The sequence below is a fragment of the Anastrepha ludens genome, chromosome 4 (genome assembly GCF_028408465.1).
Source record: "Anastrepha ludens isolate Willacy chromosome 4, idAnaLude1.1, whole genome shotgun sequence".
Classification (NCBI taxonomy): domain Eukaryota; kingdom Metazoa; phylum Arthropoda; class Insecta; order Diptera; family Tephritidae; genus Anastrepha; species Anastrepha ludens.
In genome coordinates this window covers 27,682,009-27,822,597 of record NC_071500.1, presented here as the reverse complement: position 1 = coordinate 27,822,597, position 140,589 = coordinate 27,682,009, and the positions used below count along the sequence as shown (strand labels likewise).

The window sequence follows — 140,589 nt, the reverse complement described above, 5'->3', positions numbered from 1 at the left end:
AGAAAAAACTTTTAAAATGTATTATTTGATGTTGCATTCCCGGGCACTACCGAATGGCTGTCACGTACCAACGCGTTCGGCTACGGCGACCGTCATTGTCTAAATTTAGAGAGCATATTAACGTACCAAAAAACCACGAAAATGGAAAAAAACTGTTATGGGATTTCCATGGCAGTAGTAAGTGAGTAGGTTCACAATGCCAGAAAAGTTTAATAAAATTGACTCAGAAGTGTATTACAGAACCTGCCCGAATATTTCTATGCATGTGAACGTAAAAATGGCGAAAAGTCGTCTTGCAGACAAATACACACAAGGAGGTGTAGCGCCAAAGGATGATGATATTTCTATAAACTCTACTTAACTTTCATATGCATCATGCAATTCATTTGTCTTATTAAACATTTTTTAACAAAATCACAATTTTGTATGAAAAACCCAAACATAGAAGTTAACATGCACAAAATAGATTGGTTATTCGTAAGTTAATGAGAACCTGATACCTATGTAGTTACTTGTACGTACAGGTTATACTTGGTCGTCCGTGGAACTTAAGTTTCGCCGGATCTTTACAACGGAATATTTAACCAATGTTTTATACGGAAATTACTTAAATTGAAGACCCGAAGTGTGTTGTATGTAAGTTTAAAAACTTTACTAGTATGTAAATATTTAAATAAAAATCTAAAAAAATCCTATTCACATATTTTATCGTTTTTTCTGAATTTTGATGTGTTCAGTATCGTCATGCCACTTCTTTTACTGACTTCTTCTCTTAACGATGTGGTAAATACCTATATTATTTGTTTGCGTTAAAAATCTAAATGTGTATTTTAGTTTTCAATAATTTTCTGTCTTACGAGAACACATTCATATCATATCGTATCTAGATAAATATAAAACAGTAATAAATCGGCTCTTCTAAGGGCTTCGTGCCTATTTATTGTACTTTCGAAGTTCCAGTTAAAACATTTGGAATTACAAAATTATGTTTATTTATGCGGATTTTGTGTAAATAAGCCGATAATAGAATTACTAAAAATGTGTTGTTCATGCTCTGCTCAAATGTGGATATTCTTTAATTTGCGGTTAAGATCATTGAATTTCATTATTTTCCGCACAAAGAAATCGCCATAACGGTGAGAAACTTTTGTATCGGCAATATGAATCATGTCATCATCAATATAGAAGTCCAACTGAAAATATATACACAAAAAATTGAGTTAACGTTTAACAAATTTAAATTAATTGAACTCACTTCTGAACCAGATTTGAAAGTGCCCTCTATTCCACTCGATCCTTTAGTCCAAACCAAGTTACGCATCTTATGCTTAAAACAAAGCAGCCGTATTAATAGTTTTGAAACGTCGTCTTCACTTGCGTTTGCATCGATAAATGAAGCTAATTTGATCAATGGTAATGTTGTGTACAACTTGAGATATGAACGAGTTGTAGGCAAGTCCTTTTGCTGACGTACTTCATCCATGAACACCATCAGTTGGTGTTCCATTGGGTCTTTTACGTAGTCCTCCGTTGGAGCATCGGCGGCGGGTGGACATGGACTAACAAATCGTGGGCATGCGAAAATAAAGAATGATTTGAATACTTCCAAATCGCCACACTGCATTTTGAACATAGCATCATGATAGTTTTTCTCACGCAAAACCTGTTGAATAGATTCATCAATGCACTGCGGGTGCAATACTAGGCAGATTGCCAGCAAGTGATACATCTGTTCAGCTTGCTTGTTGATTTGATCGTTTTGGTAAGAGCGGGTGCTGTATAACTGCTTAGTGCGTTGAATGTAAAGCAGGATTTCAGAAAAGGTGCGTATAGCATCAGCATAACGACGCATCATCATATAGGCGAATCCTACGTAGTACGATGTTGAAATTTGGCAGGCGGGTATATGCGAATACTGCGACTTTTTGTGAATTTCAATTGGTTCCAACACTTTAATGGCTTGATAATAATCTCCCAATAGAGAGTGTACACGTAGTAGGCCAACCAATGAGAAATAACCCAGCATTTTGTAAAAGGAAAGCTCTCCAAATTCACCGGCAACGGCTTGAGGATCATTACTCTGGGATATTGCTTCCAGTTGCTTCTTGATGTTGGAAATGTCCACAAGAGAGTGAAGGACATTCAAAATACATAGTATACTCCAGACATTGCTATGATTAATGCAAAGCTGTTGAATTTCTTCTTGAGTTTTGTCGGTAAGCCGGGCTCTGTAATATAATAATATTTTGTATTACTCATTATTCCCATTCATCAATAGCCCACATTTTATATTTACTTACCTGTACTGAGCAAAATTTTGGAATTGATAAACAAACTCATCAACCAGTTCCCATAACCAGATGTCGGGCAATTCTAATGAGACTGGATTTTGCGATGAAATAATTAGATTAAAGAAATCACAATAGTTAAAAAACGAATTGATGCGTTGTTCCAATTTCGGTCCACCAGGAATACGTGCATGTATATGGCGATAGTACAATTCTTTATACAAAATCAGGAAAACTTTGTCATTATCGACAATCGATGCTACTTCTTGCTCGTCAGGCCAAGCACTCTTGTCAAAATGATGATCACTGATTTGCGGAAAGGTGTTCTCATACATATTTTGTATGTCGAACAGTACGCCTTCTTTAATGGCTTGACAAAAGTTTTGCAAAAAGTACTTCACGTTGTCAGGCATTCGGCTGGCGTAGTAACTACGCTCATATTCCAAATCCAATTGCGGGTCCCCTGTATGAGCATAATCATCGTAGTAATCCTGCAACACACAAAGAAAGAATATTAAATCAATTTTTTGCAAAGTTGTCCCTGCGGCCAGAAAGTTTGGTTATGTCAACATTATTGAAATTGAAGTTGTTTATAGGCTATATTTTAATTTTTTTTATCTTACAGCATTTCCATAATCTTCACCACTGAACATGTTTTAAGTTTATTTAATTTCTTTATTTTATTAGAACTTATTCTTATATTTAATGCCGCACTAGAAACGAGAAGCACGCACCCAAAAATCTTTGCCACGAAAAAGATATATTGTCATGCGAAAAGCTTGTTCGTTTTTTCTTGAACACGGCATTATCGACTTCGCTACTGTCATTTCTTGACATTGACGTTTCTCATACCTCATTCTCTCATTAGATGCCTTAATATTTTTATTTTACACATTGTGATTTTTGTCTCCAAAACTGCTCGAGTTTTTACTTCCACCGAAAAATGGTGTCTTGGAGCAGCTTCGCACGCCCGTTAACGGCATTAGCACAATATCGAAATATTTTACAATCACCAGTGTGCAAGAATGGTGAGTAATTATGGAAAGGACGTGTGGAATATCGATGTGTACTAGTGGCCACATTACGCAATACTGGATAATTTTACTCAAAAGTTGTACGAATTCTTAAACAAACTTTATTCCAGCCTTGCAGATTCAGGTACGCAATGCCGGGCATGAACATCATCACTTTGCAGTGCAACCTTCCCGTTTCCAATGGAATAAATTCAAGGATTTACTGCACTTCTATGTAATGATAGGCCTTATTCCTATCACAGGAATTGTGTTATACACTAACATTTTCATTGGTCCAGCCCAATTAGCGGAAATTCCAGAAGATTACGAACCAAAACATTGGGAATATCACAAGGTATGTTTACAAAATTAATAGATCCAAAAATAAGAAAACGCAATCAAAATCTTTATCTGAATGCGACATTACTATTTATTTTCTTACGTTCTTTCAAATCCAAAATTTGAACAGTTTTAAATGTATATTCATGTATTTTCAGCACCCGATTTCTCGCTTCATCTCCCGTTATATTTATCCTTCCCCACAGCAGGAGTACGAAAAGTCTTTACACCATATTTATGAGGAAAATGAAAAGGCTCTTTTGAGGTATGAGAGATGGGTCTAGTCGTTTTCATTTTTTATTATTCTTTGAATTTTTTTAGAGCTCTTGAGAAAGAAGTAAAGGCCAAGATGGCTGAGCGCAATGACTACAAAGCATACTACTACCGCCCTGCCATCGCCAAGTACCATAGAATTTCGAAAGAGGCTGCCGATGAATTGGAATCGATAAGGGGCAAATAATAACGAAACAATTTTTCAAGCAGTGTTCTGTATACAAATTATAGTTTGAATAAATACATAGTATTGCACTAAAATTAAATTGTTTTATTCAAACGTTTTAAAAGTATTTATGCATTTAATAGAAATTTATATAAATTTGTAAAATTATTATCGTGAATAGAATGTGTATGTGTGCTAACTTAACTCTAACCCTTACGGCCTAACTGTATTTGATTGATTTTTCAACCCCAGGCTTGATTTTTGCAATAATAAAGGACAAGTTGGCCATTAGTTCCATGACACTCGTAAAGATTTTTGATAATTTGGTCAGGTGCAGGCGCAAAAGTCTGATTCACATAAAGAAACTGCAAGAAAAATACACATTATTAGAGAAAAAAAATAAAAATACATTGATAATTACAATTTGTTCACTGGCATCTAGTTTTAGATACTGGTGTATAAACTTTTGTATCCAGCTCACAGTTTTGTTAGGATCTACGGTCCATTTGCGTTTCTTAATTATTGGAACATTCCCAGTAGCGTTCAAGAGAATACAAACTGATATCGGAAACGGAATAATAATAATGCCAATGTAAGAATTATATTTACATACTCTTTGAATTTTCCTTTTCAGTTATAGGTATCTCCTCAGTATCTGCCATTATTTATTGAATGTTGTTACCAAGTGAATAATGTTTCCCATTTGCTTTAAAAACAATAAAAATATATTATATTTCACATATCCAAACAAAATGCCAATAAACAGCTGTTTGTCAAATAAATTTTTTCGCCGATAAGGCTGTGATTCAGTTAAAGGAAACTCTTTAATATGATACCTAAAATGTATCTTGCAAATAGAAAAAATTAAAAATCAGTGAAATATTGTATTGCAAAACAATACAAGATAATAATAGATCATATGTCGTACAGTATTTTTATTTTGAATTGTGCACTTTAAACAATTCAAATAAAATACTAAACTCGGTTTGTGGATTCAAGTAGTACTGTTCATTTATATAAGTCTACTGAATTATTTATTTATTTACTCAGAAAATGACTACGGTATAAAACACTCGTATAAGCTAGGATGTACGCGTTTTAGATGTAAGTAGGATTAAAAAAAATTCAAACTAAACTACTTATAAAAGAGACTTAAAGAATCTATGAGGATTTCGAGTATACAGAGACCTAAGAAAAACTCTGAGCAACGGGGATTTGATGGAAAAATTAGAGGGAAACCTCTTAAGACTCTTAAACTAATAATAAAAGAGATTTAAAGAATATATGAGGATTTCGAGTATACAGAGACCTAAGAAAAACTCTGAACAACAGGGATTTGATCGAAAAATTAAAGAAAATCCTCTTAAGACGCACGGGACAATCAACAACAGCACGTAGTATATCAAAGATGGAATGCAAACAGTATTAATCTTCTACTATGCAACAATTTTAATGACCTAGTTATAACAAAATTAATATAATTAACGAAGTAAAACTTCTATCGAAAGCCTTAGAAAAGTTAGCACATATAAGCGGTGTCTAGCTTGGTACTAGCATCGAGGTTCGTCTAAGCCGCATTAAGCCAGAAAATCATATATATAATATTATCTTATACCCCACGTTGGATGTTTTGGTCGAGCACCTCCTACTATTTGCTGTCTTGATGTTGTTCCATAACGAACGGCAGATGGTTTTTTATAAGGAGCTTTTGCATGGCAGAAATACACTCAGAGGTTTGCTATTCTCCCCCGAGGGGCGCCCACCATTATAAAAAGGCTTTCTTATCAATCGGTCCTGCCCAAGGTTTAGAATCTGTGCATTTCCGAGTCGTAGTTCTGCACCAACCCATTTATATACAAGTAAAAATAAGTTTACAGTTTAGTTTAAAGACACCTAACCAAATGACCAAATTTATATAAATAAAAGTACGTTCACATATGCATTAATTACCAATAAATCCACAAAAGTAGTCTACCCGTTCTCATATGGCAGATTACCTGCGAAATTGACAATCAGATGTCAATACTGTTGTGAACGGTTTTTCTTCATAGAAATTATTTTAGTAGAATATTTCGGTGTTTTTGGTTTGTTTAATTATTATTAACGATATGAAGAAAAGTCAAGGAGAAGGGATAATAAATTTAATTTCCCGACTGGCTTCTAGTAATAAACAGTTGGAGGAAATCCGTAAACGACGTCTACTGAGGTTGCAAAAAATTATGACAGCAATACGCATTCGAAATTCGATATTACATTTTATAATAAGTGTTAAGAGGACACACGTTTATGGACTTTACGGGCATCCATTTTATTTAGTTTTTGCTTTGACGTTTTTCTTTACACGCGTAAAAATAATGATCTATTACACATAAAACGCAGGACTGTATGTCAAAAAGTATGGTTATTATCTAGGATTATTTTATAATCTCAGATTGTGGGAGAGAAATTTTGTATGGGAAATCGCGCTTTTTAAATTACGGATTTTGAGTTAAGCGCGAAAAAGTTGATAATCTACTTACAAAGTTTGGTCATCGGAAGCAAAATTGTGAGAGTAACAATCCAATGTTGACAACTTCTAAACGTTATTGAAAAAAAAATGTGTTCGTTGTATTTGAATGAATTCGTTCTAGGGGTGAATCCTGAACGGGAAAAACTGTTTCGTAATTGACTTCGTTACGGAAAGACTTCTTTACCTCGGGTTTACACAAGACAATGCTCTGAAGACAATTTAAAATACGTATTAGCTGTCAAAAAAGAGAAAACTTTTTTTGCGTAGCCTTGGCGTCCAGACAGTGAGAAATACAATTAATTGCTAGGCAACCGCCGTTAATGCTCTTTTGTACAAATTACATGTTCTAATTTCGATTTGTTTGGGTGTACATTTGAGTGAGGCGTAGATTGTAATATTTTAATAACACTTGCCAAAATCTCCAAATTAAAATAGATTTCTCCGAATTGCGCACCCTTTTATAATTCTTTAGAGAAGTACAACGAATTGTCGCCGAATTGGACAGTTACGTCAAACTATTTGCCAATTTACTGCCTTCGAAAAATCATAGACACTGATGAAGACAATGCAAGAATCTTGAATGCACTAGTAAAAAGTTGGAATGTGTTGCCATTACCTTTACAAAACTTTCAACGCCAGAAATATAATCCAAATATGTTATGGAAAAACTAAAAAATCGTGGTGTCGTATACAAATTTCGTTACAGAGATATCTTCGCTATAGGGGAGTTCACTATATAGGGGTCCGACTGTACTTGCATTATTTGAGCATTTAAGTGAACAAGTATAAAAAAACTAGATTAAAACAAATAGGTTGAATTAATCATTTATACAAGTTAGCGCATTGCACACTTGCAAAGCTAAAACAGAGATTTGATGATTCCCTTGAATCACTCCCACGCTACTGGCTGTTCGTAATTAGATCGCACAGCTTACTCCTACGCCTGCCCGTCTTTTGGATTTTGCAAATAAACAAATCTTACAGCGGTCAAGCTGATCATCAATTTACGTACGTGACTTTTGGCAGCTTGAGGAATGCAGCTGAGAATGCATTCGTACCAACATACAAACAAAGCTGCCGGCGCAACTACACCAACACAAACTCAATAGCTACACCGCAAGTAGGGATTTAGGGTAGATTGTAAGAATATAGTTTTTAGTCGAAATTGGAGTTTAATAAAGAACGGTCGAAAGTCGAGATTGGAGTTTAATAAAGAACGGTCGGAAGTTGAGATTGGAGTTTAATAAAGAACGGCAAAAATTAGAAAAGTGGCGCCCAACTAGCAGGACAACTGAACCCAACTAGCAGAATAACTGAACCCAACTAGCAGAACAACCGAGCCCAACTAGCAGGACAACTGAACCCAACTGGCAGAATAACCGAGCCCAACTAGCAGGACAACTGAACCCAACTGGCAGAACAACTGAATCTAACAACGAAGGATACAATCAACTATTTGTGGAAACGAAGGAAACCTGCACGGCAGAAATGATTGCAATACGTGAAATAATAATACTGTAAGTAATTGTTCGGTTTTGATCCAGTGCAATTAAAGAAAAGTTATATAAAGTTTTTGTAAAGCGAAATACCTTCGGCTCTTTCTTACCTTTTTTTTAAAAAAAAAAAAAAAAAAAAAGCAAAACAAAATTAACATGAGTGTAACTAGGGACCAGGTAATAGAAATTTTAAGACAACAAAATGAGCAAAATAAAAAAGAATTAAAAGCCCAGTTGGATGAAGTGATGCAAACTCTTCGGCGCTTAGAGCCGCCATCCGCGGAGAGTTACATTCCCGTGGAAATAAATCCAACTGTGGTCGGGGGCAACACAAATATGGATTTAATAAAATCTATACAAGAATTTAAGGGGGATACTGCTTCTTATCCGGCCTGGCGTTCCGCAGCAGAATTCGCCATTGGCTACTACAAAGAGGGTTCAGAGCAATATTATGTTGCCATGGGGATATTTAGAAACAAGATAGTAGGCCCCGCAAATGCAACGCTCGCTTCCTTCTCAACTGTTTTAAATTTTAAAGCTATAATAGCTAGATTGGACAAAGCATACGCGGACAAAAGACCGCTACATGTTTTGGAAACAGAGCTCAGCGTTCTGAGGCAGGGCAGTTTGTCAATCTGCCAATATTATGATACGGTAGACAAGCAATTAACACTCATAACAAATAAAAATATAATGACTCATTCAAACAATACGCAGCTTGCCGCCGCGCTCAATGATAGAGCTAGAGAAAACGCATTAAGAGTTTTTATTTCTGGCCTAAAGCGGCCGTTATGCGACATTCTATTTTCTGCCAATCCTAAAGATTTGCCTTCTGCACTGGCTACTGCCCAGGAGTTAGCGAACAACCGCATGCGTTATGATTTCGCCAGAACATTTGCGGTTAACAACGTAGCAACTACCACTAGCCCAAAATACCACAATAACTATCCTGGCAATCCCCAAATGCTCAAGGACACCCCTACTCCAATGGATGTAGACCGCGGATCCTCCGCATTCCGACGTACAAAACAGTCCAACCAGAGTTATAGAAAGGGAAATGCCGTGGGAGGGCACCCCAAAAGGGATGCTAATCAATACGTGAATAAACGGGAGCACAGAAGGGGAGATTCAGTAAATTCACGGAAGCCGAAAGTGCAACGGACCAACCATTTGGAGACAACCCCAGAGGTGGATCCACAAAAGAAAATTACTGTGGACCGTGACAGTGATTCGGATGTCGAGATCGCTTCCAATTTCGCGATGGAAGACGAGGTTAATTTTTTAGTATAAGGTCGCTCCTACCTTACATTACCAAGAAGGCGTCGGAGGGGCAGGAGCTTAGGTTACTGATTGATACAGGAACTTCAAAAAACTATATCAAAAATTTGAGCTTCCTAAAGGGAATTATCCCTGTGGAGAGACAGTTTACGGTCAAAACTATAAACGGATGTAATCTCATAGAAAAAAAATGTAAGGTTTTCGTTTTGGGGAAAGTCTCAACTTTCTTCATTCTTCCTAATATAAAGGGCTTCGATGGTATAGTGGGATACGATTTCCTTAAGGAGATAGAATCTAAAATTGATACGACATCCGGATACTTATATTACGAGGGTGGTAAGGAAAAATTAAATAACGTCAAATGTGAGCAAGTTAACTCCATATATTTGGACAAGGACTCGGTCCCAGCTCTTGTGAAAAACGAGTTTGACTCTATGATTAAAAAGAATTTTAAGGCCTTTGCCGAACCTAACCGCGCTTTGCCATTTAATACTAAGGTCAAAGCTAAAATTCGTACCACTTCCTCGGAACCAATTTACACCCGATCTTATCCATACCCGGTTTCGGCGGCAGGATTCATTAATAAGGAAATAGAAATACTGTTGAAAGAAGGAATTATCCGAAAATCTAATTCGGCGTATAACTCTCCGGTCCATGTAGTGAATAAAAAAGGCCTGGATGAATATGGTAAACAAAAGCTCCGCATGGTAATCGACTTTCGAAAATTAAACGAAAAAACGATTGCGGATAAATATCCTATACCAGATATTTCTACCATATTGGCAAACCTGGGCAGTTCCAGATTTTTTACTACTTTAGATCTAAAGTCTGGATTCCACCAGATAATCCTTGAGGAGAAGGACCGCGAAAAAACAGCCTTCAGCATTAACAATGGCAAATACGAATTTAATAGATTGCCATTCGGGTTAAAAAATGCGCCCAGTATCTTTCAACGGGCTATTGATGACGTCTTGAGAGACGACATTGGCCAAAGTTGCCAAGTTTATATGGATGATATAATCATCTTTTCAAGGGACGAAAAGTCTCATATTCAACATGTCGATAAGGTACTGGGGAAGTTGGAAAGGGCCGGTATGCGAGTTTCAGCAGAAAAGACTAAATTCTTTAAAGATAAGGTTGAGTTTCTTGGCTTTATTGTCTCTCGAAGGGGGATAAAAACATGTCCAAATAAGGTCAAGGACATAATCGACTATAGGAAGCCGGAAACACTTCGAGCATTACGCTCTTTCTTGGGTCTGTCAGGTTATTATAGAAGGTTTATAAGGGATTATGCGTCTATCGTCAAACCATTAACAAAGTATCTTCGGGGGGAGAATGGCCATGTGTCATCCCACAAGTCCAAACACACTAAAATAGTCCTTGATGACGAGGCCATTCAAGCATTTAAAAGGGTAAAAAGCATTTTGGCATCGGAAGATGTTTTGCTGTTTTATCCGGATTATGACAAAACATTCGAACTAACAACAGACGCTTCCTCTAGCGCTTTAGGCGCGGTCCTCTCCCAGAATGGTCGGCCCATTACAATGATTTCAAGAACATTATCAAAAACAGAGGAGAATTATGCAACCAACGAGCGTGAGCTCTTGGCTATAGTGTGGGCCCTTAAAAACCTTCGACATTACTTATACGGTATTAAAGACATCGTAATATTCACAGACCACCAGCCTTTAACTTTCGCTATTTCGAACAAAAATCCTAATACAAAAATGAAGCGATGGCGTGCGTTCATAGAAGAATTTTCGCCTAAATTTGTTTATAAACCCGGCAGAGACAACGTCGTAGCAGACGCTCTGCCCCGTCAGTTTTTGAATAATATGACTGATACAGATGCTACAGCACATAGCGAGTCATCGCTCTCAAACACAATTAAAACTATCCAGTATCCAGTAAACCAATTCAAAAGACAATTCATTTTGACGAAGGGGGATCATTATCACCAAAGTACAAAAATAATTTTTCAGAAAAAAATTCGTTATACTATAAATTACGACACAATAGTAAATTTGTTGCATAATCTTAAGAAACTCGTAAACCCTAGCGTTACAAACGCTCTTTGTTGCGATCTTCCGACACTATCAGAGATCCAGGGACCTCTTGTCGAAGCATTCCCGGGGGTTAAATTTATTCATACAGAAAAATTTGTAATCGATCTAACGAATCCGAACGATCAACAGGAAGCAATAGCAACGGAGCATGCCCGTGCCCATCGATCTCTGTCCGAGAATTTTAAGCAAATTCTATCAGAATACTACTTTCCCGACATGAGGAAAATGCTCAGGTCAGCTGTATCAAATTGCAAGATCTGTCTGGAAAATAAATACCAAAGAAAACCACCAAATCCGGAAATTGGGAAAACTCCAATCCCAGAGCACCCAGGAGAAATTCTCCACTTAGACATTTTAATTACTGGAAAGCAGCTATTCTTAACTGCTGTTGATAGGTTTTCAAAGTTTGCAATTGTTAAACCTGTTATTTCAAGATGTACCATTGATATAAAAGAAGCTTTATTAGAGGTATTAGGTATGTTCCAAAACACTAAAACAATTGTCACAGATAACGAAAGAGCGTTTACTTCAAATTTAATTAGAAACATGCTACGCGATCATTTCTCCATAGAACAGTTTTTCGTACCCACCTTACATAGCGAAAGCAACGGACAGGTCGAAAAGTTTCATTCAACCCTTTTGGAAATAGCCAGATGCGTGAAGGCACAGCAGCAGATAAGCGAGGTTAAAGATCTGATTTTGCTTGCTGCTTACAAGTACAACAGAACAATTCACTCGGTTGTAGATTCGAAACCAATCGAAATTTTGCAGAACTGCCCAGCGGAGAAATTTGGGGAAATTAGAGATAAATTAATAAGAGCCCAGAATTTAGTATTGAATAGATTGAATGAGAAAAGAATAACCAAAACATATCAGCCTGGTGAAAGGGTGTTTCTTCGACGAAATAAGCGATTGGGAAATAAATTTGAGAAGGTGTTCGTGGAAAAAATAGTAGAAAGAGATTTAGGTACAACAGTACAGATAGAAGGCAGGAAAATTCATAAAAGTAATTTACGATAAAATCAATTTCAGATTGCCGCTTGCCCTAGTCTTCGTCACTAGAGCCAATTTAATTGACTACACCTCCTCACAAGTTATCACCATCCCTCGGGGAAATGTGGCTATTTATAATGAATTCATTTACCTCGTGCACGCCACCAACCTAACAGATTATCGCCAGATAGCTTACGAAAGCCGATGGTTCACATCAAAATCAAAAAATCAGGTAGTGAACGAAAATATTTTGAAACAGCAAGGTGAGGAAATACTACACATAATTCGCACTTTGGAAATACCTAAGAGAATTGCAAGGTCAATAGATTTTCTGGGGTCCGCCCTGAAATTTATAGCCGGTACCCCGGACCACGAAGATTTTGAACTGCTCTTGACAAAGGAAAGCATACTAATAGAAAACAACAATAGGCAGATTAGAATTAACTCCGATTTACAAAATAGAATTAACGAAATTACCAACCTAATCAATACACTTCGCGGAAATCAAACGGATTGGATATTAAAAGACGAGGAAACATTGCTCTGTGAAAATTTGGTAAGAAGAAATAACCATATAATCAGCCAACTAAACAGACTAGCACTCTCCATTGTGTTGGCAAAAAGTAATATCATAAATCCACTTATTTTGGATGACGAAGAGATGGATCAAGCGTTCAATTCCGAACAATTACCCTTTAGTTTAAGTAATTTACTTTTAGTATCTAAGGTAAAAATTTTGCAAAGTTCTGATGTTATTTACTATATTCTTAAGGTTCCTAAGGTTACAAATTTCTGTCAATTCCTAAAAATCTATCCTGTAGTCCATAATAATAGTATCGTAAAGCTAGAGACCACGCTTGCGGCAAAATGTAGCGATACGTTTCAACCACTCGAGAACTGCAATGACACTCTGGTAGCTAAAGTGTGCAAACCGGCTCACTCAGATTGCTTGGGTCAGATGCTAAATAATAACACAGCTAATTGTTCATCAGAATCGGCATATCACATACCATCAGTTCAAAAAATAGAAGAGGGCATCATTATTCTTAACAACGTGCAACCAACGACAATATTTGATCAACGAAAATTGGAAATAAGGGGAACGTATCTGCTTCTTTTTCGTGACTCTATCACCATAAATGATACAACTTACGTGGTAAAAAGAGAACCGACTTATATCCAACCACATCCTCCAAAAACCGTATCCATTAATTACTTGGAACACCATACGAGTTTGTCCCTACCATATTTGCACCAAATTTATATCGACAACATCTCTCGCATTCACGAATTGAAGGAGGGTATATCTGTTCATCGTAATTTGTTCTGGACGATTTTTTCTTTTCCTCCATTATTATTGATCGCAATAGCAATTTTTTTCATCCACCGCAGAAACAAATTAGCAAGCAATAAAGTAAAAACTCAGAGGGCAGTAGAGGAAATTTTGGCACGAGTCGAGGACGGCTCGTCTTAAGAGGGGGAGAAGTTAGCGCATTGCACACTTGCAAAGCTAAAACAGAGATTTGATGATTCCCTTGAATCACTCCCACGCTACTGGCTGTTCGTAATTAGATCGCACAGCTTACTCCTACGCCTGCCCGTCTTTTGGATTTTGCAAATAAACAAATCTTACAGCGGTCAAGCTGATCATCAATTTACGTACGTGACTTTTGGCAGCTTGAGGAATGCAGCTGAGAATGCATTCGTACCAACATACAAACAAAGCTGCCGGCGCAACTACACCAACACAAACTCAATAGCTACATCGCAAGTAGGGATTTAGGGTAGATTGTAAGAATATAGTTTTTAGTCGAGATTGGAGTTTAATAAAGAACGGTCGAAAGTCGAGATTGGAGTTTAATAAAGAACGGTCGAAAGTTGAGATTGGAGTTTAATAAAGAACGGCAAAAATTAGAAAAGTTACATATATGTAATTATACTAACCATTTGTGTCGCATAAATTTAATTTTGTAAAGTTTGTGACTATTAAATACAGAAAGTATTGTGTGCCCAAAGACTGTCACTTCAGTAGTGTTTACCAAATATTTGTAAGCACATTAGCAAAAAAAAAAAATAGTTTATACGAATTCAATCCTCAATTTCAACTGTAAACGAACAGACCTGTGAAAACTTGATGGTAATGCAGGTTTAAGAAATATTTGACATTATTTGATACACGTGTGAAGGCCTAATGTTTTGATTACGCTCATTGTTGGTAATAAATTTTGTGAAATAAATCAGAATTTGCAAGCGAGAATGAGTAAAAATCTATTTGACGGATCAGATGAAAGCGATGGCGAGGAGCTGCAATTAAGTACCAATAAAGAATACGCAAAATCTTACAACGATTTTCGAAAAAAGGAACTGCTGAAGAAATGTTCGTACCACACCACTTGAAATTACTTATGTTTGATTAATTTATTGTCCTATTTGCAGTCAAGGATCGTGGTTATGATGTTGACTCGGAATCAAGTAGTGACAGCGAAACTTCGTCAGATGAAAATGAAGTGGTTGATCAGAACTTCGATAAAGAATTCTTGAAAACCTTGGCATCATTGAAAAGCAAAGACCCAGCGATCTACGATAAGAATACGACATTCTTTCAGGCATTAAATAGGGACACGGAAAGTGATGGAGAAACTGAAAATAATATACAAATAGATAAACGAAGTAAACCAGTTACATTAAAGGACTATGAGCGTCAAATAATATTAGAAAAAGGCGGCAAATTTGAAGAAGGCAAGTAAAAATGTTCATATATTTTGTGATGTTTTGTAATAGAAACCTAATTTCCGGTACAGATTCTGATGAAGAAGTCCCAAAAAGAACTACATCTCCTACGTTTGTAGAAGAGGAGCGCAATCTGAAGGAAGAATTTAAAAAAGCCATTAATACAAGTGATTTAGATGAAAATGAGGAAGAAGATGCCTTTGGGGGAATTTTCAAAAAACGCAATAAAACCACAGAGGAACAAGAAAAAGAGGATGCCGATTATTTGAAATGGTTGGCAGGTAAAAAAGATGACATTGAAGACACAATTAAAGAAACGCTTAAACCTCTTAAAAACTATTGGAGCAATAATAAATTACCTCAGAGCGAACGTTTTTTGAGAGACTTCATTTTAAACAAAGGGTAAGTAGTATTAGTAGTTATACTTAAAAACAAAAACACATAAATATTTATTATAGTTATGCCGACACGAAATCCTCTGATATACCTACATATGATGAAATCATAGGGGATAATCAACCTTTGTCGGAAGATGAAAAAGAACTTGAAAAACAGGCGGAATTTGAACAAAAATTCAATTTTCGCTTCGAAGAACCCGACGCTGATTTCATCAAACGCTACCCGAGAACCATTGAACAGTCCGTGCGACAATCAGATGATCGAAGAAAGCAAAAGCGGCAAGAAGTGAAGGAGCGTAAAAAGCATGAAAAGGAACAAAAAATGAAAGAATTGGATATGGTTAAGGAAATGAAACGAAAAGAGATTGAAGAAAAAATACGTAAGATTAAACTGGTCACTGGGAATGAGGAACTTGGATTTAAAGATGAGGAGCTTGAAGATGATTTCGACCCAGAAGCACATGATAAGCGTATGCAAGAGATATTCAATGATGAATTTTACGAGGTCGATGAAGGTGAAGAAAAACCAGATTGCCCCTCAGATATTGATGAATTAAAGATTGAGGACTGGGATAATTTCGACCCAAATGAGGAAGATGGCGAATATTTTAATGATCCGCATTGTGAAGATGAAGATTTTAACATGGACTGTGATTATGATCCTGAGTCATCCAAAGAGCAACTACAAAAAGAGCTTATCGAAAACACAAAGAAGAGAAAAGGACGCAAAGGTCGTAAAAGTGAATTCAAGGAAATGATAAAGGCCGTAAAGCCAGCATTTGATCCAGAAGATGAGAAAACCTATGAAGAATATATTGATGAATACTACAAGTTGGATTGTGAAGATATGATTGGTGATATCCCATGTCGCTTCAAGTATATAGAAACAACACCGAACGACTTCGGTCTCACTATAGAGGAGGTAATAAAAATTTAGATACAGTGCAGCTTATGCATTTTACTCACGAAATATTTATTCGCTATAAATTTATGAACTATGCAGATTTTACACTATTATTAATGATCTATGTTGTTGGTATTTCAGATCCTCTTAGCTAAAAACAAGGAGCTAAATCAATGGGCGAGTTTGAAAAAAACTATCCAAATCCGTCCAGAACATTTGGAGAAAAAGGATCAAAGATTATACAAACTGAAGGCAAAAAATGAAGCACTGAAACGCAAAGTATTCAAAAGTTTATACGGTGAAGGGTAAGAAAGCAATCTTGTAACATGCAAACTACTTAAATAGGTTTTTCAACAATTATACATGTTCATAGATCCGATGAGGATGAAGGCGAGGAGGGAAAGCAAAATGTGCAAGATTTAAATGAGCAATCAGAAACAGTTGTTACAAGCATAGTAAATCAAGGGGAAGGTGATGGAAGCAACAAAAAGGCAAATAAAAAGAAAAAACGCAAAATACAAACAATAGAATTAAGCAATGAAACATCTGATAGCGCGGAAAATTTCGAAACGGCAGACAACAAATCTAACTTAATGGATAATGCACCAACGCAAAGTAACGGATCAGTTGCTGCCCCTGTAGACATAGAAACCAAAAATAAAAAGAAGCGGAAGAAGCGTAAAGCTAAGACTAATTCAAATGAAATTACGGCGAAATGCTCTCCAGCTACTACACCAGGTTCAGAAGTGAACTCCAGTAGCCAGAAAAAAAGCAACATAAATAACAATAAAACAAATCCATTTAGAACAAATCAACATACCAATACTAATGACCAACCTTCAACAAAAAGTACAACTGCTGCCATTGAAAACGCAACAAATGATGCACAATTTAGCAAATCGAAACCATTAAAGCCAAATCCTTTCCAAGGGAATCAAAAAAATATCAAAAAGGGCACTCTCCATGCAATTTCGGAGAAAAAGAACAAGCATTTTGTGGCAAACAAAGTGCAGAAAAGAAAAAGTCAGCCGAATCAAAGGAAATTCAATCAAAACTCTAAATCTACGAACGGTGGTGCAAATATTAGCGACGAACGTCTCAAAGCGTATGGCATTAATCCAAAAAAATTCCATAAAAAACAGAAATATGGAAAGCCTCAAAATTAGTTGACTCGCAGGTTAAAGTCAAATTATTTGCACATTTAAATACATTTAGTTAAAATTAAATATACTTTTTTTAATTAAATTTAGTTAAATAAAATGACGATTTGCTGGTCCACAGAACGAACACGTAGATGTACATATTTTTTCGTTGCGAGAAATGTGAATGTGTAAATATGTAAGAAAATGTTAGGCAAACAACTTTGAAAGTTTAATTGTTCTCTGAAAATTAAATGGTTGGTTTCTGATACAAGCAATTATACGTGGTTAACTTGTAGGCATAGTATTCTGGATTTTGGTATAACATAGAACAGCCAACAGTTAATAAATTTAACCCATTAACGCAAAATTGGATAATTTTCACATTAATGCTCTAGCATAAGCAGGACAATAAGTTATATACAGCCGTTTTATACATGAATGTTTTAAATATTAAGTTCACAGAGATTAAGATAGTAATATGTGAATTAAAGTAAAAGTAAAGCAAGAGATGACCAACAACTCCCTCGGTGAAAAATATCTACTTGGTTTCGTGTCGCAACCTAATTTAACTGCTCCCAGCTGAATCAACATATTTCATCAAATACAGTACGGAACTAAATACCTTATAAACTAAAATTTATTATTATTTAATTACCTGATACGCTATTTAATAACATTAAGCTTAACAGTCCTGCGAATATATTAGAAACATATATAAAAAGGTACATACATATATTTTCAGAAAGGAAAACTCTTACGACAAATGGGTAGTATTTGTATATATATTAGCACTCCTCGTTTGCATTGTTTTGAAAATTACAATATTAACGGAAATATAATGACTTTATATTTTTCAACTGACATTCGCAATAAAAACAAAATATTCGAACGTTTTTGGTACCTTTCTCTCGTATTTTTTTATTTGAAGTCAGAGTAAATAGTACGAAGAAGGAAACCCTGTTCAAACAAGCAAAAAGCAACTTTCAAAAGTAAAGAATCGTACTAAAGAGAATTATAGATAACAGTTAATGGAACCGCTTGACAAATTCGAATATTTCTCACGTTTTTATATAAACTGGACAGAAAAATGCAATAATTAGAACAATAAAACGATAAAACGGGAGGAAAGTTTAAGAACGGGAAATGGATAACAATAAAACACCACAGGCACTTGATTGTAGATATGCTAATCTGTGTTGTTTTTCGCCTGAGATTTCTTTTACGGGCTTTGGCGGTGGGGTTAACTGGGCAGGAACAAAAACAGCAGTTACAGCGACGACTTTCGATGTGTCAATGTATCCACAATATTTGAACTCCGTTCAGTTATTTATAAACCAGGTAATGACTACATTTCGTCTTGTATTAAATTAATTTTGATTTTATTTTAAATTTGATATAGCGAAATGAGGAATCATTATGGGCATGTGATTATTCTGACGATATTTTTCAAACATTGCGTGAAACAGAATTGCGTCGATATGCCTTAGGTTTCCATTCAGACCAATGCGGGTTTCGGTCAACAATGCTGCGTCTATTGAAAGTGGCTACAGAAGTGCATAAACTTGCGCGAACAACGCTTCATTTAGGTGAGATACTTGTTGTAGTATATTTTTGTGTGAAATATTACTACGACGAATTCATCCTACAGGAATCATAAAATAAATTTAATTTAGACAGTTGTACAAATTTTAATACATACCGATTTTTTGTATACGGCTTGGTAATTTTGAAATTTAACGTGCTAACATTTTCGTATGACTTGCGTATATTTTTTTATCGTAACAAAGAAAAGTAAAATATCTATATGAAATATGCCATATAACCATTGTTTCATGCGTTGTGTGGCAAGTGACTCGATCTAAGGCATCTAATTCAGGCCATAAAAAGTTTGTTATTATTATCACGATAACGTTCGCCGTTCATAATAAGAGCGTTACCGGCAACACTTTCCAAGATGAACGGTCCGATGGCTCTGCCAGCCGAAAAACCACACACATGCAACAGTTTTGCTCGTTAATGTATCTGTTTGGGTGAAAATTTGCCTCATCGCTTATCACATAATGCGCGAAATATATTTCTTCCAGAACTTCCATTTTCATAAAGCGTTTGAGTCACTTTTAGGAGTTGTTCAGCTCAACATCGCTCCAGCACTATGTTTGTCACCCTGGAATTGCTCTGTACAATGATCCACTGAAAGATTACCTGCTAATTTGTAAATTTAAATCATCATCATCATAATCTATCATTTCAGCGCTTTACTTGCTAGATGGTTTCATGGACAACTACACAATTCGAACCGAAAAATTAAATCTAACTGCATTGACGTGCTTAATAATAGCTGCAAAAATTGAGGAAGCCGACATCAATGCACCAAAATTTGTTGATCTTAATAAGTTAGTGGGTGATGTTTACACTTTGGACGATTTCCGCAAAGCCGAAATGAGGATTTTAATGCTATATCATTTTGATTTAATTCGGCCCACGGCAGCCACTTTCGCTGAGTACTTTGCCAATAATATAATAACTCTGGACGATTTTCACATATACTTGCAAAATTGGCATGGCGGCATATTGAACGAGACAACCCCTGAGATAGTACCACCACTTTATCGTACTTATGAAGAAATGGCTACTGCTTTAAGCAAATTACTGTTTACTCTTGTAGATGAGACTTTGAACTGTATGCACTCTTTAGATCTATTCAATCTACATTTTATTTCATATTCATCATTCATCATTCACCTGTTGCAGATATAAAGTTCGTCAATGCTCGGCCTTCCATAATTGCTGCATCTTGTATTGCCGCTGTGCGGTATTTCTCCTTTATTACTCCCACTTGGACGTCTTACCTTGTAAAGATAACTGAATGTACGCAAGATATGGTTGAACCATGTATGGAGGCTATAATTACTTTGCATAATTTACAATTAAGTAAAGTGCAAGCAATGTTGTATGCAGCGACTAAACTATCAAATGCTGGAGCGACTCTGTGCGATAGTCCGGAGTCTGGTTTTGTATCTATATGCGATACGAAATCTGAGTCATCGGAGGATGAGAGTGAGCATGATGAAGGGGAATATTCCTGTTCGGCATGTCCGGTGTTGTTAGGTAAGAGAACGCATTCAGCGACCTGCAATGATGAAAGTGACGAAGAACAAAATAATACTTCCTGCACAAGCTCCGAGTATTCATTGATAGGAAAACGTAGGAGAATAGTGGGTAGCAGTGGCGGTGTTTTGTAGCTGTAAACTGTTTTGGACGACGTCTTCAATAGAAAATTTTTCCTAATATACCAATTTAATTTTAGTTTCCTTTTTTTCTCATACATTGAATATTCTTGTTATGTTAAACAGACACAAATACCTATTTTTTGTTGATCGGTAAAGTGAATAAGAATCAGTAAATCAATTGCAATAAAAATACAGGAATTGTAGATAATACCGAAAATAATCCAGGTAATTGCATTATTGCATGGAAAAAAATAGAGCATACTAGTTGCTGGTTTTGTATTTATTGGTTAAAAACACCACACATTTAGAAAAATAAAAGTGGTATATATTCAACATCAAAACTTGTTTGTTTTATTGTAAAATGGTAGCTTTGGAGATCGCATTTAATTACTATTTTGCCATGGAATTTAGTTGTAATTATGTATAAACGGTATCCAAATACTTAAAAAAAGGTGGGTAGAATATGCAATTAATTTTAGGCTTTGTATTTAGATGAAGTCAATAAAGCAAGCTTGAACTTTATAAGCCTTGTATGAAATATGTCACTTAATTTTGAAATCTAAAACTCAAAACAACAACCTTAAATACTCGGAAAACGACTTTGTTATGGCGTTAAAACAAATTTAAAGTAATAATTTATATACCCGACTTAAATTTTTCGGAGAAAAATAAAAATAATTTTTCAATTAAAATGTACTTATTTGCTAAAATTTAATTTCACAGTTTACAGAGTAGAAGCCTTTACTCCTACGCTATGCAAGGAATGATTTATACAACATTTACATTTTCTAGCCTATCAGCCAGTTTAAAAATCGTAATAATACTAATTAATAAAAAAGGGGTTTTTATCGTTGCATATCACGTCGTTTCAATACATCAAATATAACATCAGATGCGCTTTGCTCATTGTCATTATTGGAATCGTCGGAGTCGCTTTGTTCTAGCAATGGTACTGTTTGCGAGCTATGCTTCTTTTGTAAAACGGCGGTTATTACATTTCCACCAGCAATAGAATTACCACCAGATTCATGACTGTTCCCATTTATAACGGGACTAATGCTAGTCTCATTGAAATGTAAGTCACCATCTTCTTCATCCATATTTAGTGCTTCCATCTTGGTAAAAGTCAAATATTTGTGTAATAAATGCATGCAAATTCCAGCTAAGCAAACAATTAAGCCGAATACGTTAATCAAGTTCAGCTGATCTCCATTTATTTCCACTCCTAGGGAGAGTTGACAAATATCCTACAAAATAAAAATGTTACACGTTTAGTCAGTACTTGTAATTAATTTCTTCACAAGCGCATTAATATATGGTATATTACCTTAAAAATACCGGCGATCGAAAGTGTTAAGCCAGATGTTCTTGAAAGTACCAAAAACTCGCTACATTCCATTAGAAATGCCAGCACAGCACCAAGGGTAATATAAAACATATTAAGTGAAATTACATCGTTGGGTGTATTGGATAAATCACTTAAGACATCGTAAAGCTGTTGTCCTGGAAATATGTTTTAAATGTAGGATTTTATATACGCGCTCATTATTTGCATCCCATTAGTATTTACCTTCGAAAGTTACTAAGAATGGCAACAGCGATGCTATCATCCAGGGTTGCATATAATATATCATATCAATAGGATTGTGTAATCCTAATTTTGATTTTTGCATAACAAATTGCGCGAAACTCCATCGAATGCCGCTGCTGAGCGATGCCAGCAGAAGAAATATGAAACCGAGTGCATTAAATTGTGCTGATTCGTAAGTAAACATAAAAAGTCCTATTGCAATGAGGCCGACGATAAAAATAAGGAATAAACTCTGTAAATAAAATTTTGTTTTAATACAATGAAGAACGTAGTACTATGAATTTTACCTTTTTTTCTAGCCCAAGCATAATTGCAAATATTAGTATAAAAACAATGGTTGATGATTTAGTCATCGTATACAAAGATATAGACACCAGTTCGAGGCCCCAATTTGAAAAGCCAATGTCGATGCCACTTGCAATACCTGTCGGTGCCATTTTTTGCCATGCTGTGCGTAGATCTATTTTAACTCGTGCCTTGCCCGCACATGATTTGTAAATTGCACGCACAACAGCAGAAAGGAAAAGTTTCAGAACCAAATGATAAGTGACGATGGTCAGTGGGAACTTCAGTTTCTAAAATATTAAGTTTCTTTGAAGTTAACGTAATGTTAATTAGCCAACAAAATATATACACGTACCTTGATTAACTTCTGCTGATAGAATGTTAACGTTATAGAAAGCGCTAAATAAAGTAGTATAGTGGCTACTGTTCCGACTGCCATATGCAGTATTCGTGAACCCGCCAGTTGTGCAATTGTTGTCGGCGAACTCAATACTCCTCCCGATTCATTGTGTATGTTATCCCGTCCACTGCCTCTAACTGCTAAATTCCCATTTATATAGAAATCTTCTTCATCGTCACTCTCGTATCGTATGCGATGCTCTGTACCCAATTCGATTTCCTCATTTTCTTCGTCCCCTTCATCGTAACGTTCACTGAAAGTAGTGCGTCCTAAAAGCTTGTTTGGGCTGTCATCTTCCTGTTGACTACCGCTGTTAAGGAGTTCATAACGCGGCTGTGTCATTGCAAAATGCCAATGGTTTTCAAAATATGGAATGCACGACAAAGGTAGGCTTTTGTCGAAGGTATTCAAAAAAATTTAAACGCAAATGTTTCAAGTTTTGTTTAGATAGAGAATGCAAATAATGACATTAGTCAGCGTTGTAGCGGTCGGGTTCCATATGTTCGTTTGTTGTTATTCAGCTTCAAACACTTTGTTTTCACGCAGCCAGCTTGCTGTATACTTATGTTTATCACTTCTTTGCCAATGTATTATCAGTCCTCGCCAAATACTTAATGGTCATATAATAGTATTAACGCTTTTTGTTTTACTACTTTTATTTCACCCATAACAACAAATATGTCTAATACCGCTTTGCTGACGTCCCCATTCAAGACCACTGTTTACTAATGTTATTGTTGGTGCTGTCCACTTCGACAAAAGCCAGTTGGTGACCGCTGTTGCTTCTAATCATCGTTGCCAGATGATGTTTAAAGCGAAGCGACCACTGTGCAATTCTAACGTTTCGAAGTTATATAGAATAATATATTGACAACGACAGACGACAGGCAGTAACTGTCAAATATTAATATACGAAGGTTCCTAAGACGCAATTATTTTGGTGAGAGCACAACTTCAGACTGTAAATTGTAGTTGTCGGCGATTTATATCTATTTCTAATTTTGCTGGCCTCAATTTTCAAAGGAAGTGTTGCCATTGGTGTAGGAAATTTACATTTTACAAAACTTTTTATCTCACGTTATTTAATCAAAAAAGGAGAAAATAGCTATGTATACTTAAACGTAATAATGCTCGATATTTCTAAATATATATATATATAATATTATTATTTCGTTTTTTTTGATTTAAACATTTTACTTGAAATAAGATATCTTAATTTAGAGAAATGTTGTTTTGTGCCAGCAATGAAAATGTATACGCCATAACGTTTATTTGCAGTTCTGCTTGTCGTTGGCGCTGCCGCTTTCGAAATATACTCGTGCTCTGCTCGCAAAAAACTAAAAAAAATTGATTTTCAAGGAGCGGGTCGCGAACATATCCATCGTTTGTGGTGTGGTGCGCGAACATGACATTGAAAAAAGAACAGCTGTCTCATTTGTTGCTACTTGAAGCGTGCACATTGGCGGGAAAAATGAGTTTGAGCCAGAAATTAAGAGTTCAGTTCATCAAGTGCCTGAAAAATGAGCCAGGTTATTTGTAATTATTTGTAAAATCCAAAATCTTTTGTTTACTTTGTATTGGAATGGAGCCTGATGTCAGAATCGCGAAAAATAAGGAAACTGTTTATACTAATAATATGTTGGGAAGACGCCACCTTCAGTATTCAATTCGCCTGGAGTGTTTACCTAGGCGAATTGTGTACTATAGGTGGCGCCTTTCCAATTCGCGATTCGCGAGTATTGTAATACTTTATAAAACTGTAGTGCGATTCACTAACTCTTATCGATTCGACAATTGTTTGTTTTGTCGACAGTATATGTCGATTGCACCGTCGATTGTGCTATTCACCAACTTATGTTAACTAACACTGAACAACTGTTTTCTTCTATTTCTTCAAACTGATAGAGAGTGGCATCTTTGTCAAATTAAATGTCAAAATGAGCGACTAACACAAAGAAAAAGAACAAAGAAACATACTAGCCAAGCAGTTAGATTAAATTTTAAGTGTTTTCTACCATTATATTTGCATAAAGTAAGTACAATAATATAACTGTTTATTTGAATTTATTGTTTTATTAATACTTTTTGTATATTGCTTTAGGATGACATCGACAGCTACTAAAAGAAGTCGTGCCACACCCGACCAGCTAAATCGTAAGCTTGACTACCTAATGGAAGTCCCGGGTCTAGCAGGATCTAGGTTCCACAGCCTCCATGGTAAGTTCGAATGCGACAAAAAATGGAGCGAGCTAGCAACAAAGTTAAATAGTCTGGGTGGAGCAGTGAAGACAGTCAATCAATGGCACACGGTATGAAAATATTGTGTTATTACTTAAAAGTAGAGAGATGTTAATCATTTCCTTAAAAAGGTATGGCGGGACTTAAAAAGCCGAACCAGCATCAAAGCACGAAATCGGCGAAGGCAACAAGCTTTAACTGAAAACAGGCCTATTAGTGAGGAGCCCCTAACGGAATTCGAGAGGCGGGTGTCTGCTCTTATAGGGGAAGAGTATATGAATGGGCACGATTCAACAGCTGAAAATATTCCACTAGAGGAGGTAAATTGCATAAAGTGTATGTTTTAAAGTGTAACTTACTGGTGTGTAAATTGTTAGGTAATCCAAAAGGGTATCGAAGTGAAAGATGAAAGCATGATTTCGGAAGCCCCGTCGCCTTTACGGACGCCACTTGCAGAAAATTTCACGCTGAGGTCAGGTAATTCGCACATCTCAGACAGGAGAACACCACGGGCGAGCTTGAAAAGAAAGCGCATGAAAGAAGACGGTGATGCTCGGAAGAAATTTTTGGAAATAGCAGAAAAACAGGCAGATGCACTAAAGGTAATATCTTTTGAACTTTATGTAAAATAATTTTATTATATTTGTCCATTGGTAATTTTTTTTTAATAGATGCTAGCCCAGTCGAGTGTAGAAACCGTAGAAGTCGCGAAACAACAAGCAGATGCTTTAAAGGTAATTTATTTTCAACACATAAAAGTGGCATTTTATTAATTGTTCTTGCTATTTTTTAATAGATCTTAGCCGAAAGCAGCTCTGCAAGTGCCCAGGCGAATAAAATGATGGCGGAGGCAATAGCCGTATTGGGGAAAGGTTTAAGCGCTACCGCGGAAACATTCAACAATCTAACGCCAATCATAAGCCAAATACTCAAAGGACATACTCGCACTTTTTAAATAAGTTTTTGAACATAAAATTTCACAGTTCTGATTAAAATTACTAATTCTTCTTTATCGTTTGATTTAACAACACCAAAATTATTGTCGTTTAGATTGCGATAATCGACATCGTAACCAATCAGCTGATTTTGTCTTGTCGATTTTCGTAATGAAATGGGTTACTGAATAGCAAAATCGTAAAAATTGTGGTTAAGGAAAGATAACAAAGCGAATATCGATAAAATATGTTAGTGAATCGCACCACTGCACAGTGGTTCCGCCATAGGACATTGGATGAAAATAGTCATGTTAAAATTATGCAACAATATTTAGCTAAATGTTAGTTCATTAGACATAGTAATTTAGAGTACAAAAGAAATTTCAACTGCACAAACAGTTCACTTATAATTGTGCCTCCAAAGTAAGAGAATTTGCAAAGTTATAGTTAGCTTGGTCTCCACTCCGTACTTACGTAGTTCCGGGAAGTGTTATTTTTCTAAGCATTACTGTGTTTATGACCCTTTGTACAATGGAAATTCAAGTTGAAGGTATGTACGACATGTTAAACGTTTTGTTATCTTTTTTAATTATTATTTAATAGGTTTTCAGACCGTACGAAATACGTACTTTAAAATTTGCCGTTTATTTTTTTTATAAGAAGTTTGTAAAGTTTTAACTAAGTTCGCACGAATTTGCACAAATGAAACATACATTAAAATATTCTTACGTATGTCCTCTTTAAGGAAAAATAATTTCCAGCTGCGATGACCTGTGATTGCGCTTGATATAGGGTCTAATCTGTACCTATGTGTAGGATTTTGAATTGGTTAACTGAAACCAAATTATGTGTGTTTAAAAAGCGGGAGTCGGGCGAGGTGACAAACTCTACGAATCCTTCTCCGAGCGAACACAGCCAGAGACACAAAAAATATTTTGAGGATTGCAGCAAGAGGACAAAGCGTCGCAGGTTATCCGATCTAGCTAATGTTGATAGTTCCGCTATTCATGCAATACTAAGTAATTCAAAGCAATCAAATTCAAATTATTTAGAATTCAATACGGACGAAGTTTTGTCTCTATTTAATGAGGCAAAACTCACCAAACATCAGTATTTGTTATTAAGACTCTTTATTCATTCAAAATTGCCTAACGCTTTACCATCTTAATAGGTCTATTTATAAGTTCGTGCGGTTTTACAACAGATGGCGTAACTTGATTATTATTCCATCGATCCACATTTCCAAACATTCATTGGAGAGCTACTGTCGTAAGGCACAAACGTCAGTATAAGTTTTTTATTTGAAGCGTAAACAACAATATTTTTACCACACTTGAAAATGTCGAATTTCGTGCCAAATAATGTGTTTTTGCGGGGAATTCTTCTTCATTATTTTAATATGAAGAAAAAAGCAGCCGAAAGTCATCGTATCTTGGTGGAAGTTTATGGTGAGCATGCTCTATCTGAGCGAACGTGCCAGAAGTGGTTTGCACGCTTTAAAAGTGGTGATTTTGGCTTGGAAGACGAAGAACGCGAGGGTGCGCCGCCAAAGTTCATGGATACCGAATTGGAGGAATTGCTCGATCAAGATCCGGCTCAAACGCAAGAAGAGGTTGCAAAAACTTTGGGAGTTGATCAATCAACCATTTCCAAACGTTTAAAAGCCATGGGAATGATCCGAAAGGTAGGCCATTGGGTGCCGTATGAATTGAAGCCAAGAGACGTTGAACGCCGTTTTATGGCATGCGAACAACTGCTTCAACGGCACAAAAGAAAGGGTTTTTTGCATCGAATTGTGACTGGCGATGAAAAGTGGGTCCATTACGACAATCCAAAACGTCGGGCAACGTATGGATACCCTGGCCATGCTTCAACATCGACGTCGGCGCAGAATATTCATGGCCTGAAGGTTATGCTGTGTATCTGGTGGGACCAGCTGGGTGTTGTGTATTATGAGCTACTGAAACCGAATGAAACGATTACGGGGGATGTCTACCGACGGCAATTGATGCGTTTGAGCCGAGCACTGCGAGAAAAACGGCCGCAATACGCCGATAGACACGACAAAGTTATTTTGCAACATGACAATGCTCGGCCACATGTTGCACAAGTGGTCAAAACATACTTAGAAACGCTCAAATGGGATGTCGTACCCCACCCGCCGTATAGTCCAGACCTTGCGCCATCCGATTACTATCTCTTCCGATCGATGCAACATGGCCTGGCTGACCAGCACTTCCGTAATTACGATGAAGTCAAAAAATGGATCGATTCGTGGATTTGCGGCAAAACCGACCGAATTTTTCACAAAGGGAATCCGTGAATTGCCAGAAAGATGGGAAAAAGTAGTAGTAAGCGATGGACAATATTTTGAATATTAAATTTGTAACCATTTTACGTCAATAAAGTTTCAAATTTCGAAAAAAAACCGCACGAACTTATTCATAGTCCTATTATAAAAAAGTTCTTGACGCAAAAGACCGGTGTTACCCAACAGGAATTGGCGTTACAGAATCATCTGCCGAAATTAATTGACAATGTTTGTTGGACCACACTTGCTCTCGAATTCTCGAATCTCAAAAACCAGTATTGGTAAATATATCTGAATCAAGTTGCACTGAGTATGAATTAGTAGGTAAATGGGGTTTCGATGGCAGCACTGGACAGAGCGAATACAAGCAAAGTTTTTTTGATCCGAGAACGGAAGATGGAAGTTTAATTGTTGCATCTTATATACCCTTGAAATTAATTTGTAAATCGATTACCTCTGACCCAGATAAGATAATTTGGAAAAACCCTCACCCATCCTCCACAAAGTTTTGTCGACCTATACGTTTTCAATTTGCTAAAGAAACTAAAGCTCTTTGTGTTCAAGAAGAAGATCATTTTAAAAAAGCTATTAGTGACTTGAATCCGACTGTTGTTAAAATCGATAACCATAGTTATAAAGTAAGTCATTCTTTACAATTAACTATGGTTGATGGTAAAGTGTGCTGTGCTCATAGTGACTCATCTACGAGTAAATGTTATATTTGTGGTGCGACACCTAAAGAAATGAATGACTTAGAAAAGTGTAGAAACAAACAAGTAAACTCCAGTAGATTTGAATTTGGTTTATCACCCCTGCATTCTTGGATTAGATTTTTTGAATACTTAATTCATGTTTCTTATAGAATCGAATTTAAAAGGTGGGAAGCACGATCATCTGAGGAAAAAGCACTTTTAGCTAAGAGAAAGGAATTTGTTCAGAGGGAGTTTAGAGTTTCCTCCCGCGAAGGGGAGGAAGTGGCACCTCTAATGATGGAAATACAGCACGAAAATTTTTCCTTCATTCAATCATATCATCCGAAATCACAGGAATAGGCAAACACGTTATAGACAGATGTAGTTATCTCCTACAATGTCTTTCATCTGGTTTTAAAATTAATTCGAATAAATTCAAAATATACGCACTAGACACTGCTAAAATTCTAGTTAGTAAATATTCATGGTATAATTTACCTGCATCAGTTCATAAAGTGCTCATTCATGGGTCGGAGGTGATCGATCATTATTGAGTTAAAAGTTTTGTATTTCTAAGTACATTAACTTTTTGGAAGTGAATATTTTATTGTTTTCATAAATAAGAATAAGTTAACTGGCATCAAAGTATACTTTATGCTCATCCTTTCGGAATTTAATGTTTCAATAAATACACGTGTTAGAAATGAAGACGGCACTTTTTAACATTTTTTTTTTCAGCATAGTCGCCTTTAAGAAAGATACCCTTCTCTAACGTTGCGGCCATTTTTTTATTCCCTCCGAAAAATAGGATTTGTCGAACTCTCCAAAATATTCCTCTGTTTCGGCGATGACTTCCTCGTTTGAACCAATTTTTTTTTTCCCGCGAGCCATGTTAGGGGACGAGAAAAACTCCCAGGGCGCCAAATAGGGTGAAACGGGGGGTGCGCACCAATTCATAATGAAATTCATGCAGTTTGGCGGCGCCAACTCTGGATGAATGTGCTGGTGCGTTGTTGTGGTGAAACAGCATCTTATTTTTCGCCAAATGCGGTCGTGTCTCCTTCAATTTTTTGTGAAAACGGTCCAATAACTTACCGTAGCATTGTCCAGTAATCGATCTTCATTTTTCTAAAAAATCCATGAGTATGACCACGTTCGCATCCCAAAATCGTCGCCATGACCTTTCTGGCCTATGGGACTGTCTTTTCCTTCTTTAGAGCAGATTCACCTCGAGAAATCCATTGTTTTGATTTTTGGTGTGGTGTGCAATGATGAATCCAGGTTTCATCTACGGTAACAACTCGATGCAAAAATTCTTCCGGATCTCGCTTAAATTGCTCAAACACTGCTTCGATAATTTTTTCATCGCCAACTTATCATGTAAAATATTAATTACCGTTCGTAGGTGGCTTCTGTTACTTCGCGCACTTTCGTTTGTCGATCAGCGAGAACTCTGTCGTGGACTTTTGACTGATTTCCCCTGTAAACACGTCTGCCGGGCGTCCTGGTCGCTCTTCATCAAAAACGGATGTTCGCCCTCAGTTAAACTCAATACTTTGTGGTCATAGATGGCGACTTTGCTTTTACCTCTTGGCATTTTTTCCCATTCAAAAACAAAACCCGAAATACCGAACGATTCTGCTGTTTTTTCATCTTAGCGAAAACACGTCTTACTTCAATAGCTGCCAAATCCCAACCCATCAAACAATCTGAAATTTGTTTTGCCGTCGTTTGTTACACGGTTCCATATTGAACTGCCCTCGTACATACATTACATAGGTTGGTTGCTATTTAAATATTTGGATTAACAATGAAAAAATTAATATTGTTGGCTGAAAATAGTTTTATTGTTTTTCAATATATTCTCCTTGATGATCAATGCATTCTTGCATTCTTTTGATCCCATTTTCGAAGCACTTTGTTCAGTCACGTTTTCAGGGCGTTATTTAAATGATGTGGGATCCAACGCGAATACCCGTTTTTACCATAAAAATTTATTTATGTTCGTCATACATACTAATGTCCAAGAATGCCTTAATCTCACGGTGTGCTACATGACGATACTTTAGGGCACAACAACTGAGTTTGGACTACTTTTCCGGAATACCTTGGTAAGAGAACAAGAACCGCAAGAAAACTCATTGTACCAGTTTTTCACGGTGCTAAAGGATAGTGCTTGCTCGCCGTATAATGGCTTAGTTCATCAATGAATTCTAGTTTTGTTAATCCACGAGGAAAATTGTGAAAAACAATCGCACGAAAATGCTGACGGTTTAAATCCCTTTTTTTGCGCGCAATAAATTTGTAAAGCCACTGTAAACAACATTAATATGGTTCACACATCAACACCTTCTGCGTTCGTTTATGATAAAATACGAGGTGTGTTCGAAAAGTATCGCGAATTTTGTATTTTCACAGGTTACGTATATTCGAATTTCGATTTTTTGTGGCGATATGTTGGTACTCATGTCTCTCACTCATGCCGACGAGTTCGGCCGTTTTGAATGTTCAGTTAATTGTTGACAGCTGCTTTGCTTGCACGTGTTTCGGCCCGTTTTCGATTTTTTACTATTCAAAAAGATGGATCAAAGAACCTGTATCAAATTTTGTGTGAAAAAGAAATTAAAGGCGCGGATGCATTCTGAATGTTGACTGTGTCATACGGAGAAGCTACTTGTACCAAAGCAACGTTTATCGGCGTTACAAAATGTTCTCAGAAGGCCGAGAAGATGTGAACGACGAAAAGCGTGCCGGACGGCCAAGCACTTCAACAACAGAGGAACAAATTGAGGAAGTGAAGAAAATGGTATTGGCCAATCGTCGAATCACCGTTAGAGATAATGCTGAGGACTTAGACATATCGATTGGCTCGTGCCATTCGATTTTCTTCAATGATTTGTGACGGGTCGCCGCAAAATTCGTACCAAAACTGCTCAATTTCGACCAACATTTCTAATGAGAAGTTGGACTCTGTCCGCGACGACTCAAATTTGCTCCATAGGGTCATAACTGGTGACGAATCGTGAGTTTATGGTTATGACGTGGAAACCAAAGCTCAATCATCTCAATGTAAGCTGCCGCACGAACCGAGACCGAAAAAAGCGCGCCAAGTTCGGTCGAATCTAAAAGTTTTGTTTACCGTTTTCTTCGATTGCAGGGGCATTGTGCATCATGAGTTCTTGCCACAGGGTAAAACAGTCAATAAGGAATATTACCTGCAAGTTATGCGCAATTTGCGTAAAGCAATCCGCCAGAAACGTCCGGGTTTGTGGAAGTACAAAAATTGCCTCTTGCAACACGATAACGCCCCTGCTCACACATCGTTGCTAGTGTGCGGCTTCTTTTTGACCAAAAACAACACACTAATGATGCCACAGCCACCGTATTCCCCAGGTCTGGCCCCCTATGACTTTTTCATGTTCCCGAAACTGAAGAGGCCCATGAAAGGAGGACGCTGCGCTACGATTAACGAGATAAAGACGGCATCGAAGGAGGAGCTGCACAAGATAAAAAAATAAATTTTTTGAAGTGCTTCGAAGATTGGAAAAAACGTTGGCACAAGTGCATAATATCTCATGGGTATTACTTTGAGGGGGACAAAATAGATATTAATGAATAAAAAAATAATTTTTGAAGAAACATAAAATTCGCAATAATTTTTGAACACACCTCGTATATGTCAGTATGTCACTTTATGTGCAGCACTAGAAGTGCCCAATCCCAGAAATATAAATATCAACCTTCGTATTAATGCTCAACTCGTTTCGTTGTCTTTCAATTTCGAGTTTTTTCATATCGAACATTTTTTTAAATGAGAAGATAACATATGAACATGCATACATAGGTTCGATATTTTTACATTTAATTGTGAATTATTTAACACACATCGCTTGCTTTTAAAATTGTTAAACCAACAAATATCGTGTGTTAAATGAGCGTTCTAATGTCGGCATTAAAATGAATTTAATAATTTTTGCGCTTTACAATTTATACAATTTTGCTAGGAATATGATAAAATCTCACGAGAAAATATGGACCATGCAAATAATATTATATATCCGATTTTAACACTAAATATTTGTGCAATAACAGTGTTACCGATTAATTATTTTTTCATCAACCGCTGAGTTACTGATGTGTCCTACCAAATAACAACCAACTTCATGCGTATCCTCTAAGCGTCGGCGCAGTATCAAAATGTCCACACACATTGGATTGACGGCCGAAAAGGAGAGAATTGCAGGCAAACCAATTTGCCAACTGTCATTTCAAGATTGTCATTTTCAGAAGATAGAGCTCGTCCTTGCCGTGTCCCATCGTATACATCAGAAATTGGACGTTCCAATAAGCCCAATAAGAGGGAAATAAATTTCAAAATGTTATTAAATTGAATCAAAAGAGTTGCGATAATATTTACTGTTAACAGGAAGTAATAAAGGAAGCGGATGTAACTAACGGGATTACAAATTGTTATTACACACACTGCGCTAAGCCATGCAAATGTGGATATCCACCAGGAGCAAATGGTTCAAATAATACTGGCGTATTAGCAAGTCAGACTCAAGTTAAATAAGTCAGTAAGCATTGGTCAAGGCGAAATAGCGGTGGGGAAGCTGGCTGGAAATTAAAATAAGCGAAAATTTAAGATTTTTATGATTTTTATGGAAGAAAAAGAGCTCAGATCAGCTGAGTCAGCGGGTATGTTTTGGCTGTTGTTGTTGGTCACAATGTCGCGTCAGTGAAAAACCTTGATGACTATAAACGAAAAAATCTATCCAACTTATTGTGCGTATTGGTTGGCGGTGGCGGCGTCGACAAGGCGACTGACTGTGCATATACATGCGTGCTATTGTATTGGTGAACGCTTGTATCGCATAAAATTTTGTTTGTGGCATTTGTGTTAGATGCGAAAGTGTAGAAGTTGAAGTGGAATCAAAGGCCGGCCAAACGCAAATTGTGAGTGTATGCGTGAAAAGATACAAAGTGAGATGTGAGATATTACATAAAATGCTAATAAAAGTGCAGAAAATCACATACATACATACATGCAATTCATAAAAAGTATAATATGTGAAAAATAAAGAAAAATATTTGAAGAATGGAATACAATCTGATATGTTTGGAGTCCTGTCAAGAAGGCAATGCACTACGAATTTAAAAACTTATTCTAATTGAATGCGAAAACGCAATGTTGCCAACATCTTGTGTGTGAAAAAAAACTAGGCGAGTGAAAAATAAATATTAACGACAGCAAGTCTTTGGAAACGTGTAAAGGCGAAAATGTCAGTAATGTCAAATATGGAACAGGTGAGATAAATTGAGATTGTATGAACGCATAATAAATAATAAATAAAATATATATGTATGTATATGTATAAATAAATTTTTATTTTTTATTTATTTATTGAAAAGAGTAATAATTATAAATACAATAATTATTCCACTTAAAGGGTAAGAAAAAAAGGAACAAGCACTGGCTGCTAAGGCCTTCGGCTATTGTTTGCTATTGTTGAAAAAGGAAATAATTATATTATACTAAGTTTACTAGATGCTAGCTGCAAGATTATAATATATTATACCTATACTGGAGAAAAGATGAAGATAGTACAATCGAGGAATGTGGATGTAACCACTACTATATATACCAGATAACTTAGAAGCCTATGAAGTTAAATTTTTAATTTCAGCGAGAAACGAATTGATTTATGATATTTATATTGGGTAGTCGAAAAAGTCTTTTCGTATTTCTAATCAAACTTCAACTAATTTTTTTTTATATTTATATTGAACTTTATTAAACCAAATATGTACCATTTTGGTCGACCACCTTTTGCCATTCTTCTTCTAGAGACATTATTCCATCAGTGTAAAACTTTTGTGGTTTCTCGGCGAAAAACTGCGACAAGTAATTTTCACAGGCTTCTCTTGAAGCCAACTTTACTCCATTAAGGGAGTTCTGCATTGACCGAAACAAATGGTAGTCCGATGGTGTAAGGTCAGGGCTATATGGTGGATGCATCAAAACTTCCCAGCCAAGCTGTCCCAGTTTTTGCTGAGTCATCAAAGATGTGTGTGCTGATCAGTTCTAACCTTTTTTTTGATTTCTTGCTTCAATCTCATCAGTTGTTGACAGTAAAGTGTAGAATCAATCGTTCGAGTAGGCTGGAGCAGCTCATAGTGGATGATTCCTTTCCAATCCCACCAAACACACAGCATAACCTTTCGAGGCGTCAATCCTGGCTTTGCGACCATTTGTTGAGCTTCACCACCCTTGCACCATGATCTTTTCTGCACATTATTGTCGTATTTGATCCACTTTTCGTCTCCTGTTACCATTCGCTTCAGAAATGGTTCGATTTCATTTCGTTTCAGCAAAGAAACGCAGATGTTAATTAGGCCCATTAAATTTTTCACAGACAATTCATGTGGTATCCAAACATCGAGCTTCTTTTTGTAACCAGCCTTTTTTAAATGGTTCAAAACCGTCTGATGATGAATGCTTAGTGTCTTGGCGATGTCATGGCAGCTTATGTGACGGTCCGGGTCAATCTTTTCCATAATTTCATCGACTTTTTCAACGATAGGTCGACCGGAGGTGCATCTTTCACATCGAAATTTCCAGAACGGAAGCGAGCGAACCATGGTTGTCTACACGAACTGATACAGCATCGTCTCCGTAAACTTCACAAATTTCATTGGTGGCTTGCGTGGCATTCTTCCCTTTTTTATACAAAAATTTCAAAATATAGCGAATTTCTTCATTATTTTTGAACAGTTATAACTTTTTTTCAACTTCTCCGAATTTAATTTTTTTTGGTTAAATGAAGCTTAAAATGCCACCTTTCTAGCACCATATGATATGGCACAATGTGATTGGTAGCACTGGAGATAGATGACTCCAACGACATCTATTGACAAAATACGAAAAGACTTTTTGGACTACCCAATATTATAGTCCGTTGTCTGCTTCAGAAGTTCAGATGGTTTGATATTTTTAAACACCGATGATCTAATATTTTGGATTCCTGAACATATGTCCATGAAGTGAGATACGGTGAACTCGCTGAATCCACAAAACGGGCACGAGGGTTTCGGCAAACCATTTAGCAGATACGAGGGGGTTGAAATTGTATGGCCAATTCTCAGACGAACAACGGTCTTAATATTCCGGCATGATGAATTTGACGGGTAACGGAGAGATTGAAGGATTTGTAGTGATGTTGGTGCTGGTTCCATTTGCTCAGGGAACTTTCATAACTGGTACGCCTTACCAGTTTTTTCATACCTTCTGGAAGAGTGTATTCGAACATGTACAATGGCTTTTTGGTTGCCTCCTTAGCTCTACTATCGGCCTGTTCGTTACCTTTGATGCCACTGTGAATCGGAACCCACATAAGTTTGATTGAACCTTTTTGTTGCGCATTTTTGTGATTACTGGATAGTTATTAGCTGGGTTCAGAATAGCCTCGGTTGTTGATTTGCTGTCACTGCATATTATATATTGATGATTTTTTTGGGAAGCGAAGTGTACCGCTTCAAGTGACGCAGCAGCTTCGGCTGTGAAAATTGATCAGTAACTTGGTAAAACTCAAACGGTTATAGTGGTACCAATTTCGTTTGTTACGGCAAATGAAGTACAGGTATCGGTTTTAGATCCGTCAGTATATAACAGGTCTCAGTCTGATTTCAAAGGAGAAACAGTTTGAAGGTATAATTGTTTGAATTCGTCGGGGCTAGTAGTATTTTTTTGATGATGCAGTAAATTATTTATGACTAAATAGCTTGGTACGACCCATTCGGGATGTATAAATAAATATATGTAAACACGTTATGTACGAGTTGGTGCGTATAAAATTGAATACTTAAGTAATTTCACATAAGACAACACTAAATTTTTAAAAGGGAGGGGCGAAAAATTATTTAATTTATATTATAAGGCGGCCGTCGAATGGGCTGGTGCGTGACTACCATTCTGAATTCAAAGAAAACGTAGGTTCGATTCTCGGTGAAACACCAAAATTAACAAAACATTTTTTCTAATAGCGGTCGCCCCTCGGTAGGCAATGGCAAACCTCCGAGTGTATTTTTGCCATGAAAAAGCTCCTCATAAAAAATATCTACCGTTCGGAGTCAGCTGGAAACTGTAGGTCCCTTCATTTGTGGAACAAGATCAAGACGCTCGCCACAAATAGGAGGAGGAGCTCGGCCAAACACCCAAAAAGAGTGTAAGCGCCAATTATATATACATATATATTATAAAGCTATATTGTTCCAATGCTATATTTTTGAAGCCAAAAATAGGTGGCAACGCCATTAAGAAAATACTTTTTTATTAAAATGTACCCACTTATCTTTTGCGTGATACCCACATCCTCATACTTAATTCAACTGTACTTTTTGTAACCATACGGCCCTTAAGAGTTAGGTGGCAACGCCATACAAATAATTTAAATTAAAGCTTTGTCCATACTTTTGAATACATTTCGTTTGATATCCATATCCTAATCTAAAATTTTCTAAATTTTGTTATTAATTCAAATTTTTATTTGGTGTACAAAAATAAAAATATAGCATTAATACATCATGTTTCGACTTGACTTCGCGAAATTTTGAAAAAACAAAAATTAATAATTGTAAAAGTTATCGTCCCTTGCGGTGATCATCACAAGTCTTTGGAGATCCATCTAAAATCAATCGGACAAGAGAAATTAGAAAGCGAATAGTTAAAATACTGAAAAACTGAAGATTTACGGATTATTTCAACTACCATTAAAAAAATAGTGGTAGAGCAATTTAGTAGTAGAGCAAAACGCTCAACCCTGATTTTGACTGAAGTTTTGGGTTTCGGAAAGCTGTGAGCACAATGGGTGCCGCATTCTGTAACAATGCAACAAAAGCACATCGGAATGCGACTTTCTTAGCAACATTTAAAGCGTTTTCGAATGGATAAAGTGGGTTTTGTACGTCGATTCCTCACCATGGATTAGACATTGGTCTATCACCAAGATCCTGTATCAAAACAAGAGACTAAAGAGTGGTGTGAACTTGGTTTTTCGGCTCGGAAATGAGTTCGTAACCGGAAATCGGCCAAGAAGGTGTTAGTATCAAATTTTTGGGATGCGATGGGAATTTTGTGGTGGATTACTTGCAAACTTATAAAATAATAAATTCTGAATAGTATTGCAACCTTTTAGATCAGTTGAATGAAACCATTCTTGCAAAATACCCAGTTTGTAAAAGCAAAAATTATTTTTCATCAGGACAATGCAACGCATTACAAAAGCATTTCAAGCATTTCAGCATCCATCGTATTTACCAGATTTGGCCCCTAGCGTCTTCCATCTGTTTTCAGACTTAAAAAATGCATGTGCGGAAAGCGTTTTTCATCAAATGATGAGGTCAAAACAGCTGTGGAAGCGTGATTCCAGATTCCAGATTCTCACTTCAGGGATGGAATTCATAAATTCCAATCTCGTTGGAATAAGTGTATTAATGTTCAGGGAGACCATATTGAATAAAAAAGTGGACTTAAATCCATAAAAATGTGTTTTTCTTATCGAACTGCAAAACTTATTGAAAACTCTCATTACTTTCGAACACATTCTCTGATTTTCTTTATTACATTTTTTTTATTTATTTTATTTTTCATTAAATATACTTAAAATAAGGTTCAAAAGGGAGTGAATACCGGAAACGAATCGAGATAAATATATACATACCACTTTGATCAAAAAGTTCCCAGAATACATAGTCAGAAAATGTTTTTGCTTATCTGTATCTATTTCAAAAAGTTTATTCTTCAAAGTGGTAGTATCTCCTTAAAAGTAGTCTCCATCAACTGCAACGCACTTATGCTGGCGTTTGATCCAGCTCTCGAAACATTTCTGGAACTCTATTTTCGTTATAGCCATGAGAGCCGTCTTCGCTTGTTTTCGCTTGCTTTCGCTCTCGGCTGTTAAAACACGATCCCCGAAGTGGGTTTTTGACTCGATCAAACAGAAAAAATCGCCGGGAGCCATATCAGGTGAATTCGATGGCTGTTGGATGGTACTCAATTCGTTCTTGGTAAACAATTTACGGATTTTGATGACACTGTGCGATGGTGTGTTGCCATAGTGTAAAATCTAGTTCCCAAAAACCACAAACCTAGTTGTGTTCCCACAAACCCCTTTCTTTTTTGGCGAATTGTTTTACATAAATGTTGCATAACGCCCAAATAATAGTACTTATTAACTGTCTGACCTTTTGCCCAAAATCCGTTGTAATGCATTAAAACAGTAAAGATCGCTTTCTTTTTTGACTGAAAAAGGCGTGGAGTTTTTGGCTTTGATTCTTTTGGCGCTCTTCACTCACTCGCTTGATGTCTGGATTGCGTGTCGCACTCATAAGCCCATGTCTTGTCTCCAGTAATGATGCGTTTGATGAATGTTGGGTTGGACTTAGCCTTGGAAGCCATCCCTTTGGCGATATTAACGCAGTTCCTGTTTTGAATGAAATTCAGGCCTTTTGCGACCAACTTTGCAACAACACTGCGCAAACCCAAACCATTAACTACAATGTCCTGGACGGATCCATAAGCAATTTTCAAGCCCTCTGCCAGCGCTCTGATGGTTCATTTGCGGTTATTGATCAACTTATCTTTCACTTTATTGATGTCTTCATTAGTTTTCTATGTCACATTCGTCATCCGCGATGGACTCTCGATCTTTTTTGAACCGTTCATGCCACTCGTAAGCGGCTGACGGTTTTCTTTAGAGTATCATTACCGAAACAGTTGCCCAACATTTCTAAGACTTTCGCACTATTAAATCCATTTTTAACGCAAAATGTAAAACAAACTCGTTGTAAATTTAAACCCATTTTTAAAAATGTTATAAAACATTATAAAAAATCGAAAACTCGTGCAGAGGTAGGTCTACTCAAGATGGCGTAACTTTTACAAATGCCAAGCAAGGACAATTGATTTTTGGTAGGAAAGTTAATCACAGATATGGCATCCTAACACAAAAAAAAAAACAAAAGTTCCGTAACGTAAATCAGTTGACTGAGAGCGTTACCTGACGGTTGTTCCTGGAACTTTTTGATCACTGTGGAATATAAATACCAAAATGCTTAGAATGATGAGAAGAGTTGATTTAGCCATTTCTGTGCATTCGTCCGCCCTATCGCACGATATCTCGTAAAAATTGAAACTTGGTACAGTTATTACCAGGTAGTTTGGTATTGAAAATGTACGAGATCAGTCAATAGCCACGCTCACCTGCCATCAAGACTTAATATTTCTGTAATAAATGAAGCAAAATTACTCAGAATTGACCTAATGCTAAACAGAAACTAAGAGCTATAATGAAAAAAATTAGAAAATTCGCGGGGCCACCGTCATTGATGAATTGTTTATAATTACACGTAATGATGGTTTGAGATTCTACCATGGCCGGAGATCATCAACAACAATGACATCATTGCAAGCAGCATTTCGAAGACTGCCAATGAATTGTTTGGAAACTCTTGATCAATAAATGATTCAATTTATACAACAAAGAGAAGGATTGCCGATATACTCTTTTAATTGTCAAAGTGTACGTGTTCATGCTACTGTCGTATTGAATCCAGTTATGGAAAAATGCAATGTGATAGTTTTTCATCAGACTTAACTGCCTCATCCAGAGTAAAAGAAGTAATGTTCGAACCGAAGGAGTCGCTATCTACCACAACAAAAATTATACCGGGAATGTCTTCACACCATACTTACGATTTACCGCTGCACAGTCAACATCAAATGCAACTATAGCAGAAGATGTCGGTGATATTTGTATTTCTGTGTGCCGTGCAATAAATGGTCAAAACTTAGTAATTGTGGGTGTCTACATAACTCCGAATTCACATATCAACGACATTATCGCATTTTTAAATGGTTTGTTATTAAGATACACTCGTGATGGTGATAAACTTCTTCCACAACGCGACGATCTGAAACCTCTCATATCAAGTCAAGAGTCAAGAGTCAAGAACATATACTACTGTGGGCAAAAAGTAAGGTGAATTTATTTCTCAGACTTCGCGGGATTAAAATTTCGCTTTATTTATTTTTTTCATGAGTTGGCAGCACTGTTAATAACATCTGGACCAACTTTCATGTGTTGTTTTTTGCATCACGATAATGCACCGTTTCACACTGCACTCGTTTTTCGTGACCATTTCGTCAAATATTCCACGCATATCGTTCCGCAACCACCGTATTCGCCTGATTTGGCTCCGTGTGACTTCTGGCTATTCCCAAAACTCAAGAGACCACTCCGGGGAACACGTTTCGAGTCGATTGAGGAGATAAAAGCTGCATCGAAGAAGGTGCTGATGGCTATACCGGAAATGGACTATTTGGCATGTTTCGGGGATTGGAAAAATCGTTGGCATAAGTGTATTTCATCGATAGGGGATTATTTTGAAGGGGATGAAATTGATTTACAAGAATAAATAAAGATTTTTCATTTCACAACCAAATTCACCTTACTTTTTGCCCACAGTAGTATATCCTATTTCAGTTACCACAAACCGATTTTATCCACTGCTGCTATTGCACCATCAATACAAAATGTACAGGCTATTGAGGCACCGACTAATGTACAAATTTCAGAAATAAATGAATAATAAAATTATCCACTATTATTGTATGTAATTTTACAAAAAATCATTTCAATCCTCATTAAAATATTTAATTTAAGAAGTTTCACATCAAATATGCGCACATAGTGCGGCTGGCCTTTTTTTATATTTCCGCTCATGCCCCTCATCTCTTCTGCTTCGAACGTCTCTGGCTGCTTGTGGCTCCGGTTAACAACAATGGTGATGACAACGACAGTAGCAATTGCATCTAGCAACAATTACAATTTTATTAGCGTTGCTATGTCGGTTTTCTCTTATTGCACTTCCATTCGTGTCTGTTCTGCTTCCGCCGTGGGGCTGGTTTTCTCCCACACCTTGAGTCGACCAGTGGGTGTTTTCATTAAGGGAGTTTAAATTTAACCATAATACTTTGTGGTTGAAAATTGTTTCGTAAATGTGCATTAAATTACCTACTCACTGACTATTGGGGTTTAACTTAAGAAATCAGTTATCTCCAATTAAATATTAAAAAAAAAAATCTGCAACTTTGAGAAACATATTTAAATTCAACATTAACATTAATAATAAACACAACAAAAAAAATCCATTTTTAAATGAAAACAAATTAAACTCAAATCAAAATGGAATAGTAATTTACAAGTGGCTATAGGCATAGGTATCAGAGTCTTATCCAATTGGATATCAAAAGCTGTACCAATTCGAGCGAATTCAGCTGTTTTGCAGTTTCCTGTTACGTTCCTGTGATCAAATAAGGTACTTTGTAGTATTGAAATACGTCATTAAGCAGCTCAACCCTTTCGACCCGACCTTCGAACAGCAATCCTGGTATAAAATTGTTTATCGAAGTTGGTTAATTAGGTGATGTATAATTTAAAAATTATTAAAAATCTGAGATGCAACAGGGTGGCGCGGTGGGTAAACCGTTGGACCACTCGGGATGTTATGTGGTACAAAAAAGTACCAGGCGTCCTGTAAAACACACTTTAGAAATAAGAAATAATATACATAAAAATGTATATTTCATTTATTTATTTTTATTTTTTGATTTATATTTTTTTAATTGTTATACTATTCAAGAAAATGTGAGTGAAAAATATCTTTATACATAAAATTTACGTATGGTAAGGTGCGAAGCACGTTTTGCAAAGCACTAAGTCGTCAAGATAATATGTTTTGTTACTACTCTGTGGCTTATCTGGTGACGCAAAATACATTTTTGAAATAATGAAAGAGAATCGATCGCGCGTGGTACCACCCTTTAATGACTGGTTGCCGAGCGACTTATGGCTCGACCAGTAATCTTTTAGACATGGAAGTCGGTTGTAGCACATTACGAACATGCATCCCACAATTGTTCTAATTTCGCCAGCATTTGTCCTAGTTATTTTTACTTTTTTGGCTTTAGTTTGTACCTTTTCGTAAATCTCAATGCGCTCATTTGTACATTGTGCTATATACATGTAAACTGATATATGTAGGTAAAGTTTATTGAACACTTTATCTATACTTGAATGCCTTGGCATGTGGTTTGATATTGTGCAGTTCCAAAGTCCATAAACAGTTTTTTGGTTCAAAATTTTCATCAGGAGTATTCCAAATAATATTTATTTCCGATGCGCCGAGGTTTGAAGCAACGTCATCAATGTCGCTTTCAGTATCATCGTTACCGCTGTTAGAGCTCAAGACACCACTAGGTAAGAATCTCTCGTCAGCATCTTCATTCTTCTCATCTACTGAATCTTCGCTATCACTGGAAGTAGTGCAATCACTTGGAAGAAAATGTTCGGAACTTCCACTAGAGAAGTCTTCTGAGTCGCAAGTACTATCAGCTTCGTCTTCCAGATTTTTCGGATATCTTCAGGGTCCATTTTCTAAGGATAATATATTGTAAATTTTGATCAAAACGAGGAGTCACATTATGTAGTTTTTATAAGACTAGTGGTACATATGTGTACTATACCGGACGAATGGTACAGATGAAGTATTTCTAAAAAAACTTTCTCAACAATTTGGCTGCCTTGAGTGGTTAAGAAATGACGAAACACTTATTTTTTGATTTCAGATGCATTTTAACTCAATTGAACACTTCAAACCTGCCCACAATGCCAGCCATTTGTGCAAAAGAAAAATAAGTGAAAAGCATAGTTCGCGGAAAAATAAAACGACGGTATATAAACACAACCCGCATCCAATTGCATGGAAAACGGCGTAATCAAGTAGAAGAAAGGGGAAGAAAACAGAATGAAGCTTATCTTAATTTGCAAATAATAATATCCTTTGCGGCATCCAATGCTGCATGTTTGTGCTATGCTTGCAGGAGGTGGTTGCTGCCTTTGCTGTGGGTGCACTGTTCGCTTGTTTTCTGTTTTCATTCGCCCTCCAGCAGCTGCATTAACAATGGACGAATATGATTCTGCGCTTGTTGCCACTGCCGTTTACTGTGTTCAGTAGTTCCAACAATACATGCATACATGCATATGTATGTGGGTATACATGCACACGAATACATAGACATTTACATGCACTTTGCTCAGCGCTGTTATGACCAGCATTGTTGTGCTTTGTTTTTGATCTTTGTTAAGCATTTGTCACAAGAAATTAACAGAAAGTTTTTATAAAAGGAAGTGAAGCCATCGCGAAGGCGCGTATACACGACAATAGAAATTAGAAAAAATTAAAATGCATCTAACGAAGCTTTAGAAAACAAACTGATTTCTGTCAAGAATGATAGAAAAAAAGAATACGCCATTCCAGGCCTTGAAATTAGCAAAGAAAATAAACAAACGAAAAGAAGAGGAAGAGTAAGCCAGAGCCAGTGGAAAGCAAAGAAAAAAATTGCATTTGGAGGCTTTATTTTTATTTCTGCTTCCATGACTTTTTATTTTTATTTCTGCTTCCACTTCATTTTGATTACTTTGTTTTCTTTAAAGTCACAATATTCACTGGTTGATTCACAAACATGTAACTTTGTGCACAAAAGCTTGTTCATTTTCGGTACCGACGTCACTCAGATTGTGAAATTCGCCAAGATTAAAGTAGCGACTTAAGGATGGTGTCACCTTCGTATTCTCCTGCATAAATTGCGATCACCATATAAAAGTATGTATGTGACATATTCTGTGCGCGATAAAATTGAAGACCCACCGGGGTTCAATAAGTACCCGCGGTAGAAATAAAGACACCATTTTTTAAAAAAATTTGTTTTAGTTTTCAACATGGTCCCCTGGTCTAGAAAAATATACTTCACCCAACGCTTTGGTAATTTTTTTGACCCCTCCTCTGTTTCCGCGATGACTTCCTCGTTGGAACTACATTTTTTCCTGCGAACCATTTCTTCATGTTAGGGTACAGAGAGCCAGATCTCCTATCAACCAGTCTAAAATTTGTTTTGTCGTCGTTTGATAGATGACAGCACACGACCCTGTTGACATTTATGATTTCGAGGTTGGAAAAAGCTCCGATTATTTAGGAATCAGCATTAACACCGATAACAATGTCAGCCTTGAAATCCAACGTAGAATGTCTCTTACCAACAAGTGCTACTTTGGTCTAAGTAGGCAATTGAGTAGTAAAGTCCTCTTTCGACGAACAAAACTAACCCTCTACAAGGCTCTCTTCATTCCCATCCTAACGTATGGCGCAGAAGCTTAGACGATGACAACATCCGATGAAGCGTCGCTTGGAGTATTTACGAGGAAAATTCTGCGTAAGATTTTCGGACATTTGTACGTTAGCAACAATGAGTATCGCAGGCAATAGAACTATGAGCTGTATGAGCTTTACGCCGACATAGACATAGGGCAGATACATTGGCTGGATCATGTCGTCCGAATGGATACAAACGCTCCGGCTCTGAAAGTATTCGATGCGGTACCAGCAGGTGGTAGCAGAGGAAGTAGTTATCGCGCCAATCAAGAAGAAGAAGACTTCTTTGAAGATAACCGTCGATAATTGCCTCAGTATTCTATGTCGTCGAACACCCAGACTTGGGCACTCACACCGATAGTGAACGACTGTTTCCTTAGACATTTCTTAATGCAGCTTCTACATCTATCGGCATCTTCCTGGCATGGTCTCCCAGAGGCTAGTAGCCGGTTACTGTTGACGTAATTCTGAATATGTTTGCTCGTAGCTTTCTTAACAACTTGTCAGTTGTGAATTTGTTGAAATTGGGCCACGTTTGTTTAGTTATTTTGCCGGAATCCGTGTTAAACCATCTGCCAATGGCAGTTTCTAGAATAATGAGAACATGCCCCTTTTGCGCACGCCTTGGGGCTAGCCTATTTCTACCGCTTCAGATTCGTTGCCGGATACCGCCTTTCTTGCTAGTTCATCAGCTTTCTCATTTCCTTCTGTGTTTCTATGTACAGGAGGTCAATTTTCGTTCTGTGTAAACGTGAGGTGAAAAAAAGTGTTCACACTTTTTACTCCGTCCTTTCACAAACTTTTATTTTGCGACTTTTGGTTTGTGTCATGATGGAAGTGTTACGTTTCCACTGTAGCCTTGAAACTTTTGTAAGTGTGATATTCAAATTTCTATTGACATTTGTGTTGAAGCTAGAGCAAATTTGAAGAAAATATGCCGCAAATAATATTTGCTTGGTTTGGAGCAAAGATTTCGTGATGAGGAAAGGTAAGATGACGATTTTGAGTAAATTTAAGGCAATTTGGAAATAATTTAATATTTAAAAGGAATTTGTTGAGACTGCTGAGACGCTCACTTCGCAATGGACAAAATCCACCAACGATGAGGTTTGAGGAACCTGAAGTTCATGTGAGTCCCCCCTTTTTTTGTTTCTTTTTTGTCGGGACATCTAGCAAGTGCAGCACTCAGACATTAATTAAGTTCATTGTACTACACTTGGATTCCCTTTTAACTTTCTTTGAATCTACCCGATCTCCAAAGAAATCTGAGTAGCTCTTGTGGTGCCAAGGAGCCAAGGTGGTCGCTTCTTAACACATCAGTGCCAAAGACCTCAAACCTGATTCGAGCGAAGGCGGGTGGTTGGGGGGCTATCTAAGGCCATAAGCGCAGCTTGGCTGTCACTGCAAACACATAGAGATCTTCCTCTCCATTGGTTTTCCCCAACAAAGTTCTTTGCTTCTTGAACTGCATACACCTCCGCTTGAAATACAGATGCATGCATTCCAAGATGTCGCTGTGCAGTTTTGTCCTGCTGGATTCCACGTAGACCCCAGAGCCAGAGCCATGCTCGGTCCCGTAGCCATCCGTGAAAATGCGTAAACAGTGTTTGCCGGGCTCATTTTCTGAGTTTGACCACAACTGAGCCTCTGGCAGCACTACACTGTATCTTTTTTCAAGTACGACTCTTGATGGCATGGAGTCAAAGGACATGGAGCGAATCGTTGGATCGAAGTCTGTGCCTTCTCTGTTTTCCAATGCCGGACAGGGGCCGTACCAGTTCCCATTGTGTTTCAGCCTGCAGATGGCCTTCAAGGCCTCTCCTTGGATGAAAGCATGAAGTGTTGAAGTAGTCTGAAAAGCTCCGGTGCAATAGATGGTCACAGTGCGTTGTAGTCTCGATAAGTTCCTCTTGACTCCCACGAGAGAGAGTCTATTCATCCAGACCACTGATGCATAGGTGATAATAGGTCTTATCATAGCTGTGTAGATCCATATGACCTTGCTAGGAGAAAGACTCCATGTTTTCCCAAAGACACCTTTGCACTGCCAGAAAGCTGTCAGTGCTTTGGATGTCTTTGTTTCAACGTATGATTTCCAAATAAGTTTACTATTGAGGATTACTCCAAGTTATTTGATTTTTTTGGATGGCTGGATTATGACTTCTTTTTAGCTTAGGCAGAACGAGTCCATCAAGCTTCCTCTTTCTGGTAAAGAGGACAATACCAGTTTTCGTGGGGTTTGCCGATAGCCCATTCGTATAGCACAGTGTCAATCATATCCAGAGTTTTCTGTTTTTTTAGTCCCTTACAAATAATTCAAGTCGTGATATTTTGGGCAGATAATTTTTGTAAATAGTGGAATATGCTTTTACCAATAACATTCAATTATAAAATTTTTTCATATTCATTAATTATTTTCTATTAATTTTCAACAAAAACGTTTCTGCATAAGCTATATTTGTTTAAGGGGTTAGAGGTAGTCAGAATTTTCAAAAAATTGGATTTTTGTTTTTATATTTTCTTAAAGTATAATATCTTAAAAATATTGCGTGAAAAGTTGAAGTGAATCTGACAAATACTTTTCGAGTTATTTAATAATTAACAAAGGGTGCTCGGGCCCTACATAAATCGATAGCAAATCTTTAAATGTGTTTTTTTAAAAACTATGTTTTTTGAACTGGTAATCACTGTAACTTAATAACCGCTTGGTAGATTTCAATAGCATTTGTATTGATTTGATCGAAGGATTTTTTTTTCAAAAATGTTTGAAACAATTAACGATTTTTTTTAAACAATTCACTGCCGGTTTTTTTTTCTCGAAAATCTGAAAAATATTTCCTGAGGCTGCCATATTGTTAATTTTGAAAAAAAGCTCCGATCAGGCACAAGATTATCTATTAATAAAACTAGTTTCTCTTGTCCGATTGATTTTAGATGAATCTTCAAGGACTTATGATGATCAGCGCAAGTGACTTCTGGAGAAACGGGCTTCACACAAACAGTGATAACTTTTACAATTATTATTATTATTTATTTATTTATAAAGCAATTGAATAGTAAAAAAAATGTATTAAAAACTATAATTTTTTCGGGGCTCCTGACTACCCCTAACCCCTTAAAATTATTCTTTAAAGGTAATTCATTGTATCAAAATATTTAAGCTTGAAATAAAAATACTTTAAATAAGCTCTTTTTCTTTGCTGAGAAATATTACTCATAAATTTAATTTATGCCCAGATGCATACAGTTGCTGTCAGCCAAAATGGTCTAGTGCTCCCTTTTACAATATTTACTATTTATATTTTTCGCGTACAATTGTTTTTGTTAATTGTTTAAGTTAACATGTTAGTTGACACTCCCTTAATAAAACTTTTAAAATATCAGAAAAGCTATGATAGTTTGTGAAATAAATACAGACAAAATATTTTAACTCAATTTACGTAATGAACAAAAAGCTAGACCAAAATCTGGATTAAAAAATCGAAGAAAGTCAGTTTAATTTATCAATTTAAAAATCTAGTGGGAAACACAAGGAGACCAAGAATTCGACTTGATATTGACTGTTATAAAAGTAGAGTTCATTCTACAAAAATAACTTTGTGCAAGTTGAAAAAACATCTCAAATTTTCATAAATTTCTTCAATTTTTGAAACCAAATTTTTAGAAACTTTTATAGCTACGCAATTATACTCGCGCTTGTACGCTTGCCACGGACTTCCTTCTCTATTTTTTCACACCCAGATTGTCAGTTAAAAGAAAATTTTAATATGAAAATATTTTGCGCGTCTCTTTTAATTTTTTCCCGGAACGCGAATTGAAAGTGTAATGAAAACGGGGCAAAACGTTTAATTTCATGATTACACAGAACGAGAATCGACCCGCAGGTACTCAGATGAGAGTGATGTCTGTCGTAGGTGTTAAGTTTTTCTTTGCATTGTCTGAAGATTTTTGAATTTCTTAATAGGTGACTTTAAGGCTTACACATAGATGACTGCTTGAATATTTGAAAAAATACATACTTCCGATAGTTTTTGTGGAAGGTTTCTAACTTTCAATAACCTCTGCTTGAAAAATACTACTCTTTACTACTCTATATTCTACAAGTATTAATAGGGACCCCTGCTTGCTATTAGCTATCTCCAACGGTACGGTCTAACGGAAAGACGGACGGAAGTCTTATGCAGAGATGGCGATGGTCTACCGCCTAGGACATGCAAATGTTGAATACGTGTTGCGAAAGCATTGCGATTACATTGGACTGGTACTACTGGTGCATACCAAATGGTTGAAGATTAGTCAGCGTATGACTTGTCTCTGGCACCGGCGGGTTGTGTCACTTGCTGCATGCGCAAGTCTGTCGCTCAAACTTTTTGTAGGTATGCACTTTTCCACCTTTGCTAAGTTGCATGTACAAGTAAATAGGCATTCATGCATACTTAATGATATAATATATGGTTGTGCGTGTCTATGTATGTATGTATAATGATGGAAAATGTTGCTTTTATGAATCCTTAACTTTGTAAAAAAACAATACCATTTGTCATGTCTACGTTTCGTCTCCATGTTGCAATTATTCGCATTGTTTCTTTTTCGGTATGCTGGCGTGTGGATATGTGTGTGTGTGTGCTTTCTGAAATATCAGCTTGGCGCAAACTGGTTTGCCTTTCAGCCGAGCTGTCCCCTCCACTTACATGTGAATACATTCCAAGTGCACCGCAGTAACATGTTTGCGTGAATACTATGAGTTCCCTAACTCATGAAAAATGTGCCCTTATTTCGTATATATATTTCAGCTTACGTGTGCGCGTTTATTTGCTTATCTTTTATTGCTATTGTTTTCGTACTCCCATATTTTGGTAGGGGTTAGTGAAGTGTCAAGGAATTCACAATGACAGTAAACACAAACTATTTTTTTTTAATGAAAGGAGATAAGTTTCTGAAAGGATTTTGCGTCAGGTGCCTCTATTTTCATTTACTTACAATTTTGTAAATAAAATGCACATGAAATAGGATACTCGTGAGAATTTTCTCTAATAGAATATGGCAAAGGCTATGAAGGTTTATGTAATCAAATCAACAGTTATTGTTTTATTTTCTAACAGAGCCTAATTTTCCAATTTGTATCAGATTATTTCATACACACATGCATATGAACCCTTGATTTTGATACTGGTGTAAGTCAAACATTTTAAAATTCTAGTTTATCAGCTATTTCATATCAAATCCTAATAAAATAACATAATCTGAAGAGATTAACAGTATGCTATGAAAATTAGGTTCAGGTTCAGGTATATAATGTAAAAACGTGCTATTTATAGTTAAGGGGTTATATACCTTGAGAGCCCGAAAAAAGGAGGATTGTCATAATTTTTTTAAATATGTTTTGGAACTTCTATTCAAATGAGGCATATATCATACTGAAGGGTAACTCTCAAAGAATACATTTAGGTGTTTTTATTTTAAAAATTGTTATTATTTATTGTTGATATCGCCCCTCCCCCGAAAAGCCGTTTTTTAGAAGAGGCTTGCGGTGGTCACGGTAGCGCATGAGCAGCTCAACTGAAATCAAAAAAATTAAATGATCATTGCAGAAAATTTTTTTTAATGAATCTGAACGGTTTATTTACCCAAAAAAAAAAATTTTCTCGATAAGAAAACCGCTTTGCACCAAAAAATGGATTTTTGAGGGGTTGAAAAATTAAAAAAAAAATTAATTCCAGCGAACTATGCAAATATTTATAAAAAGTGAACCGTTCAGATTCAAGAGATTGTAACTTCAAATAATTAAAAAAAAAAGTTTATGCAAATCGGTCAAATAGTTTTTGATAAATAATGATCACCGCGACGGTAATTTTCAAAAAACACGACTTCGACATAATCGCGTCTAAAGTTTTGGGTGCACTTCATTTATGGATAAGGTCGCGTTTCCACGGTCTGTAACTTTCGACCTAGTGCTTCGATCTTCATGATTTTTTAAATTTATATTTTTAAGATGATGTACCTTTAGAATATGACATAAAAAAATTTTCGATTTTTTTGTCCAACACAAGGTATATAACCCCTTAATTGTAGATATTATACGGCGAAGAAGTATAAGTAAAGCTCCCAAGAAACGGAAACGAATAAGACTAATATCGTCTTCAGATGATTCAGTTCATACTTTAAAAGTGAATTCGGAACCCTTAAAAATGGAAGAAAGCTACGTGAAATCAAGAAAGAGGACACGAAATCAACGTAATTATGCAAAAAATATAAGAAACATGAAAAGAAACAGTGGAGAGGAATGTGAAGCAAAAGAGTCTAAGCATGTGAGTGGTAAACTTTTCGAAATTGAAGATTGCCTTTGTTCCAAAAAATGTATAAATGGAATCGGATATGAAGACAGGAAAGCTAATTTTGATTCTTTTTGGAAATTGGAAAGTTTCGAAAAACACAATTTGTTTCTGTATGGTTTGGTTCGAAAACAATCAATGAAACAAAGACGACCCAGAAATTACGAAGGATGTATGAGAAAATGTAGTTTTAAGTTTCATCTAAATGTACGGAATTCAGAAGTTTCTGTTTGCAAAACTTTTCTTTGGATACTTTCAAAATATCTAACGGAAGATTAAGCCGTGTCTTAAATGCTAAAACACAGTTCGTGGCAAAATGGCTGGTTCATCTAAAGGCTGGTTAAGTTTCAAGGGCCGGTATTAATTTTGAATAAAATATAATTTTTTTAAGAAATTATTGTCATTTCTCTTTATTATGACAATATTGGTATGGCTCCATTACATATGAAACAAAATAGCGGGCAAATGGGCGCCGCGGCCTCGGCGGCACACACCAAAGACCACCAAATGCAAATAATTCCTTATCTAAAGGAGGGTTAAGTTTTAAGGGCCGGTGTTTGAATAAATAAATTTTTTTTTTAATTATTATCATTTCTCTTTATTATGATAATATTGGTATGGCTCAATTACATATGGAACAAAATATCGGCCAAATGGCCGCCGCGGTTGAAAGTAAATATCTGAGTGCTGACTTAGATATTCGAAAAATATATTAGCTGTATGTGAAAAAATGTGATGAAAATAATAAATCACGTGTGAAGGAGTGCACTTACAGAAAAATATTCAATACGGAGTTCAACTTAAATTTTCATACTCCTCGCAAGGTGACGTGCCAAAAGTGTGATTCGCTAAAACTAAAAATTGAAGCATTCAGTAATGAAGACGAGAAGTTGCATCTTATGGAAATTCATGATTCACATCTTAACCGTGCCGAACAGGCTAGAAAAAGTTTAACAGATGACATACAAAAAGCAAGAGATAACACGAATGAATATTACGGATTCACATTTGATGTACAGAAAGTACTTTCTTATCCAAAACTTTCTTTTTCGGTAGCTTATTATAAGCGCATGATTTGGTGTTTCATGCACAGAGATTCGAAGCTATGCTCTCCCGAAATGTAGTCCTATATTTTAAATAAGCCCCCTTAAACCAATGTTAGAGCTATAGTAATAAAAACATTTTTCTTATAGGGTTCGGCTAGGCGTATGAGTGACTAAAATTCATAATACGTCACGTGTTAATCAGAACTGGAAAGTGTAGCCTGCTTTGCTGCTCACACACACAGCACATAAAAGTAAAGCAAATTAATAAACAAAAGCATGAAACGAATAAAAGTAACATTTAAATTTTTTATATATTAGTATAGCCGATGACAGTGTGGTATAGTTAATTTTCCTACTGTAAACTCACGCATACTTGAAACCTCACGTATCTGTACTTTATGGGGCAAATAAAATGTTTTTATTTCATATGCAGGATTGGTTGCAATAATAATAATTATATTATGAAAAATTATAAAATTATTATTAAGAATGCAAAAATTGGTTTAGTTAATGAATTATTACGCTGGTACTGCCATCCAAGATCGGAGTTGGAGGTGGAGGGATGGGGTAAGCAAAACCAAACTCGAGATTTGAATATTTTTGAAACAATTTCGTTTGCGTTAGATTAGATGAATTTTTGGAGAGATGAAAATTGTATTACTTTTTTAAGATAATCGCTAGATAGGTACGTTTGTTTAATATCACCAATATCACACAAACGCTTCCAATGTGTCTTTGGCCAAGTCTTTGATTTTGATTTTCGATTGAAAATTAGTTTAGCCTTTGCCTTAGTAACTGGAATAGTCATAAATTTAAAAAACGTGGGTGAAATAACCAAGTCCTTTGCGCTTTCTTGCAACTAATATCATTCTGAAATGTCGACCCTCGAGGAAGAGATTTCTTTTAAGAGGGTGTACACTAATAATCTAAAGAATTATACAAAAAATGTATACGATAGTCGCCATACCTGAGTTGGTTTATGCATGAATGCCATACAGTTCAACCAAGCTTAACATGACAAGCATGAAACATCAAATGGTAGAACAAATTTCTTTATAATAGCTTCTCATAAAGACCATCTACCTCTAGCAGCCGCACATCACAAGTTGAAGAAGGATAAGTTCGTTCAAACATTTCATGAAGGATGTACGCGTCATTTATATACTTACTTATGTATATAATCATTTATCCATGAAATTCAATTTAGCTGTTTGTTTTTTTTTAGACAGCTCACTCTGTCCTATGTAAAAAAAACCAATAAACAGAGTCTATGTGAGAGTAGCAGTAGCGTACATATCTTCACTATCTTCCACACAATCATTTTTTGTTTTATTCAATTCTGTTTGGAGGCCAACTGATTAGTTGGCTGATTTCGACTCTGCTGCCAGCATTCGTCATTTGCACTACATCAAATACCTTTTTTGGTGTTTTTTTATTACCGCATCCTGTAGAATAAAACATTTAATGGATGTATTTGTGTGAAAGTCGCACGTTGAAAGTGAAAGTTTGGTAATTTATTTTGGTCTATTGCTATTATACTTTTTTTTGGCATAACTAAAACCAATGTGTGTATCTTAATTTCGCAAAATTTATATACAGTAGCGTGCATAACTGAATGCATGATGTTGTTTTTAATATTCATGTATTCAATATGTCTTTCTTCTGGCTTCTATTGACCGAGATGTCTCAACCTTCTCAGCGCTATAGCGCTGCATTCAAGGAGAAGGTGAATTGGAGTTTCCGAGGATTGGTCGAAGAAATGACAAGAATCTTGTGCAGATGACTGAACAATCTGCAATGGCCTGTGAGCATTCCAGTGAACATTTTCAGTTTATCTTTAAGGAGGGATATGAGTGTTTCCTAAACCTCTTTTGATTGTACCCGTCTCAATAAGAATTTCTCCTGGAGTAGCCGCATAATTTGCCACCAAAACTATCCTTCCTTAGCCTTAGCACTTCACTCATAAGATTCCCCTTGATAGTGTGTTATATCATAAGAAGGAAGGGGTCGGGTCCTATTAGTAACGAGGCCTCAGCCTCTCCTGCCAATGCACCGCTATCTCGTTCCCAGTTATAACTCTGTGTCTTGCGACCCACACCAGCCGGGTGCGATTATGCATTCCTAATAAATTTAATTTCTTTGATACATACAAGAGCCAGTGAGGACTTAACCTCGCAGAATGACAGTGATTTGAGTGTCGCCTTGACTGCCGTTCAGAAGCCGTTAAGGAGCACAACAAACTGCTCTGTGAGCAGTTTCTGCTAGGGTGTTACCGCAGGCCTCACCCATGCAGACACCTGCTCGAGCCTGAGCCACCTCCCAGGCACATCAGGAGGCATTTCCTCAACTACGCGGACGAGATCTCAGACAAAACAAACAGACAGTTACTGGATTGGACAGTGTACAGGCAGGCCATAAACGACATTCATCGGGAGACTCTCACCACCTTTTTAACCTCCCGACACCCGACTGCCGGTATGGCAGTCCAACCAGTACCAATCGCAAACGAAGAGCTCCAACTTTCCCGAGAGTTCCGCGTAACCTTGGCACAATTGCGTTCTGGATATTGTAGCAGTTTAAACTACTACCTATCCAGAATCAACCCCGACATACTAAACATATGCCCAGCATGTGAAGGCACCCCGCACGACACTAACCACCTTTTCAGATGCCCCATTAAACCCACTCATCTAACACCCCTCTCCCTCTGGACCTAACTCGTCGAAACAGCTAGTTTCCTGGGCCTACCGTTAGATGAGCTAGACGAAGACGACCGGTGATTACGATACACTGATAGGGCAAAGATACTGCTACAACAACAACAACAGCCGTTCAGAATGGCAATTCTCTCATTCCGGACATTCCTGTCTAAAATGATTTCTATACATAGATAGATGGCCTACATCTCCGCTTGGAAGATGCTTGGAAAATTACCCATCGGCACAGAACGCTTGGTTTTGGGGCCAAATATTTCAGCGTCTGTGCCTTCGGGCCATCTGTACATCAGTGCAGAACACACTTTTGGAGTTTCCCTACAAATGAAGGTGCACTCCAGTTTACCTTGTCTTTCAGTTCATTTCTGAACCTCTTTTCAAATTTAATGACTTTAATGATATTATCCTGGCAATTTCATATTTTTGGTTTGGTTTTATCTTTTGCCAACAAGTGCTCCCTTGGACTAAGTAGGCAATTGAGTACTAAAGTCATCTCTCGACGAACAAAACTAACACTCTATAAGGCTCTCATCATGCCTGTCCTAACGTATGGCACAAAAACTTGGACGATAACAAATCCGACGAGACGTTTCTTGGAGTGTTTGAGAAAAAGATTCTGCGGAGCATTTTTGGACATTTCCACTTTGGTGACGGCGAGTATCGTAGGCGATGGAACAATGAGCTGTAGGAGCTTTACGCTGACATAAACAGTCTGTTACATAAGAGTGTGGTCACTGTTAAATAATAACAATTGATTTTTCGAAAATTCGCAAATTTATTGATAATTTGGTTGTCAATACTTAATGCAAATACCTCAGCAGCAAGTCCAATCCCCTGCATTGTCAATTGTGGCCTGGCACCGTCCGGCATACTTTCCACTAGTTTTTCTGCATATTCTACCGGAAAAGACCTCCAAATTTTCCGAATTTGTCGAGAAAGTTTATCTAAACTACATGGCTTGCGTCGGAAATGCTCAGAAGGAGGATTCATCAGAAAAAATTACGTTGCTCTAATCGCGGTCCAAGTTTTCCTTTGCTCATTCCACTCGTTTTTCAACGTGTTTTGCCCTCAACATTGGTTTTTCCAAAGTACTGCGATATTTCAGTTATTGGCAAGCAAGTGATTGCGAATCATTCCGTTAGATAAGTCAAAGTTGGATGTTTCGAGAACAATGCGAGAATCTTTTTTTCGTCTTTTTTTGAGACTTTGCTTGCACTTCCGCGATCAGGAAAATCATCAACCTTACCGACCTTTTTGTAGCGATTTATCCACTTGCTAACGAACTGCTTCGACTTTCCCATATATTTCGCTGCAGCAGTTTGCGTTAATTTGGGTCCTTTTTCATGCAAACATAGAAAAATTGCCTCAAAGAGGGAGGCAAGCACTTATTTCGAAAAAACACTCAATTGAATACTAAATTTGACAGACAGCTCACTTTTTACAAAAAGCATGAAGAATTGAGGTGCCCTCTATGTCATAGAAAAAGAAACAGGACGCTCTGATTTTTTTATCTACGTGTAACAGTGACCACGCTCTTATGGAACAGACTGTACATAGTGCAGGGCGCAAAGATCCAGCGGTTACGTTGTTTGGGTCATGCCGTCCGAATCGAAACAAATGCTCCGGCTCTGAAATTATTCAATGTACCAGCTGGTAGTTGTAGAGGAAGATGAAGACCTCCTTTGCATAGGAAAGATCAGGTGGAGAAGGACTGGGCTTTACTTGGTGCTTCCAACTGGCTCCGGTTAAGACGAGAAAGAAACGACTGGCGCACTTTATTAGACTCGGCCAAAATCGCTTAAGTGGTTATTGTGCCAATCAAGAGGAAGAAGAAGAATTTCATATCTTAGATTACATCACTTTTCCGTTATCTACAATAGCGCACGCTTTGCTGATTGCGGAATAACCCTGTGAAGGGCAGCCAGCTCGAGCATCACCTCCATCGCAGCTGTAGGGCAGGCGCACATCGCCCCCGTAATGTACACGCACGCTAAGCGCTGAAGCTTAGTTAGCGCTGCCTGTACTATCAAGAGAACGGCTCTCGATACCCAAGCAACCGCGCTCCATATGTTCTTACTGGCCTTAATATGATAACTTACTGTCGCAAGATTTTATTAAAAAAGAAATAATAACTGAAAGTTTTAACTCGAAAAACATTGTATATGTTAAAAAAAATCATTATGCACTCAGTTTTGCTCGCTACTGTATTTTATTTATTTGCTACAAATTTGCTACGTTTCTCACCTGCTTTTTTTGTTTGAATGAGTGATTTGCAAATAAAACGCTTGTGTGAGTGCCAACAATTCCTGGCATTAATCGGATCATTACGCTTAGAAGCGATATAATATCGATTGGAATAGTTTTTTTTATTAAATTTCTTTTTAAGGAATTGTTATATTTACACTTACACGTTTATTACGAAAACTGAAACTTAATATAGCTGTGTGTTTTTACGAGTATTTTTTTAATTTGAAGTGTATTTTTTTAAATTTAAGTTTAAGCGCACAGTTTCCTGTACAGTTATGAATTGCGGACTTAATCGATGCTTCCAAGTTTTGTTATGTGGCTGTTAGTGGCTTCTTTCAATCTGTTTTAACGACCATAAATATTAAACGAATAAGCGACCAAATCTTCACAAGCAGATCCCAAATTGGAGAAACAGCCCCAGCATTAACCTTAAGACGCTAAGCTAAACAGAAAAAAATACAATTCACAGTTATTGCATTCTCAGAGAAAATATAAAATACACTGCATCATTTAAGCTGTGAGCATATTTTGATGAGAAAACTATTTGTTTCTATATTTTACTAGCAAGCTTTGTTTTTGTTATTGTTCTTTCTGCAGTGGTAAACAGCAAATACATACCTCATTACAGGTCGTATACCTTTTTTTTATTAAATTTAATAAACATCGAGGAATTTTCTTTTTTCAAAAAAATTATAACCTTGATGCAGGTAGATGCAGAAGCTGTGAGTCACTGTATATAAGCATAGTCGCATGTGCATATGGGTTGTTAACTTCTTGATTGGCTATGCATTACACCTTTTTTCTCAATTATTTAGTATTTCACCAAACCGATTAAGGTTTTGGGTCGATCATTGCGAATTCTTGATTGGATTTGTGCACTACGAGTAATCCTGTATTTTTTCTCTCCCTATTTTCGACTGAATGTATTAGACATGAGTGCATGTAAATATATGCCACTATACTCGTATGTGTATGCATGCGCATACGAGTGTGTGTTATTCAAGCTATATTCGATTACGTTCGGCACTAAGCAATCAGAAAGTCATTCATATTCGTAGCGAAGAAGTTGAATGTATGCGTTGAGGTTTACGAATACATCTATATGCATGTATGTATTAGTGCTTGCACTGCGAAAAATAAAGGTGAATGAGGTGAAAAAGCGGAAATTCGCCATATGCGTTCATACTTGGCATTTTTTGCTTAATTGAAAAGGCAAGTGGTTTGTATGTAAACAGAATCAACGAAAAAAGCACCACACGAAAATTGCCTGCTTTAAGCGCAGACATCTTTCAATGAGGCAAGCATGCAGGTTCGGCATTCTTTTGTGGTGGGAGAAAATTACATAAATATTTTGTTTTTTATAGCTTCGTGCTGATTATTTTTTGTTGCACAATATTTGCTATGTTAATTAATTTTTTAAATATTCAGGAATGAAGTTATTTTTTGTTTCATTTGAAATAAATAACTCAGTGAAAGTTGTTGAAATTGTCGAAATTATTTTTAAAAATTCAACCAGAAGCAAATTCCAGTTAAACTGTAAAAAAAAAAAAATCGTTGGAATTATGCGAATTTTAAAATAAATATGCACATTACAGTGAACAAGTCGAAAAATGACTCACTGGGTGCCTTATAAAATGTAGTATTAAAAAGGGTCTTTCAAAAATGACGCCTAGATGTCAGTAGTGAATGAATCCTAGGTGGTACCTTTTTTTATGTAGTAAATTTTACGCGATAGAGCAACGTGTTAGGATTATTGATACTTATTATGAAAATGGTTAATGTTTAACAGCAACACAATGCAAAATTTGTGATTTTGGTGGAAATAATGGACTCAATGAGTCGACAAAGTTCTGGTATTCTCAAAACTGGTTGTGTTCGGGATAGAAAAAGGACTGGCAGCCAAAAAAATGGACGTTCTGTTGAGAATATTGTTACTGTAGCACAAAGTCTTGCTGAACACTCTTCAGCATCGATATCTCGACGATATATGAACTGTTTAGCGGATTTTACTTGTAGATGTGCTCACTGAATATTTAAGCCATATTTTGAATCGAAATAGTCAACCCTGAATTAATCTTACTGTTACATGTTCCCTTTAGATGTATATATGTATGTTTACTTGTATATAATTTGTGCATACATCCTTTGTTGATTGCTGTTGTTGTTGTAGCAGCAGAAACAGGCTCATACGTGTACGGAGAATGCTTCTGCAGTCACTGCTTGTTCGCTATTTGGCCGAACTTCTCCGCCATTGAACGGATACTGGTTTTTTATGGAGGAGATTTTTCATGTCATAAATACACCGAGCGTTAGGGTGTCCATCCCACAATTCAATACTCGCAACAGACAGGCGCTAACTTATTTACGAAAGCATTGCCACTTTATTTATAGAGTGTGAGTGATTTAAATGGCAGCTGGCTACAGAATATTTCATGAAATTCAACATTTTTCACAAAGTTCAAATCGTGAAAACAAATTGCAAATTAATTTTAATACTTTAATGTATCAATTGTTTTATCTGATAGCATTTTCATTCGTAACTTTTTAATATTTGCTTAATTTTTGATATTTTGCCAAGTAGAAGTATTAAAGTGTTTTTTATTTTATTTAGTATTGAATGCAGTAATTTGGCCTTCAGCTCGTTTCTCCTCATTTCCTGGTGAGGTTAAACAACTACGCGATCTTAAGGGGGTATTCTAGTGTAGAAACTCGAAAAAATCGTTTTTTGTTTTTTGATATTCTCAAAGCTTAACCTTTCAAAAATATGTCTTTAAAAGGATTTGTTAAAATTTTAATTATTTCCAGAGATATAGCTATTTTAGTGTCACGACTTCTCAACTGGCTCGGCTGGAACGCCACAAGGCGTAATTGCACCTTGATCTCTCAGGTTCTACTCAACCGACTTACTTGAAATTTGGTGTGAGCCTTCTCAGTATATATATCTATCGTACTTACTATTATTATAAACAAACTTTTTACTATTTTAAAAAAACTCCGAAAAGTAACAGAAAGTAGTAAATAAATTGATCATTTTTTCGGGCAGCCGTAATTTGGCCAAAAAAAATAATTTTTCGACTTTTTTGTAGTAAGTGCGATATCACTATTCATCAAGATTAATATTCTTTTTATTTTTTTGTTTCAGATTATTAGAACGCTTGCAATCGTGATAGGTGTGGTGCGCCAGTTTTTGTTAACCCCCCACTTCAACCACTTATAACTTTTTGAGGTTTTCGTTTTTTGAGATTTTTAATTTTTTTATGTATTTCTAAAACATTAATAAATATCTTATTAAAAAATGGATTGTAAAAATATTTTTTATTTTTTATTTATAGCACCCGAAAAAACACCTCAAATTCATGCCACTACCCTAGAATACCCCCTTAATGCAATGTTAACAATTCCTAAAATCTAGTGCAATCCATGCCCACTCAAATCAACACCGACTGATTGGACGAGTGTGCAAATATGTGTGAAATGTTTGTACAAATTTCGGCTGGCGATAAGATTGTGTTAGTGATATACGAATATAAATCAAAACAGTTTTCGCTCATGTTGCTTCGGCTGCAACGTTTAATTGGCAGAGTGTGTGAATACATGTGAAATGATAGTGCAGAATTCGGCTGCCGAATCCCCAAGTGATGAGCAGTCAAAGTTCCCCTCTTTCACCAATTTTCTTTTTCACCATAGCTGAATAGCATATCTGGTAATCTATCATCCTTGCGGTGGTATAAGGTGGTATGATCTTTCGCTATAGCTTACTATGAGTGATGGAGAAAATACATTTTTTACGCACGCTGCTAGGTACAATGCGACTGCACCGCTGTTCTGCTGCGTTATTCCGGTGGAGGTTTTTGTGTTTCACCAGTAAATAAAAAAACAAAATGATTTTGAGTGATGCACATCTTTATTTTCATCTTTTCGCGCTCCATTGCTTGTCTGCATACTGTAGCAGTGTCAAATATGATTGAGACGCCATTTGCAAAAAAATTAAATATTCGGACAGGGTGATTAACTTTGCGCGTCCCATTGCGAAATGTACGAACACCTGATTTCATTCAAATTCCATTATGTTTGGTATACAGTAAATATTATAATTTATAATTCATTTAGTTGCGCTTGCGCTCATCGAATATTTCTCTTTTATGCAATTATCTCAGAGGGGAACAGAATTTTTATTACGAGTATTAAACAAAAGTAACAAGCAACAAAAAAAATGTATAAAGTGTCTTATGACATAGTATGTGTGTATGTGTGTGTGAACAATAATATACCTCTGAAATAAATTCTAAATTATAAACTCGGAGAAGTTTGAGAATTGATTTTATTTGGTTTTTGTTGTATTTACTCTTTGCTCTCACCTTTTCGCAACACCTGCCGATATTACGGGATTAAATGTCACACACTTGGTGAAATACATCATAGGTCGTCCTTCTCTAATCCAACCTTTCTTGTGTTTTCTTTCTCCTTTCCCCGCTCCCCCTGTATGGTTTCGCAACGGACGAATTTTGAATATTTATCCAAGCTGACCCCTCGCAAGGGAGGCCATATATACTAACCTAACCTATATTTACTATGAGCTATATTTATGAAAAAAAATAATTAACATTAAAAAAAGAAAAATAAGCGAAACTGGTTAAAATGTTGATGTGTTATCGTAGAGAGTAGCGAATTTTTCTTTCATTTGGTTTTTTGTACCGCTTGCAAGTAATTTTGATTTATTTACTTATAGCAGAGATTTTAAGTTTTTTTCGACAGTCCAATTTTTGACTATTTTTTTCAATAAATCTGATCGTATGGCAACAAAATTGCTTGAATGTTGCAATAAATCGATTGTTAAGTGCGCTGTGTGGCAAGTTGCGCTGTTGTTTTTATTGTGTTGTGCGCTCGCCATTCATTGTAACGGCAGCTCCTTCCTCATTTCGAAAGAAATAAGAACCGATGTTGCCGTCAGTGCGCTATGAACTTCGCGAACCGATGAATTTATTATTTTTTCAAAGAAAATCTTCACAATTTGGATGCATTTTTCGGGCGTTGAATGATTCATGATGACTTGCCATTCCTTATTGAACAAATATGCCAACACGAGGCCTCTTCTATCCGCCACTTCTCTGCTCGACTAACTTGACGAAAAGTTTGCATGTGAAAACAACAACTAAGTTATCGCGCAAGATTCGATATGACTCACTAGTTTATAAATAAATGTAATTTTAGTTAGCTCTATTGCAGCGATGCCAATATACAGGGTTCGGCACTTGAAATGTAACTAACTGCAGACCGCTCGCGCAGATTTCAAACATAATAGTGTGATTGCATTATATTTGGCTGGCAAACCACAACCAGCGATTGTTCGTGAGCTCGAGCACCTTAAAGTAAATAAAGTTTTTGTTTATCACACCATTATTCGTTACAACGATACTGGTATGATCGCGAAACGTCATGGAGGTGGTCTTCAAAAGACTGCGCCGTCACGTGAAATGGTTCAAAAAGTGATGAAGCGACTTGAGCGAAATCCCCGACGAAGTGCCAATCAAATGGTGACAAAACTGAAAATATCCGCCGCATACTGAAAAATGATCTCAAAGTCTGTAAGGTTTGAAAGCCTCCAAAAGGCCCATGATCTCACACCAAAGCAGAAACAAGTCAGACTTGAGAGAACGCAGGAGTTGCTTCGCTTGGCCGAAAGCAGTAAATTTCAGAACATTCCGTTTTCAGATGAGAAAATTTTTCAAATTGAACTATTCGTAAACTCCCAAAACGATAGGATTTATTTGACCGACCATTCATACGCGAATTTGAGTCATCGGTTGGCCACCAGGAGGCAGCATCCGCCACAGGTAATGGTTTGGGTCGCTGTAATCGTAGATGGGCGGTCTCCAATCGCATTCATCGAGCCTGGCGTGAAAATAAATGCGAAATATTATCGAGAAGGTACTCTGGAGGTTGATTTGAAGCCATGGGTAGACAAACATTTCGGTGGCAGACCATGGATGTTTCAACAGGACTCGGCATCGTCTCACAAAGCTCTTCATAATGACTCTTTGAGCCATTTTGGAGAGTAAGGTCGGAACTAAAAGATTCACCAGTCTTGAGGCGCTGAGAAAAGCGAGTGGGCCAAAATACCTACAAGTCACATTCGGGCAGCTTGCGATCCGTTGCTGGACAGTCTCAAGGCCATAGCCAAAGCAAAAGGTGGTCATATTTTCACACTTTTTTTACTTCGAATTGAATAAAAATAATTTTTCAATCTACATTTATGGCGTTTTTAATTGGCTACACTTCGAGTGCCGGGCCCGGTATGTTCATTTATACCAGTTGCTTCGCCTATTCGCCACTCGCTAACGCTTGGCTAAAAGAAGAGGCCTACGGTTTTTCAATTTCAGCTGTCAAACCAAAGTTATCTGTATCGATAATTCTAATGCAGCTAACAACACCCGACACTTATATATTTAAAGAATATTATTACTTTTCTAAAATTATTAAGAAATGAATGTAAAAACACTTTGTTGACAAACCGTGTTTACCTGCTTGTGTAGCTAAATTTATTACATTAAAATGGTTCAAATATTAATTACCTTAACATGAAGCCATTTTGATTAACGTCAGGGAAATAACTAAAAGAGAGTTACACAAAATGTGGTCGATTACATCTAAAGAATTTTGTATAACTCACATACTTACACAAGGTGAAGTCCAAAGTAAACAAGACTGACATCATAAAAATGTTTTTGATGGGGCCATCTTTTTAATTAGCTAGTTCGGGGAATATCGCAGGCGATGGAGCGATGAGCTGTATGAGCTTTACCACGACATAGACATAGCGCAGCGAATAAAGATCCAGCGCCTACGTTGGCTGGGTCATGCCGTCCGAATGGATACAAACGCTCCGGCTTTGAAAGTATTCGATGCGATACCAGCTGGTGGTAGCAGTGGAAGAGGAAGGTCTCCTCTGCGTTGGAAAGATCAGGTGGAGAAGGACTTAGCTTCACTTGGTGTGTTCAATTGGCGCCGGTTAGCACGAGAAAGAAACGACTGGCGCGCTTTGTTAAACTCGACCAAAATCGCGTAAGCGGTTATCGCGCCAATTAAGCAGAGAAGAAAAAGAAGTTCGTTGGAAGTTACATCCCTAGCTGACTTCCAGTGACACTCGGTTCAGTGGAAGCGAAGTTATTGCGTCTAAAGTGTCAGTATGTTTGTGTCATCGGTACAAAAATGAGTTTCGAACAAAGAGCTAATATCAAATTGTGTTTTAAAATCGGTAAAACGTTTACCGAAACATTTGAATTGATGAAATAAGTTTATGGCGAAGATTGTCTATCTCGTGCCAGAGTACATGAGTGGCTTACACGAAAACTCCATACAAATTGTTCGTAAATTTATCAAAAACGAACCGAAATCATAGTTGAAAATCATGGAATCGGAGTTGAATATCTTCAAAATATCGATTAATCGCATTTTAACTGATCATTTGGGCTTACGAAAGGTCTGTGCACGTCTCATTGCGCACAAGTAACTGAGGACAAAAAATTGGTCGGAATTCAACATTCGAAAGACCTCATTAAGGAGGCGAGAAAAAATGAGAACTGCCTTTAAAACATTGTAACTGGTGACGACACGTGGTGTTCCTAACATGAACTTGAACTAAGCGTCAAAGTGCCGAATGGAAGACCCCAGACGAGCCACCAGCCAAAAAATCGCGTTTGGAGAAGTCTAAAATCAAGTCGATCTCATTTGCTTTTACGATTCCAAGGGAATTGCCTAGAGGGAGTTCGTGCCAATGGGCCAAACCGGCAACGCAATTTTCTATCTTGGCGTTTCGAAGTATTTGTTGCATCGCTTTCGTCGAATTCGTCTTGAATACCGCGAAGGAAGAAGCTGGCGCTCATGATAATGCACCATCTCATCGATCCACTCTTGTGACTTTGTTTATGGCTAGAAATGGCATTTTAACCATCAATCACTCACCGTATTCGTCTGATGTGGCTCCCTGTGACTTCTACCTATTTGGAAAATTGCATTTAACAATGAAAGAAAAACGTTTTGCGCCCTTAAAGGCATGCAAAGGCTTGTACCGACATCCTGAAGAACATTCCGGTCAATGATCTGAAACACTCTTTCGAAAAGCTTTTAGATCGCTCAAAACAGTGTATCGAGGCCAGAGGAGACTATTTTGAATAAATAAACTCGAAGCTATCAGCACAAAGCGCCTGTCGTTTCTATTTTAGCTGAGTCTTGTTTATTTTGGACTTCACCTTGTACATACGTAACCAGCGTTACTGTGGAGAGAAAATACCTTCATCCCCATCATCAGATTCGTTTTGCTTGTATGACTGGTTTAGTTGTTGTTATATGTATACACGTTGGCCGTAACTCAAATTGGTAATTACCTGCATCGATGATGACCCTGCACCTCTAGTAATTAAAGTAAAATGTAATGGTGGGTGTACGAGTGTGTGGCAGGTATGCGGCTTGTGTTTGGGACAATTCCGTTGTGTATGTGTACGTGTTTGTATGTGTGTGGTATAGTATACCTCAAACTCTTGCGTCAAAAAGTAATAAATCTGTTGACTAGAAAAAGTTTCAAAGTTGAAACCTTGTGCCATCAAAGCTGTGGAAATTGTAATCACTTGTGGTCAATTAGCACATGGAAGGTGTTCTTGGAAAATTTACAATTACATCTTCATCTGGGGACAGTAACGGTATAAACTTGTGTCACCATGTGACTCACACTCATTCTCGTTGAAAAGGCTGAAATGGTTAATGAGAACTATGGAAATTATGTGTGGATATGTAACATACATATTTGTAGTGCCATTTTTTAAATCCAAATAGCGGACAAATGAAGTACGAATTACTTTCGAAATCCATTTTAAACATTTTTCCTTGTCAAATATTTCCATATGAAAAGATTTATGAGACCGTCTGCATGCTTTCAGAATGATGACTCGCTTCCTTGTTTAAACCAACTCTTATGCAATTTATCACTGAACCAGAGTTTATACTCGTAGCAATATTGTGTAGCATTTTTGAAGTAAAAATTGGGTCATAAATGAAAAAGCATAACTGAATATTCAGTGTATCGTTTTTCTATATAATGGTAAAAGAACACAGTCATTGCGAAACCCCTTGAAATGGGTCTACATAATAATACATTTCGCAAAAAATCGCCTGGTCTGGTGTCAAAAAAGAGAGTCCAGTTTTTAAAGAACTCTGTGTTATCGAGCGTAACGCCCTTCATATGGTTTGATAGAAAGCGGAAAAGCGGAAAAGATGGTAATCGGTCGGTGCAAGGTCCGGAGAATACGGCAGATGCTGAAGGACCTCCCATTCAGAGCACTTGGAGTGCGGCTTTGACGACTTGTGCAACATGGTGTTTGGTGTTGTTGTGAATGAGTACTATATAGTTTGGCCGTGTCGATTAGGTCTTTTTAGCCGAATAGCCTCATTCATGCGGTGTAGATGTGCGATGTAGAGCTCCTTGTAGACCATGACATTCCTTTCGCTCATTTCCCAGTGCACCATGCCCTCCCATTCCCATCAAACACATATCATGATCTTCTTTGGATGAAGATCCGTCTTGACTCGGGGCTTTGACGTATCTCCTGGAGCCACCCACTCCTTCCTTTGCTTCACATTGACACCATTTCTCATTTCCCTCGATGGCGGGCGAGATGCCGAGAAGCTGAGAAGCAATTTGATGGCGACTTTCTTTGTTTTTTTTCGTTGAACTCGTGAGGCACCCAGGCTCCCAATTTTTCGGTAAATCAAAGTGAATGAAGGCGTTCGGGAATCGTTGTATGATCGCAGTTCATTTTTTTCACCAATTGACGACTGATTTGTCGAACGTTCTCCTTCAAAAGTTCTCGTCCGTTTTCAGAAGGCGTTCCACTGCGGGACGTGTCATCGACGGCAAAGTCATCAGTTTTGAACTTTGCAAACCATTTCCGTACTGCAGACTCGCCTATGACACCGTCTCCATACACGCCTCAAATGTCCCGGGCGGCTTCGGCAGCTTTTCAAACTCGTGGAAAAGCGAAGAAGAGCAGGTGTCGAAAATATTGATTTTTGCCTTCTGGGAATTCCATTTCTAAGCCCCAAAACTATTAGAAAATTAAATAACACAAAAATAAAGATAACATAGTTTTGAAGAGCTGAAAGAGATCTATCGAATGAATACTTACCCTTTGCCAAATAGCAAACCAATCGTTGTAAAATAAAATAAAATATAAAAACGCTATGAACTTATTCCCCGAACAGTTTGGGAAACAATAAGCCCATTATTTTCTTGGTAGATGGCTGTAGTGATCGATATTTCATAAAGTATCGATAAAAAAATTTAATGACAGAGACAGAGATAGAGATAATTAGTCCTGTGAGAATGTACCAGATTCTTTGGCAAATCTATAAATATCCTCCAGTTTTAGAGAACGAATATTACTCATTCTCACGACATTGGAACCCAAACCTCGAAGCCTTGCTCTAGCAAAAGCAGGACACTCACAGAGAAAGTGCTTAGTGCTATCCGCCTCCTGCAAGCAAGACATGCACATTGGGTCCTCAATGATTCCAATGGTGGTCACATATTGTGACAGTGTGTCCTGTAATAATACCGACCCTCAACCGAACGTCTTTCCTTCCAAGTTTTAGTAGAAAGTTTGACAGTTTTCTGTTCGGACTTGTCACAAAACACTTTGCAGTTTTGCAGCGTTCTCGACCAGATCATCGCTCTTTATGTGGATTGCCTACATAATCGCTGATCCAATTCATGGTTCCTACGGAACTGATTCCGAATATTGGTTCTGGCCTCTGTGGTGGAACCGCTGATCCACGGTTAGCTAATTCATTGGCAATTTGGTTTCCTTGAACACCGCAGTGTCCTGGAACCCATATAGGTGCAAGCCTGTTCTGTCTTGCGACATAATAAAGCTTCTTCTTACATTCTTGAACATTCTTTGAGGTTAGGCATTGAGGTTGAGGCGTACCCTCAGCGCTGCCTGACTGTCACTGAAAACTCCAATCTGTTTCCCGCTCCATCTCCTCGCGATTATCCATTCGGCTACTTTCAGGATGGCAAAAACTTCCGTTTGGAAAACAGTTGCCATTCCCCCCATAGCATAGTGATACTTATTACTATCGTTTAAGTACCATCCGGCGCCAGACCCTATTTCATTTTTGGATCCATCGGCAAAGATAATATCCGTCTAACCTCACTGAATGCATTCTGGATTGCTCCATTGCTCACGCAGTGGAAATCTGACATCAAATTTCTTTCCAAATGAAACGATGGGTATTAGGTCGCCTTTCGGTGCCAAAAACAGTAAATACTGTTCAGATAGCAACCTAAATATTTCTCTGTGTAGTTTTTCCTTGGTAAAGGAAAGTAAAGTTTTTCCTTGGTAAAAGCAAAAATGCAAGTCAGGCTGCTGAAATTGTGAATGGTGCTAATGATACGTGCAATTTTGGTTTCGTCCACCGTTAGGGCTTTTGATGTTAAAGAAAATTTCGATAATGTCGAAGATGTCGATAAAATTACAGAAATAATCGAAGTTGACCGGCTGTTGGTTGGTTGGTTGATTAGAGTGGGGATTCATCCAGAATCCAACTAGCGCTTCCGTACCATTTTGTTGCCACATCCTCGTTACAAACTTGTTTAACAGTTGTTTACAGCAAGACTATATCCAGTCTGTGCGGTTTAGGAACCTTATTAGGTTGTTGAAGTCTAAGCCAGACAGTTGCTCAAGACTCTCGAACAGCGGTTTGCCCAGGGTTAACATTTTGTCCTTCCATAGGGCAGGGCATTCACAGAGGAAATGGAAGATTGTTTCCTTTTTCTCCGGTTGTTTACACTGTATGACAGTATGTGTTGTGAGGGATGCCCATTTTGGCGACTTGTTCTCCGATAGAGCAGAAGCCAGTTATTACTGCCGTTAGTCGACGATTGCTTGAGATTGTAGGTGGGCTATAACGTCCTGCTGATTATGCAACCGGCATGTTAGTGGTCGTAGCATTGCCGAGGAGCTAAAGATCGGCCATAAAATAGTTTTTAACCATTTTCGCAAAATAAGAAATAAAAAAATGGATTTATTTTTTCTGAAATATATGGGCATATTAAATTATTTTCATTATATTATTATTATTTATATTATTATCATTACATTCTATTTAGTGACAAAAAATTGCAAAATTTCTATTTTTAAATCATTATGTATGGATTTACATATACACGACACAGTACGTCTTTGTTCTCGCAATTCACTTAGTTTTGTTGGTTTTCAAAGTGGAGCTGATATCCTGTGCCCTAGATAAACAACATTTTGTTAAATTTCCATTTCATGCAGTTTGAGCAATTCATCGTTTGTTTCGGCTTTCTTTATTTTATTACTCGTATTTCTCTATAGGATATGTCTGATTTGGTGGTCAAGGCAATTGACCTACAGATTTTTCAAAGCGACGTGTATTCGTATGACTCACATGAATTTCATAGTAATATGAACGTTTTTAGCTCTTTTGTCCATATACTCCAACATTTACATATGTAGATTCATTGACATGTATGTATATCTGAATAGAGAAGTGTAGTTATACATAGAAGTGGACGATTTATTCATCTAATCGGTTTTCACCATTGCTGCGGGTTTCCTTCATGCATATTCTCCTCGAACTTACTTTGTTTGCCTTTGTTTATTAAGTACTTGGGTGTGTAGCAGCCACTTGGCCACTTAGCATTCACTCATGTGTAGGGTGCCTCACTTTAATTTACCTATGTATGTATGCACATCCAACATTCACGCAATAACTCAATAGCGCAGCATTCGCTTATAGAGTAGACACATTGCTGATTGCATTTTGCTCTAGCCCTGTAATACATACATACATATGTACAATAGTACTTGTATGTAGGGGGAAATATGTGCATATGTAGGCGCATATGTGAAGATTTTCCACAAGACTTTCACTTGATGCAGGCTCATACTTACTTCGTATCCCTATCTGGTTAGCATCCGTTTTCCGTTCGTGGACTAACAAGTATCGATTATTTTGTATTCAATTTTTATTGGCTTTTATGCACATCGTATGCGGTAATTAATTTGGCCCTAGAAGGTCAAGCTATTAAATTAGAAAAAGGCACAGCTATTCAAATTCTAACTGGTTTGCCACAATAATTAGAGCGCGCGTATAAGTTGCGTGTAAGTCCTCCCGAATCTTGATCTCATTTGTTGATATTAATAGATTTTTTTTTTAATAAAAAATCAGTGTAGGACCATTAGGAAATTGTGCGACTATTTAATTTTTGAGTACAAAAATTACAAAGTTCTGGAAATTTTTCAACTTCTTTTACGCCGATGAGATAGCACTTCGGCATAGCTGTGAGGTACGCGAACTGATGGTCTTTATTGAAGTAAAACTATATTACAAACTTATATATGTAATGTGTGCTTAACTAACGGGTGATTTTTTAAGAGCTATAGGAAAGTTTTTCAAACAAACACACGTAAAATTCAGAAAAATGCACGAAATTTTTATTTAAATCGATAGTGCAGTCCATATAATTTAATGTTTGAAGATTATTTTATGCAAATGTTGACCGCGACTGCGCTTCAAATGGTCCATCCGCTTAGTCCAATTTTGGCATACTCTTTCCAATGTTTCGGCCGGTATCTCACATATAAACGCTTTAATGTTGTCTTCCAAGGCGTTAATTGAAGCAGGCGTATCTGAATAGACATGAGCTTTAACATAGTCCCACAAAAAATAATCTAAAGGCGTTATATCGCACGAACTGGGTGGCCAATTGACAGGTCCCGAACGTGAAATAAAATGTTCACCGAACTCGCCTCTCAACAAGTCCATTGTTACGCGTGCTGTGTGGCATGTGGCACCGTCTTGCTGAAACCACACCCATATATTCCAATTCGGGCCATAAAAAGTTCGTTATCACCTCACGATAGCGAACACTGTTCACAGTAACTGCCTGACCGGCCTCATTTTGGAAGAAATACGGTCCAATGATGGCGCCGGCCCATAAACCGCACCAAACAGCCACTCTTTGAGGGTGCATTGGTTTTTCGGCAATCACTCTTGGATTATCATTCGCCCAAATGCGGCAATTCTGATTATTGACGAATCCACTGAGGTGAAAATGTGCCTCATCACTGAAGATGATTTTCTTCGAAAGTCAAACGCCCGTTTTCACAATAAGCCTGAATAACTTTAACGCGTTGTTCGATGGTGTATCTTTCCATGATTCGAATTGAATTAGTCTGAAATTGAAAAATGTCAAATGAAATGCAGGAAAAAACTTGACGTTTAGGTGTGGTTTACATTCAACATCCGCCCTTGAATTTTAACCACCCTTTACAAACATTTCGAAGGTGCTCGATGTTTGTTCTCTTAGACCAAGTGCCAGTCGCGAGTAGTATTTTTATTTATTTATTAAACATACAATCATAAGATATTTTAATTTGAGCTTACTTCAAAAAGCTTAAAAATAACATCAAAAATAGAGAGAAAAATATTTGACAAAGGGAAATAGTAGGCTGTAAAAAGGGGAAGTAGGAGGAGAAGAACAAGGAAGCATTTGAAGGACATATAAATATGTGTTCGTGCTTGGGTACCAACATTGTGCAACCCCAATATGCAACCAGTCAAACGCTACTAGGTGGATTGTTTTTAGCTTCGGTGCTCATCATCAACCTTACCGGTTTGGAAGGCCCTACCAGTAGCTACACTACCGCCGTCATTGCTCTCACTACCGCACTATCTTAAGCCTCCTCATCGCTGCAAGATAACAATCCCTTGAGGAGGACATACATTTGTAATTTATGGTATTCCTTTTTATTTCTACAGATAGTAGATATGTGCGCGGTTCACAAAATGTCAGAATAGTTTGAGCGATTGAGCTTCTAAATCTTTGAATTTCTACTATTAAAAATACATACGCAATGTACTCGTAAGTACATTAGGGAGCCTCGTCAAAAATAGTTGCGGTTTTTTCACAGGAATTATAAAATTTTATATATTTTCAAATTTCTGTCAAAATATTTTGGAAAATTATTGAGACTAACTTGAGTTACATCGATTTAAAAATCCTGCTAAAAAATTTGTATTTAAAAATATTTCTTCCAAAATGTCAGCTCAGTTGAACGAACTGCGAAAATTGTTTAATTGGAACGTGAATAGGTTAATATTTAAAGAAAATGCCTAAGAAAATAGCTCACCAATAATACTTTAGAATCTATGGATCGAAGTGGGAAGGAAAGGTTGGCGGAGGATTTTTCTGCGAGGAGCTCCCCATCAGATTCAAATTCAGGTTACCGGACCACTGTAGTGTGTTCCAGGCAGAGGTAGCCGTAATCAAGGAGGCAGCAAGATTGCTGCTCACATGCGTACTAACAGTCAGGAAAGTAAATATTTACTCCGACAGCCAAGCGGCAATAAAGGCCCTCGGGTCAGTGACGGTGCACTCGAAACTGGTCAGGGACCTCACTTTCGACTGCGTCCGAATTCTTTGACATTAGCCTCATCTGGGTTCCTGGACACAGCGACATTGCGGGAAAATGCGAGGCAGATGAGCTGGCCAGACAAGGGACATGTGAGGTGATCTCCCCGCGAAAGGAGGGAATTGGGATCCCCCTGACTACCTGTGGTCTGCTCCTGGAAAGATGGGCATCGCGCCAACTCAGCGAGCGTTGGCCAAGCACACAAACTTGTAAGGTCGCGAAATCCTTCTGGCCACGTGTGGACCGGGGGCGCTCGGGCAAGCTTCTGAGGTTGACAAATCAGCTCTCGAATCTCGTAGGTTTTCTCACAGGTCACTATGCGCGAGGAATGCATGCTGTGAGGCTTGAAATTACCTCAAGTCCCTTTTGCGATGGATGTATGGAGGATGAGGTGGAGTCATCTCAGCACCTACTCCTTAGCTGCCCTGCTCTGGCGGGGCTAAGATCAAGGCATCTTGGCTCTTACTTCTTTGCTGCGCCTGCTATAGCAGGCGTTGACATTAGAAATCTGTTGAATTTTACCAGTAGCACAAAGCGGTTGACGCAATCTCCCTGCATCCCATCGGTCTTCCTCTCTCATCTCACCTCCTCATAATGGTATCACAAAGAACGAATCCGTTTTTCCTCGTCCAAGTGTGCTATTTCCTTGGGCAACCATACCAACCTAACCTAACTTACCTTAGAATCTAAAATTGGTTAACATTTGGCTGAATAATTCAAGTTTCCTGAATTATATCTACCAAAAAAAGCCTAAAATCGTTTAAGATTTGACTGATTAGTTTTCGAAAGTACTTTCAAATCGCTCCAGCTCACGTAAATCTTATTATTTTTCCGAAATCTTTTACCAGAAGTCTTAAAACATATAAGTAATAAATTTTAAAGTTGCGAAGGAGAAGCGTACCGAGCTTTTATTGTAAGGAGACTGACGCACCCTAATGCACCAGAACGTAGATATATATTACGATTTTGTTTGCTTGTCATTAAACAGTGTTACTGCATGGCTATTATTATTATTTTTGTTAACATTTTGTTGGCCTTCATTCCTATGCTTTAGTTTTTGGAAAGTAAGCGCGCCTCAGATTGGAATTTAGGCTTTTGCCGAATGCCATAAATTTAATCTTCATGCCAACTCTATATTTATTAAACTCATTTCCTTTGCGTGACCATTTTTCTTTTGTTTATTTTATTCGCATTTGCCAAACGCCTGAAATGAATGGAGAAATAGCTAAAATTTGTACGCGCAGGGAACACTCAAAGCGCAATCATATATTCACGAAATCTATTACAAATTTCTAACGGAAGTAATAATTATAAATTTTAATGGCATAGAAGTGAAATACGAATCGCGCATACGAACAATTAAATTCAGTTGGCTAACTCCGAACTTTCTTCAGATGTGTAGGAAATTTGTACGATGGTGGACATATAAGTCCGATTTAACTTAAGTTGGTAGAAAACTAATAGCTACTTGAATTTGAAATGTCTTAGAGAAACCTTTAGGTTTTTGGATAGCATTTTTAGGCAAATAAAATAATCATCATACTACGGTAAAATGAATCCGAGAAGTCTCACGGGCTACGAATAGTGTGAATTGTCAAAAATGAGGTCTAACTGCCGCCGTGGTGTGGAGAAATTTTTAACAGAGCTGATTGCAGTGAATTCTCTCTTTAGTATTTATATTGACTCTGCACAGTTTTTGGCTTCTGTAGGAAATCAAATTGACGCATGGCCGACGTCATTTTGCAAGGCATTTGAGTGTGCATTTATATGTTCCCCTGTATGAATTGAAGCAACCATGACCTACCTCACGACGCATTGCCTTATTATATGTAGTATGTATGCAATAATTAGGGATAATACCTGAATGATCGAATTCCTGCCTAACATATGCTAAAACAATTGTACATACAACCGCACACACAGACCACTCACTTTATTCCTCTAAATGCGTACTATATGTCGTTCAAAGCTAAAATTCTATGCCTAGCGACTATAAGAACAAAATGCATTAATAGGAGCAGCCGTAGCGGCCATGATTCTAGTTGCCATGGCGCTGAACAGTCTAAAAAGTCGCGGCGACGCTGAACAGTTTCAACTATTGTACAGCACAACAAAATAAATTCATTGATAAGTTCGAGCTGATATTTCTATGAGCAAAGTACTTTCATTCATAAAACGAGGCGCCCTTACGCCCATTTTCTCAACGATGACAAAAATTTACATCTAAGATTGAGGAAATCAAATCAAAATAGTCAATACTGGAATAATTCCTATCGAAATATTTGCCAATATTTGTTCTCTGAGATATGGCTTGAAAAATAGTGGAGAATTGGCTATAAGGAATAGCTCACCACAAACTTGAGCGCAGTTTTTATATGGATGATAGCGAATCGATATCCCAATTATTTTTAGTTTTGTTTTTATTATGAGGAGACTTTGCGGCCGTCGTAACTAAAACAATTTGTGCGTGACTATCCTTCGGAAGTACCCTGGTTCGAATCTCAAATGATGGATAAAAACCGTCTGCCGTTGGGAGACGGCGTAAAACTTCAGGTTCATCCATTTGGGGAAAAATATATAAAACAGAGGAGGAGCTCGGCCAAGCACCCAACAAAGGGTGTTAGCGCCAACGAGGGGACTTAACACAGCGATGTGAAAGCTATGTTATGCTTCCAGAGTATTTCTTTGAGCCCAAATTCCTCAATATATTTTAGTATTTGTCCCACTTTATTGAGTTTTATTTCCTCCTCTGGTAAAATATGCTTACCCGGATGTTTGTGCCTCTCATTCATCAGTGCTGTGCACGTTGCCAACGCCCTACAGAATCTGCTAGTTCCATTGGAATACATTACCAGGTTAGAAAGTTCATAATTAATTTATATGCTTTGCTAAATTTCCTGTGATTATTGTTAAATTGTTCTTATATAATTTCATACAACTTTTAAATCGATGATTGATTTTGATTGCGATAAACCAGGTAGATTATGCCAAAGTGATCTTCTTCGTCTTTCTTCTAATACTTCTTCAATAAGAGAGTAAAAGTTACATTTCCTTTTTCTTTTTCTTCTTCTTGATTGGCGCGATAACAAACCACGCCAGTCGTTTCTTTCTCGTGCTAATCGGCGCCAGCTGGACACACCAAGTGAAGACAAGTCTTCTTTCACCTGATCTTTCCAACCGAGAGGAGGCCTTCTTTTGTCCTCTGCTACCACCAGCTGATACCGAATCGAATACTTTCAAGACCCATCTAACGAAGCCGCTGTTTCTTTATTCGCTGCGCTATGTCTATGTCCTAAGGTCAAAAAATCTTCCGCAAAATCTTTCTCTCAAACACTCCAAGTGACGCCTCATCGGATGTTGTCATCGTCCAAGCTTCTGCGCGATATGGTAGGATGGGTATGATGAGAGCCTTCGGAGAATATTTTCCCCGGTCCGCAGACACCTACCCCTGCACCTTTTTCGGTGAGATATCCTATGTTACCATGTTCTGGTTTAACTTGTGCCCAGTTCAGTCTTGAAGCGTTTTACGAAACTGAAGATCGGTAGCATCATGTCCCATGATATTGCGATCTCAGAGGGTTGTTTAGCAAGACTATCAATTTTTTGAAGAGCGATTGTGATGAGCGTCTGAGCCAATGGTAGTTTTGGTTAATCTGCTTATATCCCTCCTAGGATATTAATGCCCGCTACTGTATCACGCAAAATATACTTGTAATGTTTTATATAATTTTATCAAAAGAACACTTCAGAAAATGCTTTGCTTTGAGATTGACAAACTTTATAAGGATATTAAAATAAAATTCGTTTGAAATTAAAACAAAACCATTATTGAGTACAAAAGAGTCGACCGAGAGAAAGAACTCATTTAGAACTCTCAGGCACTTCTAATTTCTGTAGTTTCTTGTCAATTTGCTGCTGGTAGTGCGAACAAAAATGAAATAAAAAAGAGATACTAAATTATGAGTGCAAATAGAAAGGCGATGGCAAGCTAAAATAGCGCAAAATAAAATAAGTAGAAAAACAAGAACAAACAAAGTGTACTCGTACATAATTTGATACGACGCATATCAATGTGAATGCAACTCATTTCTTCACTTCATTTATTTCACGTGCAAAGGGTGCTTTTTTTCGTTGAAAGGTGGTTAAGCTTAAAAGATTAGTGCTAAAGTTCTGACATTTTGCGAAGTTTTTCTTTTTTTCCTAGTTCACTCCTCTCGGGAGCAAAAGACTTGTCTGCGTTGGTTTCGTTAATCTATTTGCGAAAATATTTGGTTCATATTAAAATTTATTTTATTTTAAACATAAATATTGGCATCAAATACTTATTAAAAGCTGATATGGCCTAAATTTACCTCTGTTAATTGTCACTTGACTGTTAAAAAAAAGAAATATAAATCTGAATGTTGGAGGACCTGAAACAAAAAAAGTTAATATATTAATAAATATCAGATTTGCCGCTTTGACACAATTTATGGTTGAAATTCGGAAACAAATTCTAAATTGTCGTCTTGCAAATGTTTAAACTTTTTTTAACCTTAATTGTTTCAAAAAATTGTTAAGTATTAATTAATAATTATGATAGCCATTTATGTCATAAAGACATTTTCGCGCATTTTTTGACCTGTGATCGATCTTGTTTTTTTACCAAAATAGCGTTTTCCCTAAGAATTCTACAAATGCTGACTATAAGCAAATTGATTTTTGAAAATTTTGTATTCCTTGATATTAGAGGTTATCTCTAGGTTTCAGAGGTTGTTCACAGAGGTTGGACACACTCAGGCTCATAGCTCATTGCGATTACCATTCCCTAACATAAATAAAATAGAGAAACATGTTTTCAATATCCTGTATTTTCCGAATAGTTTTATGGCGTTAATGTGGCTGCTGTATAGTAACTGAAGGCCAACGTTTCACACCTGCGCCTAGTAAATCAGGCTGTATTTCGGCACGAATGCGTAAAGTTTTAGCTTCAACGGTTTCTAGTTTTTTTGCTTAGCTGAACAGCTTTACATACCCCCGTAAAAAATAAATTAAATTGGTGAAATCGCATAAATGAGGTACAGGTCCATACTCAATTTTTTTTTTATATGGAAGAATCCAACAGCGGCACAAAAAAAAAAATAAACAAATGTCAACAATGAACGCGATCTTTGAGCCCCTTCAAAGTTGCATTTTGTTACACAAATTATGATTAAAAAGATTGAATTTTTGATTGAAATTTGTTGATTTTTTGTCTAATTTGCACTAAATTTGATATTGGAATTTATGTGGTTTAAAATTAGTTCTTAAATATACATAAATTGGCACGATTTGCAAACATTGCTGCCTAGTTAGCTTTTTCTTAATGAATTTCTAAGCCAAACTAACCTGAAAACTCAAATCGGCTGTCTCAGCAAACAGTGTTGCTAATTGATATGTATACGCCTCTAAAGAAAACACCCATTATACAAAAATATTTTCATAAATGTTCAGTAATTTTACTTGTATGCGTAAGAATAAATTCATATACTCTTACAAGTTGTCAAATTCGATGCACTGTGTTCAAATTTCTATACTCACGCGCTCGATGGTAAATAATTTGAAATAAGAAGATAAAGTAATTTTCCAACTTGTGAATTTTTTTTCCGATTTGATATTAGCTTCCTTGTGGAATGAGATCTCAGACAGCTATTGAAACAAGCACCAAAAGCTTATGAATATTCATTTCGCGTAGTGAATACTGGGGTCGATCGAAAAGTTTTTGATGGGCTCAGCACAAACTACCCACATTCTTAGAAGATTTAGTTACCTATTCGCATTGATGGAGCTTTGGGCGAAGTTCGGGGTTTAAGTACACTATACGTATCCATATATCCTGCATACCTTCGGCGCTGTGATTAACACTACGTGCGAGTAATAGCCCTATCTAATTTCAGATAACAGGGTTTTAGAAAGGGGTATAGTAATCTTCTTCTTCTTAATTGGCGCGATAACCGCTTACGCGATTTTGGCCGAGTTTAGCAAAGCGCGGCAGTCGTTCTTTCTTGTTCCTTTGGACACACCAAGTGAAACCAAGTCCTTCACCACCTGATCTTTCAAACGCAGAGGAGGCCTTCCTCTCCCTCTGCTACCACCAGCTGATACTGCAACGAATACTTTCAGAGTCGGGGCGTTTGTATCCATTTGAATGATATGACCTATCCAATGAAGCCGCTGGATCTTTATTCGCTGCATTATGTCTATGTCGTCGTAAAGCTCTTGCAGCGCATCGCTCCATCGTCTGCGATATTCGCCATTGCCAACGTGCAAAGCTCCAAAAATCTTGCGCAGGATCTTTCTCTCAAACACTCCAAGCGTCGCTTCGTCGGATGTTGCCATCGTCCACGCTTCTGCGCCATACGTTAGGACGGGCATGATGAGAGTCTTGTAGAGTGTTAGTTTTGTTCGTCGAGAGAGGACTTTACTACTCAATTGCCTACTTAGTCCAAAGTAGCACTTGTTGGCAAGAGAGATTGTACGTTGGATTTCAAGGCTGCCATTATTATCGGTGTTAATGCTGGTTCCTAAATCAACGAAGACTCTTACAAGTTCAAAATTCTAATCGTCAATAGTGACGTGGGTGCCGAAACGCGACTGTTTGTTTGATGACAGGAGGTGCTTTGTTTTGTGCTCGTTCACCGCCAGACCCATTCGCTTTGCCTCTTGATCCAGTTTGGAGAAGGCAGAACTAACAGCGCGGTTGTTAAGGCCGATGATGTCAATATCATAAAAATACTAACATCAAATATCTCTGAAATCGGTTATTTTACAGCTACCTTTTAGCCATAATTGGCGCTTATGTCCTTTATTGGGTACTTGGCCGAACTTCTACTCCAATTTGTGATGCGTGTTTTGGTGTTGTTCCACAAATGGAGGGACCTAAAGTTTTATATTCACTCCGAACGGCAAATGGTTTCTCATGAGGAGCTTTTTCTTGGCAGAAATACACTCACAGGTTTGTCGTTTTGTCTACCGAGGATCGACCGCTATTAGAAGAAGCTGTCTGATGATCTACCCTCCCAAATAAATGTAGTTCAAGAGTAGAGGTTACACTGCCACAGTTCAAGATTGATAAAAAGCGCGCCAGTCGCTCCACTTGGGTAGCCACTCTGATAAATTTAGCTTAAGAGCTCTGTTAGCCATGACTTACATTTAATAATTTAGAAACTTAGAGGTTGTTACTCAGCAACTCATATCGATGGTACCAGTGATATATTATTGTCCATGTTTACAACATTTGTTTCGTTCATTTGCTAGCTGTGTCTTTTTTTTCACTTTCACGGGTTTACAAATGCTGTACATTTGTACGAAAAATCTATTCTGTATAGTGTATTTGGAGGAATATTTTTCAAAATAGTTGGAAAAATTATATGGCGATATGATTCTTTCATGGCTATGAATTTACATAAGAACATAACTTAAGAATCTAAAACTTACAGTTCTACGCTTTCTGAGTTAAGTTGAGTTTGGGCTAACCCGAATCACGTGCGGCTGCCTAAGTTATGTAAAAGTATGTCTAAGTCTTGACTTGAAACATCACTTTGATCCACCCATAATCTACAACGCGTGCGCATGTGCAGGAACGGTTAAAAGTGGACATCTGTCTGGGAAAAAGTTGCGCGTTACGTTCTTTAAATGAGCTCTTAAATTTAACACTCTAGGTTTTCTGTTACGCACTGGGCATGGGCGAGTCCTACTTCAGATAAAGAAATTTCCAATGAAAAAGAACAAAGCTATGCTTCGGTTTCAGAAGCTATTATCATACAATACATTTCCATTTATTCCCTATATCTGAGGCAAAAATTTAAGAATTTTACAAGCTTTATTTGGGTTGCTTGTCGGCAGTTTTCGTGTAAAAACAATTGTCTTACGGAGAAGATTATTTGAGACGCTGATGAATGGTTAAACAACTTCAAGTTTCTAAGTTATTTGGAGTATTCGATAGATATTCTGGAAGCGGAAGATTTATGGACCCTTAGAACGTTTGAAATGACTATGCCGCACGAGTTGGATTAAATTTTTTCTTCCGTAAAGGTAAACAAAATTGCCTTTGCTTGGGGCTTGGACATTTCTTTTTATACAACATAAAGACTGTCGCGCTTCCCGAAGCTCTGTGAAAGACGCATAGTAGCAAAAGCGCAAAACCAAATAAAGTGTTTTTACTTTTAGTCTCTAAAATGTCAAAATATACAAACAAAAACTTGCAATTGTTTTTTATTTTTTAATTTTAGTCCCTAAAGTCCTTTTAGTCCCCTTTTAGTCACGTAAACAAAAATGTATAGGTCTACAGAAATTTAAAGAAAATTTAATAATTTATAGACCAAATAAATGGAAAAAAATCAAATGAATTCCTCTAATGATACCAGCAGTTCAATGTGCCTTGGTAAGTACGGATAAAATTAAAAACGATTTCAGTGAAAAGGAATCACTGTTCCATGGCAATATAATACAAATGCCGCTGATGATGTGCAATTGCTATGCGGAAGTGATGGATACAACTGTGCAACTGTGCCATTTGTCTGTGTTTTATTTGGCGTCTTTTTAAGTGCACAAAAATGACACAGAAACGGTGTTACAAAAGTACAACAACAATAACCACAAAGGAAAGAGCATACACGTGGATAATAGTCCTACAATGCGAGCATGCACAAGGATAAGCAGTTGGAATGAAAGGAAAAATCTGATGGAACGGGAAGATCTGATGGAACGGGAATAATACAGCGTTGGGAAATAACGAGGAGACAGTGAGAGAACTTGTAGGCATTCATGAGAAAATAGTGAAAGGTTTTAATGAATTATGTTATATGTATAATAAATAATAACTGCATTTTTGTATGCATCTCTATCTTTATTCTACCATGTGTCTATAAATGTATGTATGCATGTGAGTGTACACATATGGGGAAGTATACCTTTTTATAAAATAATGTAGAAACGAAGAATTAAAATCAACGCAAAACTACTGCTGCTGTGGCCACGTGAGCTGAATGAGATTTGTAATGTGGGCCGCTACTACCCTTAAGAAGCAGTGGTAGCTCCGTATATGAGCAAATATTGGTGTGAACTGGAGGTGGTTTAAAAGAAGAGTTTATAAATAAAAGTTTATAAATAGACATGCCCATGGCCCATAAAGACTACCTCCAACCTACAAATATTTTTAAGCTGATTAAAAACACAATGCAAACTTATGGTTCAAAAGTCACATTAAGTTCTTATGTTACAAAAGCAAAAAAATAGAGATAGAAAAGAGAAAATAATGAGATTCTTACTTCATGTTTTACCTAACGGTAAGTAATTGTATCAGAAACTAAAAAGTCTGCGTTCTCCTTTAAAATTTATTGAAAAAGCCTTAGAAATAATATATACAGTCTGTGTCAGAAGAAAAGAACGGGGGTTTTTTTTGTAACTTCAAGATACATTGCGTTCTGCTTTTTCTGCGTAATAGTCCCACTCAAGGACTACGACGCCAGTACTAACTAAGACTAGTGTCGTTCGAAACTCTCCCGTAAACGCAACCAAACAAAAATGAGTGAGAAGTACGCCAAGCGTTTCGAGGCGGCTCGAAATTATCTTACGCCGCGGCTGCAAAAGTGATTAAAAAATCAAAAAAGTGTACAAAAATGTTGATGACTTTTCCGAGCGCGGTTTGAAGCGAGTGACGACAAAAAAGCAGGATAAAGTGATCGCCCAACTTTTTAAGCGGAACTTTACTTTGGAACAAAGCTAAGCAATTCTTCCTAAAAAGGGAATAGATGTGAATATCAACACCATCGAACAACGACTGAAGTCCCACATCACCAAAACCACTGCTCTCAGAGTGGCGATTTAAGCGAGATCCAAAGAAATTTTGCGTTGAGTTGTCGCCGTTGATGAAACGTGGATTCCTTATTACACACCAGAAACTAAGAAACAATCAAACTAATGGATTTTTTCCGGTGAATCTGCTCCAAAGTAGGCGAAGTCAGTCCCAGCGGCCGAGGTCATTACGACGATTTTTTGGGATGCGAACGGCGCCATCTTTATGGATTTTTTAGAAAAAGGATCAACGATCACTGGACAATACTACAGTGAGTTATTACCCCGCTTTCACAAAAAATTTAAAGAGGTGTGGCCGCATTTGGCGAAAAAGAATGTGCTGTTTCACCACTATAATGCACCAGCACATTCATCTGGAGTTGTCGCCGCCAAACTCCATGAATTGCATTACGAATAGCAGCCGCACTCCCGTTTCATCCTATTTGGCTCCCTGCGACTTTTTCTTGTTTCCTAACACGAAGAAATCGTCGGCGGGAAAAAATTTGGTTCAAACGAGGGAGTCGTCGCCGAAATAGAAGCATATTTTGGACAGTTCGACAAATCGGATTTTTCGGAGGGGTTAAAGAATGAGCGGAACGTTGGAAGAAGGGTATCTTTCTAAAAGGCGACTATGCTGAAAAAAATTTGAAAAAGTGGTGTCTACATTTTTAACACGGGTACGTATTGAGCCCACAGAACAACAAAGCCGCGGGCGCCGACGGACTGCCGGCTGAGCTATTCAAACATGGCGGTGAGGAGCTGCTAAGGTGCATGCATAAGCTTCTATGCAAAATATGGTCGGATGAAAGCATGCATGCCGATTGGAATTTAAGTGCGCTCTGCCCAGTCCATAAGAAGGGCTATCCTGCAATCTGTGCCAATTACCGCGGGATTAGTCTTCTCAATATCGCCTATAAGGTTCTAGCGAGCGTATTGTGTGAAAGGCCCAACGCACCACATCTTGGAAAAGACTCATGAAAGGAGAATCGACACACACCATCTTTTCGTTGACTTCAAAGCTGCGTTCGACAGTTCGAAAAGGAGTTTCCTGTATGCCGCGATGTCTGAATTTGGTATCCCCGCAAAACTAATACGGCTATGCAAGATGACGTTGCTCAACACCAGAAGCGTCGTCAAAATTGGGAAGGACTTCTCCGAGCCGTTTGATACCAAACGAGGTTTCAGACAGGGTGACTCGCTGTTGTATGCCTTCTTTAACCTTATGTTGGAGAGGATCGTACAAGCCGCAGAACTTAATCGCTCAGGTACAATTTTTTATAAGAGTGTACAATTGTTGGCGTATGCCGATGATATTGATATCATCGGCCTTAACAACCGCGCTGATAGTTCTGCCTTCTCCAAACTGGATAAAGAGGCAAACCGAATGGGACTGGTGGCGAACGAGGACAAAACGAAGTACCTCCTGTCATCAAACAAACAGTCGGCGCACTCGCGTATCGGCACCCATGTCACTGCTGACAGTTATGATTTCGAGGTTTTAAAAGACTTCGTTTATTTAGGAACCAGCATTAACAGTGACAACAATGTCAGCCTTGAAATCCAACGTAGAATCCCTCTCGCCAACAAGTGCTACTTTGGACTAAGTAGGCAACTGAGCAGTAAAGTCCTCTCTCGACGAACAAAACTAACACTCTACAAGACTCTCATCATGCCCGTCCTAACGTATGGCGCAGAAGCTTGGACGATGACAACATCCGATGAAGCGACGCTTGAAGTGTTTGAGAGAAAGATTCTGCGTAAGATTTTTCGACCTTTGCACGTTGGCAACGGCGAATATCGCAGGCGATGAAACGATGAGCTGTATGAGCTTTACGACGACATAGACACAGCGCAGCGAATAAAGATCCAGCGGCTACGTTGGCTGGGTCATGTCGTCCGAATGGATACAAACGCTCCGGATCTGAAAGTATTCGAAGCTGGTGGTAGTAGAGGAAGAGGAAGGCCTCCTCTGCTTTGGAAAGATCAGGTGGAGAAGGACTTGGCTTCACTTGGTGTGTCCAATTGGCGCCGGTTAGCACGAGAAAGAAACGACTGTTGGACTCGGCCAAAATCGCCTAAGCGGTTATCGCACCAATTAAGAAGAAGAAGACTTATTGACCCCCTTCATATATATAATTTGCGCTTACATCATTTTTGGCTATTTGACCGAGCTCCTCCCCCTATTTGTTGGCAAGCGTCTTGAGTTTACTAACTTATCGATCTCCCCAGTTGTAATCTTTGTCCATTTTGCCCGCATAACTCCTCTCAAAGCCACTTTACTTGCCAACTTTCATGCTGTCGGTTTCTTTTTTCTAACAGATTCTACAACTGCTCAATAGGATTTAGATCGAGCGTCTGACGGGGTGGTGTGAGCTGTTTTCAAGGGTTGTACTAGAGCTAAAGCTTAACGAGTTCGGCTGTGTTTCGGGTCATTATCTAGTTGGAACCGAAACGTTTTCGATAAGCCAAGATTTTCGGCACTCTCAATAAATTCCAACCGAAACCAGTCCAACACCAACATGTTTGACTGTACCAACAAGATTTTGTTTCTCAAGCGCGGTGACTGATTTGCGCGAAAGAAATCTCAAAAATACAGAATTTACTTTCGTCTAAAAAATGACATTTGGACTAGGACTAGAGAACTCTATGCTTTCTCATCTATTCACAAATGAAATAAACGTCTTTCTTAGAGCCACAAGACCATGGTTTCCAGCTTCACGTAAAACTTTTCGATCAGCTTCCATAAAAATATTTTGTTCAAATATTGGGTTTACGTTTTCAACAACTTTTTTTGATGTTAGTCGAGAATGAACCTTTGCCATGTTGATTGTGCTGCGCTCTTCACGGCAGGAAGTGTTCTTGGACGCCTAGACCTCAAAATCAAAATCAAAATAAAAGTTAAAGCCCCCGTTTGCTTGTAATTTTTTTACTACGCGTTCAACAGAGAAATATGTTTTCCCGACATTTTTCCCAATATTTCGAAAGCTATTTCCATATTGCCACACTTTTATAATAGCTTTCCTTTCCGATACACTAACACAATTTTTTCGCTTGGTTTTCTATTCTTCAAATTATTACCTTACTTACTGAGGTGGCCATAACAACCCGTTACCGAGTTACGGCCGACCTCACTAGCTCTCTCCAGGAGCCTCTGCTCCGCGCGTGCCTTCTAAAATTCTGTACACTAAGCGAGCATACCAATCGTCGGGCATGCTTTCTGCTAGCCATATTTTGCAGATGAGCTGATGCATGCTCCATTTCAGCACATCGCCGCCAGTCTTGAACAATTCAGCGGGCTGTCAGCGCCAGCCGCTTTGTTATTCTTGAGCCGCTGAATGGCAACTCTGACTTCGTTATGACTAGGTGGTGGAACGTCCAAATTATCGTCGATTGGTGGTATCGGGTCATCTTCTACTGGGGCGGAATTGTGTACGTCGTCGCCAGCAAGTAAATTGCAGAAGTGTTCCCTCCATATGCCCAATGTGGACTGTTTATCCATAACCAGATTTCCGTTTTTATCTCTGTAGGCTGATGTTCCGGTCTTGAAACCTTGTGTCAGACCAGACGCTTGACTTGTTGATAGAATTTTTGAGCATCATTCCTGCCCCTGTACTCCTCTAGCAGCTCACGCTCACGCTTCTCCCGTTCTCGTCTCTTGCGTCCACTTTTAGATAAAATGTGCAACTGAGTTTGCTAACCGGTTAGTTATAATAACAAAGTTTGAAAAGTGAGCAAAATGAGAAAAATTCCTAATGAAATAACGGTGTTACTAAAATAACCAAAGTGAACACAGACTTCCTGGTTGCTATGTTTACATGTTGCTGCAATTACTTACCGTTTTGTAAAACGTGAAGTGAAGAAACTTGTTAGTTTTTTTTGCTTTTGTAACTTAAAAATGTAATGAAAGAATAAATAAATAAAATATGTTTTCAACTACAAATTTATGCTGTGTTTTTAATCAGTTTAAAAATATTTGCAAGGTAAACGCAGTCTTTATGGGCTATGTGATAATACCATATTTCTTTCCACGTATTTCTTTTATTTATTTCATTGACAATTTATTCGAGCATGCACTGCACTTTCATAGCACAACAAAGATAGTCCGTAGAATAACAATAACGTGACGTACACGAATATGCATAAAAACAAGTGAAAAGAATAACAAAAGAATATGACTGCATACTAGACTAGGATATATGTAGATAACGGTGCTTATAGTGCAATATTGCACATTTTTTTATTTTATTCTTTATGAGCTAACGAAATGATTTTTGTATTTTTTTATTTTATCCTTTATGAGCTTACGTAAGCATAAATGCAGAACATTTTTGAAGTTGCTCTTACTAAGTTGCAGGGGATTCAAGCTGGAACAGAGTTCCAGATACGCGCAACATTCACTTAAAACAGTCTTGCAGAGGTTACATAGTGGTAGTCAGAGGCCCGAAAAAATGATGATTTTTAATCATTTTTTTTTCCTAGTCAATTGCTTTATTTTACAAAAAATAAAAACATAGCATTAATACATCATGCTTAGACTTGACGTTAGAAACAAAAAAAAAAAAACAACAATTGATAATTGTGAAAGTTATCGCTGTTTGTGGGGAGCCCGTTACTCCAGAAGTCCCTTGCGGTGATCATCACAAGTCCTTAGAGATTCATCTAAAATCAATCGGACAAGAGAAATTAGTTTTATTAGTAGATAATCTTGTGCCTATCAAAGCTTTTTCTTTTTTTAATTAACAATATGGCGGCCTCAGGAAATATTTTTCAGATTTTCGAGAAAAAAAACCGACAATTAATTGTTTAAAAAAATCGAAATTTTGAAAAAAATCCTTCGATCAGGCACGAGTTTTTTATGTTTTTCAAAAGCAGTATACATTTTATTGAAATCTACCAAGCGGTTTTTAAGCTACAGAGATCACCAGTTCAAAACACATAGTTTTGAGAAAAAACGCATGTAAAGTTTTGCCATCGATTTATGTAAAGGTATACGAATTATTTAATTACTTACATTGTGTCATTTATTCCTGGGCCGTATAATAGTTCTTCAGGCCTCATAGCAGCTTCCAAAATATCGATTTGCTGTTGCCTACGTAGCATTCTACCTTCTCGAGCGCGCTTATCTGCCACTTTTATACGAGAAACATCCAGCACTAAAGCACCTTTCAGGTCTTTGATTGTCTCAAACTGCCGGCCATTTTTATAAATACGGGCCGGCAATATTCCCCAGAGGTCCTTAATTGGGTTTAAATCGGGATTTAGTGCTGGCCAATCCAGAACTGAAATTTTTCTTGCCGATAGGAAGGCCCTAGTTAAACGAGCCGTATGGATTGAGGCGTTGTCTGGCTGAAAAACCTTGTCGTCTCCGTATGTGTTTCCCGCAAACTCAATGAAAACATCCTATAATATTGGGTTGGGGAAAAAGAAACGTATTTATAATTATCCGGTTCAAATCAAATATGCCCCGTTTTGTTCTCAAACTTGTTGCCATTTAGAAGGCAGCTTCATTAGCCCCCCTTTATATAGGGTTATTCAATAGGTGCGCTTCAACTTTTTTCCGATAGGGAGGGCGAACGACGCAATATTTTTTATTTTTCGCTTGTCATTTGAAACTTCATTAGTATACATTTCATCATTGAACGCTACACACTTGAGCAACGATTGCAAATCGTGCACATTTTTTTTGAAAATATTCGTTCTGTTGCTGCTACTTTAAGAGCATTACGGCCATTTTACGGTCCATTTAACAAGCCGTCCCGTTTTGAGGTTATGTGAAGTCATTGGTCTACAGTAACAAGCCGGCGACGATTTGTGAGCTCAGAGCCAATATTGAACGCGAAATTGCTGGAATTTCGGCCGATTTATGCAAAAGGGCGGTCGAAAATTGGGTTCAACGATTGGGCTTCGTAAAACGTGCACGCGGTGGTCATGCAAAAGAAATCGATTTTCATACTTAAATGTATATGTTCAAACTCGATAATAAAAAAAAATTAGTTAAAAAAGTCAAACCGTTTGTGTTTTATTCAAAAAAGTTCAAAAGTTGAAGCGCTCTTACTGAAAAACCCTATAAACCCCCCCTCCTTATTTGCAAAAAACTCAGACAACCAGTTTTCGCAAGCTTCTTTTGAGGCCAACTTGGTATCACCTAGGGCGTTTTGCATGGACCGGAAGAGATGATAGTCACTTAGTGCCAGGTCCGGACTATATGGTGGGTGCGATAGCACATCCCATCCGAGCTCCCGTAGCTTCTGGTGGGTCATCAAAGATGTGTGAGGACGAGAGTTATCCTGGTGGAACATAACACCATTCCTATTGACAATTTCTGGCCGCTTCTGGTCAATCGCCTGCTTCAAACGGTCAAGTTGCTCTCAGTAGAGGACCGAATTAAGGGTCTGGCCATAGTTGAGCAGTTCATAGTGGATAATTCCCTTCCAATCCCACCAAACAAAACCTTCCTGGCGGTCAATCCGGGCTTGGCGATGGCTTGGGCCGGCTCGCCGCTTCTCGACCACGATCTTTTTCGCTTGGCGTTGTCGTACGTGATCCACTTTTCATCGCCAGTCACCATCCGCTTCAAAAATGGGTCGATTCGTTCCGTTTTAGCAGAGAATCGCAAGCGTTGATTCGTTCCAAGAGATTTTTTTGCGTCAACACGTGTGGCACCCAAACATCCAGCTTTTTTTTTAATCCAATCTCATGCAAATGCATGCCGGTCTCTTTGGATAATTTCAACGATTATAACAGTCTCTATGACGATTGGCCTACCAGTACGGGGTGCATCTTCGACATCTACTACACCAGAACGAAATCGATCGAACCAACGCTGTGATGTGCGAATCGTTACAGTGTCAGGCCCATAAACTTCACAAATTTTTGCCGCCGCCTTCGTTCCATTTTTACGTCTAAGGTAGTAAAAACGTAAAATATGACGAATTTCTTGCTTGGTGGACTCCATCCTTGACGCGCTATAACTTAAGACTGAAACGTACGATCACAACACTGTCAAAGAGACACTTATAGTACAGATTTCGTCTTCAAATCGCCGTTTAGTGTGACCCGATGCAATAAGTAGAACGCAAGATATGTTTAAATGTCGCACTCAATTGACAAAATACGACATTACCCTTTCTCCAACCCAATATTTCAACACAGAATTCTGCGTTGGTTCTTGTCGGAATAAAACAAATTGCAGACTTTCCACCATGTCAGAAAGCGGCCCAAATCATCAAAGACCCACCACTGTAGTTCCGCTTTTGGCATGGTTGCCTAAGGTCCCGCCAAAATTTCTGGCAACCATCTGGACCAGCTAAGTTGAACTTTTTTTGTCCGAAAATTCAAGGTTTCGGAATTCGTTAGTCCAAAATTTATATTTTCCGGCAAATGCTAAACAAGCCTTAATGTGGCGTGCTAATAGTCTTGGTACCGGCTCCCGCAAACAATATTTAAGTGTTCCGTCCTCAAACCAAATTTGATGTATTCGTCTATCGGTGACCTTAAGACTTAAATGGTGTTTGATTTCCTTGCAAGACATTTCTTTTTGAGCCGCCAGATGACGAATTTCTCGTTCATCTGCTATCGATGTTAGCTGTCCTGCCGCTTCGTTTGAGTTGACCATATGTTTCTGGATTTTTAAGAAAGTTGCTGATGGTATTCCTATGCCGATTTACTCTAGCAGCAATTTCATAAATACTTTTGCCACTTTCGTTTAGCCTTTTAATCAGACCACGCTCTTCACCGGATAAATGGCTTCCACGTGGCATTCTACAGATTAACCCATCAATAATTCAATTATTCTTTGTTCAAAAGAAGTAATCTATTTTACCTACATTTACCAATGCAAATAATACACAATTTTTTGATAACTTGCTCTCTATGCTTGCCAAATCAACACTAATCTCTGATTGCACATATAAATACTTATTTTATATGAAAACCAAATCTCGCAACACAAATTTGTAATAACGGTACTAAGAATAATGACTAAACCAGAATTTTGCAAGCGAATGGTTAAATTGGACTGCAAATACAGACTTTGGCATACCAAACAAAAATTTACCATTACTATCAAGAAAGATATCGGTATAAAAACTTTGCACATATACTTATTTCTGTGAAGTACGCCCTGTAATCAAAGAAACAGTCGGCACACTCACGTATCGGTCCAAACATCACTGCTGACAGTAATGATTTCGAGGTTGTAAAAGACTTCGTTTATTTAGGAACCAGCATTAGCAGTGACAACAATGCCAGCCTTGAAATACAATGGAGAATTTCTCTTGCCAACAAGTGCTACTTTGGACTAAGTAGGCAACTGAGCAGTAAATACCTCTCTCTACGAATAAAACTGAAACTCATCATGCCTGTCCGAACGTATGGCGCAGAAGCTTGGACGATGATAGTATCCATTGAGGCGTCCCTTGAATTGTTTCAGAAAAGGATTTTGGGGAAATTTTTGAACTGCATAAGCTTCACAGCAACATAGACATAGGGCATCGAATAAAGAAACATTCTCTAGACTTTACGAAACAAATCCACCCGAACTGTCGCAGAGACGGGCGGACGTACATGGCTAAATCGACTCATCTTATCATTGTGAGCGGTTTTGTATATACTCGTATCTATGTATAGATGTCTATATAGCTCTGATTCCGTTATGCTATTACAAACAACCGTTATGTGCAAGCGGGTATAAAACTAAACTATATTTATATATGTAATATTTTGAGCCCAAGCGCGTCAACAAAAGGATATACATACCTCCAACTGAGCCTAAGCAAAGCAGGTGGAGTACGGTTTAAGAACAGAAGTTTCCAGATTCGGGATGTTGTATACCCTAGTCATCACACAAAATCATATTGTTGAATTTGTACTTTTATTGTGTTCTAGGAAGTCTTCCCGCTTACAATTTATGTCGTAGCTCAGCTGCCGTTAATTTACGTTGTTATATGTGTGTGTGTAAATATGTAACTCTTCGCACTAAAGATAAAATTTAAAGAATCGCGCTATGCGGGAAAGGTTTTTCTTGATGGAGACAAACGATGCTCGACTCATGTTTGGATTAGGCAAGACGCCAAAAAGGGCAAACGAAGAATAATGGGAATTCTAAAGGAGCAGCGTGCACAAATAATTGCTACCGTAATTTGTTGCTCGCTTAAATGGCTGTGAAAAGCACTTACAAACAAACATATCTATTTCTACATAAGCACGCATACTTAGATGCATACACATACATATGCGCATAAGACTGCACTTAACTGTTTGCTGTGCTTTTCAAACCTTTGTGAGCGTAAATTGCGATTTTTGAAGGAAAGGTTAGAAGATGCTACGTCATTTGGTGGAATTTCTCAATTAATTTCAACAGCATGGAAACAATTTGTTATTTAGTACAAGCAACGAAGAATGTACTTATCAATTTAAGTTGAAATAAAAAGTAAACATTTTGCTTTCTGAAAAGTGTTCCAGACAAAAGCCGGCATACAGAATAGAAAGTAAGTTAAGAGGTGCGTTTTGCCAAAAACTGCCTTCCAATAAGAATATTGATATTCATGGCTATTAACGAAAGCTCTAATCCGAACAAATATCGGTGGGTATAAAATATTCGTGAGATGCCGTTAAGACTCTTGAACATATTTAGAAATGTGCGTCTTTAGCTGGAGTCTGGAAATGCTTGGAGTTGGAAACCATCGATCCTAATTTTCCGTAAAAGATCAATGGTTTCGTTGCTTGTGGGGCACGTAGCGCCGTTTTGTTGAAAATAAACGTTGTTGTAACGGAATCGAAACAAAATTAAATAAATTAAAACACCGGTTTGATTTTCTGCGAGACAAATAAACAATTTATTCTTCGCACTTATGCTGTTGAACTTCAAATGAAATACATCGTTAGCCTCAAAGCGTATGCAGCCTCATATAGCTGTAATAAGTGGCGTGATATTTTTCTCTATGTACACTAAACCGGTTTTTGTGTATTTAATACATAGATGCACATAAAACTAAAGAGTGTAGCGCGTGATTACATGCACATAGAGGTAAAGGGTGTGGCGCGTGGTTACATGCACATAATGGTAAAGGGTGTGGCGCGTGGTTACTGTACATCCTCCCCTCCGCTGGAGGACTCCGGTCCTACTGAGATTGGAAGCAGGGCCAGTTTATGAATGGGTCGCATGTACTCTCCCTTTGATGTTTTCACCGTCACTACTCTGATCTTGTTATCTGAGCTGGGATGTAGTTTAATGACTTTTGCGAGCACCCACTGTGACTGCGGTACATTTGCCTCTCTGAGAATAACAATGTCTCCTAGTTTGAAATTCCGCTCATCTTTTCGCCATTTATGTCTTTGTTGTATACTCGTGAGATACTCAGAGTGCCATCTATTCCAAAAACCCTGTGCCATATGTTTCACTTTGTCCCACTGCTTCAAGGGACTTGTATTTACAGCAGGATCGACAGGCGCCTCAGTTCTTGCGGTGAATGGGTGACCGATTAAAAAATGAGCTGGAGTAAGTGCATCAATTTCCCCATCGTTACTGGGACACATCGGCCTGGAATTAAGAATTGCCTCAATTCGAGTGAGTAACGTATAAAATCGTTCATAAGTTAAAGCAGTCTGGCCAATTACGCGCTTTAGATGTGTTTTGACTGATTTGACGCCACTTTCCCAGAGACCACCGAAATGGGGTGAGGATGGTGGTATAAAATGCCAAGAAATATTATTGCGCGCAAAATAATCAGCTATGTCGGAACTGTTATTCTGTTTGCTCACGATATATTGGATTTCGTCGAGGCTCCGCTTCGCTCCCAAAAAGTTAGTCGCATTATCTGACCATATCTCCATCGGTTTGCCACGGCGTGATATAAATCGATCTAAAGCGCCGATGTATGATTGGGTCGTCAAGTCTCCGACTAACTCTAGATGAATAGCCTTTGTTATGAAGCAAACGAACACCGCAATGTAGCCCTTTACTCGTCGAGGTATCTTGCCAATCTCTACTTTAAGAAGAAATGGGCCTGCATAATCACAACCCACTTTACTGAAAGCTCGCTGAAACCGTACTCGCTCCATGGGTAAGTCAGCCATCAATTGATGTTGCTTAGTTTTTCGTAACTTGAAGCAGGTAATACAATCATGCACAATACGTCGTGCGATGTTGCGTGCACCCAGAATCCAATACTGCTGCCTTATTATAAAAATCAAGTGATTCACGCCGACATGTAGATGCGTTCAGTGCATATATTTAACAATCATTTCGGTGACTATATGCTTCGCTGATAATATTACGGGATGTTTAATGCTGAATGTCGCTGATGAGTTTCCTATGCGACCTCCCACTCTCAGTACTCCAGCGCTGTCTAAAAATGGTGTAAGGCTTGAAAGCTTACTTTTACTTGCGACTGCTCTGTGATCTTCCAACGCAGAAATTTCAGCTGCAAACAACTCCTCTTGCACAGCACGAATTATAAAGTTAGTAGCATCTTGCAATTCATTGGAACTCATAAATGAGCTAAATTTTTGTTTCCGTAAGGAACCTATGAATCTCAAGCAATAGGCTACGGCACGTACCAATCGAGACCAGATAGACATGTGTTGTAACAAGGAGCCAAGGACGACATGATGTTCTGTTGATATAAGAAAAAGTTTAGTAATACGTTTAATTTTATTCTTACGCTCTTCCAAGTTGTATTGAAGTATATTTAATAGCGAATGTGTTTGTGGCCAAAACTGTTTTGCCTTAGCAAGCCAACTTGGACTGTTCCACCAGATAGTTAAGGATTTCAACTCTAAAGGCAAGACCCCTCGTGACCCAGGATCCGCTGGATTGTCTGCAGACCTAACATGATTCCACTGAGATCGTGTATAAGATGTTAAAATTTCAGATGTTCTGTTTGCCACGTACACTGACCACCGCCTTGGGAAGGCTGAAAGCCAATGTAAAACAATTGAGGAGTCTGTCCACATATAGATATTAGTACTGTCGAACTCAAATGCCTTTTTAACTTCGTTCATTAGTCGGCAAAGAAGTACGGCGCCACATAGCTCAAGACGTGGTAATGACACCGTTTTAAGGGGAGCTACGCGGCTTTTCGAAGCAACGAGCTGCGTGGAGATACTACCATTGTAATCTGATCGACAATATACAACTGCTGCATATGCATTTTGCGACGCGTCGCAGAAACCGTGAAGTTCATTGTGACCAAGTTTAAATATCGCCCTTCTGGCAATTTTTAGTGTGTTCAGCAGTTCAAGTGTGCTCCTCAGATTAATCCAACGAGTAGCTATTTCAGCGGGTACCTCATCTGTCCATTCCAGTTTGACTAACCACAATTCTTGAAAAAGCATTTTAATCAGGACCGTTGTGGGGGTCAAAAACCCGAGGGGGTCGAATATACGAGCAGCATCAGACAATATTGATTGTTTTGTTACCCTAGCTGTTGTAGAGGGTGATACGCAGAACTCAAATACATCGTTAGTTGGATTCCATTTCAATCCTAACAGCTTTAACGGTTTCGCGGGCTCAAATGACATTGGAGACATTTCGCGCATATTTTCTGGAAGCGATTGTATTAGTTCAAGGCAGTTGCTACTCCACTTTCGCAGGTTCATTCCAGCAGTTTTCAAAAGCGCTATTAATTCATTATGTATTTTAAAAAGTTCAGCTACAGTTTCTGCCCCAGTCATCACATCATCCATATAAAAATCCTTTAAAATTACCTGTGACGCTAATGGGTAAGCGGTGATTGATGTACGAGCAAGTTCAATTAAGACTCTTACTGCCAAGTAAGGTGCACATGTTGTGCCATACGTCACTGTCTTCAATCTGTAATGTTCGACTGGCTGATTAGGAGCGTTACGCCATAAAATACGTTGAAAATCTCTGTGGTAGTCATGCACCCAAATCATACGATACATTTTCTCTACATCACCAGACATAATAAATCGATGTCTACGAAATCTCAAAATAACGGAAAATAACTCACGCAAAAGCGATGGTCCAGGAAGCAAAGCTTCATTAAGTGACGAATGATTACCCATGCTTGCAGACCCATCAAACACCACGCGAAGCTTTGTTGTTGTACTCTCGGCTTTGATTACAGGGTGATGTGGTAAGTAGCAACATTCGGTCGATGGCTTTTTGATTTCGGCTTCCGGCACTCGCTCCATATGTTGCAATGCAAGATATTCTGCCATGAAGTTGGTATATTGTTCTTTCAATTTGGAATTACCTGCTAGTCTTCTTTCTGTTGCATTTAGTCGCTTTAGTGCGAGTTCGGCGGACTTGCCAAAGTTGTTCGATTTTGATTTGAATGGTAGCTCAACAATGAATTTACCACCATCAGCCCTCGTATGTGTATTTAAAAATGACTTCTCTGCTTTGTCCTCTTCCTCCGTATACGGTAGTGTGCATTGAATTTCCTCTGTTTCCCAAAACTGTGAAAGTGCTTTATCGATATCGAAATTGTTGAAAAATACGCCTACGCTTCTTTTATTTACACGGCAAGTAAGGTCTCCGCCAACTATCCACCCAAGTGTTGTCGAGAATGCTTTCAAATTTGGGCTTCTGTCGTTGATCTTCTCACCCTTCAAAATTTCAAAGAATTTTTCGCTCCCTAAAAGAATATCAATGGGCGAAGGAATATAAAATGTCGGATCAGCCAGATCAAGTGATAGAAATGATGAGTATTGTGCTTTATCGAGACGTTGCACCGGGACGGATGAAGAAATTGTTGGCATAATCAAAGCTTCGACATTGAATGATTCACCATCCACCATGGAGGTTATATGAAGGGAGACCCAGCCATGGGAAACACCTGTAGCTATGTTGTTCAAGCCATGTATTGGTATTCTTGAGTGCTGACGACGTAAACCCAAACGCTGCACGCAATTTTCGGAGATTATTGTTTTTTCCGAGCCGCTGTCTAATAACATGCGACACTGCTGTTGTTCACCATAGCAATCAGTAACCTCGCACACCTCTGTAGGAAGGAGTGTGTTGATTTCTGGCAATGCGTTCAAGTTGACGGTCACCGCTTGCTCATCACGATCTCGTTGTAGTGATGCCTCAGTAGTGTCTTGATGAAGGAGACTATGATGACGTTTGCGACAGATGCGGCAAGAGAATTTAGAGCGGCAATTGGCAGATATGTGTCCCACTCTTAGGCAGTTGAAGCAAATACGTTTACTGGCCACAAAGTCCCGTCGCTCCTTAACATCCAATCTAGAAAACGCGCTGCACTGAGGTAACTCGTGAGTATCATTGCACTTCACACAAGGCATTGACCTGATTACTGTTGTTTGATGAGCCTTCACTGAGACTATGCGTTGGCGAGTAGGTGATGTTGTTGTCAGTATAGCAGACTCCAAGGCGAGACATGTGGTATCTAGAAAACTAAGGAACTCATTAATGGTAGGAAAATCAATATTAGATTTACGTAATTTAGTCCACTCTCTAGTGGTAGCTGGATCAAGCTTGGATAGTAAAAGATGTATAAGCCAGATATCGCGTTTCTCTGCCTCCTCTCTTAAGGCGCGTAATCCACGCAAAACCTCATCTGCGCCATCGTATATCTTACGCAAATTAATCGACGATTGACTAGTAGTAGTTGCCAAATTTATAAACTTAGTAATATGCGTGTTAGCAATAACACCCAATTTGTTGTATCGAGAACATAGCTTACTCCAAGCCTCTGAGTAATTTGCGTTTGTTTCAGGAATATGCCCAACTAGTTCATATGCTGCTTCAGCCAAATAACTCTTTAACAGCTGGAACTTCTGACAGGCAGTGTACACTGTGTTATTGTGAACTGCGCTGACAAAAGAGTCATGGAATGCCTTCCATTCCGTAAGTTCACCACCAAATGCTTTTATTTTTAGCTTTGGCAAAAAACTTATGTTAGGACTAGACACTTGTCTTGCCAAATTTCGCAGGATGTCTGTTTGTGATGATAAAATACTCGTTACTGCAGCATCTTGACGAGTTGACTCAAATGTAGCTGATGTAGCTGCCGTTAATCGAGAGTTTTCCGCTATGTGTAACCGTAGTTTGCTTTTTATGCAGAGCATTCGCTCTTCAAATTCTTCCCAGTCTGCCTTGATCTCAACATGCATCCCTTCCTCGTCGTCGCTCATCTCGATCATTACCCGAACAATGTCCTTGTATTCCACCCAAATCTCCTCCAGACGTTCCAAGCGACACTCCCAATCTTCAATGGGTTGATCGATGCCATTGCTATTCACAAACGTGCAAATGCGTGTAACAGCTCCCTTCAGCAATGCACGTTTAGACCTCAATTTTTGCATGTTGATTTACTGCAATTTAACCCGAACAGCGTGCGTTTTGCAGAACATATACTAAGAAACCCGTAAAAAACTCTTAATTTTTTATTATCTCGCGTCTGATCCGGCTCGAAGGACCAAAATTATGTAACGGAATCGAAACAAAATTAAATAAATTAAAACACCGGTTTGATTTTCTGCGAGACAAATAAACAATTTATTCTTCGCACTTATGCTGTTGAACTTCGAATGAAATACATCGTTAGCCTCAAAGCGTATGCAGCCTCATATAGCTGTAATAAGTGGCGTGATATTTTTCTCTATGTACACTAAACCGGGTTTTGTGTATTTAATACATAGATGCACATAAAACTAAAGAGTGTAGCGCGTGGTTACATGCACATAGAGGTAAAGGGTGTGGCGCGTGGTTACATGCACATAATGGTAAAGGGTGTGGCGCGTGGTTACTGTACAGTTGTCAAGATCAATACCATCCAATTCCGGCCATAAAAAATCGTTAATCATCTCTCGATAGCGTAATCCATTCACCTGTAACACCTGTTATTGGAAAACCCTTTATAAATAAGTTAACAATTATATATTCACCGTTGCTGCTTACAACCACTTTCCAGCTCCTGATCCTGATCAATTTGTTTATGTCGTTCTGCCGAAAATGCCTGTTCTGGTGTCAAAGAAGTTGTTAGCCAGTTTTTAATGCTGAAGGACCTCCTATTCGAGCTCTTGGAGTGCGGCTTTGGCAACTGATGAAACATGGAGTCTACCGTTGTCGTGAAGAAGTATAGTTTGACTATGCCCATCAGGTATATTCAGTCGAATAGCCTCATTCCCGCGGTGTAGCTGGGCAATGTCCTTGTTGACCTTGGCATTCCTTTCGAGCATTTTCCATGCACCATGCCCTCTCAGCCCCACCAAACACATTTCATACTCTTCTTTGGTTGAAAATCCGGCTTTATTCTCGGCTGTGGCGTATCTCCTGGAGCCACCCACTCTTTTCTTTGCTTCATATGGATGTATAGGCACCGTTTCTCATATCCCTTGACGATGCGGTACAAAAAGCGCTGCGTATGATTGCGTGTTGCACGATTGCGGGCATGATGCTGAGAAGCAATTTGAATGTGACTTCTTTGCTTTTTTTGGTGAGCTCATGAGGCACTCAGGCTCCCAGTTTTTCAGTAAATCCCAACTCCAAAGAACAGCAGTTCGCCAATTTCTTAGCCAGATCGTTGCCTCGAATACCACATCGTCCCAGCTTGCACTTAAGTTCAAGCTTATTCCATCTTCAACTTATATTTCTGTAAAAGTTTTGATGAGGTGCAAGTGGTTTCTAAAATTTCACCAGGTATGGAGAGTGGCTTAGTCTCTATGCAGTTGGTCTCACAATAAGCGCTTTTACTTCTGGAAAATTGTTAGTTCCTGCTTTAGCGATGGTGCACAAAAGTCTACTAATATCGCTTAATTTACTAAGAAACGCTTGCCGTTCGTAATTAGGTAGCAGAAACTGTAAGCAGATGTAGAATTATTGTTTTATTACTGCCACAAGTGTAAGTAATTCTGGCAAAGTAAATTTCTCTTTAACTATATTACTAATTGGATTCATTTAAAGTATTTTGTAAAATTATGCTATATTTATTTTTAATTAATGATGGTGGCGCACAGTGGTATTTTAGTGGCAAAAAAACATATTTATGAGGAAAACAAATTTAATGCTGCAATTTCAAAGGGAATTATCTGGTTAAGAGAGAAATGAGACGATGACAAACAACGCTGCGTTGCCAATTAGAGTGTTTGAGGGAAATATGCTGCGGAAGATTTTTGGATTCTTGAATGTTAGCGCTGGCGACTATCGTAGCGATGGACCATGAGCAAAAAAGAAAATTCGAGTAAAATTCCAAAAAGATTTGCAGCGATGATTTTTTCATGCTTTTCAATGGCGTATGTGTGTATGTAAAACGTGTTTTTTATTAAAATTTTATTGGAATTTTAATTGAAATATAACCTTCTCTTAACAACTTCATGGAACCGGACAACCGCTGCAATCTAACCAACCTGACCTAACAACTTCAAGATACAATTACTTTGTTTATGTAATTCATTCGTAAGATGTGCGGGATCCAAATAATTTTATAAAATACAACGTTTACAATTTTTCTTGAAAATAAAAAAATAAATCGGCTAGGTATTGCTCATGGCCTTCCTATTACAAATAAATGAAAGGTGAGAGTCTGTTTTTTTGATGCATGAAAAAAAATTTACCACTTATCACCGATCGCTGCACAAAATGAATGCAAATATGTTGCATACTTTGAGGCTCAAACTTCTTTATTGCAAATGACATAACAAAAATTTATTAACAGTTGATTAACAATAAGATTTACTAATAGATTCAGTAAAAGATTTGGAAAATGGTAAAGAACTTTAACAACTACGGATGTTCTGAATGATCTGTTTGCACCATCTAATTCTTCCATACTTAGTATAAGACGTCAACCACCTAAACAGAATTGAGTGATGTAGTTAAAGAAATGATAGCTAATTAACAAAATGTTTCAATATTTTGGATTCTCCTTAGTTATTCCTAAGTGAAAGTATTAAGAAAACTTTACTATAGCAACAAAGGAGGTACTCGTAGCGGCTTACCCGCATATTTCAATCATATTTCACATTTACAGTCTGTGCCAGAAAAAAGGAACTGCGATTATTGATGAAGTATGAAAGATATATATTAAACATTTTTTTTTACATAAAAGTATGTACAAAGCTACGAGTCGCAATTACTCAATAAGCCGTGTAATCTGCATCGTTGTCGAGTATAGCCTGGCATCTTCTCGGCATGCTTTGAACCAGCCTTTCTGTGTAGCTCGTCGACAAAGAACACCAGATTTTGCGAACTTGCTGCACGAGTTGCTTTAAATCATGGACTGGCTTTCTGGCAAGATGCGTTTTCATAATTCCCCACACATTTTAAATGGGTTGGCGTCTGGGAACTGGGAAGGGCAGTCCATTACTGTGACACCCTTTTCTTGTTTCCAGGCCTTACAGAGTCAACTTTGGTGTTTTGGCTCATTATCCTCTTGCAAGACCCAATCATTGATCTTCCTGAATACATCCTTTTCACCAACTTCAAAAGTTCTCGATTGTAAATTTCGACCATTTTTTCGGCTTTCAAATTTTGGGTGAAGAGTTTCAAACAACCGAAACCGCGCTCGGAGAAGCAACCTCAAACATTCACTTTCACCGGGTGTTTAACAGTGCACTGTATGATTTTAGTATGGCTCGTGAACCAAGATCGCTTAAGTGGAACCCAAGTCCAGAAAGTTGCTTCATCCGAGAGACCAACCTTACTCCAATCGCGTTCCATGCTTTCGGTATCCCAAGCCTTGCGGTCTCAATGTGTTTTTCTGAAAGCATAGGTTTTGATGATGTGGGTCGTTAGGATATGTTCGCCTGCTTCAGACGTTGTTCGATGGTGCTGATACTCACATCTATTTCCTTTTTAGCAAGAATTGTGCGTACTTGGCGTAGTTGCAAAGAAGGGTCCCACTTAAAAAGTTGGACGATCACTTCATACTCCGTTTTTGTTGTCACTCGTTTCAAGGCGCGCTCGCAAAAAGTCATCAACATTTTTCTACACTTTATACCGCTGATTCCACATCACAACAAACTTTCTTAATCACTTTTGCAGCCGCAGCGTAAGATAATTTCGGCCCTTTCGTATGCGTGCATAAAAATACCGCCTCGAAACGTTTCGCGTACTTCTCAATCATTTTTGTTTGGTTGCGTTTGCGTGAAAGTTTCGAACGACACTAACCTGAGTTAGCACTGGCGTCGTAGCCCTTGAGTGGGACTATTACGCAGCAAAAAGCAGAACGTTTCGTGGTTTCGTGGGTGCAAAAAATCGATTTTTTTGCTTATTAATTTCTACAACATCTCAAGAATAGTATCCTACATTTTCAAGTCGATCCGAATTATAGCTTCGGAGATACAGCCTTTGGAATGTGTGCGCTCTAAGCCACTTTTATTGTTACTTAAAACTTTAAACGCGTTTTTCTCGGAACCGTGTTTTCAAAGTCGGTTGTCAAATGTTCTCGAAAACTACTCAACCGATCTTGATGAAATTTTACACAGGTGTTCGAGATACAATTTGCTCGTGCTTGAACGAAGGATTTTGTTTTTTTTTCAATTCCAACTATTTAAAACAAAACTAATTGCCGAGCAAATTTGACCGAAATTTTCATGTTTTTGGAAAAATGTCTGCCAAAATTCCAATTTTTACTTTTTTTCTTTCCTTAAAACACTTATTTTTGTTTTTTCATTTTTGATGATCCTGTCAGGAGTTATGCTGACAACGCGGACGCAGGGTTACCGGAAATGACGTCACAATGGAGGAGTTTTAAGTTTTTTTTTTTTTTTTTTAATTTCAGAAATTATTCTCTAAATATGTATCTATAAGACAGAAGAAAGTTTGAAATAAATAAATAATTTTTTACATAGAAAAAAAAATATTGAAAATAGGCGTTCTTTTACCCGACGAAACCCATGTAACCCCTTAAACTAGCCATGTATTCAAAATTTCAAAAAGTATTAACCATACCACAGTGCGATGCCAAATGCCTTTTTTTTAATTCGACACAGTAATGTGGCGACCTCGGAACTCAATCCAATTACCGAATTTGGTCAATTTCTATTTTCTAATTACTGATATATCTAATTTTTTGTGTTTTTGAAAAATACCGCTCTATGAGAAGTAGGCCCGATTTTTCCTATTTGTAGATAATAGCGCGGGCACTTTTTATCAGGTTATCTGATGTATCGAGTTTTGTTAAGATATTTCCCTTTTCATATTTAAATTGTATTATTGATTAAAAACTCTTTACTAAAGGTTCAAAGGAGGTACCACTAGGCCGTGATCGATTTGAACCATTTTTTTTTTAATATTTTTAAAAAATTTTTCAATTAGCTTAAACTAAACATGCACACACAATTTTATAACCTCAGGACACTCCCTCTATTTTCGCCAAATAATTTACTAAGTCATACCACCGTGCGGTATATCACTCAACGTTACTTAACATAAAAGAGGAGTGCTAAGCGAGACAGTCAGCTTTAGATTCTAAAAGAAAATGCCTTGGGCACTATCAACTTTCGATTTACTTACTCGCTCGCCTGTTCGATAAGGGCCTTCTTCATAATAATCGTCACGTAGCTGTTTGTATTTAGTTTTAAAACCATTCTGCTGAGCTGAGTAAAATTAAATTAAAAATTTTCTACTCTACACAAGGCTTGGCAGCAAATTTACACGCACTATCACAAGTGCTCTTGTGCACTCGCCCACATTCACACACATCAAAGTGCACACATGGGATTTTAGTATCTGTACGTATGTATATGTGTGTATATCATGAAAATGCAGCGCACGCATGTATGTATATACGAATTTACGAAAAACTACTGCTAGGCAGTGAAAGCCATCGTTGCGCGTAAACTCTCTCAATTCGCAGCTTTGCGTAAGTTTGCGTGCTGCTTGCTTTGCAAAATATAAGTAAATCGTAAGTAAAATATGATTAAGCAAAGTTGCAAAAGTTCAAGTTGACATTGTGCATTGTTCCATGAAAGTGCTGCGGTGTAAAAGGGGGTAGGTGGGAGATTAAGAATGCTGCATATTCGGTTTACATGTCAACGCCACATCTGCCTGCTGTTAATTTCGAGCAGATCTTTGTGGTTGGAGTGGCTTTTTATTGAAGTGAGCGGAATTGTTAAGCGAGTTGCACTTTTTTGCGTTTCCCCTTCACAGGAAATGCTCTCTTTTACCAATTCAAACTTTTAACTTGCTTGTTTACCAATATGCAGATAATTAATTGATTTTCGTATTTGTTCAAAGGAAAAGTTTAACATTTTAACTGACTTGGTTTCCAGTTCGATTGAAAGTTTTTCTTTGTGCGCCCATAATTATCACAATGGGGGAAATTAGATGTCAAAATAGAATTCAAATCTTTGTGCTGGTACCACAATTCAATTATTAAAGGTTTGTTCACTAGTGAATTCGATTTTCGACACTCCCTTAAAAAAGGTTGTATTTAAGAAGGTGAATAAAGTGGAAAATATTAAATAGTTTTTGGTAAAAATAGTAGCAAAAAAAGTATTTCCTTACTCAACTGGAAAGAAACTGCGAACGGTTTTAAAAATAAACTTTAATATTTGAAAATAAAGAATGTTACGAATAGCAGTTATTAGCGCAAATTGCCAATTCTAATATTAAAACAAGAAATTATTTCACTTAATCCAAGATTTTATTTTTAAATTTAAAACCTATCGCGAAGTTGCGAAGTTTCGTCAAAATGAAACTTTTTTGTTAAAAATAAATAAATAATTGGCACGTAAAGGTTGGTTAAATTTTAAGGCCCGATATTGAATGTAAACCACACCTAAACGTCAAGTTTTCTTCTGCATTTCATTTGACATGTTTCAATTTCAAACTACCTCAGTTTGAACCATGGAAAGATACACAATCGAGCAATGCGTTAAAGTTATTCAGGCTTATTATGAAAACGGGCGTTCAAATCAAAATGCATATCGCACACTTTCCATTAGTTTCTGCAATCAGCTCCTTGTTTGAATAAAATCTGTTTTCCGCCAGTCATTTCTTCAAATTGAGGAAGAGGGAGCCAAGTCTAGAGAATTAGGAGATGTGAATCGAATTGGAACCCTATTTCCATTAAATTTGCGGTCACAACTAACTGAGACATGAGCTGGTGCATTGTCGTGATGGAAAAGTACTTTTTTGTGGGCCAATCATGGGCGTTTTTCTGGCAGGTTGAGATGATTAACGAATGGTCCAATAATAATGAATAATATGCACCTGTAATAGTTTTATCATTTTCCAGATAATCGATGAGTATTATTTCTTGTGAATCTCAAGACACAGTCGTCATCATCTATCCAGCTGAAGGAAGGGTCCTCACCTTTTTTGACGCAGCTTCCCTCTTAGTAAGCTTTTCTTTAGTTTGTTCTTTGGTGTCAGCAGTGTAGTGATGTACCCATGTTTCATATACAGTGACGAAATGCTGCTTAACGCCTTGCGGATTCTACTGGAACAGCTGCAAGCCGTCCTGGCAACACTTCACACGATTTCGTTTTCCGTCAAGCGGTGAGCTTTGTCGTATCCAAAGGTTGTTGCAAACTATTATGTATCCATTCATTCGAGATGCCCACAGCGCTAGTAATCTCACGCCCCTTCATGGATTTTGTCAATGATTTTTGGAGTAGTAACGTAAAAAGAAAGTTTTTGCCATCCTGAAAGTAGCTGAATGGATAATCGAGAGGAGATAGAGCGGGAGACAGATTGGAGTTTTCAGTGACAGTCAGGCTGCACTGAAGTCCCTGGAGAACGTGAAGCAAACCTCAAAGAGTGTTCAAGAATGTAAGAAGAAGCTTAACTATGTCGCAAGACGGAATAGGCTTGCCCTTATATGGGTTACAGGACACTGCGGTGTTCAAGAAACCAAATTGCCAATGAATTAGCCAACCGTGGATCAGCGGCTCCACCACAAAGGCCACAACCAATAATCAGAATCAATTCCGCAGCAATCATGAATTGGATCAGTGATTATGTAGGCAATTTACATAAAGAGCGTTGATCCGGTCTAGAACGCTGCAGAACTGCAAAGTGTTTTGTGACAAGTCCGAACAGAAAACTGTCAAACTTTCTACTAAAACTTGAAAGGAAAGACGTTCGGTTGAGGGTCGGTATTATTACAGGATACAACCCATGGCGTCAACGTATGACCACCATTGGAATCATTGAGGACCCAATGTTCCTGTTTTGCTTTGAGAAGGCGGATAGCACTGAGCACACTCTCTGTGAGTGTACTGCCTTTGCTAGAGCAAAGCTACGAGGTTTTGGTTCCGATGTCGTGAGAATGAGTAATATTCGTTCTCTAAAACTTTCTCTGATACTTTTCTCCTTCCCTTCTTGGCAGAACATTCAGTCCCACTTGTACCCATTTAGTCACTCCGAAAATTTTGAAAGCAGTCACCATAATCTTCATCAAGCTTCTTTTTAATCTTCTGAGGCGGTTTTCCCTACATAAAGTATCATAATTGTACATCACCATTCGTTAAGGGGTCCCGGTGGTCTAGAGCTTGAAAATTTAGGGTATTTTCAGGAATTTTTTTTTATAATAAGAAAATGGAAAACGATATTCAAATTTTTCAGTTTTTTTTTTTAAATTAACTTCTTTAACATACACAAATGAAAAACATTTTTTTTTTTTATTTTAATAGTTTTAAAAATGGCGCTGAAGTTGACCTTGCGGAAAACTTGGATCTGGACGGTATTGTCCATTTTGGTTCTTCTATTTATCTGAAACACAAAATCCAAAAAAATTATTAATCAGTATGATTGTAGCTATGTCCCGTACTAGAATAAAAAAAGATTTACAAAAATTTCAATAAAAAAACCAAAATAAATGAAATAATAACAGGATTCTAGTACGTGCGATAGCGATTGATGTTGTGAACACAACATATTAAAATTTTAGACGATTCGGTTGAATAGTTTTTTTTTTTTTTGACAGCACCAGGCCGAAAAAAGTCGTTTTGAGATAAATGAGTTTAAAGTTTGAGGTACAGGAGCGCGTGGACCGCTCTCTACCTAGTTAATGGGCGGTAGAAGCTATAATATTGGAAATTTCCGGATGAAAATTTCACAGTATATTCTTAAAAGCCTATACTTTCGAAATATCGAAAAAACAAAAAATCGATTTTTTGAAAATTCTTACAGCAGAAGGTGAAGAAAATCCGTAAGCGTAATTATTAAAATGAGAATAATTTTTGTGTCATATGCTGAATTAAGTAAGGAGCTGAAAATGTGTCCTAAATGTTGCGAACTAACTGTTGAATCCTTAATCAATTTTGTAAAAGCGAAAAATTCGATGGTTACAAAAGTGGTCAAAAACCACGAAGACTTTGAAATGAAATGACAATCAACCACTGGGAGGGTGTCGGACACTACTGAAAAAAACGCAAGTGGATTAACGCCCACCCATATTGGCTTGGCAACTATGTAATTGTGGATTTCACTCATAGATGGCTTCAGTTGAATTTTAAGGTTTGCAGGCGTAGAACAAATGTAAAACACATTTTGTTATTTGACAGTTGGCAATTTTGTCAAAAGGTCATTGATCATTCCATGAATAAATTGTCTTTGATTTTCTAGAAAAAATCCGTAATTACTTAGGGTCAACCCAATAATTGACCATTTTGGGTGCTTGGTCGAATTGCTCCGTCTATTTGTGGCGTGCGTCTTGATGTTGTGGAGGGACCTACAATTTTAACCTACTCCGAACAGTAAATCATTTTTAAGAGTATTTTTTTTTAATGGCGTTAATGTTAATTACTTTATTTTTAGAATTCGCTTTTAATTTGAATACAATACTTGTAGTACTTAATAAAAGTCAGACCAGTGGTTGAAAAACTATTTTTCGTTTTTGTAGCGAACAATTTGTTCGGCGAATTCCTTGTATAGGCTTCTCGATGGCTTAAAAAATGCTAAAATCGAGGCGATAATTTTTGAGTAAAGCTCCTTCGTAGAAATTTTCTCCATGTTTACATATGTATCTATGTATGTGTGTAGATATAAAAAGCTTCGCCGAAGTTTCTACTTCTTACTTATTCGGGTGATGCATATTTAGCACGCCGCTAGCAGACGCAGGTGATGCACATTAATACTTGCCTTTGTGGTGGTTGATTACCGCCTCATTACGTCGGCCGGTCTATAAAATAGCATCCGATGTATCAACACAAAAACAATAATAAAAATGAAGTAGAAAGCGAAAAAGTAGATAATGGGTTAGCACAGTGATGGGTGGATTTACTGATTAAACAATTTACTTATATTCTATACATATTTACATACATATATATATATATGCATACATACCTACATAGGAGAGTGTGCCTGTTACTCTGCTTATCAGCCACTAGTGGTTTAGTAAAATATTTGATTAAATGCTGTTTTTGTATATATAAATGTGTGAATATAATACAAATTTGTATACCCGCGCGCACTTGTTGTCAAGGGTATTAAAATTTTGTTCACATAGCGGCTGTATGTAATAGCACAAAGGAATCGAAATAGATAAAGACAAACATATACCAAATTGGGTAATAATCACATAGTATTCTAAAAGATCTTAATCTTAGTGATATTAATTGGTTTCGGCCGCATTGTTCCTCGGGTCTCATGCCGACCAACTTATCTAAGTTCTTCGAGGTAAATTTTATAGAAGTTTAAATTCTTCTTAAGTTTAAATTTAATACAATTGCACCATCGGATATGCACAGTACCACTCGAGTTTTACGAATTTGGAGCGAAATATGCTCTGTATTGTATTCTGTTTTGTATTGTGTCGTGTGCGCTATTGTCGTTTTGTATTGTAACGCCCTGGTGATTAAACGATTGTACGTTCTCGAAGCGGTGAGTGCCAATTACCATGCCTTCTGACTGGTGAAATCTTCAGATATTGGGTTTTTGAAGTGAAACTTCTTAGGCGTCGATGGACGAGCGAGAATGAAGAGTAAAATTTCAAGGCCATGCCACGTTTTGGGCATTTTCGTTCCGCGAGAGAGAAAAGAGATATAACGTAGAGGAAAAGGAGAGAGAGAACTATACCTTATATATATTTTAGATACACTTAAGGCTATTTTTCCTGGGTTTTTCTTTGTGGTTGCTAATTTCTAGTGAGAAATAACACTGCCCACTTTCTTTGTTGGTGCAAACTTGTAGGAAATATATATTTGGTGCATACTTTTTGGCGTTATATTTCCTTATTGCCTACTGTTTGGGGAGTTTTTTGGTTCCACATTTTTTGGCGCTTATGTCTGTTTTGTAGCTAATGCTTGTGCGTACTATAAAGTGCTTTCCATTTCGGCGTCGGATTTATTGTTATTGCCTTGCGGTAATTTGTACCGTTGCTACGGTCCTGGAATCGCTGCGTTTGTGCGGGTGATAAACGCTCGGAGTAGGGCGCGTTGTTGCCACGGTTTGTGTCCGGCGTTTACCTACACCGATCGACGCTCCTCCGTTCTTTGTAAATTTTGTCTATTTGTATTCTCTGCAAATGTTGTGAATTTATTTAGATATATATTCTTTCTATCTCTCTCTCTCATTCTCTCTCGGGTATCTCCGTCTTTCTTTGTCTTCCTTCGAAGTTTCACTTCTGTTATGTGTACTACGCTACACGCACGTTTTTCTGCATTTATTTTGAGTCCTATGCTTTCAGTACCTTTCTGGATGCTGCGAAAATGTTCGGCCAGGTATTTTTTATTATCGCGGTCTCACCGGCGTATGAATTGATTTGCCCTGAGTGGAACACACTCAGGAAATGTCGAAGAGAAGTGAGACAGACCATGGTGGGCATAGCCAAATTGGTCAATTTGCTGCTGATGCCCAGTTTTGCGAAAACTTAGACTTTTAAGACTACTCTGTAAAATTTTTGGTAGTATATTTTCGATTCTTTTTATTCGACTTTAAACTCAATTATCTCGAAACGACCTTTTTCGGCCTGGTGTTGTCAGAAAAAAAGAAAAACCATTCAACCGAATCGTCTGTAATTTTAATTTGTTGTTCACAACATCAATGGCTATCGCTCGTACTAGAATCATATTATTATTTCAATTATGTCGTATGTTTTTGATTAAAAAACTAAAAAAGCCCGATTTTTAGAGTGTCAAATTCAAAACCACGCCATTTTGTGATTTTTTTTATACTAGTACGGGACATAGCTACAGTCATACTGATAAATAATTTTTTTGGTTTTTGTGTTTCAGGTAAATAAAAGAGCCAAAGAGGAAAACACCGTCCAGATCCAATTTTTCGAGAGGGTCAACTTCAGCGCCATTTTTAAAATTATTAAAATTAAAAATTTTCATGCTCTAGACCACCGGGATGCTTTATATAAGAACAAAGTTGAGTATCTAGCGAAGAAAAAACAAAGGCAGAGCAAAATGTATGTCATTCCTCCTCCTGGATTTTACAGCGGTGGACGCTGTGGAACGCTTGTTTGGAATCTATGAACAGTAGCTGCTTGTCTGTGTTGCGATCATTACAATGTATAATGTTTTTTAACATTCCTTGTACGTATGTAACACATGGGCTGAAAAGTTCCGGGCCTAACCAAGAAAATATGCTTTTTTTTGGTTCAAAATTAGTTTTATTCATTAACGTAATTTCAATAAAAAAAACAACGCAATCATTCCAGCGCCGTTCTAACATTTCAATACCACTTTTGTAGAACGATTTTTTGCCTCAAAATAGGCCTCAGTTTCAACGATAACCAATACCTCTTCATTCGAGCAAAATTTCTTAACGGTGAACATGTTTTTAGGTCTACGAACAGCCATTAGTGGCTGGCAGCCAAATCTGGCGCATACGGTGGGTGTGGGAGCAAATCGAAGTTCAATTCAAGTAGTTTTGTCCTTGTTTGAATCGACTTGTGACACGGTGCGTTGTCTTGTTTTTGGTCAATAGTGTGCAAACGCGGTACCCACTTTGAACAGAGCTTTGTCATAGTCAAATGCCCATGCAATATAAAGCCAACAGATTCTTTTGATATCTTTACGATGTTAGATAACTCACGCAACTTCACTTTTCGTTCACTCAAAACGAATTTGTGGATTATTTTCATGTTTTGTGGTGTTATCGCCTCATTTGGACGTCCACTGGGTTGTGCATGATCGGTGTCTCTACGACCACGTTTGAAGCCAGTACACCATCGTTTTATTGTTGTTTCTCACCGAGTCACCATAACACTTTTCAAGCCACTGCTTCTCTTAAGCGGCACTTTTTCCCATCAAGAAGCAGTGTAAAATTAAAACACGAAATTCGTTTTGATCTACTGCTTTGAAAATAACAAAAGTAGCGTCGCTGTTAGCAAAATAACTCACGAACTAATGAATAGGATATTATGAATGATTTTAACAGCTGTCTTTTTAAGGTTAGTATTCACTGAAAAAGAGTCGAATGCAATAAAACGAGTGCCATCTATGTGTTACGTTCGGGACTTTTCAGCCCATATGTTATGTACAGGGTGGGCCATATAGCGTTTGCTTTTTGAAACACCAATTTTTTTGAGAATGGCAACACAAATGACATGTCAAATGTGTTCTTAATTTACTTAAAGGTTTGACATTTACGAAATGGGACGCTATACGCTTGAAGAAAATTGGGAAACATTGAGAACCTATTTCCAAAGTGGTGAGTCTTCTTCTTCTTTTCTGATTTTCACTTCGGTGGCTACGTCAATAAGCAAAATTGTCGGCTTTGGGGCTCAGAAAATCCACACGTTACTGTAGACAAGCAAATGCATCCACAACGAGTCACTGTTTGGTGCGGTTTTTGGTCTGGCGGCATCATCGGGCCATTTTTTTTCGAAAATGAGCGAGGGGCCGCAGTTACAGTAAAGGGCGAGCGTTACCGTGACATGCTCAACGAGTTGTTTCCAAAAATTGAAGAGGATGACATGGACGACATTTGGTTTCAACAGGACGGTGCAACTTGTCACACTGCCAAAGTTACACTCGAACTTTTGGCTACCGTTTTTGAAAACCGAATAATCAGCCGAAATTCCGATATCAAGTGGTCGCCTCGGAGTTGTGATTTAAGCCCGTTGGACTATTTTTTGTGGGGAGCCGTTAAGGACAAATGCTATGCGAACCAGCCAGAGACGATTGATACTTTAAAACACGAAATCGAAGTTGCCATTCATGAAATTGGAGCCCAAACAATCGAAAATGTGCTTAAAAATTGGGTTGATCGAATGGCCTACTGTAAAGCCAGTCGTGGCAGTCATTTGAACGATGTTATTTTTCATTCATAAATGACAATGTTCAATATTCAAAATAAAAAAAAAATTTTTAAATATTGATTAGTTTTTTTTTTATAGCCGATTCAAAAAGCAAATTTTACATGGCCCACCCTATATATAAATTTCGGCGCGTACTGAATTTAGAACTTCCTTACTTGTTTCATAACGCATTGGATCACTGATTCTCGTTTTTGGTTTGCTCTGTACATACACACATACATTTGTATATGTATGCACCTATGTATGTGCCACTTATTATCATTGCAGTTCGTTGTGTTGTTAATGTGATTATAGCTTATCAGCATGACCGAATCCGTATACTGAGCTGATGCTGCTCTTCATTGCTCGTCAAAAATTATAGATGACATCAATAGGCCTCGTTTATTGCCCAATCTTTATGTTGTTGCTATTGCTGCCACTATTGCGGCTACTACACAATATTGCCTTTGAACTTTACGATGGTCATGGGTATGAGTATTATGCATTAAATTTACCTTGAACATTTTCTATCTGCTTGCCTTTAAAAACTATTTCACTTATATGTAGAAGCTTTACACAGATGTAGCCGGCATGCAAATACGTCAGTATGTACTTATGTACGCTTTCATACATACATACATATGCATGTGTAGTACGAAAAATAAATGTTATCATAAAATAATATTTTCTACAGCTCAGCTCAGCTCGCCACAGCAGCAGCAACAGTTGCCATCGTAAGAATTAAATAGTTTGAAGTGTCAGTTGTCGCGTCTATCCTCAACGATAGCGGTCGAATTTTGTAACCTTTTCCGGCGTTTAGACATTTGTTTTGTTGGTGTGTCAATGTATGAATTTAGATGCTATAGAAAACGTGTAAGGCGATTGTTGGCTCTCCGATTAGTGTCGTTTTTCATTATACAATTCAGCCAAAAATGGGATAATTGTCTGTAATAACTTCGCAAACCGCTCCGAATTGTGGCATTTATGCAATAAAGAAATAATAGTAATAATAAAAATAGCAATAGTAATTAGGAGCTGTGACAGTAAAATATTGATACTAGTAATAATAAAGAAATATTAAACAAATTAATCAAAGGCATTGTGTGAAGAGGGTTTTTAATTCAAATACAATTAAAAAATCCTACATAAGTGACTTTAAAAAGGTAAACAACTAATTCTCGTTATTTGTGTACTAATTCATAATCCAAAACATTGTTTTCATCAAATGTGCCCGACACCGCAAGCTCTTGTGTGTTATCAGCAATGCAAAGAAAATTATTGAAATTTTGGCGCTTCGGAGTTAGACATTTTTCTACACAAAACGCGGCATAATTTTCTGCTTCTATGACATTATTGCTGATTTTAGGTTTGCTTACTGCCGCGATAGTCTATGAGTTTTCGACTTGTCTTTACGCTTAAAGCAGGGCGTAATAGCCTAGACAGACGCGTTTAACGACTTCATTCGGAATTATTTCAGGAATTAAGTGTCACTAATGTGGATTGACAACTACACTTAATTCTCATAAATTTCCGAGACGAAAAATCACAGTTCATATCTATTGTGAATGAAAAGTATATTAATGAAACTTTTAAAGCCCATAACAAGAGAAACTGCATGCGGTTTGAGAAATTACAATTGAAGATTTTTTTAAATAAATACCTTTTTCTTAGTACTACGGCCACTTATACCCGTATTTGTTGCCTGCGATCCATCTTTTACTTACAAAACTATCCAATAAGCAAATCAGCTGTTCATTAACCTTCATAATAACCGTGTGTCACTCACAATTTTAATCAGAATTAACTTCCCAACTGGCCTCCACCGATATTTGGAAAATTTGAATTAACACTTTAAATATCGACTAAATACCCAGGGGTTATTATATATCTTCTTCTTAATTGGCGCGATAACCGCTTACGCGATTTTGGCCGAGTTTAGCAAAGCGCGCCAATCGTTTTTCTCGTGCTAACCGGCGCCAATTGGACACACCAAATGAAGCCAAGTCCTTCTCCACCTGATCTTTCCAACGCAGAGGAGGCCTTCCTCTTCCCCTGCTACCACCAGCTGGTACCGCATCGAATACTTTCAAAGCCGGAGCGTTTGTATCCATTCGGACGACATGCCCCAGCCAACGTATCCGCTGGATCTTTATTCGCTGCGCTATGTCTATGTCGTCGTAAAGCTCATACAGCCATCGTTCCATCGTCTGCAATATTCGCCGTTGTCAACGTGCAAAGGTCCAAAAATCTTAATCAGAATCTTTCTCTCGAACACTCCAAGCGTCGCTTCATCGGATGTTGTCATCGTCCAAGCTTCTGCGCCTACGTTAGAACGGGCATGATGAGAGTCTTGTAGAGTGTTAGTTTTGTTCGTCGAGAGAGGACTTTACTGCTGAGTTGCCTACTTAGTCCAAAGTAGCACTTGTTGGCAAGAGAGATTCTACGTTGGATTTTAAATATTTATATGCATTTATATAATTGGCGCTTACACCCTTTTCGGGTGTTGGCCGAACTGCCGCTCCTATTTTGTTTTTTTGTTTGGTGGATGAGATAGGGTTCAAAATGGCTTCGCACTTACAGCGACCGTCGTCTACCGCGTCGTGTGGTGTGGCCACTAAAACGATCCCTCCTTTCCTTCTGGGGAGACACCCTTCCCAGAACTACTTTCTATATTACTTCGGGAGGGCCCAGAACGGCATCCATAAAGGACCAATTCTATTCACCCACGTATGGGTTCACCATATTCGTAGCCAGCTTTCATGGCTCGTCTTCTTGTGTCTCTATCTGTGCGGCTTCGCTTTGTTGCACTGAGAACATCAGAACATTTCTTTCCGTGTGTTCAGCGTCATTGCTCAGCGCTTCGCAGTATATGTACTTGAAATCGGTTACCTTAGCCATGCCCTTCTCCTATTTATGGTGTGTGCCTTGATGTTGTTCCACAAATGGAGGGGCTCACAGTTTCAGGCCGACTCCGAACGGCAGATGGGTTTTTATGAGGAGCTTTTTCATCGCAGAAATACACTCGGAGGTTGACCATTGCCTGCTGAGGGGCGACTGCTATTAGGAAAAAACTTTTTCTTCATTTTGATGTTTCACATAGATTCGAACCTACGTTCTCTCCGAATTCCGAATGATAGTCCAGCACCAAACCATTCGGCTACGGCGGTCGCTATAACCCGGGGGTTATTGTAGATAGTCAAATGTCGTGGAGATTTAATGTGGAAGAAAGAGCAAAGAAAGCTTCAAATGCCTTATATCCATGCAGGAAAATGCTCAGTAAGACTTGGGGCTCCTGGACTCATAAATTGGAAATACTTGGCGGTTATCAGATCAATTATGCTCTATGGTTCGCTAGTATGGTGGACGGCGTGTGTAAAAGATTGAAGAGCGTGCAAAGGATTACAGGAATATGCGGAACCGGCACAAATCCAATAGCGGCAATAGGAAGACCTATCGACTGGCATTAAATCAAATTAGGAGTAAGAAACTGGATATGTCTCAGCCTCTATGAGAGCAACATACAGGTCATAAACGGAAGGTTAAACTACATTATGCCACAAGTAAACTTTGTCAAGATGCCTGGTTTTATAATGGAACAGAATGGCTGGCAGACGAGTTTAGAATCCGACAATCACGTATACAATTTCTTTATAGATGGACTCGAAATGACGGAAGAAGCAGGAGCGGCTGTATTCTGTCTGCAGTTTGATCTGCAAAAGTCTTTCAGGTTTCCTAATCATTGTAGCATATTTCAAAGTGAGATCTATGCTGTAACCAAAGGAGCTGAATTAGCATTGGAATTTACACCCCTCGACACTCGCACAAACATCTTTATCGATAGTCAAGCTGCTATTAAAGCAATAATGGCTGTAATGACTAGCTCGGAATGCCTGCAATATTGTAGATCCAAAATAGGTGAGTTCTACAAGAATAGACTGGCCACAATTTACTAGGTGCCAGGACACAAGGGAATAGAGGGAAATTAGAGAGTTAACAAGCTTACTAAGGCAGGCAACCGCTTGCCTAAGATGAGTACGTCGAACATATATCCCTTACTCTCAGATTTGAAGACGGAACTAGACGGAACTAGACGAAGAATTAACACTGGAAGTAGAGTCTATATGGGAACCCCCGATTGCTAAAATAATGCTACCAACTTGCAACACGAAAACAACTGACTTTATTTTAACACTCCTAAGGAAGGAATACAAAATATTTGTTGGTGTAGTGACGGAACATTGGCTCACTCCCTATCACACAGCTAAAATGGGATTGGTCCAGTACCACGCATATGACTTATGCGAAGAAGAAAGGGGCACGTTAGAACACTTCCTTTGCCACTGTCCTGCTCTAAGCAGCACCCGTTACAATAGCCTGGGATCGCCATTTCATCTCTGAAGGATATCGCTGACAAAAGTTTAAACTGTTAATTAAAACTCAACAAGATATTTATTATGAACTTGTTTAACAAGACTCCAACAACACTGGTAACGCCCATAGTGTTATGTGAGATCTATTCAGATCAGCTAGGGACTCGTATCTCTAACCTAACCTAACTGCGCCGGTAATCCAGATTAACGCCCCCGTCTGTCTAAGCTATAAAATGAATCGCCGTGTATTTCCGCCGTGAAGTTCCACTTAAACACCGAACTGCTGGATACACACATACGACCGAAGCATATCTACTATAGGTACAAAGTAATAGCAGGGGGTCAATTCTCGGTAGTGTAAACGTGAAATGAAAAGTTTTTTTTCATACTCATTACACTCTCAGTTCGCCTTCCGTGAAAAAGTGAATAGAAATGTCAAAATGTTTTCACATGAAAATTATAAAGAGGAATGAAATTGAGTTTTTCCACTTTTTCAGTTCATACTTGATTCCTGTTGTGCGTTCAAGTGAAAATAAATAATATCTAATAAATATTTTCATATGAGAATTTTCTTTGCACTGCCAATTTTTTATGTGAAAAAATGGCAAGCGCGCAAGTGTGAATCAAAAGGAGTTTTTAATAAATTGGCTTGAAGAAAACATGGATGTCGCGAATGATAATGTAGAATTTTTTACCATTGGATGAAATATTATATATATAAAAGGTGATTTTTTAAGAGCTATAGGAAAGTTGTTCAAACAAACACACGTAAAATTCAGAAAATTGCATGAAATTTTTATTTAAATCGATAGTACAGTTCATATAATTTAATGTTCGAAGATTATTTCATGCAAATGTTGACCGCGACTGCGCTTCAAATGGTCCATCCGCTTAGTCCAATTTTGGCATACTCTTTCCAATGTTTCGGCCGGTATCTCACATATAAATGCTTTAATGTTGTCTTCCAATGCGTTAATTGAAGGAGGCTTGTCTGAATCGACATGAGCTTTAACATAGCCCCACAAAAAATAATCTAAAGGCGTTATATCCTCAGATCTGGGTGGCCAATTGACAGGTCCCGAACGTGAAATAAAATGTTTACCGAACTCGCCTCTCAATAAGTCCATTGTTACGCGTGCTGTGTGGCATGTGGCACCACATGTCATGCAAATCAAGCTCTTGCATTTTGGGCAAAAAACAGTTGGATATCATTTCACGGTAGCGCTCACCATTCACAGTTACGTTACGATTCGCAGCATATTTTGAAGAAGTACGGTCCAATGATACCTTCAGCCCATAAACCGCACCTTTTCTGGATACATTGGTAGCTCTTGCAATTCTTCTGGCTGATCTTCACTCCAAAATCGACAATTCTGCTTATTTACGTACCCATTAATCCAAAAATGAGCTTCGTCGCTGAACACAATTTTCCGATCTTCGACCAACTTTCCAAGAGCCCATTCACCAAAAATTCTGCGTTGCGGTAGGTCGTTCGGCTTCAATTCTTGCACCAGCTGAATTCGTACTGACAGCGACCGTCATCTACTGCGTTGAGTGCTGTGACCACTAAAACAGTCCCTCCTCTTCTTCTGGGGAGACACCCTTCCTCCGGACTATTTTCTGCATTACTTCGGGAAGCCCCTGAACGGTATCCATAAAAAGGTCCAATTCTATTCGTTTTCTTGTGCCTCTACGTCAAGCAGTACGTCATTGCAAATCAATGAATCAAGTGGCTGGGGTTGTTGTCAGCCCATGAATTTCGGTCAGTCTTCACTACACTGCTGCTAATGCTGATGTTGCGTCTAGTGCTGCTACTATTGATTGCTGTCGTGCCTTGTGCTCCCAATCCATATGGCAGAGACGCATTACGATTTTTGCTGCGAAAGCTCGAACTGACTCCCATTTCCCGTTGGTTGAACATATAAAGGGTTTTTCAATTGGCGCGGGTCGATTTTGACGTCGTGTGGCAGCCATTTTGTTTTGGTGACATCTGTCAAATCTTTTGTTTATTATTCAGTTGTTTAGCCAAATCATCATGGCAAGTTTCACGATTGAACAGCACGTTCAAATGATAAAACTTTATTATCAAAATGAGTGTTCATTAACGCAAACGTTGCGCGCATTGCGCCCATTTTTCGGTAGACGTAGTGGCCCTTCCAATTTCTTATGACCCATATTGAACCATATGGACCTAGACGACATGTAATTCCAGCAGGACGGCGCTACGCGCCACACAGCAAACGCCATTTTATTCCATTTCAACATCTACCCGCCCTTATTGAAAAACCCTTTATCTCTCGTGAGGGGGCTTAAGGCTATTTGTTGCTTCAAAACTCTACCTAGCGCATCTCTTTTTTCTTTAAAGCGGTCACAGTACAAAATGATGTGTTCCGCATTCTCTACCGTGTTGGGGTAGTCTGGATAGAAAGGCGTGCCTGCCAGCTTAAACCGATGCAGTTATTCTTGGAAATAGCCATATTCGCATAGCAATTGGGTGAGGTAGAAGTCGACGTCCCCGTGTTTTTTTGTAAGTCACTCATCGATGCACGGAATGCATTTGAATGTCCAGCGCCCGTTTTGAGACAGCTCTCAACGCTGCTGCCATCGTCCAATAGTCAGCGCTCGTTCTGACGCTTTTTCATCCGTTATAGGCCGAACCCCCTGCTTGCTGTTGAGGTAAAGGCTATTTGCAAATGTTGTCTTTTTGCAATGTTCAAATTATCACGATTTGAAATAGTAGTAGGGGAACCAGCACGTCCTTCAGGTTCTTCAAAGTACTCTAAATAAAGCACATCGCATTTTACTCTCGCCCTAATTAGAACCAAACCAGCGGTGATTATAAGTCCTGACTTTTGCAGAGTATAAAAAATAGTTATTTTCTTTGACAAACACCGAAACCTGAATTTGTTGACTTTGACGTGTGCGCCACATTGTAACGGTCTTTAGGAGTTATCGTTGGTACTCTCATTGGTGTCATTAGTCGCCGCTATAAAAAAACACAAATGATTTCGTTCTCCTTCACTAAAGCTTTCTTCCAGAGTTTTGCAAGCTCTGGAACGTTGTCATATGTAAGAGTCAGGTGCAGTACTACCTAAGTGAGCATTGATAATGATAGTCAGCAAGAGGTAGTCTGCATTGCATATTTTTGGAATATCCACCCTTTCGATAATAGCAAACAACCTCCTTAATTTCTTTCATTGAACCCGAAAATGTAATGTGAGCTCCATCTGTGAGCCTGGGAATGAGTATTTTTCCGTAAATTTTAATTTAAGAGCTGGGAACTCTTGGTGCTTGGGAAACTTAACATAAGAACTTTATACCAAATGTTTCAACAAAAAAGATCTGAAAATTATAAAATTGCAAAAAAAACAAAAATGTTAAAATATCCCAAACACTATGAGCAGAATAACTTGACACGTAACTACACGTTCATACTTGTAAAGCATCCTCCTCGTTTGAAACTTCGTTATTCCCGTTCAGTAGGCTGCAGGAATGTAAATCAATGCGAATTTTTACATAAATGTACGAGTATATAAGCCAACATTTGTTAAAAAAATCATAACATTAATTTTCAAAAAGTACTCCCTCAATTTTAGTACTAGTTTTTTTCTCCACAATGTTGAAATATTTTCTAGCACTCTGCGCTAATCGAATTTATCAATTTTTCCTCTTTACTATTAAAATTTTGAAAGCAAAAGGAAAATTGTTTCTAAAAATTGCAGGTAAAACAAAGATAAAAATGTTTGTCCTCTAATTTTTATACTCGCACTTACGAGGACGGTTCAATAAGTACCAATGTTTGATAACAGAGAGCGTTCTTGAGGAAATTTGGTGTTAGCATCGTGTGCTGCCATCTATCAAACGACGACAAAACAAATTTTAGACTGATTGATAGGTTAGTTTGGATTTGGCGGCTATTCGAGTAAGACATGTTTCTTGATTTTCGCTAAGATGGAAAAGGAGTAGAATCGTTCGGTAATTCGCTTTTTGTTTTTGGATGGGGAAAAATGCGAGGAGATAAAAGCGGCGTTGAATGCTGTCTATGGGGATGCTTCGCCATATATGACCACTGTTAGATATGGGTTCAAGGAATTTAAACGTGGGCGAATATCCGTTTTTGATGAGGAGCGACCAGGATGCCCGGAAGAAGTAGATGACGAGGAAGTCATTCAAAAAAGCAGAGGACATTATTATCGCTGATCGACGAATGAAAGTGCGTGAAGTAACAGAGGCCATAGTTGTGTCAGCCCAAGACGCATTAATTAAAGGTGGTGGTACTGGACCAACAACTATAATTTGTACGTTTGATTGCCAAACCGAAGTATTCGCATATTAGAAAACAAGGAATGCATTTATCTTCTTTCATTCTGGGCTGACATGGACATGGCGAAAGAAAGAAACAAATCGACTGATTTACCGATGCCACCTTTAATAGATTCGGCTTGTCTCGACCGGAACGGCAATTAATATTTTACATGACAAGTTGGCGATGAAAAAATTGTCGGCCCGATGGCCAAGCGGATGCGCCTGTTAACTTCGAAGCAGTGTTTGAAGCAATTTAAGAGAGATCCGAAGGAGTTGATGAAACTTGGATTAATTATTACACACCAGAAACTAAGCAACAATCAAAACAATGGATTTCTCCCGGTGAATCTGCTCTAAAGAAGGCGAAGACAGCCCTATCGCCGGAATGGTCATGCTGACGATTTTTTGGGATGCCAATGGCGTCATCCTCGTGAATTTTTAGAAAAAAGATGTTTCATTGGACAATACTACAGTGAGTTATTGGAACGCTTTCACAAATAATTTAAGGAGACTCGACCGCATTTGGCGAAAAAGAAGATGCTGTGTCACCCCCACAATGCACCAGCACATTCGTGCTGCGTTGGCGGCACCGAACTGCAGGAATTGTTTTATGAATTGCTGCCGCACCCCCCGTGTCACCTGATCTGGCTCCCTGATCTCGACTTTTTCATGTTCCCTAACATGAGGATATGGCTCGCGGAAAAAAATTTAGTTCAAACGCGGAAGTCATCGTCGTGACAGAGGCGTATTTTGGAGTGCTCGACTAATTCCACTTTTTAGAGGGGTTAAAAAATGGGCGGAGTGTTGGAAGAAGTGTCTCTCTAAAAGGGGACTATGGTCCAAAATACAAAAACAATTTTTTGAAAAATGGTGTCTTCATTTCTAACACGGGTACTTATTGAAACCCCCTTGTATGTTTGCACTTATATATATTGTATATGTATGTATATGAAAGTTTAAATAAGCCAATAATAATAAGCTCTTATTTGGATAAAAAAAAAAATTCGATAGACCTACGAGCCAAATGGCCACGGCGAAAGAAAAAAAACAAGTCATATGATTTACCGATACCACCTTTAATTGATTCGCCTTAAATAAAATTATGAATTGAATACATTTGAATGAATTGATTGAAACGTTCTCAAGTTATAAATGATTGAAGTCAGAACAAAGAAGTGCCCCTGTTTATTTATGTGTAGATATTATTTGCTGGGCTAGGAATTTAGGAAAGTTGATAATACCATAATTAATTAGTTAATACATTTTTTCCAATTATTAATGTATGCACTAAAAACTAACACTATTTATTTTTCTGAATTACTCCAGCCTAGCAACCCCTGTGAAGCGCATTTAATTGCGGCCACCGCCGAAATCGAAGCGCTGAAGCAAGCTCTCCTCGGAAAGCATAATCAAATTGTTGCCATGGAAGCGGCATGCATGCAGGAAACCGAGCGTCAAGTCGAATTGGAGGATAGTGTCATTGCGTGGCAAGACAAATACGATCGTTTGTATGAATCGCATAAGCGCGTGCAAAAGGTGAATCAGAGCTTGGAGGACAAGCTGTTGAAATTGGTGGATCGGAACACTGGCGAGAAAGCGCAATTGACCAGCGATGTGGCAACACTGAGCGTACGCTTAGCCCAGGCGAATTTCAACATAGCCAAATTGCAACGAGAAATTGTGAGTAGAGCATTTTTTGACTTATTAATAATAATTGTTTTAGATGCGAAATGACGAAACCCGAAGAAGCTTAGATTTAAATTTTTGTAAATAAACTCGAATAAAAGAACTGTTTTCAAAATTGTATAGAGTGTGGGACATTAAGCTCGAAGTAAGGATTTAAAACCATCATAAGCAAGAAGCGGTCGGGAAAGTCGTCCTAGATACTTAAGGGCATTATTATTTAGGGAATTTCTGATTAATTTGATTTTGTATCTTATAATAACCAAAACTTAAACGTTTTCGAAGCAAGCGTTTCGAAAATAATTTAAAAAAATTTTATTTGTTCAAAAGCTTAACCATTTTCGAAATATTCGATTGATTGAAATAAAGATGATTTAATGTGCTTGTATGTCCACTTTTCTTAAATTTTAGTTTAAGGCTGCGATCTCTTTTCTATTATACTTTTAATGGAAAGATAGGTCAATTAACAAATCATCAAATCAAATCAAATCATCAATAAAATTTTAACTAAGCCGTAACTGTTAAAAATGGCTGCTTGATATATTTTTTCAAGTCATTAAAAAACTTTTCAGATGGAAGCTTTTTATTATTAAAAAAATTAATCTGAAAACTTGTATGCCTTCTTAGCTTTCACCGAACATTTTTGAGTCAGACGTGCTTGGATAGAGCAAGTCATGTGTGCGACTTGTACTGATGTACGAGGTGTGTTTAAAAAGTAAGGTGAATTTTCAAATTTCGTGGGTTATGTACATTCGACTTTCGATTATTATTATTATTTTTTTGTATTGGTACACCCGTCTCAAAGATATGTTCACGGTTTTAGCAATATATTAGGTGCGCAACTAAGTTATCGCTGTTTTTTTGATGAAAATACAATTTTCTGCTGAAAAAATGGTTACAAGTGAATCATTCAAAGTATTTCCCATTACTCGCCACTACTTTTTCCCATCTTTCTGGTAGATCTCGTATACCGTCGCGGTAAAACTGTTCATCTTTTGAGGCTATCCACGGATAAACCTATTTTTTGATGTCTTCATATGAATGGAACTGCTGGTCAGCTAGACCATCTGCCATCGAACGGAACAGGTGATAATCGGACGGCGCAATATCTGGAGAATATGGCGGGTGAGGTAGGATTTCCCATTGTAGTGTTTCCAGGTAGGTTTCAACGGGCTTTGGCAACGCAAGGCCGAGCGTTATCATGCTGTAGAATCACTTTTTCATACCTCTCCGCGAATTGCGGCCGCTTCTCGCGCAGTGCTCGGCTCAATCGCATCAATTGAAGTCGATACAGATCCCCAGTGATACCCCCCAGTTTCGCTTGGTTTTAACAGTGCATAATAAATAACACCAACTTGGTTCAACCAAATACATGGCATAACCTTCTCAGCGTGAATATTCGGCCGAGGCGACGACGTAGAAGAATGACGGGGCAATCCCCATGACTTTCTTTTCTTTGGATTGCTGTAATGAATCCATGTTTCATCACCCGCCACGATGCGATGAAGATAACCCTTCCTGTTTTGCCACTGGAGCAGTTGTTCACAGGCGAAAAAACGACGTTCAACATCCCTTGGTTTTAACTCATAAGGAACCCAAGTCCCCTGTTTCTGAATCATTTCCAAAGCATGCAATCGCTTGGAAATGGATTGGCGGGTAACTCCTAACACTGAAGCAAGCTCTTCTTGCATTTGACACGGAGCCTCATTAAGCAATGCCTCCAATTCAGCGTCTTCGAAGGTTTATGGCCTTCCTTCACGCGGACGGCCGTCAACATTAAAATCACCGTCTTTGAAGCGACGGAACGAATCTAGGCACTTTGCTTCACTTAAAGCAGCATCTCCATAAACTTTTTGTAGCTCTCGAATCGCTTCAGCCGCCGTTTTGTTCAATGAAAGAGGAAAATCAACACTTCCCGCAAATGACGATTATTCGGCACAAAATCAGACATTTTCACAAAACCAAAAGTATATGATACTAAAACAAAACCACTCATGTGTCGAAGTAGTTTGCTTACCATATGTCTAAGCTTGGTTTACGACGTTTAGTTTATGTTAGCATCGACTAGCACACAGTGCTGGCGGCATCTATTGAACTTAGTTGCGCACCTAATAACATCTTTAGTTTGTTTGTGAGAGGCATAAATAAATCAAGTGTTTTGCGTGTTTGGCGATTTTCACTATAAAAAAAGTTTGATCAAATTTTGAGTAAAAAATGGAATTAAGTGCTCAAAAACACCTGAAATGTGGACAGTGGCATACGGTGGGAGTACCCTGAGTAAAAAAAATGTTACAGGTGGTACAAGCTTTTTACAGAAGATAGAGAAGATGTTAATGACGACGCTCGCTCTGGACGCCCCACCACATCAACAACCGATGAAAATGTTGAGAAAGTAAAGAAAATTGTTATGGAGAATCGTCGAATCAGAATTACAAAAGTTGCTGAGGATGTCGGCATTCGATTGGCTCATGCCATGTAATCATTTCGGAAATTTCGGGTATGAAGCGTGTGACAACGAAGTTCGTTCCAAAATTGCTGAACTTCGATCAAAACAACGTCGCATGAGCATCGCTCAGGAATTGTTGAATGACGTCAACGATGATTCAGATTTGCTTAAAAGGGTCATACGAGTATGGTTGTGACATCGAAACCAATGCCCAATTGTCTCAATGGAAGAGCCCAAGAGAGCCAAGACCAAAAAAGGACGCTAAGTTCTATCAAATGTCAAGATTTTGCTCACTGTTTTCTTCGATTACCATGTTATAGTGCATCAGGAGTTCTTACCACAAGATTACCGTAGGCCGTAAGGAGTATTACCTTGAAGTTATGCGCCGTTTGCGTGAAGCAATACGAAGAAAACGCCCGGAATTGTGGAAAAGAAATGCATGGCTTTTGCATCATGATAATGCACCTGCTCACTCAACTTTGCTTGTAAGAGATTATTTGGCCAAAAACAGCACCGTTATCATGCCTCAGCTACTGTATTCACCAGATTTGGCCCCTTCCGACTTTTTCCTGTTCCCAAGATTTAAGAGACCCACGAAAAGACGGTGTTTTGCGGCGATTGAGGAGATAAAAATCGAATCGCTGAGAGAGCTCAAGGACATACCAAAAAGCGCATATCAGAACTACTTCGAGAATTAGGAAAAACGCTGGGGTTATATCTGAGGTGAACTACTTTAAGGGAGGTAAAATAGAAATCGATGAATAAATAAACAATTTTTGAGAAAAATGAAAAGTCACCTTAGTTTTTTAACACACCTCGTATATACATACATACATACATACATATTGCATCCTTTTATTGATTTCATTTCACATATATATGTATGTATATTTCTTTTCACAGTTATATAAATGCAATGCTTTATACTCTGAAAGTGTATTCAGTTTATTTGCAATAGTGCAGCCAACAATGCAGGTGTGAGCGCTTAAAATCGACTTAAGCGTAGAACTTCAATGCATTTGGGTTGCCCTGCTTCGGCTGCGATAAACTAAAACTAAACCTAAACTTGAAAAGTTGAAATTTAAAGCGTTTACTTTGAAAGAAAAAGTTTGTGTTGCGTTGTACTCTGTTGTTCGTTTATTTGTTATATTTGTTGCACTTGCAAAAAAAGTAAATGTAATATAAAAGCCTGGCAATTGCTGTAGCTTCCCTCTTAATCCGGCCACTCAAAGTGTTATTCGTCTCACCTTTGCAATTTTCATGAAACCCTCCAAAAGTATCAAAGCTGTGTTGAAAAGGAAAACTGCTTTAGATAGTCTACAAATAGCAATAAAAAAGTAAAGAAGGAACGCTAAATCCGTTCGGACCGAATTTTACCAGTGTACATTTCAGTAGAATTTAATTTGTGCTGGCTGTTAATTTTCGGAATCAAATAGACTTATAGACCATGGGAGTTATAGCTTGTAACGAACGAAAATTAAGTCCTAAAAAGCATAGTCTAGTCAAGAAAAAGTGGGCATGGTTTTTATTCGACCTTAATAATATGCCTACATAATCATCTATGTTGAATGGTGGGGTGCAAAACATGTGTTTTATTAAGTCGCACGCATTTACCGAAAGTGGGCGAATGTATCTACTCATTTTTCGAACTTTCACTTGTGTCGTATTTTTTTTTTAGGTTCAGGGTGAACGATATGAAGTGTTACCTATTCAAAACACCAGAACTTTTTTGTGTGAAATTAGCTTTTATTGTTTTCAAAGACGCAATTGCTCAAAAATGATTACAATTTTAACATATGTATATTCACTTTAGCTCGATATGACCACCTTTTGTCTTGACTATAGCCTTCAAACGGTCAAAAAATGAGTCGCATGCTGCACGAATGTGATCTTGAGGTATTTTGGCCCATTCTCGTATAATCGCTTTTTTCAGCGCCTCAATTCTGGCATATTTTTTAGTCCTCACCTTGCTCTCCAAAATGGACCAGATGGAATAGTCCATCGGATTTGCGTCTGGCGAATTCGAAAGCCATTGTGTGGACGAAATGAAGTGTGGAATATGATTTTTTAACCATTCTTGGTTCACACGAGCTTTATGAGACGGTGCCGAGTCCTGTTGGCACGTCCATGGTCTACGACCGAAATGTTTGCGTGTCCACGGCTCTAAAGCAGCTTCTAAAACATTTTTCCGATAATAAGTCGCATTCACTTTGACACCAGGCTCGATAAAAACGATTGGAGAGCGTCCATCAGCGGTCACTGCGGCCCAAACCATTACTTGCGATGGGAAATTGCTTCGAGTGGCCATACATAGGCTTAAATTCTCGTATGAGCGTTCGGTCAAGTAAACACGGTCGTTTTGAGTGTCTATGAACTGCTCAATTGGGAAATTTGTTTCGTCAGAAAACACAATGTTAGGAAATTCGCCACGTTCGTGCAAGCGCAACAACTCCTTTGCTCTTTCGCACCGAACTTTTTTAACTGGGGTGAAAGATCGTGTGCTTTTTGGGACTTGTAAGCCTTGACCTTGAGCTCATTTTTCAAAATGCGTCGAACGCTGTCTTGCGACATTTTCAGTTCTTTGGCCATTTTTCTTCCACTTCAACGTTGATTTCGTTCAAGTCGTGCCTTCACTTTCCAAACCATTTCAGGCATTGTTGCGGTTTTTTTTGGTCCACCTCCAAGGCGCAATCACACTATTACGTTTGAATTCCATTACAGAAAAAAAAATCAACAAAACTGAGACGCAAATGCTTTTTATGGCTTATAAACAATATATCATATTAAACTGTCATTAGAACATTTTTGACGTTGAGCTGTTGAGCTGTTTTACAGATACAAGCAGTGTGAAGTTGGTAACACTTTATATAGTTCACCCTGTATGTACCAAGTTTTGTTCAAATATATGGGTACACTTGAAAAAAGCAAAAGCTGCGATATTTATTTATTTATTAAGCCAATGAATATAACAGATTCTTGTAGGATAAGTAGACATATTTTAAGGTTAATAGGCTTTAAAAAAGATATAATTAAATTGTTTATAAGAAATATTCAGAATTTTCAACATTCTCTTTACATGCTTGTTGAAAATGAAAAATCTATCCCAACAAATTTAGAGATTTTATGAAACTGGTATTAAATTTCATTAACTTTTGTGCTTCCGGAGAAAACCGATGTGGAAACTTCAGTTTATATGTGAGGTGTCAAATCTACCACTGTATGAAAATCCATTATCTTAACTTTTGTCGTTGCGGAGAAAACCGATTTGGAAATTTCAGCTTATATTTGCTTAATCTTTATTCTAATATCTTGTTCCTTTACCGAAAAAAATACAATATGTTATTGTTGAAAATCTTAAAAATATAATTATTGGCACTCGTGCCAACGCTTTGATGATCTTCCTGAAAGTCGTGGCGTTTTAAGTTGACCTCTCAGTACAATCTTTACCAACCGATCGCCTCCCATTCTCTTCACATGCCGGTTACATTCTTTTGTTTTCTTGCAGCTCTATTTTAATACGTCAGTGATTTCACATTTAGTGTGGCGTATTTATATAATGATGATGATCTTGATGATGATGATACTGGAGCCAAATAGCTAACAATTTGTATATAGCTTGAGTTTCAAGCAAAAAATTTAGTTTTGCATATAAATGTGGTTAAGTTTTAAGGGCCGGTGTTGATTTTGAATAAAATACAATTTTTTTACGAAACTATTGTCATTTCTCTTAATTATGATAATATTAGTATGGCTCAATTACGTATGGAACAAAATATTGGCCAAATGGCCGCCGCGGCCTGGGCGGCACACCTCCATCCGATGGTCCAAATTTTCGATGACGCTGAGGCATAATTGAGGTTCTATGCCATTAATGTGCCGAATTATCTCATCCTTTAGCTCTTGAATTGTTGCTGGCTCATCGACGTACACCTTTTCTTTTAAATAACCCCAAAGAAAGAAGTCCAACGGTGTCGTTGACGTTTAGGTGTGGTTCACATTCAACATCGGCCCTTGAAATTTAACCACTCTTTATTTTGTGAAATGGGCGTGTTTAGGCTAATTAGTCCTCCGTTGGACACCTTTTTTGAAAATTTGGTTGGGCATCCGGATCTTGTCGGATTTCTGGTGAAATGCAGGTGTTTGTTGGATCGGGATCGTATGCTGTCAACTAATGCAACGTTGCAAGGAAGTTGATAGGCTCAGAAAAAGTGATGCTAGACGATCCGCTAGTGCGTTCAGACGATAAAGGGTGTAGCAGCCTGCAGAGAGCAACGTGACTCGTACTTCAATAAGATCGATCGATAGATACCATTGATCTAAAGCGTTCGCCTCTTTAGCCTTTGTCGAAAGAAATAGATCTGAGCTTATGGAACGGCGAATCCATTTGTTTTGCTCGCAAGGTGGTACGGTCTAGCGTACACGGTTTTCGAAAACTGCACACTTTAACGTGCTAGGTGCCCGAAAAGTAGTAAATGTAAATCACTTTAAACATGCATACATTTTTATGGAATTTTATTTATTTTTTCAATTGTTTGTTCAGAATGGGGAACAATTATCTACTCCAAATCTGAAGGTTATTACTAGAATTTGTCTGTTTTTCAAACTATCTAAAAGTTATAGATTTTACAGCTTGGTGTGAGCCTTAGCTTCCTCCATAATTTCTCGCCATGCTTCTCGGTTCATAGCCATACTAAGGTAGTTGGTCGCTCCTGTGTTTCTTAGATCGTCCTCAACGTTGTTTAACCATCTTTTTCGCGGAAGCCCTCTTCGCTTTTCACCAAACATGCGTGCATACAAAACTTTGCGTGGTATTACTTCATCTGGCATTCCCCAAACGTGTTCTATCCATCCATCGGATGCGCTGCAATTTTGCAAACCGCACGACGTTGTCGCCTTGTAGGAACTCTTCTTCTTGATTGGGTTTTTTAAAAAGCTCGCCAGTCGTTTCTTTCTCGTGCTAACCGGCGCCAATTGGACACACCAAGTGAAGCCAAGTCCTTCTCCACCTGATCTTTCCAACGCAGAGGAGGCCTTCCTCTTCCTCTGCTACCACCACCTCCTACCGCATCGAATACTTTCAAAGCCGGAGCGTTTGTATCCATTCGGACGACATGACCCAGCCAACGTAGCCGCTGGATCTTTATTCGCTGCGCTATGTTTATGTCGTCGTAAATCTCATACAGCTCATCGTTCCATCGTCTGCGATATTCGCCGTTGCCAACGTGCAAAGGTTCAAAAATCTTACGCAGAATCTTTCTCTCGAACACTCCAAGCGTCGCTTCATCGGATGTTGTCATCGTCCAAGCTTCTGCGCCATACGTTAGAACGGGCATGATGAGAGTCTTGTAGAGTGTTGGTTTTGTTCGTCGAGAGAGAACTTTACTGCTCAGTTGCCTACTTAGTCCAAAGTAGCACTTCTAGGAACTCTTCTAGCTTGTCATTATATCTGATGCGATTTTATATATTTTGATTTTCTACTCAGGAATTTCTACTGAGAAGCAGTTCTAGATATTTTATTTGATCCACGCTTTCAAATGTATGATCACCAATTGTAAGATCTGGCGCTTTTCTCAACGTGTTAAGTCTTGTGAGGTACTTCGTTGTGCTTTCATTGATATTTAAACCAAGGAATTTTGCTTTTACTTGGAGTGCTAGCAATACTTCTTTTAGAATATGTATGTTTCTCGTGAAGATGACCAGGTCATTAGCAAAGCCACATATTTGGGAAGTTTTGGTGAATACAGTCTCATATTCGCATACTTTCAAAAATCAACCCTTAACGGGATCAGCGAGGATGCCTAAATCGCTTTTGAAACCAATCGTTTTTTTTTCGATATCCGTGACACAATGTATGGACATCAGGGTTGCGTATTTCTCACTGCCACTAAATTGCACAACCGCTAGTATTTTAGTGGTAGTTAAAATAAGAGTTTCATTATCACAAAATCTTCAGTATTTCAATGTTTTAATTATCCTCTTATTGCATTAATTATTTAGTGCACTATGCCCAACCCTGGTGGACAGCTTCACGGCGAAATCGAAGAGAATGGCTAAATCTTGCACCACAACAACGCGCCGGCCAATTTCTTATTCATTGGATCAAAGATTTTTGTCAAAGCAGAAAGGCGTTCCAAAGGTGCCCCGATATTTCCTATTTTTCCGTTTCCGCAAGATAAAGTCTCATCCCAGTGGAACTCCTCGTAGCAGCGTACAGGAGGTAAAAGTAACAGTAACAGCGGCACTGAGTGTGTTAAACGCGGAAGATTGCCAAGAATGCTTCGAGAGAGCAACATTGGCATTATTATGTGGAGTTAGAGGGTGGCTATTGTAAAGGCCGATAGTATTTAAAATTTTATTATTCTAGAGGTGATAAACGCAAGGTGCAAAATTTGGTGAAAATGGCAAATGGTGTAACGAATTAAAATGGCTGTTTGTTAGAAATTCTCGCACAACTCTTGACCGACAAGATGGTGGCATTATGGTTGTGCCAGCTTGTGTGACAGAAATCTGAAATTGGGCTTGCGGTGATTTGCAGATGCAGTCAAAATGGAACATACAGGATCCCTCAATTCCATCTCAATGATTGTCGCACAATTTCTGCTAATATTTTTGTAAAAATCATGCACTTTCTCGAAGTTTTTATGGGATAATACCCTCTGTGGGCAACCTGGTTTTTTTTCATCACTAAGAGTTTCTCTGTCCGATTTGGTAAACGTATCGTTAACCTTATTTATGTATCTATAGGGTGGGCCATGTAAAATTTGCTTTTTGAATCGGCTATAAAAAAAAAACTAATCAATATTTTTTCAAATTTTTTTTTTATTTTGAATATTGAACATTGCCATTTATGAATGAAAAATAATATCGATCAAATGACTGCCACGTCTGGATTTACAGTAGGCCATTCGATCAACCCAATTTTTAAGCACATTTTCGATTGTTTGGGCTCCAATTTCATGAATGGCAACTTCGATTTCGTGTTTTAAAGTATCAATCGTCTCTGGATGGTTCGCATAACATTTGTCCTTAACGGCTCCCCACAAAAAATAGTCCAACGGGCTTAAATCACAGCTCCGAGGCGGTTTTCAAAAACGGTAGCCAAAAGTTCGAGTATAACTTTGGCAGTGTGACAAGTTGCACCGTTCTGTTGAAACCAAATGTCGTCCATGTCATCCTCTTCAATGTTTGGAAACAAAAACTCGTTGAGCATGTCACAGTAACGCTCGCCATTTACTGTAACCGCGATTCCTCGCTCATTTTCGAAAAAAATGGCCCGATGATGCCGCCAGACCAAAAACCGCACCAAAAAGTGACTCGTTGTGGATGCATTTGCCTCTCTACAGTAACGTGTGGATTTTCTGAGCGCCAAATCCGACAATTTTGCTTATTTACGTAGCCACCGAAGGGAAAATCAGAAAATAAGAAGAAGACTCACCACTTTGGAAATAGGTTTTCAATATTTCCGAACTTTGTTCAAGCGTATAGCGTCCCATTTCGTAAATGTCAAACCTTTAAGTAAATTATGAACACATGAATGACATGTCAACATTTGTGTTACCATTCTAAAAAAATAGATGGTTCAAAAAGCAAACGCTATATGGCCCACCCTGTACAAGATTTATAATTTTCGCAAATGGCGTCGCACCTCAGGAACCTATATTTGACCTTGTGAATTAGAGAGCTATAGCATACAAAGAGAAAAGCAGTGGAGCGCGAAACGATCAAAATAAATATTTCCATCACTCCAAATCGCTTTTTTAATTTATTTAATAAAAAAGTGATTAAAAACAAAATTGACGATGATGATTCATTTTGCGTCACCTTGTATGCGACTCCTTTATGCAGGCAAATTTAGATAAAATATTTTTTTAATACAATTTTACGTAAGCCTTTGACATAATAGAATATTATTTTCATTTACTCATCAACACATTTCTCACTTTTTAATTCATGCTGTTCTGTTGCATTGTACGGCTCAGTTTTTATTTTTTTTTTCTCTAAAAAAATCAGGGTTAGACAATAAAATGTGCATAAAGGGAAGATAAAATTAGAACTCACAAAATGCTTTAAATACCACATTCGGAGCATAGCATTCTTTAGTGGCATGCAATTTAAAAATACCAAAGCATTCGCCCCTGTTGATTGATACAAAAATGCTCACCTACCATTTCATTTGCTTTGTATTGACTATTTTGCATTTATTTTACTCTCTTCGGTGCATAAAAGTCAGAGTGAGCTTAAACAAATGCTTATATGGGGTGCTTGGTGTGGAAGTTGAAAACGAAAAATTCAAAAGAATGGATTCCTTTCGGTACGTTCACACACCCACACATACATACTTAGGTATTGCAAATGCAAATAGTAGGTGCACATGCAGCGTGTTTGAAGCTTTTGGCTTCATCTCAACATTCTTGACTGGGCTTTGCATGTCCATATATATGAGTGTAGATGTGTGCCCACATACCCATAACAAATTTAATGCATGCTGGTTATTTCATACCGTTCTGAAACACGAAAGCCATCACTTGACAAACACACACAAGGGCGACAATGGAAGAATGAATCCATACCTTTTTTTCATTGTTTTCACCAACTCGAATAGCGGAAAAACAGTCAGGAGTAGTTAGTATTCTGTTCGGAAAGGCATTAATGGTTGAAGGAAATGTTGGAAATATTCACAAAAATCAACCACTTAGACATGCCCGCCGCACAGTGTAACATTTTGTCAATCTACTGCGACCTTATGCTAAAAGAAAATACTTCAAATGCAATTATATTTCTTTTACATATTAGAAAAATACTTTAATGCTAAGAAAATTAAAATTGTTGTTTTTTCTAAGTTTGTTACTCCAAATCTCAATAATTTGGTATTAATATTTGCAATGAAGTATTTCAATAACAGCAATAGAACATTTTCTTTCATCAGTTAGAAGCGAAAACATTTTCAAAAATCTTTAATTTTTTATAAAGGGTGGTAAAGTTTTAAGGACCAGTGTTGATTTTGAATAAAGTACAGTTTTTTGAAGAAATTATTGTCAATTCTCTTTATTATGATAATACTGATATGGTTGAATTATATTACGTATGGAACAAACTATCGGCCAAATGGCCGCCGCAGCCTTGGCGGCACACCTCCATCCGATGGTCCAAATTTTCGATGACGCTGAGACACAATTGAGGTTCTATGCTGTTGATATTCCGAATTATCTCATCCTTTAGCTCTTGAATTGTTGCTGGCTTATCAACGTACACCTTTTCTTTCAAATAACCCCAAAGAAAGAAGTCCAACGGTGTCAAATCACATGATCTTGGCGGTCAATTGACATCGCCGCGACGTGAGATTATTCGGCCATCAAATTTTTCGCGCAAAAGAGCCATAGTTCGTTAGCTGCGTGACAAGTGGCACCGTCCTGTTGAAACCACATATCGTCCACATCCATATCTTCCAATTCGGGCCATAAAAAGTTCGTTATCATCTCACGATAGTGAACACTATTCACAGTAACTGCCTGACCGGCCTCATTTTGGAAAAAATACGGCCCAATGATGCCGCCGGCCCATAAACCGAACCAAACAGTCACTCTTTGTGGGTGCATTGGTTTTTCGGTAATCACTCTTGGATTATCATTCGCCCAAATGCGGCAATTCTGCTTATTGACGAATTCACTGAGGTGAAAATGTGCCTCATCACTGAAGATCACTGAAATCACGAAGTGCGCGATATGCATTTTGATTTGAACGCCCGTTTTCATAATAAGCCTGAATAACTTTAACGCGTTGACCGATTGTGTGTCTTTCCATGGCTCAAATTGAGTTAGTCTGAAAATGAAAAATATCAAATAAAATGCAGAAAGAAACTTGACGTTTAGGTGTGGTTTACATTCAACATCGGCCCTTGAATTTTAACCACCCTTTATTAGGTCCGCAACTAAGTTCTCGCTGTTTTTTTTTTTTTTTTTGATGAAAATACGACTTTATTCTGAAAAACTGGTTACAAGTGAATCATTGAAAGTATGGCCCATCGCTCGCTACTACTTCTTGCCATCTTTCTGATAGATTTCGTATACCGTCGCGGTAAAACTGTTCATCTTGTCTTCATATGAATGGAACTGCTGGTCAGCTAGACCATGTGCCATCGAGCGCAATATCTGGAGAATATGGCGGGTGGGGTAGGATTTCCTATTTCAGTGTTTCCAGGTACGTTTTAACGGGCTTGGCAACGTGAGCCCGAGCATTGTCATGCTGTAGAATCTCTTTTTCTTGCCTCTCCCGCGTATTGCGGCCGCTTCTCACGCAGTGCTCGGCTCAATCGCATCAATTGAAGTCGATATTGATCCCCAATGATGGTTTCGCTTGGTTTTAACAGTTCATAATAAATAACACCAACTGGGTTCCACCAAATGCATAGCATAACCTTCGCAGTGTGAATATTCGCCCGAGGCGATGACGTAGAAGCATGACCGGGCAGTCGCCATGACTTTCTTTTCTTTGGATTGCTGTAATGAATCCATTTTTCATCTCCCGCTACGATGCGATGAAGAAGACCTTTCCTTTTTTGGAGGAAGTTGTTCAAAGGCGAAAAAACGATGTTCAACATCCCTTGTTTTTAACTCACAAGGAGCCCAAGTCCCCTGTTTCTGTATCATTCCCAAAGCATGCAATCGCTTGGAATTGGATTTGCGGGTAACTCCTAATACTAAAGCAAGTTCTTCTTGCGTTTGAAACCGATCATCATTGAGCAATGCCTCCAATTCAGCGTCTTCGAAGGCTTTTGGCCTTCCTTCAAGCGGACGGTCGTCAACATTAAAATCACCGTCTTTGAAGCGACGGAACCAATCTCGTCACGTTGTTTCACTTAAAGCAGCATCTCCATAAACTTTTTGTAGCTCGCGATGCGCTTCAGCCGCCAATTTATTCCGAATGAAAGAGGAAAATCAACACTTCTCGCAAATGACGATTGTGCGGCACAAAATCAGACATTTTCAAAAAACCAAAAGTATATGATACCAAAATAAAATCACTAATGTGTCGAATCAGTTTATCTAAGCTTGATTTATGTCCATATGTCTAAGCTTGATTAATGACGTTTAGCTTATGTTAGAATCGACTAGCTGGCTGCTTCTATTGACAAACAGCGGGAACTTAGCTGCGCACCTAATAGATTTAATAAATAAATAGCGTTTACATCTTTTTTGGGTGTTTGGTCGAGCTTCTCCTCCGATTTGTGATGTGCTTGTTGATACTGTTCCACAAATGGAGGGATCTGCAGTTTCAAGCCGACTCCGAACGACAAATGTTTTATATGAAAAGATTTTTCCTGGCAGAAATACACTCAGAGGTTTGACATTGTCTGTCGAAGGGTTACCAAGGTTACCGAAGGGTTACCGAAGGGTATTAGAAAAAAAATTGTTCTATCATTTTGCGGTTTCCTGCACGGAGATTCTAGTCCAGACACTTCCGAATGGTAGTCACGCACCAACCCATTCGGGCACGGCGGCCGCTTTATATGTAGATTCCTACTCACAAATTATATCAGTTTCCACGTTGGCACCACATATGGGATAAGTGGACAGACTCCCAATTCTAAATTAAAAAAAATCTTTTTGAAACTTTGCCCAAATCATCATTTTTTACATTAAGTGAGGTAGCAGAGCTTATTATTCCATCGAAAGAATAAATTTTAATTTCTTTTTGGTAATTTTTTTTAATATCCCATATAATTCGTGACAATGAAAAATTAATTACTTACTTAATTAAAAAAATTTTTTTTTTGGCCTTAAAACTAGAAAAAGTCGGATTACAAGAGGTGGGGTGAATATTTTTTTCCCTTCTTGCTTCTCTTAGAATTAAACCTTCATATTGAAAATAAAACCTTCTAGTCAACATCTCTCACAGCTACGGTAACAATTGAATTAAGTTCTCTGAGATTGGCAAAATCTTACACTGTATGCCGAAGTGTGCGGTATCCGCGTTTTTTCACTACCCCTTCGGTTTACTTGATAAGTGCAAAATCCTTTTTCTATTTCTGTCAGTGCTCGTCGTTCGCTTGATGGGGCCAATATTGTTTTTGCTTTATGTTTGGCAGGTGTCTGTTTCCACTAGCCATGCAGCCATTCGTGACTAACTTCGCTAGGATGGTAACTGCCAACGACGTGGAGGTTGGCATCGAAGCGGCGCAAATAACACGAAGCTCCAATTTGGCATTTGTCGTCGGCAACAATGAGACAGCATGTTTTTGTCCCTCAATATGTTTTTGTTTTTTAACTATGCGCTTCCGTTGCCTGCGAAGTTTGTTTACCCCTTGAGGTGAGAATGCGAGTGAGAGAAGTTTATTTGTTTTCACCATCAAACAGCTATTGCAGTCAGTCAAGCTGGCCGGCTTCCGTACACAATTGCAAACAACATTAACAAAAGGGCGAATTGAGTTTTGCAATCATTACCGGCATTTACATGATATTCATATCCTGTAGGGAAAATCTGAATTGGTAAAAAATATTTCTTGTATTGAATTGGTGTTATTTCCGCAAATGCAAATATAGCTGGAAGAGACCAAAGTGGGGTTTTGTCTTGTAGGAAAATTTAAAAATTATGCACAGTGTTAAATAATTAAAGCACAGGGGCTTATTGCTCAGTTTTGACAATTTATTGGTTTCTCATTTAATTTTAATAATTTTCTCTCATATAAAAAGATATAAATACAAATTTCAAACTTTGTGCAAATCAAAAAAAAAAATGGATTTTTTTTAAATCAACATGATTTTCGAGCCATTTGAAATTTGCTTTTTATTATACCAAAATTCAGTGGGCTATAAAACTGTATAATCGAAATTTTGGCTAAAAAATTCTAATTAAAAAAAGTGAAATTTTTCGATATTTTTTTTTTAAATTTACACAAAGTTTGAAACTTATATTGTTATGGTTTTTGTACTAGAATAAAATACATTTCTAATGGAAATATCAATATTAAAAAATATTAAAATTAAACAAACGAATAAATGAACAAATAAATTAGCAAAACACGTCAATAAGTCCTAGTGCTGTAGATATTTAAAGGAGTTCAAGCTATTTCGTGCGAAATTTTTCTTACTTCTGCGTATCAAGTTCGGATAAATTGAAACAAGTGCCAAAGTACGTATTGAATAAACAAAGCAAGAGGATTTCCCTGCTGGGTAGGCACTTATATGCATGCACACACATACACACCTATATCTTTCTACGCATCATTGTCGCCTGCTTGTATGCTGTTTACAGTGCGTACTTTTTGAATTCTAGCGTACTTTCTTCGCGCCAGAAATATATTCTATAATAAAGGAGTAATTTCTAATTTTTTAAGTTTACGCGTCGTGCCAGGGCAATCTTTCCAGGTAGGTAGGACTGAAATGAGGGGAAAATCTGCAGCTAGGCTGGTACTACCTCTGTCTTTACTGACGGCTCCAAGATGGAAACGGGAGTCGGAGCTGGGTTTTTCTCTAAATTAGCCATTTTTTCTATTTACTTTAAACTGCCGAACACTGCTGGTGTTTTTTAGGCAGAAAGCTTGGCGACCCAGCAGGTGGCCACAATGCTTAGGGAACGCGGAAGCGAGCGAGATATTGACAGTTTCTTCGGGAGTCAAGCCGCAATCAAGGCTCTGACGACGTCATGGTGCAGATACTCCTTACAGGAGCAGACCAAATCTCTTTGGTATGCAGGTAACATTTCTCTGATCTGGGTTCCAGGGCATAGGAAGATAAAGAGCAATGAAATTGCTGATGAGCTTGCCAGAAAGGGAACTGAGTTGATCTCAGAGACCTCCTACCCGGCCATCAGCATCCCCCCTGACTGTTATTAAAAGGGAATTGCACAACTTTTTTCTCAGGAAAGCGCAGGAAAGATGGAACTCCATTTCTTCATGCGCTATTTCGGAAACCGTCTGGTTCCAATACAAGAAACGCAGGACTCAGAAAGTCCTGGGTACTCACGCCATTCAATTTCCAACTTGTAGCTATATTTACCGGTCATCGGACGATCGGCTCACACGCGTAAAAGCTAGGTATACTATTTAACCCCCACTGCAGAAGCTGTGGGAATCTTTCGGAGTAAAAGGACTGTTGAGCACTTTCTCTGTAAATGCCCGGATTTGACAGCTAGACGATAAGGGCCATTGGTTGCTTCTTTCATCGACAGCCTTAGGCAGTGCGCCAACCTAAATCCCATAAATATTCTCCATTACATCAACAGCTGTGGCTGGCTGTAGATATCTGCCTATTGGAGGTTTGAAAATGGTACCGAAACGGCGCTTTAGTGCTACTTGGGTAGTGCCAGACGGACAAATTTGTAAAGCAAACAATGCTGGGACTGTTTCGAATTAAATGCAAAATAAAGTATTGTATTTCAAATAAGTTGTTCTGAAGAACTGAAAACATTGAACATTTCTTTTATGATAAGTAGTAAAAAAATAATGAGACTCAGGAAGTTGTATTCAATAAAATTTCATGCGCTTATGCACTAAAAATAATCCCATAAACCTTCTCTCAGTTGTTGAAAAATTAGTACTGATTTGCTTGTTTTTGTGAGATGAAAAAATTCTCTATTTCGAAATTTACCCTATGAAAATTATTCGCTGCAAGGATTTTTTTTTCCTAAAATTTAATTGTATGAATAGTTAGTTAATTTGTAATTAATTTTTCACCCATTTGGAACATACCATTTTTGTATTAAGTTCCACTAGAAACTCCTAATATCACACTGTGCGCCGTAGGCGAAAATTCACATCACTCGCTCAATACTCAAATGTCTGACTGTATGAGTTGAGTATTTCCAAGTGTTTGTTGTCGTTCGTGCTCAGTGCTTGAAAATTCCTCTTTTGTCATAAGTCTAACAAACATGTTGCCCGTGTACTCGTATATATGTATATATACATATATTTAAGTATGGACGCCTGCTTTTATGGGGCTTTGAAAGCCATACATATATTTGCCGCGATCGAAATAATTTCGGGACATTAAATTAATGCCAGTCATTTTAAGAGTTTAAGAAATTGGCAAAAACATTATTTCAAAACTGTCTAATATCTAAAAATGGAGCCATAAGTCTCAAAAATTACTAGGTACAGCAAACATGCGAAGATGTATTGAAATTGATTTTTATTAGTAAACTCCTGTAAGGAGTAGATCAAATCTATTGGGTGTGCAGGTAACATTTCTCTAATCTGGGTTCCAGGACATAGGGATATAGAGGGAAGTGAAATTGTTGATGAGCTTGCCAGGAAAGGGACTGAATTGGCCAGAAGAGACCTCCTACCCAATCATCGGCATCCTCCTGACTGCTATTAATGGGGAATTGCACAAATTATTTCTCTGGAAAGCGCAGAAAAGATGAAATTCCATTTCTTCATGTGCTATTTCGAAAACCTTTTGGTCCCAATACAATATACGAAGGACTCCGAAAGTCCTTTGGACTCCTCGACATTCAATTTC

The 140,589-nt window shown here is 37.9% G+C and overlaps 8 protein-coding genes across 10 annotated transcripts; 5 read left to right on the top strand and 3 right to left on the bottom strand.

Moving 5' to 3' along the window:
• Positions 1-909: 909 nt before the first annotated feature.
• On the bottom strand, positions 910-3,061 carry LOC128861341 (eukaryotic translation initiation factor 3 subunit L). The gene is made up of 4 exons (XM_054099416.1): positions 2,912-3,061; positions 2,301-2,779; positions 1,256-2,228; positions 910-1,193 (listed from the first exon to the last, which is right to left on the bottom strand). Exons 1-4 carry the CDS (start codon positions 2,939-2,941, stop codon positions 1,059-1,061), a joined length of 1,617 nt encoding a protein of 538 aa, XP_053955391.1. The 5' UTR covers positions 2,942-3,061; the 3' UTR covers positions 910-1,058.
• An 81-nt stretch (positions 3,062-3,142) lies between these two features.
• LOC128861345 (NADH dehydrogenase [ubiquinone] 1 beta subcomplex subunit 5, mitochondrial) lies at positions 3,143-4,179 on the top strand. Its single transcript, XM_054099425.1, has 4 exons — positions 3,143-3,316; positions 3,433-3,656; positions 3,799-3,905; positions 3,962-4,179. The coding sequence occupies exons 1-4, from the start codon at positions 3,232-3,234 to the stop codon at positions 4,098-4,100; spliced, it is 555 nt and encodes a 184-aa protein (XP_053955400.1). The 5' UTR covers positions 3,143-3,231; the 3' UTR covers positions 4,101-4,179.
• LOC128861346 (autophagy protein 12-like) lies at positions 4,077-18,390 on the bottom strand. Of its 2 annotated transcripts, XM_054099426.1 has the most exons (4): positions 18,251-18,390; positions 4,693-4,785; positions 4,501-4,637; positions 4,077-4,444 (listed from the first exon to the last, which is right to left on the bottom strand). In XM_054099426.1, the coding sequence occupies exons 2-4, from the start codon at positions 4,739-4,741 to the stop codon at positions 4,322-4,324; spliced, it is 309 nt and encodes a 102-aa protein (XP_053955401.1). In that variant the 5' UTR covers positions 4,742-4,785; positions 18,251-18,390; the 3' UTR covers positions 4,077-4,321. The 2 variants fall into 2 exon arrangements, with proteins under 2 accessions (XP_053955401.1, XP_053955402.1); XM_054099427.1 differs by lacking the exon at positions 18,251-18,390 and having other exon boundaries at positions 4,078-4,444; positions 4,693-4,841.
• On the top strand, positions 14,572-17,740 carry LOC128861340 (protein KRI1 homolog). 2 transcript variants are annotated; one of them, XM_054099415.1, is made up of 7 exons: positions 14,572-14,798; positions 14,858-15,160; positions 15,223-15,553; positions 15,610-16,471; positions 16,595-16,758; positions 16,827-17,630; positions 17,704-17,740. In XM_054099415.1, the coding sequence occupies exons 1-6, from the start codon at positions 14,678-14,680 to the stop codon at positions 17,617-17,619; spliced, it is 2,574 nt and encodes an 857-aa protein (XP_053955390.1). In that variant the 5' UTR covers positions 14,572-14,677; the 3' UTR covers positions 17,620-17,630; positions 17,704-17,740. The 2 variants fall into 2 exon arrangements, with proteins under 2 accessions (XP_053955390.1, XP_053955389.1); XM_054099414.1 differs by having other exon boundaries at positions 16,827-17,740.
• Positions 18,391-18,568: 178 nt separating the features above from the next.
• On the top strand, positions 18,569-21,166 carry LOC128861344 (cyclin-J). Its single transcript, XM_054099424.1, has 4 exons — positions 18,569-18,933; positions 18,995-19,181; positions 19,847-20,275; positions 20,347-21,166. The coding sequence occupies exons 1-4, from the start codon at positions 18,739-18,741 to the stop codon at positions 20,835-20,837; spliced, it is 1,302 nt and encodes a 433-aa protein (XP_053955399.1). The 5' UTR covers positions 18,569-18,738; the 3' UTR covers positions 20,838-21,166.
• Positions 21,150-23,940, bottom strand: LOC128861342 (solute carrier family 35 member C2). Its single transcript, XM_054099417.1, has 5 exons — positions 23,057-23,940; positions 22,704-22,991; positions 22,396-22,648; positions 22,153-22,328; positions 21,150-22,072 (listed from the first exon to the last, which is right to left on the bottom strand). Exons 1-5 carry the CDS (start codon positions 23,441-23,443, stop codon positions 21,671-21,673), a joined length of 1,506 nt encoding a protein of 501 aa, XP_053955392.1. The 5' UTR covers positions 23,444-23,940; the 3' UTR covers positions 21,150-21,670.
• Positions 23,941-25,046: 1,106 nt separating this feature from the next.
• Positions 25,047-26,741, top strand: LOC128861071 (uncharacterized). Its single transcript, XM_054098960.1, has 6 exons — positions 25,047-25,133; positions 25,203-25,410; positions 25,471-25,659; positions 25,717-25,941; positions 26,011-26,073; positions 26,136-26,741. The coding sequence occupies exons 2-6, from the start codon at positions 25,204-25,206 to the stop codon at positions 26,292-26,294; spliced, it is 843 nt and encodes a 280-aa protein (XP_053954935.1). The 5' UTR covers positions 25,047-25,133; position 25,203; the 3' UTR covers positions 26,295-26,741.
• A 7,156-nt stretch (positions 26,742-33,897) lies between these two features.
• LOC128861207 (uncharacterized) lies at positions 33,898-131,185 on the top strand. The gene is made up of 3 exons (XM_054099166.1): positions 33,898-34,584; positions 122,329-122,682; positions 131,129-131,185. The coding sequence occupies exons 1-3, from the start codon at positions 34,558-34,560 to the stop codon at positions 131,183-131,185; spliced, it is 438 nt and encodes a 145-aa protein (XP_053955141.1). The 5' UTR covers positions 33,898-34,557.
• The last annotated feature ends 9,404 nt before the right edge of the window (positions 131,186-140,589 follow it).

Bases quoted from the DNA above. Each gene is read 5' to 3' on its own strand.
- LOC128861342 (XM_054099417.1), bottom strand. From the start codon at position 23,443: ATGACACAGCCGCGTTATGAACTCCTTAACAGCGGTAGTCAACAGGAA. The intron at 22,992-23,056 runs GTACGTGTATAT...TTAATATTTTAG, and splicing joins ATCAGCAGAAGTTAATCAAG to AAACTGAAGTTCCCACTGAC. The intron at 22,649-22,703 runs GTAAAATTCATA...TTTTATTTACAG, and splicing joins TGCTTGGGCTAGAAAAAAAG to AGTTTATTCCTTATTTTTAT.
- LOC128861341 (XM_054099416.1), bottom strand. From the start codon at position 2,941: ATGTTCAGTGGTGAAGATTATGGAAATGCT. The intron at 2,229-2,300 runs GTAAGTAAATAT...ATTATATTACAG, and splicing joins CAAAATTTTGCTCAGTACAG to AGCCCGGCTTACCGACAAAA. The intron at 1,194-1,255 runs GTGAGTTCAATT...ATATATTTTCAG, and splicing joins CTTTCAAATCTGGTTCAGAA to TTGGACTTCTATATTGATGA.
- LOC128861345 (XM_054099425.1), top strand. From the start codon at position 3,232: ATGGTGTCTTGGAGCAGCTTCGCACGCCCGTTAACGGCATTAGCACAA. The intron at 3,317-3,432 runs GTGAGTAATTAT...ACTTTATTCCAG, and splicing joins ATCACCAGTGTGCAAGAATG to CCTTGCAGATTCAGGTACGC. The intron at 3,906-3,961 runs GTATGAGAGATG...GAATTTTTTTAG, and splicing joins AATGAAAAGGCTCTTTTGAG to AGCTCTTGAGAAAGAAGTAA.
- LOC128861346 (XM_054099426.1), bottom strand. From the start codon at position 4,741: ATGGCAGATACTGAGGAGATACCTATAACTGAAAAGGAAAATTCAAAG. The intron at 4,638-4,692 runs GTATGTAAATAT...TTCCGATATCAG, and splicing joins TGAAAAGGAAAATTCAAAGA to TTTGTATTCTCTTGAACGCT. The intron at 4,445-4,500 runs GTAATTATCAAT...TTTTTCTTGCAG, and splicing joins TAGATGCCAGTGAACAAATT to TTTCTTTATGTGAATCAGAC.
- LOC128861340 (XM_054099415.1), top strand. From the start codon at position 14,678: ATGAGTAAAAATCTATTTGACGGATCAGATGAAAGCGATGGCGAGGAG. The intron at 15,161-15,222 runs GCAAGTAAAAAT...TTTCCGGTACAG, and splicing joins AGGCGGCAAATTTGAAGAAG to ATTCTGATGAAGAAGTCCCA. The intron at 16,472-16,594 runs GTAATAAAAATT...TTGGTATTTCAG, and splicing joins TCGGTCTCACTATAGAGGAG to ATCCTCTTAGCTAAAAACAA.
- LOC128861344 (XM_054099424.1), top strand. From the start codon at position 18,739: ATGGATAACAATAAAACACCACAGGCACTTGATTGTAGATATGCTAAT. The intron at 18,934-18,994 runs GTAATGACTACA...AATTTGATATAG, and splicing joins TTCAGTTATTTATAAACCAG to CGAAATGAGGAATCATTATG. The intron at 19,182-19,846 runs GTGAGATACTTG...CTATCATTTCAG, and splicing joins GCGAACAACGCTTCATTTAG to CGCTTTACTTGCTAGATGGT.
- LOC128861071 (XM_054098960.1), top strand. From the start codon at position 25,204: ATGACATCGACAGCTACTAAAAGAAGTCGTGCCACACCCGACCAGCTA. The intron at 25,660-25,716 runs GTAAATTGCATA...GTAAATTGTTAG, and splicing joins AAAATATTCCACTAGAGGAG to GTAATCCAAAAGGGTATCGA. The intron at 26,074-26,135 runs GTAATTTATTTT...ATTTTTTAATAG, and splicing joins AACAAGCAGATGCTTTAAAG to ATCTTAGCCGAAAGCAGCTC.
- LOC128861207 (XM_054099166.1), top strand. From the start codon at position 34,558: ATGTCAGTAATGTCAAATATGGAACAG. The intron at 34,585-122,328 runs GTGAGATAAATT...GAATTACTCCAG, and splicing joins TAATGTCAAATATGGAACAG to CCTAGCAACCCCTGTGAAGC. The intron at 122,683-131,128 runs GTGAGTAGAGCA...TTAATTATTTAG, and splicing joins CCAAATTGCAACGAGAAATT to TGCACTATGCCCAACCCTGG.